This window comes from Schistocerca cancellata, chromosome 1 (assembly GCF_023864275.1).
Source record: "Schistocerca cancellata isolate TAMUIC-IGC-003103 chromosome 1, iqSchCanc2.1, whole genome shotgun sequence".
Classification (NCBI taxonomy): Eukaryota; Metazoa; Arthropoda; class Insecta; order Orthoptera; family Acrididae; genus Schistocerca; species Schistocerca cancellata.
Window position 1 is genome coordinate 780,413,135 of NC_064626.1, and position 144,179 is coordinate 780,557,313.

Here is a 144,179-nt window from a genome sequence, read left to right on the forward strand (position 1 = left end):
TCCCTCTATTTCCCACACCTATTATCTCATTCCTCTGTGCCAAATCGTGCAAAGTTCAGCACTATTGAGATGTTCAACTATGTTTGTGGAGCTCTGAAGAACCGCACGCGGTGTACTGGCTGACGTTTCTATTTGTGGCTAGGTGTGCTGTGCGTCCCAAAACGTCATCGACCTGTAATTCCATCACTTGCCGGATAAAAGCATTTGGCAACCCACAGGAAATTTACTTGAGGAAGGACTGTTGGGAATGCAGGAAGAATGAACCATTAACATAAGCGTGCCTGTGCAGGAAAATCAGCTGCTGATATTGCCTGCACATGGTGTACATGGTAGGGATGCAGCAGGTTTTCATGTAGCACTCTCCTGCTAGTCAACATTACATGTGGCAGCTAATTGTCTTACGCTGACCCCAGGGTCGTCACGAAGTGCAGGAAGAAGCTCCTGCTCCAGCTGAAATGTATTCGTCCTTCTACGCCCCCCCCCCCCCCCCTTCTCGTGTGTAATAGGCTTAAACATACCGTTCTACCTAAGACGACGATAAATTACTTCAAACGTCCTCTTCTTCATTAAAGAAAGTGTTTTATACTGTGCTGATAGGTTCTTTTTCTGCATGTTTCAAGTAATTATTGTGTTGATGAATTGCAGAGACTGAGCTCTAACACGGAAATAAAGCGTTTGTGGATCCATGTTTTCTCTTAGTGTGAAGGTTGTTTCGTGCAACTTTGACCACATTGTTTCACCCTGTATACTTCTGTACTCCTTCAGTTCATTTTAGGAACGTTCACCTTAATAAAGTTACTGAAAGGTGGTTCTAAATCCAGCTACATTTTGTGTTTTTGTATAATTTGTCATACACTATCCATGCTAAGCAATCATGCTAACAAAGCTTCAGTAATTCTTAGTAGACGTTCTGCAGGACAAAATCTCTAACATCTACAGAAGGCCAGCTCTGCCATAGTACATTTGTATGGTGTAAAACTAAAGCAATTACTAACAAGAAACTTCATTGTTGTGTTTACTCGAACAAATATAATTCTCTTAGTTAACTCTCATACAGCGACCAAAAGAAAAGAAAGCAAATGTGTCAAGAGAGTAGCGTATAGACTCCTCAGTCGAGATATTGCGGTGGTTGAGAGGAAGTAGGCAACTTGTCTGCGCTTAAATCCCCTTTCGTCCTTGTGCTGACGGTACTCTCGACTCCTGAGAGTACCGCATCACAATCGATAAGGACCGCTCGAGACACTCATGGAGCAACAGCTGTATGGGTTGGCAGTACGAACTATATCGAGGTCGGTCAGGGGCCGCAATTGCCAACCCATGGACATCACGTGTTTGGATGGCGATTGGTCGATGCGTTGTTAAACACCGGAACACTGAGCTACGGCGGATGTACCACCACCCTGACTGCCTCTGTAGTTGTATCACGTCTTACCGGAAAACTTTAACAAGCTTACGCCGTCCGCAAAGAGGTTCAAATGGTTCAAATGACTCTGAGCGCTATGGGACTTAACAGCTGTGGTCATCAGTCCCCTAGAACTTAGAACTACTTAAACCTAACTAACCTAAGGACATCACACACATCCATGCCCGAGGCAGGATTCGAACCTGCGACCGTAGCGGTCGCGCGGTTCCGGAAAAAGGAAGTTGAGGATTTCTTCGTACTTAATAAATATCATTTTATTAGTAGTTGTTAGGAATGGAGGAGGAGGAGGATATTAGTGTTTAACGTCCCGTCGACAACGAGGTCATTAGAGACGGAGCGCAAGCTCGGGTGAGGGAAGGATGGGGAAGGAAATCGGCCGTGCCCTTTCAAAGGAACCATCCCGGCATTTGTCTGAAGCGATTTAGGGAAATCACGGAAAACCAAAATCAGGATGGCCGGAGACGGGATTGAACCGTCGTCCTCCCGAATGCGAGTCCAGTGTGTTAGGAATGTTTCTGACTGAAGATAACCTACGCTTTCCTCCTCGATTCCCAACGAAACGGCTCAGTCGGTAATTTCTGTTTGATACACCGTGACAAGCAGACAGCGGGAAAAGGTGTAGTGCTTGTGCGTGGTAATTTACTGTGCATGTGAGTAATTTTCTGTTTCAGGAAGGCGGACAGCAGAACTTAGTTTAAGAATATTTCTTATTTATCATATAAATTTGTGTGGTTCATTATTTACCATGATGCCTAACGCGAACGTGAACTTACATAAATTATTTTGGTCTCAGTCACAGTAGATGTCGCAGCTCATGTTTTTCAAGCATTGATGCTTAGACAAGAGGGATAAAAGCAATAAAGTAGCTGTGCCACCTTTTCGTAGTTGTGACGAGGAGGTAGAAGACTGGAAAATCTACCTTCACTCTCCTTGTCAAGCTGTTTCTTGAGCCTGACCCGCACAAGTAGGAGAGTGTTACGACTCTGACGGATTGCAAACTTGACGTTGCTGTCGCTCGATTCAGATTCTTTCGATGTACCGAACGACAGCAGAAAACCTACAAGGAATGAATTACTGATCTACGGGGTCATCCTAGAAATACAAATTTACTGTTCCTCTGGAAAACCATCTGCTGATGAAATTCTGCGTGACGCAACTACTCAGAGCGTTCCTGACGAAGGAATCAAACCCAACAGATGTTGAGCAAATTCTCAAATCCTGGGAGACTGTGATTCAGCAAACACTGACATTCCATTTCCCGTAATCGCTGCTGTTGACAAAGTGCCGCGGCAAACAGCTGCCAACAGGTGCGGCCAGCCATGCTCCTGCGGGCCATCACGGGCACAGAGTTCTGGTAAACAAGGGCCGCGCATAAATTAAAATAATGCCCCCAGCTCTCTGTCCACCACGAACGTTAACTTTGTCCTCAGAGGGACGATGCATGTTCTTTTCTGTAACAGACCTGGTCACGTACAGCAAGTCTGCTCCCAGAAGCTACAGTAGCCGAATCCTTCAACACATCGACAGCATGTAGAACTCATGGATATAAATGTTATTAATGACACCAAAATTTCAAATCGACGCAAATGTTGGAAATCTGCACCCACATCTGCTACTGCTAATAAAGTAAAACCCTGTCAGGAGCCGATTTAAAGTTATTAGAAGTTCAAAGAAGTTGTTTATTTCTCTGAAATTGGTCAGCATGATGTGTAGTTTCAACTAGACACGGGTGCATCTCTTACATTACTGAATCAAAATACTTACAAACTGCTTGGCAGTTCGCCATTGTTCTCTTCAAATACCTGTGTGACGACTCACGATGGCGGTAAAATTGACATTTCAGGAACATGTGTCTTAAATGCTACTAACAAGAAGACCACAAAATCAGTGCCATTTACTGTCATTCGTGCAGCTTCGAGTCATAACAGTTTTGTTTTGGATGCTTTTGATGTCTTTGAACTGAAAATACAAGACAATGGGCTGCACATGGCTTCTCATACATCTTATACTGATGTGAATGCCTTATCTCATGAATTTCAAATTTTATTTGATGGATCTCTGGGGTGAGCAAAAGCCTTCGTCCAGACGCACGTCAACAGTTTTGTCTTTAAAGCAGTTCGTCACAAAGTTGCCACAGAGCTACGTCGTTTGCAATGCATTGGCGTTATTATATGGCCTATTACGGCAAGTCAGTGGGCGTACGCTCTCGTCGTCTCTTACTCTTCATTCTTATCGCTCTCTGCCTTGCAGTGGCAAGTCTCTACCAGAGCTTCTACAAGGACGTCCTCATGGTACAATTTTGATTTTATTGGTTCCCAGAAATGTGCCATCTCCTCAGCAATTTCGCACAACGTCCAGTGTCTAACAAAGTATAATTCCGCGTATACGATCTGCGACGTGCCTGGGAGCTGGTCATTGTCGTCGCCGTTCATGGTCAGACACATTAAGACGTCACACCGGCTCCTGGTCGCATCTGCCGTCGGCAGCAGAAACAATTGAGACCTCGCTAATATGATGATTACAGTGAACCTGCCGCGAGATTTCCTTCCTCAGAATCCGGCCGATCGCCACCCCGGGCTTCAGCAGGTCGCTGTCTGCCTCCGGGCCACAGGGCCTCCCTCCGACTTCGTGACGCCGCCTCCCCCTGCCCACCTCCCCTCTCCCAGGGTGCAGTCACCTCCAGACGCCTTCGAGCAGCCTTCGTCAGAGGCGCCATCTTCCCCGCTGCCGGCCCACATGGACGTAGAACCACCGTCGCCGGACGACGCAGCCCCCGTGGACCTTGACGCGCTAACGTCATCTTCGTCGCCTACTACGTTCAGAAACCACCAGGGACGCCTCGCCACCTGGTGTCCCTGAAGGCCTGCCCTATGGGTGCACCCTGATGACCGTTTCCCGGCGAACTATCAAAACAGGTGTCGGAATGTGGGCTGGCAGGATCCGTCCGCCACAGTTCCGCCACCAGTCTTCTCATATACGTCCGGCGGCAGTGCTCCTGCCCCCTTTCCCCCACACCTCCCACCACAATGTTCTCAACACAATTCTCCTACGGCCGTGCACCGATTCTGCGAGGAAGAGGTGTGGTGAGGTATTAACGACTCAGAGAGTAGTGCACCGCAATCGATAGGCGGCGCTGGAACTAGTCGTAGCGCAGCAGCCGTATGAGTTGGAAACACGGAGTATACCGAGGCCCGCCAGCCGCCGCAGCTGCCAATCCATAGGCATCACTGTGTGCATTTTACGAACATGTGTTTTAAATGCTACTTACAAGAAGACCACAAAATCAGTGCGATTTACTGTCATTGGTGAAGCTTCGAGTCATAACATTTTTTGTGTTGGATGCTTTTGATGTCAATGATTCGTTAATTGCCGGAGCACTGAGCTACGGTGAACATACCACCACTCTACCTACCTCTGTGGCTGTGTCACGTCTTACTGGTAAACTTAAACTTACTCCGTCGGAGGGTAGTGCGGGACTTTCAAGTCTTACCGCCAAATTTACAATTTGCTATAAAATATGTCATTGCGGTGCCGTAATTGAAAGTTAGACCGCTCTCTACCGAGAAAATATCTACAGCGGACAGTACTCTTCAGTGCGACGACTGGTGTGGAGCCTCCAGTTACCGCCGAGTTTGCTGACTGCAGTGTTCGTCCATCGTCTCAGAGACTTAGGCTCAATAGGCATCGCAGGCCAGCTCTGGACTCTACATATGTATCACCCATAGGTTCAGTGACAACATTTTAAAATTTTAGAGGACTTGTAGTAACTGTGCTGGACATTTCATAAGAAGTAGCAACATTTAAGTTACTGATTCTCCTCATTATTTTTTAAATAATCGATGGCGAACAATCTATTCCAAACCGATTACTTCAGTTGGAAACTGCTCTGTTCATCATAACCTAAATTCTACATAATGAATTATTGGTTATCATGTAATATAACATACACTTGCTGCCACTACACTACGTCTCTTGAAATTATCCGTCTCTTTTCATATTGATCCTTTAGCTTATATATATTTTGTCATCTTCATATAATTTTCTTAGTGGTTTTCTTCTGTAACCAGCAAAATATTTCAACACTTTTAACCTGGCTCAAACAGAACGTTATAAATACAAGATGCATGCAGCCAAAGAGGTAGTTTATGAGGGATTACCTATACCATTTGGATGCACTTAACTGTCTTATCATTAGCGATCACCACTAGTTAAAAATGCACAGTACCTAATTTCAGTCATTAGACACCCAGCAATGGTGACGCCAGGGGCTGACGTCATTAATGCCTAGAACAAAGACAGCAGCCTCACTAGGAACGGTGTCCTTTTGCCAGTAGCACTTGCGTGGGCAGATACTGTGGTGAGTCTTGGCAGACGCTCTAGCAGACGTCAGATGTACGAATGTTTACAAGATGGAGCTGCACTGCCTTTGCCTAGGGTGCAGTGCATTGATGTCATGTTATTTTTAAAGAGAAAATATGAAACTAAGATTATTCAAAATTTAAGATTATTCTCTTATATTGTTCCGTCTCGGATGTACATTTTTAGTTACATTAGGTGTTTCTATCATTCATGGTCATCTACAGGTATGAAACAATGAACAACTGAACATGTACCTCTAATATTTTGCAATATGTAGAAAAAAGGAATTGTACATAAATGTACAATTTACCTAAGTAGTGGTGTCAGCAATCCGTCTTGTCTACTCAGAACTATATGTCAGAGTACTGAATGTTCCAGCTGTGGTCAGTGTTTTAAATACGTATATGTTGATGGTTGGGGTGAAGGGAGGGAAGGAGCAAGGACAAAGGGAGTAAGGGTGATTGAAGGAGGTAAGCGAAAGGAGGCAGAGGTAGTGGGGACGTCTTGAGTTTAACAAGACGAGTCCCGCTTAAATTATAGTAAATATAATTATGTAAAAATTCTCGTTAAAGTACTAATAGTGTAGATCAATAAACGTATAAAATGGAAATGGTGTCAAATAGTAAAATTGTAAAATGGATTGAGGGGATTGAGAGTGGGTCAAAAAGGCAAAGGACGGTGGAAGGGGGAGGCTAGTGGCATGGATGGTATGGGTTTTACAAGACAGGGTATTATACTGAAATTGCAAACAGTCGATAATATAGAAATACTTCCATTTAAATACCAGAAGTGTAGACAATGGATGGGTTAAAAAGTTAAAGAGGCTAAAATAGCAAATTAACTAAAACCGGTTTAGTGTTCTAAGATATTAAAAGTGTGAAACTTCGAGAGAATAAAACCATAAGGTCTTAATATTGAGAGTACAAGAAACAAAACTGTATAACAGTTTTTGTTAAAATATCAGAAGTATAGGTCTAGAAAAATGCATACGTAAATAGTTAAAGAGACTAACATTTTAAAACTACAGATGTGGAGTTATGTGGAGGAGCTATAAATGCTTGAAGTATCACTACAATACGAAAAAATGAAAGTATAAAACCGTAAAATACATAATAAATTATAAAAGCGAAACTATGAGTACCAACTAAAGTCATAAGGAACAGGGTACTGTGACAGTTTCTCTAATGTATTTGATTCTACTTGGTGGCGTTGTACATCGCGCAGTTTTCCAGTAGGTGCGGAAGCTTGTCTGCAAGCCGACCTGGTGCTAGTTGATGCGCTGGCGCCGTTCTTCTCAGTGAGTGGGCCTGTTGATTACACGTCCGCTGAGGCAAAGTGGATGGTTGGAAGGGGCCTTCGAAGTTTCAAAAAAATACATTGCTACTAAAATCGTTCTCCTGATCTAATGTGTTACCAGGCTTCAAACGTTGTCCGGAGGTGATCCTTAGCTTCATTGTGCAGGGTTTCCATATGTGTATCAATAGTTCCAAAAGCATGCTTCGATAATAGAAGATGTTCAAATGTTCAAATGTGTGTGAAATCTTATGGGACTTAACTGCTAACGTCATCAGTCTCTAAGCTTACACACTACTTACCCTCAATCATCCTAAGGACAAACACACGCATCCATGCCCAAGGGAGGACTCGAACCTCCGCCGGACCCAGCCGCACAGTCCATGACTGCAGCGCCCAGACCGCTCGGCTAATCCCGCGCGGCAGAAGATGTTCACCAAACGATGTTCTATTGTTGTGACTTGAAGCTTGCTCCTTGAAGCGTGCTTCAAACGTCCTGCCTTTCTGAGCTACATAAACTTTTGGAAAACTTCCACATATTAATTTATATAGGCCTACACTTTCCGCCGCGAAGTGCGAGGCTTTTCTATTCACGCGGTGCCTCAGCCTGAAGCGTATGAGGTCGTCTTCAGCCTTATACGCATATTAGTATTGCGAAATTGTCTATCAACAATTTCTGAAATCCATGATTTATAACTCATGGACATTTACACGACTCTTTTGTTTTCCTGTTCACCTGTTAGCGTGCTGTCATTGATTTTACGCTGTTGTTGTCTTTTAATGTTCTGTAGTAACTTACGTACTGTTGGAACCAGATAACCGTTGCTCAGTGTAACTTGCGTGATAATAGCGATTTATTTATTCCTCTCTTGTTCGTTAGGTGGCAGTTTTAATAACCTCGTAATCATGGATCTAGACCGCTACCTTGGCTCTTTCAGGGTGTCGAGACTTAAAGTCAGTAATAATGTCTGTACAGGTCAGTTTTCTGTGTACGCTAAACCTCTCTTGTAACCTTAACGTCGAGGTAGTTGATGGCGCCTTTACTTTCGCGCTCAGCTATAATCGAATTTTTTCGGTGAATAGCAATAATTCTCTCAGCTATGTCATTAAACAATGACTTCAGCATAAGGTCAAAACGCTTTCCAAATTTCAAGTTTCTATACTTAGCGGTTTGGGCTGGACGATGGTCACTCAGTGAAACAGTCTGGCCCTATAACGCTGCCTTAGGAACTGAATTTCCAAAAACAGTGAAACATGAATTTTTTCGTTTCTAACTGAGAAGGCAAATACTAGTTTTCAAACTTTTAGCTTTAAAAATGCTTTCAGAATGAAATATTTTCATAAAACATTACAACTCTTATTTCACCCCATTAGGAGTTGAGTTTCACTAAACAGCGAAATGTGTCTTTTTGTTTCTAACAGAGAGGCCAAATTCAAATTTTCATATAATTTGCTTCAAAAATATTTTCATGATGAAAAATTCACATAAAGACTTTCAGTTTCTATTTCATCCTCATAGGGAATAAATTTCCAAAAATAGTCAAACACGTCTGTCTTACTTCTAATCGAGAAGCTAAATTCAAAATTTCACAGATTTAGCTTTAAAAATGCTTTCATAATGAAATAATTTCATAAAAAATTACAACCCATATTTCACCCCCTTAGCGGTTGAACTTCCCAGAAACAGTGAAATACAAATTTTTTGTTTATAACTGAGAAGACAAATACCAGTTTTCATAGATGTAATTTTAAAAATACTTCAGTAATTCTTTAACAACGATTTGTTTAAACAAAACTTTCACGCACTATTTCACCACTAGAATGTTAAAGCACATATTTATTTATTTCCGACCGTGAAACCACACACCAATTTTCGTAGGTTTAGCTTCAATTTTTGTGGAGTAGCTTTCGAGAAAAAAGCTTTTCATCCCCTATTTCACCTTGGTAAGGCCATAGTTGCGAAAAATCCATTCTTAAACCACAGTATATATCAACAACTTCTCTAAATTTTAATTTTCTGTCCTTAGCGGTTTGAGCTGGGCGATGATGAATTACTGAGTGAGTGAGTGAGTCAGTCAGTCAGTCGGGATATGGCCTTTTATGTTTTAGAGAAGATAGTAACAACTGTTTTGATTTTATCCATAGAAACTTCTCTTTTCATCTGAAGCATATGACTATTACGAAGCGTTTGAAAGCGGAGCTGACGGTATTCGGCTTAGATGGGAGCTGCTAACATACCCGTGTGCTACGTCGCAGTTATGCGTGCGGATGCCACGGCGGCTGCGGGTGTGGCCCACCTACCTGCTTGGAGCCGTAATTGCAGGCCGAGGCTGCGCCGTGGGAACGTGTGTGATTCACTGCCGCATTTAATCCAACCGCCTCTTAATTAATCCAGACGGAGCAGCGGCAACAGTAATCCCACCGTAATATCTGAGAATGAAAGCACAAATAGCGGAGCGTGCTGTTCGCTGAGTCGCCAGCGTTCGCCGCCTGATTATCTTATTACGATTACAGCTGGCTTTTGTGTTGTTTGGAATCCGTACTGAATGCCTCGCTGTTCAGCTTTGTGGTGCTCAGAGGTGCCGCTAACGGGCTGCTGTAGTCTTTCTCTCACAGACTGGGGTGAAGCCGTACCTTAAGGAAATCACACACTTTAACACTTCTCATCTACAACGTAATGTTCCTCGTAAGATCAACCTCAAAGTCAAAGGAATATTAATGGTGACATGTGAAACGACCTACCAATCACAGGGGCTTGAAACACTGTTACTTCACATCTCTCCAATTTTAGTATACAGCGTGACAATTACTGAGGTATATGGAAAAAAAACGTAAATTAGTCACAAACTACGGCGTACACACACTGTATTCAATATATAAACCTCACTACAGATGTTCGGATTTAGTGGCTATGATGTGGCGCAGACGATTAGCGAAATTCTGCATGACACGCTGAAGTGTCGCAACATCGATGCTTCGATGACCCCTGAATGGCTGTTTTCAGCTCAGCAATGATTATGGGGTTGTTAGTGTACAACGTGTCTTTAATTTAGCCTCACTGAAGGAGTCGGATTATATGGTGTCCAGTCGAGGCCCATGGCAGTGATCTCTGGGTGCGCCAGAGCCAGAATGCATTCCCCAAACTGCTCCTCCAGGACACCGAACCCTCTCTTACTTCAATGGAGTCGACCTCTGTCTTGCATCACTCGTTCTATCGGAATCAGCGTCACTTTGAACAATCGGGATGAAATCATCTTCCAAAATCAACACGTATCGTCCAGTTATCACTGCGCCATCAAGGAATATCGCACCAATTCTTCTGTGACTGGACATTGCACTCCACACAGTCACCCATTGAGGGTGAACAGACTTCCCGATCGCGAAATGTGGATTGTCAGTCCCTCAAATGCGCCAGTTTTGCTTATTGACGAACCCATCCGAATGAAAGAGGGCTTCGTCGCTAAACCAAACCATGCATGCGCATATTAATTCCCATCATGTCCCGCGGCCAACTTTGAAGTTTGGACATTCTAACGCAAACCGTTCAGAAGTTACGACTATTTTGTTTCATATAGTTCAATGACTGTCGCCCGGTATGAGTGACAGCGAACGAAGTGTTGTGGATTACTATACACATAAAGTGCTAGGCATCAGATGTGTGCCGTGCCACGACCATCGAAAGTCGTGTCACTCCTTAAATGACATCTTTGCTTAAGCGAGATGGAAGTGGTCTGAGGCAGCGAGCAGAGACGGCCGCTCTGAGTTGGTTCTTGACGGGCTTGAGGAACGAGGCCGAGGAGAGGCCTGGGTACGGCATATTTGCTGAGTTGGCTGTGTGGCATCGGCAGCGGCGCGTCCTGAGCCCGTTACTGAGTCGCGGAGTGCTGACCATGCTTTGGGTACGCGAGGAAGGGTACGTCGACCGGGCTTGGATTACTCGCACCTTTCCAGTGTTCCCAGCCGTCTTCTGCCGTAACGTCTTGGTGTCAGTTGTAAGGCACATCTTTGTCCATCCTGGCCACTACACGCTTCTGCCCTCACTTGGTTTCTGTGCATCGCCACGAGTTCTGTTTATTTGGTGAGTCGACTGTAATGTACTGCTTGGTGATTTGCAGGTCCTGAATCTTCTCAAAATTTCAGGGTACACGTAATGTTAGCCTGTCCATCGAGTCGTTGCCAGCTGGAGCAGTTTTACTGCTGGTTTATCTTGTGCACTTTTAGCAGATGTTATGTTGTGTTGAAACTGACTCTCGATGCGTGATATAGTGCTGAGCGTCTCGATTGATAAACGTACATAATTTGACCCTGAGCAGTCTTTAATTAATAAAGGGTGCTAATGTTTATTAGCTGTCCTCGCTGATTAAGTTGGATCTGGGAATTGCTGAATTGTATCCTCTCGCTGGGGCCCAATTGAAATTTTACTCCAATAAGTTATTTGCTTTAACGATTTTTGATGTGCTTCCTGTGTGTGTTGTGGATTGAAAGTCTGTTGTTATTTTGAGGGAAATGATTTGGTTCTTTGTCCCAATGTACAGCAAGTTTTAAAGTGGCTTGTGCCACTTGTCTTAAGCTGTAGTCGAGTGGTTTCGACTTAAGTGGGAACTTAGGAAATTCTTTAGGCTTCTAATTAATATATCCTTTTTATTTCTTACATATCCATTGGTCATCTATATTAAGGTCCATTTGTTTTAAAAGATATTTTACTGTGCGTTGTGGAAGCTGGAGCTTCCATTTCTTCCAGGATGCCCATGTTGTAATGCGTCCTGGAATTTTCCGATGAGGTTGGGTTTGTTGCTCTAGTCGCGTGTATTTCCTTATTTCTAATATATACTTCACATTTTTCTGTTGTGATTCAATTTCAAATTTTCATATTTTTGTAGATTCTATGATGAATTAATTTGATTAGGCCACTGATATTTCAAAGGATTGCAAAATTTCTGTTTAACTTGTGAACATTTTAAGACGTTGCAAAAATTCTGTTCAACTTCACAAAGAAAGCTAGTGATTTGCTTGGGATATAAAACTGCTTCCTTAACTTGTTAAAATTATTGTTCACGTTTTGCTGAACCATTTTCTTAATCAAGTCAGCTGTAAGGTAATAAGAAAACTGTGATGATATTAATAAATGCTTGTATATATAATCGTTACAACGATGTTCAGTCTCTTAACGGCCCAGTCCTTCCTTCCTTCCAACGAATGTGTGGGAATCAACGCTCCAAGGAAAGACGTTGTTTCATTGACGCCCTTTCTGCCACCCCCGGAGGCCATTTGCGTCTCTTCTGAGCGTCGGTGTGTCTGAAGTGTTTTCCTCGGCCACCCATAATAAAACCGCGTGATTTCAACTCTGGGTGTCGCGGTTCTGACCTCCATCGCAGAGACCTCAAGAGAAGGGGTGAAATTTGGGTAAGATGTGGTGTCACGACCTCCCCAATGCGTGACACATCCACAGTGGCATTGGGCAGAATTTCGGTGAAATTTGATGCCAATGCGACATTGTGAACACGTCCGTCACTTTACATGAACCTTTGAGCTGTGGCCATTTTTTCGCACGTCGACGCCATGCTGTTTGAGGCATCTCTGAGTCCGAGGTGACGTTCCAGGAGGCACGCTTTTGCGCCATTAAAGACGATGGTTGTAGGCACCTTTGAGCCAATTTCAAACTTCTTCGTCGCCACTATAGGGAGACAATTACGTGGTTTGAAGGACCAACTTTTTTTTGTTGTGTTTCGCAGTGTATGTTTCTCTGCGATAAGCAGAAATAGCAGTCGTGGAGTTAGTACTGTTCCTGAAGGTTATTTTCTGATGTGGAAATGAAAACATAGAGTCCGAATACGCCAAAATACCATTTAAACCTCTGAACGCATAGAACCCATTTAAAGTTCGACATCAAAAAATAAATTTTCCAGTGTCGTTCCAACCAAACCTCAAGGAAATTAATTCATCCTGGAAGGATCTTTGCTCTTGACCAGTCTGTTAAGATAGCCGCCTTAGGCATGCGTTGTTGGCCCACCCTTAGCCTTGATGACAGCTTCCACTCTCGCAGGCATACGTCCAATCAGGTGCTGGAAGGTTTCTTGGGGAATGGCAGCCCATTCTTCACGGAGAGGCCTGGCATGAAGTCAGCGTTCCAAACCACTCAAAGGTGTTCTGTAGGGTTCGGGTCAGGACTGTGTGCATGCAGGGGTGTTATTGTCGTGTAACCACTCCGACACAGGCCGTGCATTATGAACAGGTGCTCGATCGTGTTGAAAGATGCAAATTGCTCTTCAACAGCGGGAAGTAAGAAGGTGCTTAAAACATCAAAGTAGGCCTGTGCTGTGATTGCCACGCAAAACAACAAGGGGTGCAAGCCCCCTCCATGAAAGACACGTCTACCCCATAACACCACCGCCTCCGAATTTTACTGTTGGCATTACACACGCTGGCAGATGACGCTCACCGGGCATTCGCCATACCCACACCCTGCCATCGGATCGCCACATTGTGTACCGTGATTCAATACTCCACACAACGTTTTTCCACTGTTCAATCCTTACACCAAGTGAGATGTCGTTTGGCATTTACCGGCGTGATGTGTGGCTTGTGAGCACCCGCTCGACCATGAAATCCAAGTTGCCTCACCTCCCGCCTAACAGTCATTGTTATTGCAGTGGATCCTGGTGGTGTTTGGAATTTCTATGTGATGGTCTGAATAGATGTCTGCCTATTACACATTACGACCCTCTTCAACTGTCGGCGATCTCTGTCAGTCAACAGACGACGTCGGCCTGTAAGATTTTCTGCTGTACGTGTCCCTTCACGTTTCCACTTCACTATTACATAAGAAACAGTGGACCTAGGGATGTTTAAGAGTGTGGAAATCTCGCGTACAGACGTATCACACAAGTGAAACACAGTCACCGGAGCACCCCATTGTGCTCTCTCACGATGTCTAATGACTACCGAGGTCGCTGGTATGGAGTACGTGGCAGTGGGTGCCAGCACAATGCACCTATAATGAAAAGCTTAAGATTTGGTCGTATCCGGATACTTTTGATCACGTACTGTGAGTGAGTTCACTGAGATACCGTTTCGATATAAGAGAAACGGTCTCCCTCAAGAATAGCAAGCGTAAGAAGAAAACCTAAAATGTGAAACAAAGATCTGCGTTAAGGCATTAATGGGCGGGGGTCACTGCTGGGAGGAAGTTCGGAATTTGGGCCTAACGGGAAACGTGTCCACATGTCTCTTGCGGTTATGGCTACAGTTCTAGAGAAGCGAAAGCATCCGGGTTCGAGTCCAGTTCCGCCACAAATTTTCAGCTCTCGCCATTACTCTGCCGCATTGCTCTCTGTGGCTGGAAGTCATTATTTCTTCCCTATCCCTTTCCTATCCCGTGTCCTTTCCATTTCTTTCGCCCCAGTTATTCATGACCACGGATTCTCCCAGAGCTGGAACTAACGACAAACATGTTACTATCAATAGGGCCATGAAATCAATTGTGTTAGGTCGTGTAGTGTTTGATAAACATAAGTTTGTAGAACATGTGATACAGTACACCGTCAGCCCACTCTTATTCACCATAACACAGAGCTTTTAGTACTCACTGCCTGCAAATGCCTTCCTAATAGACTGGGAACAGAGTCTTACAACAATAATAATAGTAGCTATGAAGGACTTTAAGAAATTAGCTTCTGACCACCAAACTATTTATATCCGCCAGAGGCATGGCCACACCGTCATTGGGCCGCATATTGTCAATATTTACTCTCCGTCAGGCTCCACCCGCAGACGCGACAGGGCACACTTCTATTCAGAAGAAATATCCCCTTCGTTTCTTGGACGCTGTGATGATTACTTGCTTGGGGGTGATTTTAATTGTGTCCTGCACCCTAAGGGTCAAATGCCCCACTACAATACCTGTCAAGAACTGCGCCTTGTCGTCCGTGACCTGTTGCTCCGCGACACATTAAAAGTTCGGCAAGGCGACGCACCTGGACATACTTACCAGACGAGTCACTCCGCGAGCCGCCTTGATGGGATTTACGTCTCTCGGGAACTCACACCTGCAGTTTATGGTGCAGAACTTTGGCCCTTGACTTTTCGGACCACTGTGCCTACATCTGCAACGATCTCCTCCCGTAACAAGTAATCTAGCGCAGTCGTGCACCGCGGAAGCTAAACACCTTCCCATCTTTATGATCCCGAATGCCTTCAACGTCTTACCAAGTCAAGGTCTACCTGTGAACGTCCATTACGTAAGTACTGCACAACCTTGACTTGATGGCTGGAATGTGCCAAACCTGCCATTCTACGTACCTCGATTCTGTATGCCAAGGAAGTCGCTACGTGGCGCCGGCACACTACCGACTATTTCTACGACGTTCTCCGCGGACTGGACGCCCAGCCGCCCACCCCTGGAACCCAGAGTGAACGCAGCAGGATTAAGGCACAAATTGTAACGTTAACACGCCGTAGACTGCAGGGGGCGATCGTGCGGACCCGACGTCAAGATTCGGCGGAGGAAGAAAATCCCAGCATGCATCATATCACGTCCGACAAGAAACACCGACAACGACTCATCACCGAGATCTACACCTGTCGCGTCCAGCAAGTAACTTGCCAGGCCGAAATCATCAATGCCTTTGTAAAGCACTACCGCACAATGTACGAGGAGGAGACTACCAACAACCACGCTGAGGAGTTTGTTACCACACGTAACTCGTACCCTCGCCAGCGACGAAGCGGACGAGCTGATGGAGCCACGTACGCACGATGAAGTCCACGATGCAACCAACAAAGGTGCTCTGAATAAGTCACCATTTGTCGACGGATTGCCGATAGAATTTTATCGCTCTTTCCTAGCGCTAATGGCGTTAAGGTGGACGACGATGTTTCATGAACCGATGATTATGGGGATAATGTCACGGGAATTATTCTACTCATCCATAAAGCGACACCGGCACTGACGACAGCACATTACCGTCCCCTGACTCTGCTTGACGTAGACAATAAAATTGTTACACGACTCCTGGCGACGCGATGGCGCAAGATCCTGTCTAGCATTCTATCCCCGGAACAGGCAACTCCGGGTGGCGCAGGTAATAAACGGTCTGCTACGGTCGCAGGTTCGAATCCTGCCTCGGGCATGGGTGTGTGCGATGTCCTTAGGTTAGTTAGGTTTAAGTAGTTCTAAGTTCTAGGGGACTTATGACCTAAGATGTTGAGTCCCATAGTGCTCAGAGCCATTTTTTTAATAAACGGTCACGGGAGAACGTCGAGGTTTAATTGCACTGGCAGCGGCGTCCAGACCCCGCGCCGCGGCGGTTGCCGTTACTTTTGACAGCGCATTCGACAAGGTGCGTCATCGTTTTCTGTTCTCAGTAATGAGCCGAATGGGTTTTCCACCCTCATTTATGGCAGTTATCCGGCGCCTGTACGGCACCGCCGAATCGCTGATTCAGGTTAATGGCCGAATGGCGGGACCAGTGACGACCCGGTGATCTACTCGTAGAAGGCAAGGTTGCCCACTTTCGACCCTACTTATGCCATAAGCTTGTAGCCACTAATCGGGAGTCTGACGAGCAACTTTTCTGGTCTCACTTTGCGACAGCACAGTTTTCGAAGTCGTGCGTATGCGGACGACCTCCTCCTCTTGGTCTGCTCACGGAATGAAACACAAACGGTGCTTGATTTGATTTCAACGTACGGAACTGCAGCGAGCAGTACCATGAATGTGGCTAAATCTACGGCGATGTCCATTGGACGCGGCCTCTCACACGACGACTTATCACCTCTGCCGTGTGTACAGCATCTACGATACCTTGGTATCATTTTCACCTCCACCGTGCACCGCTCCGCTGCCATCAATTTTCGGCGTACACTCCAAATAATCCGCTCGGCGGTGCGACAAAATCTCCTTCGCCGACTCGATTCGTTACAACGGATCCAATGCCTCAATCAACATGTGGCGTCCAGAATGGTCCACATCGCGCAGGTACTCCTGCTGCCATCAACTATTGGACGCAGCCTCCAGGCTGCTTTCTGATATTTTCGTACGGCCGGTACGCCTTTTAGGTTCGTTACCAAACTCTCACCCTCCCCCCCCCCCCCCCCCAGCGAGCGGGAGGTCACTGCCTTATCAATGTGCGACTCCGAGCGGCGTCTTTGTACATGTCCACCACGCACAAGCAGTGGAACGGAGGCCCCTCCCTTACGCACAGCTTGCTGGAAATTCTTATACCCGCGACCATAAAGCCACCAGTACCAGTCGGACATGTCAACAAGTCAAGCACCATCTGACGCACATTTCTGATTTCATCGTCGACTTCAGTTATGCTCACACACACTTATCGGACACGCGTTCTCCTCGACCTAAAGATTTTTACACCCGAGTGCTTCGTCATACGTCCAGCAACAACATCGAACTCATACATCCATCGACTCGGTGGTCCACTGTTTGGCGTCATATCCACCAGCTTTTCCTTCCAACCAGGGTCCGGGTAACGTGGTACCACGTCGCATGTGGAAAATTTGCCACAAATCAATGTCTTCAAGACATCGGACTAACGGACTCTATGCTTTGTTCAATTTGCCACCTCATGGAAAAATTGGAAATTTGTGGTAAGGACTATGGGACCAAACTGCTGAGGTAATGGGTCCTTGCCTTATGCACTACTTAATCTAACTTTAACTTACACGAAGGACAACACACACAGCCATTCCCGAGGGAGGACTCGAACCTCCGACGGGATGAGCCGTGCGAACCGTGACAAGACGCCCTAGATAGCACGGCTACCCCGCGCGGCACCACCTCATAGATGACGATGTCCACCAACTGACTTGTGTTGTCACCAGTGACGTCTGGAACCTTGGTCCATAGTTCGTTACCTGTTACCACCGTTTTCCGCTGGATTCGATGGACCCAAGGATTTTTATCCATCCTGAGAATATTTGTTTCCCGCCACCAAAAATCAAGTGATTGTAAGGGGCAAGGTGTGGACGATCACCTACATGTATAATGAAGGCGGCAAATCACGCCTTGACTTCTGGCACTACTTACAAACCGCCCACAGTGAAGTCGAGCACCAACCGCGCTACCGCGCCTTCTTCGCTGATTACCTACACGCAATAATTACGTCTCTCCCGCTCAGAGGAATGGTGCCACAAGTAGACGACACTTCCCCCCTCCCCCCTGCTGGCATCTGAGATTCTCCGCGCTACGTTCTATATCGTACCCCACAGTGGTGTGGGCGCATGGACACGCGCCTCCTTTCTTTTATGCGCTATACCAGAGCACGCTGGTCATCCCCCTTTCTCTACTGTCCCCTCGTCCTTAACTTCTTCCCTCCTTTCGGGCGCTTCTTCCCGGTAATGGTGCCGGGAACACAGTGGCCAACCATCGCATGTTGACCCCTGCCCACTCTGCCTCCACGCTCCATCTGTCGGGCAGTTGCCTGCAAGTCTTATCATACCCATGCACCTTCTTGTCTATTGCCTTACTTCAGTATTATTGTTATAATTTTTTTCCGACGCCTTGTTAATAAAAGCTTTTGCTCACCTTGTTCGAGTGTTATGTCTGTTGTTGATTCCTCCGGAAGAATGGCAGTTATCTTGTATTTATGCTTGTACAAATAATAACTGCTGAGGTCATCAGTCCCCTAGAACTTAGAACTACTTAAACCTAACTAACCTAAGGACATCACACACATCCATGCCCGAGGCAGGATGCGAACCTGCGACAGTAGTGGTCGCGCGGTTCCGGACTGGAGCGCCTAGAACCACTCGGCCACACCGGCCGGCAAAAATCTGAAATAGGCAGCTTACACAAATAACTTAGCATGTGACTGCATAAGTACAAATCCAATATCAATTTCGAGATTGTTGAAGTTGAGAAAGTTGTTTTCACGGCCAAACAACTCAAAATCTTCTTGTCATTTATGCTACATCCAGTACGCCCGCTCTGAAGTAACACGTTAGAACTAGTGACGATAATAATTTCCGTATTAAGACATATGACGTTTACAAAAGAATACCTTGTCCTCAGAGAAGGTGTTCAAAGCGACCCCCCTGCATGACCAAAACATTGCGCGACCCGCTAGCGGCTAGGTCATACGGCTTTGAAATCTTCGCAGTATGGCTGCGTTGACAGATACAAGAGCACCATGAACAAGCGCTATCAGTTGCTCCACATGTGCGCCTTCATGTGTCCTCACAGGAAGAAATCCTGGAGATTTAGGTCAGGTGCATGCGGCGGCCACACAACTGGACGTCTTAGCCATTTCCCTGGAAATGTTCTGTCTCAGTACCGTCGCACATTAATTCCAAAGTGTGGAGGTGCTCCGGCATGTTGGAACCATAACATCTGCTGAACATAGAATAGAAGACCTTCCATTGCGTTAGGCAAACACAGTAGTGTGAGAGGAATGTATGATATCTTCGTGCAGTCAACCTGTCAAGCAACAAGTTGGCACCCAATCTCTTGTCTCCCAGTATTCCGGCCCAGACGTTGATGCGAAAAAGAATTTGATATCCACGGTCGCGGGTGACTTGCGGTTTAACATCATGCCTGGGCATTATGCATATTGAAGACACCTTCATCACTGAACGCTGCTTCATCCGACCATATCACAATGTTTATGAAGTCTTCGTTGGCTTCCTTTTCTTGTTGGAACCATTCACAAAATTGCATCCGCAGACGGCGATCTGCAGGATGCGGGTTCTGCGTCAGATAATAATGATATGGATGCAGCTTATTCTCATGCAGCACATTAACGACCGTGCTTTTGGAGACGCGCTGTTATCTTGCCACGCCATGTGTACTTCACTGGTTTCCTTGGTGTCATACACCTCCGTAATAGATTCCTCAGTAGCTGGAGTACGGCGAGTCCGTGGACGGCCTCTGTCACGCGATGGTGGAGGGAGATAACTTGTCTCACGAAGGCGAAGCTCCAGACGACGAAACATACTTTTATCTGGATGACGTCGACCAGGATATCTAGCAGCATATTCACGGGCGGAAAAGCCAGCAGGGATATCAGATGCTTCATGGTTCAAATGGCTCTGAGCACTATGGTACTTAACATTTATGGTCATCAGTACCCTAGAACTTAGAACACCCAGCCATCACGAGGCAGAGAAAATCCCTGACCCCGCCGGGAATCGAACCCGGGAACCCGTGCGTGGGAAGCGAGGACGCTACCGCACGACCACGAGATGCGGGCGATGCTTCATGGATTAGAAATATGTTCACATATTCACACGGTTTTAGAATAACATAAGAAGAAAATACGATATGTGACGAATGTACATTGAGTCGATCACGGGCGCGTTACTCCGCTAGCAACTAGTCCCTGTCTGGTGAACAGCGCATACAGCATAAACATGGCATTAGTCGCAGCAGGCTGTTTCCTGTAACGCACATCACCTCTCTTACAGCTTTTGTTCCGTATGATTCATCCCGACATTGCTAGTTGTGAAATGTTCGTTTCCGAATTACACTCTTTCTCTAACGGTAATGACCGTGATGTTTTCACATTTGTTCATGAGTTCAATATGTCTGAATTTCAGGCAAATTAGTGAATAATATAAACTCCTTTAAAACCGGCTGGAATGCCAAGAGACAAGGTAGAGGCATCAAGTTGGATACAATTACTGTTTTCTAAACTTGAGTCGCATCATAAATAAGAGAACGATAAGCTGGAATCAAGTAGTAAACAGTTAAGCAGTAACATTGGATCTAGCAATAAAGAATTAAAGGATGAAATGAATTCAAACTGAATAGCTTAAATTATAAAAATGATTGTAACCATCATGATCTGCAGGTCAAAGTAGGGCAACAGGCTACAAACTTCGCTCTAATCGATTTGAGGAAATAACTAATGAAGTGAATGCTTGTCAGGGGTATATTAAGAAAGTAAAATCTGACTGTGAGAAATTATGTAAGGATGTCGATAAAAAATTTTCTGGAACACTGGAGACAGTAGTACTGCAAGTAGAAGAACTAAATATTAATATTACTAACATAGGAAATAGAGAAACCTCTGGTAGCTCATGTAATACTACTGTTCAGCATATGGCTTTAGTTGACTCTGCTTTTATGGATGTCGTCAATTTTTTGATCGACACAAAAAAATTCACCTGCTAGAGTTCTGAAATGATTTTGAGCATGTTTTACCAAATGCATGGTCAGAATGTGAGAAAATTTCTTTCATAAGAAGCCAGTTGTCAGGAGGGGATTTCGATGGTCAGCTGGTGTAATCATAGATGAAAAATTCTTTCTGAATTTAAAACTGAATTTCTTAATGAGTACTGGTCACATAAAAAACAAAACGATGTTTCAGAGAGAATTTTGGAGGTTTCAAAAATTTGCTCCATGTTGAATCAGTCAAAGACTTCTCTAGAAATTCGGTTTCACGCCTGTCACATCTGACAGAAAAGGTGAATCCGGGAAAGACAATCATGGGACTAGACGGAAGGGTGCCTTTGCATTGGCAGAAAAGAATCATTTCCGCACCTGGAGATTACGTGAATAGGTTCACTGAATATCTGAATTAAGTGGAAAGAGTAGCTGCTATTGAGCAGCAGATATAGAATAATAATAGCTCTTCCATCATTCATACAAACAACTGAAATAACGATAGTGGGGACCTGAATGTTGGAAGTACGGTGGTTCAGAATACAGGATCGTAGGATCATAAGATCTACTGGAAACTTCCTAGACCAGTACAGCACGAAGCTTTGGTACCAACTGGTATAGGTAAGATAATAATGGATCATCCTTGTTTATTCGTGATCAGGTTAAGTGTCTAAATGTGATTCATAGAGATATTTTAACTAAACAAAAAGGAATGACTGACTTTGAACAAATCCACTTAGTGTTAACTTTACCAGATTCTGGAGTGATTACGGAGCCTTTTATTTGAAGTTATGTGGGCAATAATTACGAAGCACCGGAACTGTTTATTAGAGTATGAGGAATGAGGGATAGGTGCAGGAAGGTACTGAGTTCGGGAATAATGTGCAAGATGGTAATGCGGAAGAAAGTTATATCATGGATGAAAAGAAAGTACAGGCTGGATCATCCATACATAAAACTGTCTTGGCCAAAAAAGGCGACATGGAACAAAATCTGCCCCCAATAGTTTACATACTGGTGAACTACTGCTAGTCAAAACGAAAGAAAAATCTACATATACATATGTAAATTTAGTGTGTTTGGTATTAAGGAAAATTTAGCTAAAATCAGTTTCATTTAAAAGAAGTCAGCTATAGTAACATTACTTGTTTATAATAATTTTGTTGAAGAATAAATAGGGGATAAAGAGGCGAAACAAGAGCCGTGTTGCTGTAAGAGGTACAGAGGGGAGCGAGAGTGTCAGGGCTTACCTCAGTTCAGTACTACCAGCACCACGTCATCATAACCTGCCTGCGCTTAACATACAAAGGATTGCATCATAATCTAAGAGTGAAATTAAAAACTAATATAACTTTCGCTAGCTTCGTCAGTGTATGCTTAAGTACATTAATATTAACAATAAAACGTCTCAGAATGATTAAATGACTAAGTTAAGCAAAACATCTGATCTTAAAAAAATAAAAGGCTCTGAGTAGCACAATTAGAATTCTAAAAATTGACCAAATGTGTGTCATAATTAAAAGTTACAAGTGTCAACTTTATCAGAGCAAGATTTTGGAAAAAATCAGAGTTATTACGAAAAATTAAAGCCGTTAAATATTGGACTCAAAAAGCTGAAAATTCCTATGTAGCCTCAGTTTGATGAGAAAACATTAAGAATGTGACACAAATAAGCTACCTCTATTAGTTTTCAAGTTAGTTACTAAGAATTACATTAGAATGAAAACGTCTTTATTCATGACAGAATATCATTTGTATTTGTAATACAAATTTCTAATCACAGCAATCGGCTACATTCATGAAATAGTACAGTTGTCAAGTCTCAAGACTATATTGTAAATAACGTTGGTTACGAGAAATCTTAAAGAGGCAGTTCAGAGGTAATGTTCTAGTTGTCAGAGTTTAAATTCAGTCGTGCTAAGACTTTTTCAGTAACTAAAGCATGCATAACTCTATTTATATACAAATTAAGATTGTAAATTGCTAAATGATAGAGCTATTAATTAATATGTGTCCGAGAAAGGGGCTATTTAGATTCTGCTACCGGTGCGTAGGGCGGTTGATAGCAGATGTAACCCCATACAAGTACACTCAGAGAGGCAATGGTAGGACACATTTCGCACTGACGTTTCCACTTGTATGAGTCAAACACCCATGTGCATTGTGCCTCGCATGGCGTCAGAGCTGGGCAGACTTGAATGGGTTTTCGGTAAAAGTAGGAAGTGAACTCGACTGTACTCCATCCTGGATCGCTAAGTTTTCGAAGAAGTGATTGTCTACGTACCGCCCTCAATGTTCACAAAGCCAATGAACTGTTCTACATCTACATCCATACTCCGCAAGCCACCTGACGGTGTATGGCGGAGGGTACCTTGAGTACCTCTATCGGTTCTCCCTTCTATTCCAGTCTCGTATTGTTTGTGGAAAGAAGGATTGTCGGGATGCCTCTGTGTGGGCTCTAATCTCTCTGATTTTATTCTCAGGACCTCTTCGCGAGATATACGTAGCAGAGAGCAATATACTGCTTGATTCCTCGGTGAAGGTATTTTCTCGAAACCTCAACAAAAGCCCGTACTGAGCTACTGAGCGTCTCTCCTGCAGAGTCTTCCACTGGAGTTTATCTATCATCTCCGTAACGCTTTCGCGATTACTAAATGATCCTGTAACGAAGCGCGCCGCTCTCCGTTGGATCTTATCTATCTCTTCTATCAACCATATCTGGTGAGGATCCCACACTGCTGAGCGGTATTCAAGCAGTGGGCGAACAAGCGTACTGTAACCTACTTCCTTTGTTTTCGGATTGCATTTCCTTAGGATTCTTCCAATGAATCTCAGTCTGGCATCTGCTTTACCGACGATCAACTTTATATGATCATTCCATTTTAAATCACTCCTAATGCGTACTCCCAGATAATTTATGGAATTAACTGCTTCCAGTTTCTGACCTGCTATATTGTAGCTAAATGATAAGGGATCTTTCTTTCTATGTATTCGCAGCACATTACACTTGAGATTGAATTGCCATTCCCTGCACCAAGCGTCAATTCGCTGCAGATCCTCCTGCATTTCAGTACAATTTTCCATTGTTACAACCTCTCGATACACCACAGCATCATCCGCAAAAAGTCTCAGTGAACTTCCGATGTCATCCACAAGGTCATTTATGTATATTGTGAACTGTTAATAGTACTGTTTCCGATGGGGATATTAGTTACAGTACTAAGAGATATTTTTTCGGTGTGTACTTTTATAGAATATGTTAGTCAGCTAAACCTTAAAATTTTTATTTACAAGAAGTAAGAACATTTTTTTTCAGTAAGCGCAAAGAGTAATGGTGACTAACAGGCTGGAAATTATGGTGAGTATATTCTGTATGGCTGTCTGGCTGACCGTAAAAATAGTTTTCAAGCTCTTGTAGATGGCAGAGGTAGATGGAAAGCACGCACAGACAATTAAAGAGTCTTTCCATTATGACATAACGAAGTAAAGACCATTTCATTATTACCTGCCGCCTCAGGAGCCCTACTGGTGACGTAAGGCACTAACGAAGTGTAACGGACCTGCACGTGGCAAGAATAATAGTTGTTGGTACTAGTCGATCAGACCATCGGGAAATGATATACAGAAAACGGGTTTGGAATGTAGTAGGTACGGTTGTGCGAAACAATTCGCGTCCTCGATATACACAAGGCTTCTTTAAAAACTGACAAATGAATCGCTGTATGACGATTAAGACACCACACACGGTACCACGCACACTATATGTAGCAAATAAAAACAAATATGCCTCGACGCAGAATCGAACTCTTGACCTCCCGCATGCTAACTCAAAACGTTATCCACTCCACAAACTCCACAGTACTACTCCTATATGCTGACATAACTGATTACCGTACATGTGATGAATGTGTTGCGAGATTTCTAATCTTAATGTCCATTTCCTACCAGGTATATATATTGCATTACGAAATTTCGTATTAGACATTTTTGTAATGCTAGTATTTGAGGAATCGTGCTGCAAAGTCCGAGTGGGCGAGTTTATCTTCACCGTGTATAATATCACCCACATTTTAATATATCTCAGCTATACCTTTTTCGTATTTACACCGTACAATAAAGTGCTGGTCTGGTGACGTAGTATAGTACTATTAGTCCAATGTTTGTTATGTAACTAATTCATTAGTGATATGTAAAATTGAATCGAGGTCATGTTTACTGTATGCGATAACGTGTCCCTTGACCATAAAAACGCAGCAGAGTAAAGAGTTGTAATAACTATCCGAAAAACAAAACATCGTACTAACTATAATGTTAGTTCATAACTATCAACACACAACACGTTTCACAAGGGGAAAAAAAATGGATATTTGTGGTAAGGTCTTATGGGACCAAACTGCTTAGGTCATCGGTCCCTAAGCTTACACACTACTTAATCTAACTTATACCAACTTACGCTAAGGACGACACGCACACCCATGCCCGAGGGAGGACTCGAACCTCTGACGGGGGGAGGTGCGTGGACCGTCACAAGACGCCCTGGGCTGCGCGGATAACCCGCGCAGCAAAACTGTGTGTCGGACCGAGACTCGAACTCGGAACCTTTGTCTTTCGCGGGCAAGTGCTCTACCATCTGAGCTACTCAATCACTTCACAAGAAACAGTTGTCAATCACGGAAGAGGCACAAGCTTTCAAATACGTTCTAGGACATAACGACAGAAATTAGCCGTCACAAACAGTTTTGCAACGAGTATTGGAAACGTTTTGTTGAACGTGAAGTCCACCATGCAGTGACGGGGCCGAACAGAGTGGTGGTTCTGACAAGTCCGGAGGAAAGGCGCATATAAGATGCTGGATGGACAGGAAGGTGACAGAGGGTGAGATTGTGATAGCCTTATTTACTGAAGTATAGATTAGACCATGAAGTAAGTAGAAAGCTGCTTCCAACTTCAAAACTACCAATTAATTATTGTTCATAAACAGCAGTAACTAGAATGAGTGTTAGCCCATTAATGTAAATAAGCATTGATAAGTGGAGTAGTTATAGTTAAATAGAGAATAGGAGACTGATCAACGACTAATTGTGCTGTGGTTTCGTAGATAGCAGATTAGGCCCATCCCCTTGCGGTAGAGGCGAGAACTTGCCCTCTTAAGGTCGTGCAAAGTGCCGGATTAAAGTGCAAGCATATATATCCTCTCTAAAGTAGGACAGAAACCACAAGAGCGATTCTTGGTGTTACTAGTAGAGTCCCATGTTGTATCTAGAGTGGGACTGTTTGACGTAACAATCAAAACTGAAGGAAAAGACAGTCTTTTTTACCTAAATGTATACACGTTTCTCCAAGTAGCTATGATTCATATTTTGTTACCATGGATGCTTTTCCAGTTGCCTGAACACTTCTTCAGTGTAGAGTCGTAATTACTACAGAAATGTAATATCAGATTTGTAGACGAAGCATTTTAAATGATTCCGTACGGTACTAAAATTCGTGGAGCCTACGAAACGACAATAAAGGTAACTCTCTGCCTACTGCGAATGCCACCTGGATGAAAATGTGTAACAGTATCGCCATGAGGAATCCGAGAAAGTCCTAATTAAAGTAAGGAAAAAGTGTAGATGATCGTGTGCAGACAGTAGGACATTATGTAACTATCATCTCCGCAGAAACCACTCTTTCATCTCTTTCATATGTTAGGCTAACCATCTCACTCGTAAAGTCCCTTATTAAGTGTCCTCAGAAGTGTAAAAGTCATGTGCTGTTACTCAGCATATGTGTACTACACTATCTTCATTTAGAACTCTTGCCACTTTAGTTTCTTCTTGACAACTGAAAAGTATGAGGCTGTAGTTAACACCATTTACTATCTCATCTGTATAGATCATGAACAGCAGTGACGAAACGCTTACCGCAATTAACCAATAGGAATATATTCTAAACAGTGCACTTGCCGATCGAAGTCAAACTACTCTCGAAAACTGAATAGTGCGTTTGTGTGCCGGCCGGTGTGGCCGTGCGGTTAAAGGCGCTTCAGTCTGGAACCGCGTGACCGCTACGGTCGCAGGTTCGAATCCTGCCTCGGGCATGGATGTGTGTGATGTCCTTAGGTTAGTTAGGTTTAATTAGTTCTAAGTTCTAGGAGACTGATGACCTCAGAAGTTAAGTCGCATAGTGCTCAGAGCCATTTGAACCAACCATTTTGCGTTTGTGTGTAGTGATATGTGACATTCATTAAAACACATACGAATAATATAAATAAGATTATATTTACAAGACTACTGTTAAACCATGTATGGAGACCGAGAGCATAATTTTTACATGTTTATTGCCTTATGTATTACAAAAACTACACTCTTACCTTAAACATGATCCTTGATTCATGCAGGCAAAAGATAATTATGTGGGACAGTGATTTTATAGGTTCTTCCTGTTTAGCGTTGAGCCATTCTTCTTCTCATTCGTTTGTTTTTGAGGAGCATTGTTGCATATTTTGGTTTTAATTATGTAATGCTCGATTTCAGTATCCTAGTACAGGCAGTAACTGTATGCTATTCTCAGTACAGCTAAGGTCGTGTCTTTGAGCTGCAACAAATGCCGACGGATCTCACCCTCATAGTCACTGCAGGCTTCAAGCGTTGTACACATAATTGTACCAGAACGTAGCCCCCACTCTGCGGCGCAGCATACGCTATGACGTAACATCTTGAACTGGGACTGGGTTTCACAGTGGTGCTCTACCGATTGAACCATTCAAGCACTCCCAACAGTTTCAGTCTGCCAGAGTACACTCCACTACGCCTCAAAGCTTCAATCTACCAGTATACATTGCAGAGTGGAAGATTCAGTCAAGGAAGTACCCTTCTTTGTCGTTCACCACAACATATAGCTACCTGGAATATACTCTGTAGAGTTTCCTCAAAAGAGCAAGGGACCGTTTTGGACTGCCGGTTTTTATCTTTGTTTTCTTGGATTGTCTCATTTTGTTCGTAATTGTTCGTTGCATTTGTTCGGGGCGGACGTTCCGTGACACCCATTCAAGTTCATAGTTGATCCAGTCACTCAGTTTTTTTATTCTTATTATTATAGAGGGTAGATAATTCTTTGACCGAACACGCTGAGCTACCATGCCGGCGGTCGGTTACATAGTTTCAGTTTTATCGGAACTATAAAAGGAGAAGGAGTTACATGATAGTTTGGTTAGTAACATGAACGTGAAAAATGCTTTGGATAACGTGAAATGCAGATAAGTTGTTAATTATTGAGACAGCAAATAAGCAAGGGTATAAATAAAACGCCTTTTCACGTCGTCTATGTTTTTCCTTTATTTATTTTTGAAGGCGATCAACTACTGTGCGTTTTCTTTGATCCAGTCGACAAACACTGGGACCCTGGTGTAGACGCTCGGTGGTGTAAGGCCTGAACAGTACCGAGAAAAGGAAACCAGGCCCACAAGCTGCTCGTTCACATAAAGAGGTCCTCCAGAATCCCCCTGCAAACATATCAATGCGTTATAAAACAGAAATAAACAACAACAAACTTCAGTCTTATTCACATTATAAGAAAGCACTAATACACTGCGTATTTCGTGGTGATCTTTGATTCCGTTAATGTTATGAGACCTTAAATTCGAGTATCTATTGAATACCTGTTATATATACGTTGTTCGATATTCTCAAATTTGGAAATTTTTCGCTGTATTCCACCTGATAATACGAAAAGACCGAGGGTGCACTTGTGGAAATAATAAATAAATAATTTTTAACGGTGTCTTCTTAACGATGTCTTTTAAAACGCAATCTATATTTTTCTTTTACTTTACTTTGCAAGAACCCCTACTCCTACTAAACCTCAGTTTTGCAGGTGAGTCCGTAGATGGTGGTATAAGGGGCGTACAGTATAAGTGACCACGATTCCCCACTCGAGTTTTGCGATAATTAAGCCACTCCGTCCTTGAACTGACTTAGTGAGCCGCCGCGTAGGAATTCTCCCTATCCGTTATGTGGAGATGCTCTCGTAGTTTTGTGTCCCATTGCAGAGCCGTAGCAGCGCTGTCGGATTCCGGAAGTGCGATACTGCTGTCTATGTTTTACGTAATGAAGCGGGAAGGTTTTCTTTGTGCAAAAAATTTTTTACACAGGATGCCACTATAGTTTGTTTATTTAAGAAACACCATAAAATGAACTTTTTCGCACTGATCATAAACTATTAACGGTACAACAGCATGGTCTACCACAGACAAGGTCGAAAAACATCCTATCGACGACTGCCGAATATGACGCAATTCTGTAACACGAATATACAACCGATATAGTTCACATAAGATCGTACGTCTTTGGTTATGACAAAGTTATTCATTTATTTATTAATGGCAACATTTCCTGCCTATGTAAAATTACTGAAAGATAGTGTTTATCACCCCTAGACTCCTACGGTCTGCAAGCAAATTTTGTTAGCAAATATTTATTAATAACAATTACTTGATGTTGTGTACATAGTCCTGCGTAGTCAGTGCATACACAACTTTCCCACTAGAGCATGCCCTGCTAAGCACAACAGTGCAGGCGCAGCGCTCGTCCGTCTCCGCACTACGAGATGGCGCTGCCTTAGAGATGGACCAAATTCTGCTTCCGCCGATCCATGTATTAATATGTAACGCAGCCAATGAGATTGCTGCTAACGTAAAACCTTTTCTCCTCGTGGATCACCCTCGCGCAGTGATACCTGAACGCGCAAGGTATTATAACAGGTGTACAGACCTCCGATTAGTCAGTCTGCATTAGCCTGCATTTGTCTGTACCAGCTGATAGTCAAGTTTCAGTCTGTGCCCAGTAAGATTATCATATTCCTGTACATAGCCATGAATATAAATGTATAGGCACTTTTGTCAAGTATCAGAGATATGTGAGAATAAGATTAATGTACCAAGACCAAAGGAACTTCAGATTGTCAATTGTAAATCGCATACAGAATCAAATTACGTAATGTTTATGCTTGTTATTATTTTAATAAATGTGTGTGAAAATTAATCAAGTTCTGTTTAAAGTTGGTCACCGTCAATCTGCTACTCTAACCGTGCAAATGGCATTTCTATCGTCTGACCTAACGGCAGAAGATAAACACGCCACAAGAAGACCACGAGACATATTGCTGACACACGCCTAGTTCGTTAGAGCGACAGGTCAAATAATCTGATGGCATGTGTACCGAAGGTCTTACAGTACGCACACCACACTTGATTTTGCGTCAGAATAAATGTACATCCCCTGAGTACCTCTTTGCTGACATCACCGATTTCTGCATTGCCGCCTCATACCACAGGCTCTGAAAGCGCCAGATGCCCAACTGCCTCTCCTAGCTTTACAGAGAAGAGAACTAATCCAATAGAAACTGATTACGATGTTGGTGGGGGAACATCTGGAGCACATCACATCCTAAAACCATTTAGGAATCATTGTAAGAATCGCTGTTGTCGGTATAAACAAGTAAATTCTGTATTGAGGAAAGGAAAGAAAAGGCTTCGAATAGATGTAGTAGTGAAGTAAAATGGAAAGAAGACAAGGATTACTGGTCAAATTAAAATCAACAAAATCAGAAAATAGTATAATAGGAGCAGGATTCGTTATGAGTAGGAAAGTAGGGCAGAGAGTGTGTTACTGTGAACAGTTCAGTGATAGGATTGTTCTCATCAGAATCGGTAGCAAACCAACACCGATAACGATATTTAAGGTATACATGCCGACGTCGCAAGCTAAATCTGAAGAGATAGGGAGAGTATATGAGGATGTTGAAAAGGTAATACAGTACTCAATGGGGGACTGGAAAGCAGTTGTAGGGGAAGGAAAGTTTACAGGAGAATAATGGCTTGGGGTTCAGGAATGAGAGAGGACAAACACTAGTTGATTTCTGTAGTAAATTTCAACTAATAATAGCAAATACTCTGTTCAAGAATCAGAAGAGTAGAAGATATATTTGTAAAAGGCCAGGAGATACGGGAAGATTTCATATAGATTACATAATGGTCAGATAGAGAATTCGATATCAGATACTAGGTTATAAAGCGTACCAAGGAGCAGATATAGATTCAGGGGAAGATTAAGAGACTATTCAGGAAGAATCAGTAAGCAAAGAGGTACTACGGAATGACGGGATACGCTTCAAATTCTCTTAGGCTATGGATTCAGCAACAAGAATTTGTTCAGTAGGCAGTACAGTTGAAGAGGAATCGACATCTCTATAAAGGCCAATCGCAGAAGTTGGAAAGATAGACATAGGTGCAAAGAAGGTAATTGCGAGGAAGCCATGGGAAAGACGGTGAAAGACGGAAGTACAGAAGTGTTTAGGGAAATTAAGAAATTCAGAAATACAAGTCGCCGAGGGATGAAATAAATAGGAAAGGCAGAGAAGCTCAGACGAAATGTCTACATGAAAAGTGTGAAAAAATCGAAAAAGAAATGATTGTCGGATGGTCTGACTCAGCATACAGGAAAGTCAAAACAACCTTCGGTGAAATTGAAAGACAGAGTGTTAATATTAAGAGTGCAACGGGAATGCAACTGTGAAATGCAGAGGAAGAGCGGATAGGTGGAAAGAATACACTGAAGGCCCCTATGAGGGGGAAGATTTGTCTGATGTGATAGAAGAAGAAACAGGAGTCGATATAGAAGAGACAGTGGATCCAGTATTATTATAATCATAATTTAAAAGGGCTTTGGGGAACTTGAGTTCAAAAAAGGCTGAACGGATAGATAACACACCATCATTATTTCTAAAATCATTGGGGGAAGTGCAAAAAAAAAAAAAAGGCTATTCACGTTACTGTGTAGAATGTATGTATGAGCCTGGCGATATACCATCCTACTTTCGGAAAAATATTGTGCACACAATTCCGAAGACTGCAAGAGCTGGAAAGTGCGAGATTTATCACACAAATATCTTAACTGCACATGCATAGAAGTTGGAGACAAGAATAATGTACAGAAGAATATAAAACAAATCGGGGATGTGTTACATGATGATCAGTTTGTCTTTAGGAAAGGTAAAAGCACTAGATAGCCAATTCTGAAGTTGCGTTGGTGCGTTGGTAATGGAAGCAAGACTAAAGAAAAATCAAAACACTTTCATAGGATTTGTCGACCTGGAAAAAGCGTTCGACAATGTAAAATGATGCTTTATGTTCGAAATTCTGAGAAAAATAGTGGTAAGCTATAGGGAGAGACGGGTAATATATAATGTGTAGAAGAGCCAACAGGGAGTAACAAGAGTGGACGACCAAGAACGAGGTGTTCGGATTAAAAAGGGGGTAAGACAGGGATATGGTCTTCCGCCCCTTATGTTCAATCTGTACATCAAAGAGGCAATGATGGAAATAAAAGGAAGTTTTTGAAGTGGAAGTAAAATTCAAGGTGGAAGAATAATAGTGATACGGATCGCTGGTGACATTGCTATCCTGGGTGAAAGTGAAGAAGAATTACATGATCTGCTAAATAGAATGAAGTCTAATGAGTACAGAGTATGGGTTGAAAGCAAATCGAAGAAAAGCGAAGGTAATGAGGAGTAGTAGAAAAGAGTACAGCGAGAACACTAGCATCAGGAATGATGGTCCGAAGTAGCAGAAGTTAAGGAATTCTGTACCTAGACAGTAAAATAACCAATGACGAACGGAGCAAGGAGGACTTCAAAAGCAGACTAGCACTGGCAAAAAGGGAATCCCTGGCCAAGAGAAGTCTACTAGTGTCAAATATCAGCCATAATTTGAAGAAGAAATTTCTGAGAATGTACATCTGGAGTACAGCATTGTATTGTAGTGAAATATGGACTGTGGGAAAACCGGAACGGAAGAGAATCAAAGCATTTGAGATGTAGTGCTACAGACGAATGCTGAAAATTAGGTGGACTGATAGGTAAGAAATGAGGAGTGCCGCGCAGAATCGGAGAGGTAGGGAATATGTTCAAAATACTGACAAGGAGAAGGGACAGGATGATAGGACATCTGTTAAGACATCAGGGAATGACATCCATGGTACTAAAGGGAGCTGTAGAGGGCAGAAACTGTAGAGGAAGACAGAGACAGAAATACATCCAGCAAATAACTGACGACGCTGGTTGCAAGTGTTACTCTGAGATCAAGAGATTGGCTTAGAAGAGGAATTCTTGGCTGACCTCATCAAACCAGTCAGAATACTGATGACCAGAAAAAAAGTAAGACAGATGTGAAAGCTACAGATAGAAAAACTCATTTGGTAGGATGGTATTGAAAGGTTTGTGGATCTATATTAGATCTGTGATTGAATAGTGGACGTGAAGGATGAAATGGCAGGTAAGGAAGATAACGACTGAATAAACAGCTGGCCAGTTAATGCTATAAATGTTGGCAATATAAGTGCTTGTATGTCTCGTACATTTACACACACAAACGCGCGCGCTAATCAAGAAATATAAATACAATATACAGAAATAAGAGAAACATTGTGACATTGATTTGAAGTTGTACAGTAAATTATTTTTGTATCTTCCATTTGGTATCATTTGACAGGTATTTCCTTTGTCATGCCGTTGGACAGAAGCGGATGTAACGTAAAAATGAGACGTATCAGAAAATCTCAGGAATACGATTTCCAGGTATTTCTATTTAGTTTTAACAAAAGTTAGCAAATTATCTTTTAGAATAAACAGTAATTATTACTCCCGTAGTTGTCTAAAATATCCATATGCTTGATTATCAACGTAAAAAAATTGAAAATTACTTACACCACAAATCCCGGAATAACGGTCTCCCGCGCAAACGTGCTCTGGCAGGATGAGATTAAAACTGTAGTCTTTCTGACATTCCTGGTTGTTGACGATTGTTAAGTTGGTTTTCTGAAGCCATGGCGCCAGCGTGTCGTTCCCGTAATCACTCTGCAAAAAAATTTATTAGTGGAATTCTGGATATAATTATGAAATGTTTTCAAAGGCACTGTCATCATACGTCGGCCTAGAAGTAAAAGACTGCGCTTCTTATGTAGAAACTGTAATTATATGTGGACACAGTCCCATTTAGCTCAATTCTCATTGTTAGAAAGTTTCTGCAGTAAGTTGACTCCCTCACTGAAGTGTAGATCTGAAATATTGCAAAATTTATAGCCACAGTTGCCATAACCTAATGACTAGACCCAGAAACGGTGGCAACCACAAGCTGTTTAGATGTGGGCAGAGATGGTAGTCATAGGGGTCGACATCTAGGTTTCTATGTGGATATTACCCCAATTCGTATTTTAAATTCCTTAGAGTTCTGTGAAAGAAGGGGACTAGCTTTTGACTTATCTCGCAGCTTCAGAGACATTTAAATCAAAACATCTTGATATATTCGCGCTCTTCAATTGTTATTATTAGTACCCATGCCATATATGTAATACATTGCATCAAGTAAAGGAACATGATACGTGATATCATGATGTATAACATGACACATGTGTTCAAGTCATTCAGTATGGCATTGGTCATGTCGTGCAGTAGGACACAAATAGCCATTAAAATTTTGGATTTATGCATCCCCACTCTTGGATACTACCTATTGTAGATTCTCCTCACTCTCTAAAAGCACATAATTTTGTGTCTGTTCTCACACCACTAACAATACGTGTAACAGGGAGTGTATCTGAGGGACCAAATAGTCTCCTCGCGGAAAACTTAACCATTCCCACCCAAAAAAATATAAAAATTAGAGTTCCCCAGGAATATATCCACACCCAAATATTTCATCCTCGCAGAAAAACGTGTTTAGCTATTACATGTATGTATGCTCTTTATCCATATGATATTACACGAGGTTTGTCCGGAAAATACGTGTAAAAGTTGAATAATGTCTTTACTTTACAGGTTGCAGTCACCGCCAGATGGGACTACTGCTGTAATCAATCCTATCAACGCTCAGTTCGAGTCAGAGCACTCTGCGTGAAGGTGGGAGTGTGCGGCAGCTTGTTGACAGTTACCCTTCTTCACCTGCCGTCGGCATGGAGCTCTCTCTGATTGAGAAACAGCGCGTCAACATCAAGTTTCTTGCAAAGCTAGGAAAGAATGGTCGTGAGATTTTTGACTGTTTGAAACAGGTTTACGGAGACAATTCTCTGAAGGAACAAACCGTGAACAAGTGGTTATAAAGGTTCCGGGATTGCCGAGAAGAAGTGAACGATGACCCTCGCCCAGGACGCCCGTCGACATCGAGTTCCGATGCAAATGTTGAACAAATTCGGGCTTGTGTTCTAAAGACCGTAGATTGACAGTCAGAATGATTGCTGACGAGCTGTCAATCCCCAAACCAATCGTTCCCGAAATCCTGACACAAAAACTTGAAATGAAGAAATTGTGTGCGAAAATCGTACCGAAGCTCTTGACGACAGAACAGAAAGCAAAGAGGGTTGAGTGCTGTGAGGATTGGTTGGAAGCAGAGGAACGAGGGGACTTTCTCAACCGAGTCATCACTGGAGACAAGTCCTGGTTTTACGAATCCGATGTGGACTCAAAAAGCAACTGGAATCACTCAACAGAGGAAAGTCCACTGGACCTGACGGGATACCAATTCGATTCTACACAGAGTACGCGAAAGAACTTGCCCCCCTTCTAACAGCCGTGTACCGCAAGTCTCTAGAGGAACGGAAGGTTCCAAATGATTGGAAAAGAGCACAGGTAGTCCCAGTCTTCAAGAAGGGTCGTCGAGCAGATGCGCAGAACTATAGACCTATATCTCTGACTTCGATCTGTTGTAGAATTTTAGAACATGTTTTTTGCTCGAGTATCATGTCGTTTTTGGAAACCCAGAATCTACTATGTAGGAATCAACATGGATTCCGGAAACAGCGATCGTGTGAGACCCAACTCGCTTTATTTGTTCATGAGACCCAGAAAATATTAGATACAGGTTCCCAGGTAGATGCTATTTTTCTTGACTTCCGGAAGGCGTTCGATACAGTTCCGCACTGTCGCCTGATAAACAAAATAAGAGCCTACGGAATATCAGACCAGCTGTGTGGCTGGATTGAAGAGTTTTTAGCAAACAGAACACAGCATGTTGTTATCAATGGAGAAACGTTTACAGACGTTAAAGTAACCTCTGGCGTGCCACAGGGGAGTGTTATGGGACCATTGCTTTTCACAATATATATAAATGACCTAGTAGATAGTGTCGGAAGTTCCATGCGGCTTTTCGCGGATGATACAGAGAAGTTGCAGCATTAGAAAATTGTAGCGAAATACAGGAAGATCTGCAGCGGATAGGCACTTGCTGCAGGGAGTGGCAACTGACCCTTAACATAGACCAATGGAATGTATTGCGAATACATAGAAAGAAGGATCCTTTATTGTACGATTATATGATAGCGGAACAAACACTGGTAGCAGTTACTTCTGTAAAATATCTGGGAGTATGCGTGCGGAACGATTTGAAGTGGAATGATCATATAAAATTAACTGTTGGTAAGGCGGGTACCAGGTTAGATTCATTGGGAGAGTCCTTAAAAAATGTAGTCCATCAACAAAGGAAGTGGCTTACAAAACACTCGTTCGACCTATACTTGAGTACTGCTCATTAGTGTGGGATCCCTACCAGATCGGGTTGACGGAGGAGATAGAGAAGATCCAAAGAAGAGCGGCGCGTTTCGTCACAGGGTTATTTGGTAACCGTGATAGCGTTACGGAGATGTTCAACAAACTCAAGTGGCAGACTCTGCAAGAGAGGCGCTCTTCATCGCGGTGTAGCTTGCTCGTCAGGTTTCGAGAGGGTGCGTTTCTGGATGAGGTATCGAATATATTGCTTCCCCCTACTTATACCTCCCGAGGAGATCACGAATGTAAAATTAGAGAGATTCGAGCGCGCAAGGAGGCTTTCAGACAGTCGTTCTTCCCGCGAACCATACGCGACTGGAACAGGAAAGGGAGGTAAAGACAGTGGCACGTAAAGTGCCCTGGGCCACACACCGTTGGGTGGCTTCCGGAGTATAAATGTAGATGGAGATGTAGCTCAAATCTCAAAGCAAGCAGACAATGTTGATTGTTTTCTTTGATTCTAGAGGCATTGTTAACGAGGAATTTGTCCCTCCCGGCCAGAAAGTGAACGGAAATTTTTACATTGAAATTTTGACACGTCTCAGAGTTCGTATGGCGCGAGTTCGACCGGAGTAGGCAAAAGGGATCCTTCATCACGGCAATGCGCCCGCTCATACATCGCTCGTTGTGCACGAGTTTTTGGCCCGAAGCTCGATCACTGTGACAGACCACCCGCCTTATTCACCGATTTAGCCCCGTGTGACTTTTTCATGTTTCCGAAATGCAGAATGGTGCTTCGGGGGCGGCATTTGGGAGATGTGGAAACCATCAAGGCGGAAACGACACGACAACTGAACAACATCACAACTGAAGACTTTCAGCAATATTATCAACAGTGGAAACTGCGCTGGCAGAAGTGTATAGCGTCTCAGGACGAGTACTTTGAAGGAGACCATATTGTAATACCTGAATAATTGTAAAATAAAGTTTTTATTCAACTTTTATACGTATTTTCCGGACGAACCTCGTATATTAGTTACTATGATTGGCAAATATTTTGAGCATCCCCCCCCCCACCCCCCTAGAAACCATGGACGTCGAAATCGACGATGAGTAGATTACCATGCCTTAGCGATACGACGAAAGGGTACTTGTTGAGAGGCTAGATAAAAGTATGGATCCTGAAGAGGGGCAGCAGCCTTGACAGTAGTTACAGGGGCAACAGTCTGGATGATAGACTGATCTGATCTGACATCAACCGAAACGGCATTGCTGTGCTGGTACTGCGAAACGGTTGAAAGCAACTTCAAACTACAGCCGTAATTTTCCTGAGGGCATACAGCTCTACTATATGGTTAAATGATGATGGTATCCCTCGGGTAAAATATCCCGGAGGTAAAGTTGTCCCCCATTCGGATCTCCGCGCGAGGATTACTCAGGAGGGTGTCGCAATCAGGTGAAACAAAACTGATGTTCTACGGATCAGAGGCTGGAATGTTAGATTACTTATTCGGACAGGTAGGTTGGAAAATTTAAAAATGAAAATGGATAGGAGGAACTTCGAAATAGTGGGAGTTGGTGAAGATCGGTGGCAGGGGCAACAAGACCTCAGGTTAGGTGAGTACTGGGTCATAAATCCAAAATCAAATACGAGTAATGCGGGGGTAGGTTTAATAACGAATAAGCTACTACTAACAGCATACTGAACGCATTATCGTACTCAAGACAGACAGCACAGTACAAATTTATACGCGAAATAGCTCCGCAGATGCGAAGAGATTGAAAAAAAAGTGTGCTGAGATGAGAGAAATTATTCAGATAGTTAGGGGACACAAAAATTTAATAGTTATTCGGGACTGGAATTTGATAGTAGGAAAAGAAAGAGAAGTAAAAATATTAGGAGACTATGGACTTCGGGGAAAGGAATGAAAGAGGACGCCGCCTGGTAGAATTTCGAAGAGAACGTAATCCTCGCCAACACTTGGCTTAAGGATTACGAAAGCAGTATACATGGAAGAGACCTAGAGACCCCGGAAGGTTCCAGATGGATTATACACTGAAGGAAAGAAATTGCAACACCAAACCATAATTAATGTAAATAATATTTTGGGAACACATTTATCTAGGTAGACACTGCAAGATCGCATGTTAATGTAAGAGAGAAATAAGCCCTTGCAAATGTGAAATATTGGTACATTAATAACTAGTGTAATTGTCAGTACGTAATGAAAGTATGCTAACGTGAGCGCATTCTCTTGTATAGGCTCCAGATGTCACTTTGTGACATGCTGTTCCATACCTGTTACACTTGGTCAGTCAATACAGGGACAGTTAATGGTGTTTTATGGATGCTTCTGGAGTTGTCATCCGCTGATGTCGCATTTGTGCTCGATTTTGGCAGATGGAGTAATCAAGCAGGCCAAGGCAACATCTCGACAGTCAGTAGAGCATGTTGGGTTACAACGGCGGTATATTGGCGAGCGGTATTCTGTTAGCTAAACACTGCTGGAATGCTGTTCAGGAATGATAGCAGAACAGGTCAAATAAATAGATCACACTCCAAATCATAGCTCCAGGTACAGATGCAATGTGTAAGCCACGCACACAGTTTGGTTGCAGGCCCTCAAATAGCCTCTTTTCCAGCACATGACCAACACTGGCACCAAGGCAGAACGAGCTATCAACAGAAAACAAAACCGATCTCCAACCTTTCCTTGCACTCGCGCTTGAAGTCGCAAATGGTGGTGGTTTGGGGTCAGTGGAATGAGCGCTACAGGGTATCTGGCTCGGAGCTGTCCTTGAAGTAACCGATTCGTAACAGTTCGTTGCGTGACTGTGGGGCAAACTGCTGCCCAAATAGCTACTGCAAATGCAGTACGATCCGCCAGAGCCATACGCCGAACACGATGATCTTCCCTATCCGAAGTGCTACATGGCCGTCCAGAGTCCGTATCTCTTCCGACCACACATTCCCGTCACCACCGCTGCCAGTCATCATGTGCAGTGGCTACATTCTCTCCTAGTCTTTCCGCTATGTCACACAAAGAACAACCAGCATCTCGAAGACCTGTTTCACGACCTCATTCAAACTCAATAAGGTGTTGATAATGGTCTCCTCTTTGTCGTCTAAAAGTTATTCCTGATTAACATCAACTGAACACGTCAACTCTCAAACGTAACTAATGCTCACGACCGTTACAGCGCGTATTTAAAGAAAACCTGATTTGCATACTCATAGCGGCGCTACTACCGCCACTGTTATGCGACTGGCGCGAAATCTGAGTGGATATAATCGTTCAGATGTAGAAATACGCCTACCAAATTTTATTTATATCGCACAGCTCTTTATTGGTGTTGCAGTTTTTTTCCGTCAGTTTATAATGGTAAGACAAACTTTTCGGTACCAGATTTTAAATTCTAAGGCACCTCCAGGGGGTTGTTAATTGTAAATTAAAACTGAACGAATTGGAAAAGGTAGGGCAACGGAAGACCTGGATAAGTTGGATGAACCAAAGGTTACAATTCAAAAAGAAGTTTCAGAGGGGGCATTAGACAATAGTTGACTAGAACAGGGGAAGGAGACAAAGTAGAATACGAGTGGGTAGCTTTCAAAGGAAATAGTGAAGGCAGTAGGGGATCAAATAGGTAGAAAGACAACGCCTAAAACCAAGCGTTGGATAATACAGGAGGTATTTAATTTAACCGACGAAAGGAGAAAATATAAAAATGCGGCAAATGAAGCAAGTGAAAGGGAATACAAACGTCTAAAAATGCGACTGGCAAGATGTGCATAATTTGTAAGCAAAAATGGCTAGATGACAAATGTAATCATTTAAATGGATATATCACTAAGTGAAAGGTAGATACCGTCTACAGAAAATTAAAGGGGCCTTTGGAGAAAAGAGAAACAGCTGCATGAACATCAAGAACTCAGCTGGGAAACCAGTTCTAGACGAAAAGGAAAAGCTGCAGGTTCGAAGGCGTGTACGGGAGGTCTACACACGGGTGATGCAGTTTAAGGCAATATTATAGAAATGGAGAAGGATGTAAATGAAAATGAGAGGGGAGGTACGATACTACGAGAAGAATTTGACAGAGCACCGAAATCCGTAAGCCGAAACAAGGTCCCTGATGTAGAAGACACTCCACAAGAACTACTGATAGCATTGAGAGAGTCAGCCATGGCAAATCTTCACGATCTGGTGCAAGACGAATGAGAGAGGAAAAATACCCTTACACTTCAAAAAGAATATAATAATTTCGAATTCAAAAGTAAGCAGGTGCTGAGGGATGTGTATATTATCGAACTACCATTTTAATATGTCATGATTGCAAAATGCTAAGAAGAATGGTAAAACAGGTAGAAGAAGACCTCGGGGAAGATCAGTTTGTATTCCGGAAGAGTACAGGAACACTGACCCTACGACATCACAAGAAAAGCCAAACCTACGTTTATAGCATTTGTAGGCTTCAAGAAAGCTTTTGACAACGTTGACTGGAATACACTCTTTGAAATTCTGAGGCTATCAGGGGTAAAATACAGCGAACGAAGGATATTGACAGCTTGTACAGAAACCAGACGGCTGTTACAAGAGTCGAATGGCATGAAAGGGAAGCAGTGGTTAAGAAGGGAGAGAGACGCGGTTCAAATAACTGGTGGCTGAATTTATGTGTAGGTATACAGACAGTGTATAACTACACTCCTGGAAATGGAAAAAAGAACACATTGATACCGGTGTGTCAGACCCACCATACTTGCTCCGGACACTGCGAGAGGGCTGTACAAGCAATGATCACACGCACGGCACAGCGGACACACCAGGAACCGCGGTGTTGGCCGTCGAATGGCGCTAGCTGCGCGGCATTTGTGCACCGCCGCCGTCAGTGTCAGCCAGTTTGCCGTGGCATACGGAGCTCCATCGCAGTCTTTAACACTGGTAGCATGCCGCGACAGCGTGGACGTGAACCGTATGTGCAGTTGACGGACTTTGAGCGAGGGCGTATAGTGGGCATGCGGGGAGGCCGGGTGGACGTACCGCCGAATTGCTCAACACGTGGGGCGTGAGGTCTCCACAGTACATCGATGTTGTCGCCAGTGGTCGGCGGAAGGTGCACGTGCCCGTCGACCTGGGACCGGACCGCAGCGACGCACGGATGCACGCCAAGACCGTAGCATCCTACGCAGTGCCGTAGGGGACCGCATCGCCACTTCCCAGCAAATTAGGGACACTGTTGCTCCTGGGGTATCGGCGAGGACCATTCGCAACCGTCTCCATGAAGCTGGGCTACGGTCCCGCACACCGTTAGGCCGTCTTCCGCTCACGCCCCAACATCGTGCAGCCCGCCTCCAGTGGTGTCGCGACAGGCGTGAATGGAGGGACGAATGGAGACGTGTCGTCTTCAGCGATGAGAGTCGCTTCTGCCTTGGTGCCAATGATGGTCGTATGCGTGTTTGGCGCCGTGCAGGTGAGCGCCACAATCAGGACTGCATACGACCGAGGCACACAGGGCCAACACCCGGCATCATGGTGTGGGGAGCGATCTCCTACACTGGCCGTACACCACTGGTGATCGTCGAGGGGACACTGAATAGTGCACGGTACATCCAAACCGTCATCGAACCCATCGTTCTACCATTCCTAGACCGGCAAGGGAACTTGCTGTTCCAACAGGACAATGCACGTCCGCATGTATCCCGTGCCACCCAACGTGCTCTAGAAGGTGTAAGTCAACTACCCTGGCCAGCAAGATCTCCGGATCTGTCCCCCATTGAGCATGTTTGGGACTGGATGAAGCGTCGTCTCACGCGGTCTGCACGTCCAGCACGTACGCTGGTCCAACTCAGGCGCCAGGTGGAAATGGCATGGCAAGCCGTTCCACAGGACTACATCCAGCATCTCTACGATCGTCTCCATGGGAGAATAGCAGCCTGCATTGCTGCGAAAGGTGGATATACACTGTACTAGTGCCGACATTGTGCATGCTCTGTTGCCTGTGTCTATGTGCCTGTGGTTCTGTCAGTGTGATCATGTGATGTATCTGACCCCAGGAATGTGTCAATAAAGTTTCCCCTTCCTGGGACAATGAATTCACGGTGTTCTTATTTCAATTTCCAGGAGTGTATATTAAGAAAGCAACTGGTCTTTTTGCCTTAAAATCAGACCCTCTCAAGCCCAAGGCAGGTGAAATCATTATTGATGTAGGTCGTGTGACTAGGGCCTCCCGTCGGGTACACCGTTCGACGATGCGAGTCTTTCAATTTGACGCCATTTCGGCGACTTGCGCCTCGATGGGGATGAAATGATGATGATTAGGACAACACAACACCCAGTCCCTGGGCGGAGAAAATCTCCAACCCAGCCGGGAATCGAACCCGGGCACTTAGGATTGACATTCTGTCGCGTTGACTACTCAGCTACCGGGGGCGGACATTGCTCTAGGTAAGCAGATGGAACGCTGGGTTGACCACTACCTCGAGTTGAATGTAGCGAAAAATGAAGTTGTCAGGGATAAAACGCTTAAAATGGCTCTGAGCACTATGGGACTTAACATCTGAGGCCATCAGTCCCCTAGAAATTAGAACTACTTAAACCTAACTAACCTAAGGACATCACACACATCCATGCCCGAAGCAGGATTCGAACCTGCGACAGTAGCGGTCGCGTGGTTCCAGACCGAAGCGCCTAGAACCGCTCGGCCGCAAAGGCCGGCTGTCAGGGATACACCTGACGCCATCACACAAATGGTACTTATATAATAACTACATGCAATGCCTACTATGGAAAACTCAGTAATCCAATAGATTCTCCTGCTAGTGAAAAGACTCTACGTGAAGATGGGATCTGTGCAGATATTATTAAGTAAAACAAGCCAGTCTCTCTCAGACACCTACACTCACGTCTCACAACCAGCCAGGAAGAAGGTTACAACTCAGTGAGTATGAGGAATTAGAAGATTTGTGTTCTGAATAAAAAAAAGAGGGCAGAAGTGTTTGCAACAGTTACTGACGAATGACACTGCCAACTGTAGCTGGGAAAGTATAAGCAAGGTCCATCTTAATATGATTACAGATCCTAGCTTCCAGAATCTATCCAAAATCTCTGTGCTGATTCATACCTGGCCGATCAAACGTGGATATGATCTCTCTACGTCAGCTGCAAGCGAGGAGCCGGGAGAAGCAGTGACTACTTGAAGAATAGAGTACGCTACAATGGACTGCTCAAAATAAAAACTAAATTTCATGTAAACAACACTCGTTATCAGCACCCTTCTCAATAGCTGTGAAACATGGGCATCTCTTGCTAAGCAAGAATCTCGGCTGAACAACTTCCACCTCCACTGTCTCCGAAGGATTCTTCAGATCACATGGACTCTTCCATGTACACAACAGTACGCAACACCGAAATCGTACAGCTTGCAAGAACAACCAGCATTCATGCCCTCCTGAGCTATCGAAATCGAAGGTAACAGGGACATTTTACTATCAAAAACAGTCTCGATCACAATTTATTTTATTGCGGTGTTTGTAACACATTGATTACTGTTCACTTCCACAATGTATTCAAAAGTAATTAACTGGGACATATCTACAACATGTATTCTGAGCGAATACCGAAAAAACTACTGTGTGGAGTAGTCCAGGAGGGTGGGAAGCCAGTCGGTAGATCGCACCTTCGCTTCAAGGATGTCTGCATGAGAGACCTGACTAAAGCCTGTATTAATACAAATCACGGGGAAAGTGTCCGCCCATGGTAGCTAAGTGGTCAGCGCGACGTAATGTCATATCTAACAGCCCGGGTTCGATTCCCGGCTGGGTCGGAGATTCTCTTATCTCAGGGACTGGGTGTTCTGTTGTCCTTATCATCATTTCATTCATCCCCATCGACACGCAAGTCCCCGAAGAGGCGTTAACTCGAAAGACAGGCAGCACGTGAACGGTCTACCCGACGTTGGGCCCTAGCCACACGGCATTTCCATTTTACCGGGAAAGTACTGCTGATCTGCTGATGATCGTGCCATATGGCGACTAACTGCGTGAAATGGGGTCAAGCTTGCAGAGGTTGAACGCACACATGAACAAATTAAGAAGAGGACAACATGGAAAGGGAGAGCGGCTTCTGTTAGAAGTCCCTCACGTTTCACGTCCTCAAACTGCGATGGGCAGTGACACTCTCGAATGGGACTTTTAAACACAGCTGATGCTGCAGTCTCTGAACCACGTATGCTACACCATCACCTTTCGAGGGTTGACGGATGCCACCACACTGAACAGAGAGTAAAGAAACCAAAGAAAAATTTGGAATATGAATTAAAGTTCAGGGAGCAAAAATAAAAACTTTGAGCTTTACCGATGACATTGTAACTGTGTCAGAGACAGCAAAGTACTTGGAAGAGCCGTTGAAAGATATTGACGTTCTGAAAGGAGAATATAAGATGAACATCAACAAAAGCAGAACAAGGATAACGAATGCAGTCGAATGAAATCAGATGATGCTGAGAGAAATACATTAAGAAACGAGATATTTAAAGTAGTGTCTGAGTTTCGCTTTTTGGCCGAAGTAGAGAGGATGTAAAATGTAGAATGGCAATGGCAAGAAAAGCGTAACAGAAAAAAAGAAATTTACTAACACCAAATTTATAATTAAGTGTTAGGAAGCCATTTGTGAAAGTATTAGTATGGATTGTTGCCGTATACGGAAGTGAAACATGGACGAGAGACAGTTTAGACAAGAAGAAAATAGAGGCTTTTTGCCTATAAATTGCATGATGCAGGTGTACTAACACCTAGCAGCTTGGAGTCCTGACTGTGCTGGGAAAATAGGTTAACTCGTAAAAAGATCGAATACGTGAAGAAGTTTTGTTTAAATGATTTTGGTACAACCAGATAAGTCGAAAGGCTAGTTCCCTTCTCTAACATCCCAAACTATGGACAGGACGTAGTCGACATTTTGTGTGCTATAATGGGAGCATTTTTCATTCTCGGTTCCAACTTCCACTTTGCCGCGAATTGCTGCAACAAAAAAGTTCGAATTTCGTATGATTATGATTGTCTGAAACAAGAAGAACTATGAAACAAATTACGCGCGACAAAATATCGTCAGCTTTTCAGACCTGCACGAAAACTGACGAAGTAAGCTTACCTTGTCTGAAAATAACTTTTCTACGAGACAGCATAGTATTTTTTGAAGATATTATGTGTATTTCATGGTCACTTTAGACTGCTAATCGTGAGAACGGATGAAGATTTCACAAAACAACAGGATGACCATTAATTGCATGTATTTGTCTATTTTCTCGGAAAATTTGAACTGATTCGCGCAAGTTTGAAACACAGAAGCGATGTTTATTGCACGTAATATCCGAATGAAGCTGGATTTCTGAAAGAGAGTTTTAAATTTTATCGTAACAATGCATTTTTATTTATCTGATACACTTTAAATTGTTTCCGCGTATTCAGTTCACGTACGAACGACATTTATGTGCTTTGTTCATCTCGACTTTAAAAAAATAGTTCAAATGGCTCTGAGCACTATGGGACTTAACATCTAAGGTCATCAGTCCCCTAGAACTTAGAACTACTTAAACCTAACTAACCTAAGAACATCACGCACATCCATGCCCGAGGCAGGATTCGAACCTGCGACCGTAGACTGAAGCGCCTAGAACCGCTCGGCCAAACCGGCCGGCTTCGACTTTAAACCATTATATCTGGATAAGGGATGAAGATTACTGGATAGAAAATTTCGTTTTCACTTTATCTCTGAATCTACCTTCGTGCAAAGTCTGAACTGATTCCTATAAGTTTCAACTATGCAAGAGTATTTTTTTTCATTCTGTTGTGCGTAAAATGTGGGTGGTAGCCTAGTACAAACGGCGCCATTAGCTGAGCATTAATTTCAACACAATTAATATCTTCTGCAAAAGGAATTAATTGATTCACACTGTTTCCCTTGGCACCATCTCCGGTTTGTAGTTCAAACTTTGCTTAATATATCGTAACATAGCTACAGCTAGACACATATTCGAATGGCTACCAGATGGTGGCTGGTGAGAGCTAAACCAAATGTTCCTGGCTCAAATAAGAACCGAGCACCAAGACTCTTACCAAACCTCGATTTTACGCGCAGCCGGTTCAGTCCTATTTGTTACAGTACGGATTCTGTACTGTTCGGTTACATCTGTTTTTTCCGTTACTGTTAGTTGTACGTTAACAGTGATACAGAGCGAAATATGGATAGGTTTATTATTGAAGAGTTTGTCGGTATGCATCTCGGGAACTGTTCATTAAAGCTACGGAAGAGCTTCGCATAGACGCTTTGCTAAACTGATCCCACGGTGGTGGCAGTCATATCACAGTAGTTTTTTATCTGTCCATAGGCACCTACACGGAGCTGTATCCTTTTGTGTTATAATGATTCGCATATTTCACAGTTTTTCGTTGTGTGAAGAAATTTCCAAAGAAACGTAGGTAATCTGTGTAACAAACCGAGTAAATCGTAATCACACTGAAGACTATTTGTCACCTGTACGAAAATACCCAGAAAGTATCCCTCTGGCGCTCAAATATTTTATCGGTAGAATTCAGCTTCATCCTGTATGGAAATGTCACTTAAAGTACCGACACACCAGAAGGTGGCGTATAGGGGCCTGTGTCCAGCCAAACATTGTGACAAATATCACAAGCTTAACTGGAAGGTTAGTGTGCGAGTACCGGATGCTATATGAAGTACCTAAAAGAGTGTTTGTCGCATCTCACGATGAGGACGTTGCTTTTCTGCTTATGGGGGACGTTACTGTAATTAGTACGAAAGCCATACTCATAAAAAAAGTCATTTATTCTTCTTTATTACTTGTACGTAATATTTAGCAACTTATTTATGGTGGCATTCCAAGTCTACGTAATAAGTATTAATTTGGATTTCGTGTTGTGTTTCGTGTCGTTAAAATATTTTGATCTTATTCAAACTAAAACACATCAATGAAAGTAAATTTCTTTTTCCATAATTCGACAACATTCCATAAGTTTTGCTTTATGTTTCAGTTGTTATTAATGAGGTTATAAATTTCGTTACTCCTTTTATTGCATAAGAAGCTAAGCACTGTTGTCCAGACTTAAATCACTGACTACTGTGCACGGAGTTATTTGTCGCGGACGACATGACCGAATTTAAATATACTAAAGAAGAAGTGTCGTGTCTCTCGTGATGTTTAAATTGTGTGACCATCACGCTATGGATTTATTACTGTACAATAGCTCTTAAGACTACGTAAACACAGAGCAAACCTTAAACAGTATCCATTATCATCAAACCAGAGGGCTGTGTGCTAATATATTGTTTTCAGTTCACGTAATTCAAGACAGTAATTTACCTGCTTGATAAAGTAGATATCATGAAGTAAAGGTAATTAGAAATGATTAATCCTCAAAACACGGGTAAATCGCCATTTATGTGAATCAGCAACTGTTACAATTCGTTATATCATCTCCAATACCATCGTAAAAATTACGCCACAATTTTATTTGTGAAACATGTGATCTAATTCGCCTCTGTTTCAAAAAGTCTTACATCAATAATTATTTTTGTCTCCAATCACTTGTTTACTCGTCGCGACCAGAGGAATGCAGGCTGACTACGATGGGGAATGCTTCTGCGACAGCTTAATACAGCTGCAGCTCCACCAGTGTAGAAAACTGCTCAGGTCGTGTCATTGGAGAAATGAGATGCTTCCATAAGAAATCAATACCAGACAGGAATAAGCAAAGATAGAAGTGGCCCTGTCTTCCTAAAATGACGTTTGCCAATAGAGTATGAGTAGTATCGAAAGAGTACAATGTCACGAATTCTGTTCAGTAAACTTAATTAATAACCCCGTGGGGAAGATGTAAACAAATATGTAAATCAAGTTTCCTTATTCCGGCTGCTTCATGTTTCTTATCCCTTTAACTACCAACAAGCAGCAGAGGACAGTCTGCCATTTTTTTATTTTTTCTATTAGCCTCGATGACTTCGCCTAATTTGTAATGTCAGTCATAATTTCGGAAAATAATTACCAAAATTTAATTATGTTGACGTGTTGGTTCACGTTTCCTCGCCAGCCTGTGTGGTTAGAACCAATTTTTAAAAACCTATATGCTCGGAACAGTCTGCTATTATATGTGGACTCTGCTCAAGGTTGCTATGAGAATTATATTATAAAAACACTTAATGTTGAATAAGAATAAACTATATCTCCTTAAAAAGCCACCAGTAGAAACATGAAATGGTTTTTTAAAATTCAAACTTTAAACAATAAACGTAATTTTAAATTATTTGTACGTCGAAGGTGATCCTCATCATAATTAGTCAATATATTTTCAGTTTTGTCAATTTAAACAACACATGCCTGAGGAGCCCGACTGGTATGTAACATTATACGTATTTTCTGATGAGCAGAGTGATATATATGACGAAGAAAAATGTTAAATTAAATATTAAATATTAAAATATTGTTTAAAATTTTCAAACAAAGTGTTTAATCATTGAAACAACCTTAAATCTAACAATGGCATGCTGTAACATTATGAGATTGTCAAATCTATGTTAATAGCTGAGGAGCCCGACTGGTATGTAACGTTATACGTATTTTCTGGTGAGCAGAGTGATATATATGACGAAGAAAAACGTTAAATTAAATATTAAATATTAAAAAATTGTTTAAAATTTTCAAACAAAGTGTTTAATCATTGAAACAACCTTAAATCTAACAATGGCATGTTGTAACATTATGAGATTGTCAAATCTATGTTAATAGCTGTTATAACAGGGAACAGAATAGAAATAATAAATGAAACTGGGAAAGCGAATATTGTCTTGCGTGATTGTCTCTATTGGAACTCCAAAGGAATGAAGACATAAAACAGAAATGCAAGTGAAAGTTTATAAACGACAGGAAACAGCAATAAAAGCAGTAAAAACGAGTAGATGAGTACCCAGATCTGTAGTCAGCTACTGACAGAGCGTACTGACTCAAGAGAAGCAACAGAAATAAAGCTGGGGGATCGGCGAGTGTAACATGGCGGCAAGTCACTTTCCATCGCTCCCAGTGTAGCTGGAGTCACCCTCCTGATAAACTGTGGCTGTGCTTACCGACAGGTAGCCCCATCCAGCGGCGACTGCATTCGCCCCGTCTTCTACCTCCTGTCCCTGCGCCGGCAGCTTCACTGTGGAGACGGTCACTCCATCCAGAGCTAGCGGAGGAGACACCTGCACACGAGACCACAGCTGAACTCAACTGCGTGCGGGAAACAGTGTGTTCCAACAGCAAGAAACTTGACAACTGCACAGCGAATTACATATTAATTGGCAATTTCATGAATTTTATAATCTTAACTACAACGAAAACTACCACCTTCTCAAAGAAAGAAATCTGAAAATTTGCGTCATCTTCAGACGCTCTCAGTATGAAACCCTTGACCAGTACAACAGACGTTAAGGCCGTGTTTATTTTTAAACAGGTGCACTCAAGTGGGACAGGGACTTTGTACTTTTTAATTAATACATTACCATAGCCCTTTCTGTTCACCTTTTTTTCTGTCACGTGTTTCTACTTCAACGGTTTTTCTTTTTCTTATTTTCTATAATGACAGTTTATTAGTAGTATTAGTTCCTTCTTGTAATATAAACTGAGTAACGCCAGTAATTTTTACTAATTCAAGCTCTTCTGTGAGTTAGATTTAGCAGAATATAAATAGAGCCAAAGAAATTGGTACACCTGCCTAATATCGTGTAAGGCTCCAACGAGCACGCAGAAATGCCACAACACGACGTGGCAGGGAGTCGACTAATGTCTGAAGTAGTGCTGGAGGGAACTGACACCATGAATCCTGCAGGGCTGTCCATAAATCCAAGAGAACCAGGGGGTAGAGATATCTTCTGAACAGCACGTTGCAAGGCATCCCAGATATGCTCAATAACGTTCATGTCTGGGTAGTTTGGCTAGCGGAAGTGTTTAAACTCAGCCACTGGAGCCACTGGACATGTGGGGTGTCGCATTGCCCTGCTGGAATTGCCCAAGTCCGTCGGAATGCACAATGGATATGAACGGATGCAGATGATGAAACAGGATGCTTACGTAGGTGTCATCTCTCAGAGTCGTATCTAGACGTATCAGGGTCCCATATCGGTGTTGACGGGCCCAGGCGATACGTAAAGCTTTGTGTCGTACAGTCACCAAGGATACACATATCGCTGATGTTTCGTTGAATTCTTCACACCCTGATAGTTGTTGATGGCCCAGCTTTGAAATCTGTAGAAATTCGAGGAAGGGTTGCGCTTCTGTCACGTTGATTCTCTTCAGTCGTCGTTGGTCCCGTTCTTGCACGATCTTTTTCCGGCCTTAGAAATGACGGAAATTTGTTTACCGGATTCCTGATATTCACGGTACATTCGTGGAATGGTCGTACGGGAAAGTCCTCACTTCATCTCTAAGTCGGAGATGCTGTGTCCAAACGCTCGTGTGCCGACTGTAACACCATGTTCAAACTCACTCAAATCTTGATAACCTGCCATTGTAGGAGCAGTAACCGACCTAACAACTGCGCCAGACACTTGTTGTCTATAACAGTTTCTTTGACGCTTCAGTGTATCTCTTCAGGCACAATACAACATATTTGAATACGGATATAACAGATGCTGTTTTCTATATTTTCCACAACTTCCGGATAATAAACTGCTAATAAACTAATAGTATAAGCAGATAAAACATAGTTGTCAGGTTTGGTTCTATTTTTCTGTCTTTCTGGTAATTTGCTCTGTGTTCTAGTTAACTTATCTGTATTTCAGTCTCCCCAGTAAACATACTGTACCCATTCCTGAAATATTATACAATAGCTATTTCACAATTCTGTTTTTGCTAATTTTTTCCACATTTAATAGAATACTGCAGATTAAAATTCAATAAATAGAAATTCTATCGTTGGTATAAGCGAACTGGACGGTAAAATTGCAAAATTTGTTGTTTTTCACTATTTTTACTGAAAAACTTATTTTTCTTTCAGGTTTGCGTAAAACTTGAAAATTTAGTGATTCTTTGTTTGGAACTGTAGTACTTGAGATATTTATAGATTTCCCTTTTTTTTTTTTGCAAATATCTAAATGCTCTGGAACTCTGTTTAAACAATTTTGGGTTTCTTAAACTGAACCGACCCAGCTCTTATAGTTTTGCGGTCTTTTACCATTTTTGTCTAAAAAAAAGTCGTAACTGTTTTCCAAATTCCTTGGAATTCTGGTTAACAATGTTGAAAACTTGTGCGCCACAAATGTCTCCACTCGTATTCGTGAATTCAGACTACTAAGGCCAGAAGAATAATGGTTATGGAATTAGTTGTGACAGGGTAAATATGTCTCTTGGTACATAATACTTGACCAAACATGCGTCATCTAGAAAAGGCACTAATTGAAGTTACTTTTGGAAGAAGGAGGAAGACTGAATGCGTTTTAACGATGATCATTCCAAATGCCACATTATCTGATTGTGCGAGGAATGGAAAGAGATATCGCGCATACGTTTTTCAAAATGATCACCCAAATAATTAACATGAGCAGTTTATTGAAAGCATTGAATACTTAATGTGAATGACCTGATTGCGATCTGAATAATCATCCTCTCATGTTATTGAGCACTAAGAACTGTTATAAGAGATGTTAAAGGAGGATCCACACTCGATTATTTTAATAGTCACTGAGGACTGACCATAAAATGACGAAACTTGAATTTGGCTTTTGCATTATGGTATCGAAACAGTGAGTGATCTGCGACATTTCTCCTGCATTATATCCTATGTGAATTCTATAAAGGAATGTAAAGAATTATATGAAATCCATCGTACAGTATTTGTAAACTCACCCTCAGCAATGCTATATCTGCAGATGAGCCCACTTGACCAGTATAGTTCACGTGTACGATGTTCTGCTCCACTTGGTGGATGGAGCCTCCACTCGTCTGTGAGTTTGTGCCGGCCAATATGTACTGCTCAGACGGTACGCTGGAAACGATCATATTAATTGGCAGAACGAGATATCTGACAGCACACTGCGCTCACTTATGCACTAAGAAGACACACTGTCCATAACAAGTGGCTGCGACGATTCGCAATTACTGATTGTTAATATGTATTTCTTCCTCTTTTTAGGAAATACAGGGAGCAGATAGTTAACATATGACCAATCTGATACGTACGTTTAGATTTCTCCCACGGCTCAGCTTCACTGGAGCGAGGAGTTAGACGTTATAGAGAGATGGAGCGCCCCGCGATCTGGAATAGTTTTAAGCAGCGCACAAGCGTGGAAAAGGGGCCTTGTTTCGACTTTCGAGAAGGCAGCGTACGCTGGTCAATGAAGGTAGCCTGCGCTTGTCGGTGTCACGTGCTTGTTTCCACGCACGTGACCGCAGGCAGCGAGGGGCAGGCAGTCTTGTAACCGCCGCTGACCGGAATAACACGAGAATGCAACATACTGTTGCTCGCCCTAGGGGTGGTGGTGCAGGACGAGTGAAGCCGCACCGTGCTGATGGCTGTGGTCTTGGTCTCGTCTTCACAGTCTGATAAACGGTGTGAGATCACCAGAAACTCCATCTCGAGTCGTTTCTTTAGGTCGTCTGAACTGTTAAATTCACTTGTCTGGTGGAGTCTAGTGTCAGTGATGATCTACAGGACGTTATTCTTTTTTTTGGTTAAAGGGAGGAACTGCACGTTGTGCTTATCTAAAGTATGGCTAACAATGTGCGCTGTTTGGTCATAGATTTATAATACTCGGTCCTGCTCTGTATTAATGTGTAGATAGCCAATACGGTAGTGATTTGTTTAGGAGCTATTTTTTCTCACTCGCAGTTTCAGCCTCGAGCATTTCCACGCTGGACAATACTTTGAATTCGTGTACAATTGATTCGCCTTATTGTAATAAGTAATTAATTGTGCATGTCGCTCTGTTGTAGAAGCCTGTTGTAATTGTGTGCGTTAAGGTAATTTGGCACAAGGCGTGGGCACACCGGAGAATTGCACAAATGGCTGTCTTACTTCAGCCGCGTGTGACAGAGAAGGTACCATTTTTCTCTGTGTGTTCCACCGAGCCGATGTCTGCACACCTGGGTATAAAGACGCGTACAATTTAAATTTAATGAGCTATTATTTTTATTGATATTGATTTCGTCTATATTTGTATCTTACCCACTGTTCTTAATTAGTAAGATTCTGGGTTAATATTTTCTTAAAACTGATAAAACTTGGCCAGGTAGTGTAAAGGAACTGTGGCTGTCAGCTGTGCATTACAATTCTAACTTCCTTACGGAGTAGGGTACCAATTATGATTTTTGGGTTTCGAGATTTTGAGTAATTGGATTTCTTTCAATTTTCACCTTAGGTAACTGAATGTTGACTAAATACAGTAAAGAGTTTTCTTATTGTACGTCTGGAGCAGCTGTGTACAGTTCTTTTATAAAAACAAATTTTTAGTGACTGTTCAAATTCTTAACTGTTTTAGAGGCCAAGATCCATTGTTCCTTCTCAAGATTGGTTTGAACAGGTTTTGCAACTGTTTAAATTATTAATTGTTTGAGGGCCAAAGCCGGCTGGCCTGTCGCAGGAGATATTTCCAGAATGAATGAATGTTTGGAAGGTAGCAGACGAGATACTGGCAGAAGTAAAGCTGTGAGTACCGGGCGTGAGTCGTGCTTCGGTAGCTCAGATTGTAGAGCACTTGCCCGCGAAAGGCAAACGTCCCGAGTTCGAGTCTCGGTCGGGCACACAGTTTTAATCTGCCAGGAAGTTTCATGTCGCAGGAGATGTTTGAAAATACTAACGACCAAATGAACCAGCTCAATTAAATTCCGCCATTCAACAAACTTTCCAGTTACAAACATAAATAATCGTAATATTCTAAGAATATTATATACAAAAGACAGCAATTGAAGAGATTTTATACGCAAATGGAAACATATTATATCATAGTATGTCTATACGTCGCTCCTTGGGGCCCATTGTGTCGCTGTAAATATTTTGAAACCACATGGACGAGTTTGTTTCATGACTAGGAGATTCTCTGCCACTTCCATTGGGAAACACCGCTCCAAGCAAACACATAGTGATTCTTCCTTTCTTTTAAGAATGATACGCCTTGTAGGTTATACATCATACGTCACAACTGTGTGTGACAACATCAACACCTGGTTAACCGTCTTTAAAAAAAGGGAACTCTGCTATCTGTCCATATTCCTATGAGTGCCAGTGCCACAACCTCGTGGAGAAGTGCGTACGGACGTTTGGTGGAACTGAGATAAGCCCTCGCTAGTTTGCTGCTTTGAGATAGTCTCTTGAGACGTGTACGACATATAGAGCTGGTAACGCATTGTGCCAAAGGGCACCTACACAGGTTCGAGTCAGATTCTGGAAACGGCCCGCTGTCAAAAGTTACATATAAAAGTACTAAAGACCTAAGGGTCTGATAAATGTGTTACACCTGCCATGGTGCAGCACACTCCTTATTTTACAAAAATAGAGAAACACCGTAGTCACTTCATTTGTACATTGCCGGTCCGCGTCCGCTCGTTGTAAATTGCAGAACAAACCAAGAGAATAATGCAGATAGTCCAGTTTCAAGCAGGTCCTTCAATAATCCATAGAACAGCAGTCAAAAACATAGTCCAGTTAACGGGCAGATCACGAAAGTACGATGTAAGTGAGGTAGAGGCTATAGCATAACACGTTTCGTAGTGCCTCGCAGCCGCTCGGCGGCCGGGTTTTATCTCATGTCCGAAGTCCGTGGCCAGGTGAAGTTTACAGTGGCCAGGTGAAGTTTACAGTGGAGGTCGTTGGATATCGATATCACTGACGGAAGACAGAGATACAGCTTCCGTTCCTCTACCTTTAATCGGCGCTTAGGGCCAGAAGTAGCCCGGTCGATATCGTGATCAGCGTATGGGAAGGGTGGGCATGTCATCTAAATTTTCACAGGCAATCTCGGCATCTCGACATGTGGAATCTCTGAGACCTCGGTTGGGCCGGCCGTGGTGGCCGAGCGCTTCTAGGGCTTCCGTCCGGAACCGAGCGACTGCTACGGTCGCAGGTTCGAATCCTGCCTCGGACATGGATGTGTGTGATGTCCTTAGGTTAGTTACGTTTAAGTAGTTATAAGTTCTAGGGGACTAATGACCTCAGATGTTAAGTCCCATAGTGCTCAGAGCCATTTGAACTATTTGAACCTCGGTTGGCGGCAGGGAGAGCAGTGTTGATCTTGAAGTAAGAGGGAAAGGACTTTTGGGACGGTGGTGGTTGTGTCGAGATAGAAGCCGTTAAGTGTAGGCTCAGCTAGTTTTAACAAGAGACTGACAGCCCCTTCCGCATCTGCGCTTTAAAGATGAGAACTAACCACTCGGCTTTGCAATTTGAGGCTGGCTACAATGACGCCAGTGTCAAGAGCACTATGATGTTACTAGAGCGGAAAACCTGAAAGGTACTGGATAAAAATTGAGTAACGTTGTCCGAAACGATTGTTTCTAGGGTCTATTCAATGACAAATATATGTATTCTGCAGTGCGCTTTATAGTCTCCTTTTATGTGGTATTTGACATTCTAACGTGAGGAAATTTGAGTAACAAGTTTATGACGAGGAGCGGCAAGTCGACGAAGAGAGCGCCGGCTGGTTTCACATGGAGGGGATAGTAACAACTGGAACCATTGCAGGGGTGCTGATTGGGTTGACTTGCATGTCTTGCATGGGCAGACTGTCCTCTCGATAATTTTCCAGCCTTTAGTGGAGCGTATTTGTCACACAGTTGAGTTTAGTAAACCCGTGAGGTTTTTCATTTACTACTGAGAGAGGAAGCGAACGAGGCAGCGCAATGGTTAGCACACTGGACTTGCATTTGGGAGGACGACGATTCAAGCCCGTGTACGGCCACACCGATTTAGGTTTTTCCGCGATTTCCGTATATTAATTAAAGAAAATGCTGAGATGATTTCTCTGAGAGTTCAGGGCCACTTTCCTACAGCATCCTTTCGTAATCCGAACTTGTGCTTCGTCTTTAATGATTTCATTGACAACAAGACGTTAAGCGCTAATCTCCGCTTCACCTCCTGAGAGAGTAATAGCAAAAGCCCACAAACTGTTTTCGCCGCTAAGTTGCAAGTTCAGGTAAGTTAATGTGTCTGAAGTATCGGTATACAGTCAGTTGCAGTTTCTTTATGAGAGAGTGTGACTACTGTTCGTATGATGGGCAGGAGCAAGCTGAAGTAGCGACATGTTTTAAAAAGAAAGCACCCACTTAAATTTCATAGTGGATGGACTATAGTATAAATGATTTACGTTAGTGTCATCAGCTGTAATTATATGCTAATATGTCCATCTGAGACTTGAAAGAGCAGTTTCGAAGCAAGCAAACTCGATCAGTTTAGGAGGTTTGTAGATATTTAGAGATGTAAAAGAAGAGAACTAGGTACTCGGCTTCTCTGGCTGCTTCAACGACATTTAAACCAATATAGCTTGACATATTCGACCTTTTTTACAAGTTAAACCTACCTTCCCAAAGCACCGAGCTCTCTTAGCTCCAACGTGTTGGTACACCTGCATCATGCAGTTTGTAGGCTAAAGTCCCTGAAGTTGCCGTTGTTGGTTTGGTCTTCAGTCCGAAGAATTGTTTGATGCAGATCTCCATGCTACTCTATCCTGTGCAAGTCTGTTCATCACCGAATAACCATTGCACCGTATATCCTGAATCTGTTTTCTATATCCATCTCTTAGTTTCTCTGTGCGGTTTTTAACCCTCCATACTTGCCTCTAATACTAAATTGGTGATCCCTTGACGTTTCGGAATGAGTCCCATCAACCCATAGCTTCTTTCAGTCAGATTATGCCACGAACATCTCTATGCCCCGTTCTGTTCAGTATATTTTCATAAGTTACGTGCCCTACCCATATAACCCTCACCACTGTTCTATAACACCACATTTAAAAAGCTTCTATTCCCTTCTTGACTAAACTCTTTATCATCCATGTTCAAATTCATACGTGGCTACACTCCAGAAGAATATTTTTCAGAAAAGGTTTCCCTAGGCTTAAATTTGTATTCGATGCTAATAGATTTCTCTTCTTTATTCTCTTCTTTCATTGCCACTCTACATTTTATATCCTCTCCACTTCGGCCATCGTCAGTTACTTTGCTGCCCAAATAGCAGGAATCAGCTACTACCTTCAGCGTCTCGTGTCCTAATCTAATTCCCTTAGCATTACCTAATTTAATTAGACTACCTTCGATTATCCTTATTTTGCTGTTGCTTATGTTCATCTTATATCCTCTTTTAAAGACCCTATCCAGTGTGTTGAATTGCTCTTCCCAGTCCTTTGCTGTCTCTGACAGCATTACAATATCATAGGCAGATCTCACTTTTTCTTTTTCTCATTGAACTTTAGTTCCTACCCCAAATTATTCTTTTGTTTCTTTTACTGCTTCCTCATTGTGTAGACTGAAAAACATTTGGGTTCGGATGCAACCCTGTCTCACTCCCTTGGCAACCACTGATTCCTTATTAAGCCCCTCGACTCTCGTAACTGCCGTTTGGTTTCTGTACAAGTTATAAATGGCCTTTAAACAAAGCACTCCGTCTTCAGGCCACAAGTGGCCCATCGGGACCATCCGACCGCCGTGTCATCCTCAATGAGGATGTGGATAGGAGGGGCGTGTGGTCAGCACACCACTCCTCCGGTCGTTATGATGGTTTTCTGTGACTGGAGCCGCTGCTATTCGGTCGAGCAGCTCCTCAATTGGCATCACGAGGCTGTGTGCACCCCAAAAAACGGCAACAGCGCATGACGGCCCGGATGGTTACCCATCCAAGTTCTGGCCACACCCGACAGTTCTTAACTTTGGTGATCTGACTGCGGCAAGGCCTTTTCCCAAACAGCATTTCGATCCTTGTATTTTACGGATGGTACTCTCACATCTTCAAAGCGAGTATCTCAGTCAACATTGACAAAAGGTTACTCTAAGTCTGCAAATGTTATAAAGGTAGGTTTTCCTTTTCTTAACCTGTCTTCTAAGCGACCTCGTAGGGTCAGTATTGCCTCGCGTATTTCTACAGTTCTTCAGAATCCGAACTGATCTTTTCCAACGTTGGCTTCTACCACTTTCTCCATTTTTCGGTAAGGATTTCGTGTTCACATTTTGCAACCATGACTTATTAATCTGATAGTTCGGTAGTACTCACACCTGACACTACTCGCTTTCTTTGGAAATGCAGTTATTATATGCTTCTTGGAGGCGGAGGGTATTTCACCTGTCTTATACAATTTGCGCGCCAGGTGGAAGAGTCTTGTCATGGCTGGCTTGTTCTCCCGAGGCTAACAGTCGTTCTGACAGAATGTCGTCTACTCTCAGGGCGTTGTTTCTACTTCTCTTTTGTGCTCTGTCAAATCCTCCTCGCAGTCTTATATCTTCCATCTCATGTTTACCTACGTCCTCACACAACTTTTCCTCGGAAATGTCTTTAATTCTCCTATAGGCGGTATCTTTCTTTTCCCTGGTGATATGCGTCTAACTCCTTACACTTTTCCTGTAGCCTTTCATGCTTAGGCATTTTTCATTTTCTGTCAATCTTACTTTTAAAAGTTTGTATTCCCTATCGCCTGCTTCATTTGTTTCATTTTTATATTTTTTCATTCCATCAATTAAATTTAATATCTCCTGTGTTATCCAAGGATTTCTGCTAGGCCTTGTCTTTTAAGTATTTGATCCTTCACTATTTTATGTCGCAGAGCTACCCATTCTGCTGTATTTCCTTCCCCTTTTCTAGTCAATTGTTGCTTAGTGCTCCCTCTGAAACTATCAACAACCTCTGGTTCATTCAACTTATTCTGCTCCCAACTCCCTAGTTTCCTACCTTTTTCCAATTTTCAGTTTTAATTTGAAGTTCATAACCAATAAATTGTGATGAGAGTTGACACCTACCCATGGAAATTACTGTTTAAAATCTGGTTCCATAATCTCTGTCTTACTATTAAATAGTCAGTATGGATCCTCCATCTGTCTTAGGTCTTTTCCACGTATTAAACCAATTATCAGCTGAGATTAAACTATGCTCTGTGCAAATCTACCAGGTGGTTTCCTCTTTAATTTATTTGCTCCAATACATCTTTTATTTTTCCTTCTCTTCCTTTTCCTGCTATCGAATTTTAGTCAACCGTCACAATTAAATTTTCGTATTCCTTAACTATCTGAGTAATTTCGTTTACCTCATCATTCATTTCTTCAAGTTCTTCATGTTGAAAGTATCTAACCAAAATTGTTTCCTTTTCTATTAGTGAAAGTATCAATGATAAGATTAATCCAAATTAAGTACTCAGCAAACCTGCATCTGACTGCATCTGTGAACTTGTTTCTTGGACTTCTCAATTTTGCCAGAAATGCAACATGTATTTGACTCAGCAATCAAGTTGCCGTTTGTGCAATGGCATTAAGATGGTACTGAAAAATTAACTTTTGGCCCTGATGTTTACTTAGTGAATTTACATCTTGGCTGTCATTTGTTTGTCTCTGGATGTGACTTAGATAATTATCATTACGATTTGAAAAATTCTGTTGACAGTACTGATGAGTGAGTGGGCGACCAAAGGTTTGTCGTCGTTGGTAGTAATCATTGGTTCCGTATGGTTGATGTCGGTTATGGTGCCACATTTGGTTTCCTTGTATAACAGATGTGTTGGAATTATTCCACTGATTCTCCCAGTTTCTCTTGTTGTTACTGTACCGCCGATTATTTTGTGGGGTATTGCCATATTGACCATTGGGGTACGACATTGATGAAAAGGTGTGATAATTTTGATTCCTGAGTGGGAAGGCATTCACAACGTTCTGCTGACACTGGGGTTGTGGAAGAAAGCGCCTTGCATTTCCATACTGAGGCCTATTATTCGGAAACTGTCTGCCGTTATTACGGAAACGGTTGTCTATTCTTTTGCGTTTCCGGGAAAGAGTGTCGACTACATCGTGGATTGTGTGTTTCATCCAGTTAAAGAAGCTGTAAAACATCACGAAAAGTGTTGAAGTTTTCTGTGCGATTCCCTGTCAGCAACGGAACTCTCAATGATCTAAGTAATTTTGAAATACAAAGCTGAATGAGACCGGAAGGGCTGTAAGGTTCAGTTAAATGTTAATTCTGTTGAATCATGTGGTCAAAATATTGTGTCAAAGTGCCAAATTGTGAGTTACAAAAAGGTGGCATATTTAGCAACTGATCTTTCACAGCACGCTGTGAAGTGGGATTCCAGTAAGCATCAAGAAATTGTTGTTGGTATGACTGGAAAGACGAACATTACTGTGCAATGTATCACATTCGCGTTGCAGGTTCGCCTTCCAAGAAACTGCAGACAAGTTCTAATTGATGTGCCACTGGCCAATTTGGAGGAAAAGCGAATGTAAATTGTGGAATCCAATCAAGAGGATGTAAATCATTCGGGTTATTCCGGAACGTTTTAAATTTCTTGATTGACAGGAAGTGTTTGTAAACTACATTGTCTTGGGTGGAAAATGAGGAGCATCATGGGGCAAAGAAAAATTGCCTGGGAAGCAACTACTTTATACAGGGTAATATTGTGCAAATGGAGCCTGTGAAGATAAGAATGGGGGCTGTTGTTGCTGGTATGCAAATGGATTTTGCTGCTGTTCTGGGACAAAATTACGAGGCGCCCTGTCGTCCTGTAATTGTTGCACAATATCGGAATGTTTACTATGAACTGAGTTGAGTTCTCGTTTTTGTTGTTCATTATTAGTGATATGTTTACTCTTAAATTTAGCCAGCGCTTGGTATTCAGTTGTTTCTGAAAATGGAACTGGGGTTCTCTGATCTAATTGATTTTCTGCATGAGTTTCCAAAGTGGGTAATCTTTCCGTTATGTTCCCTAATTAATAGTGGAATTGCTCACCCTGTTTACTGACCTTTGTTTTAAGTTGAGTGACGTCAGGGTTTGGGTACATGATTCGAAGGCCTGTATGTGCTCAGAATGAGCAGAGGAAGTTTGTTGCAACTTTTCAATAGACTCAGGTGGAAGTGCTGCATTGATTCTGTACCTAAGGTCAGTAACGTCACGCTTATGCGTTTCAATGATATCCTCTAATTTATTGTCAGCTACTTCTTTAAATTTGTCGATGGTTTGGGTTAATTTCTGAATGTTACCGGTAAGGTATTCGTCACGTTTTGCGTTCTGTTCATCACGCTTAGCATTCTCTGCATGGTATTGACCAAATTGTTCATCACGTTTAGCATTGTCTGCACGGTATTGCGCAAACTATTCATCATGCTTTCCATCACGTTCGCTCAGTAGTCGAAGAAAACAATCTAATTTATCTTCAACTAGAGCTGGGGATGTCACCTCGGGATTTGGGTGTTGCAACTCATATTGCTGGGGAGGGCTGCTAAAAAGTGTTTGAGAATTGTCAGATGAAATGATTTCTCTGTCTGTGAAAGAATATTGCAAGAGAAATTGGCTGTCGGAATCAACCACATGGCTTTGTGAAGGTGGAATTAACATAAATGAGTCATGGGAAACTGTTTCTAATTGGCTTACTACATTCTGAGAATCCGAAGGCAGAAGAGGAACCGATGCAGAATTTTGTGACTCGGTGGCGTCATTACTTTCCGCAGCATTGTTGTCAAATTCCTGATCACTTTGTGAAGTAGGAGGGTTAGCTGACAAAACTAGGCCGTTGTCTGGTTGTTGTTGCTTACGCGATTTTGAGGAACTGCGTAATTGTACTTTATCACCCTGTCGATTTGTTTTGGACATCTTGAGAGACACAATATGGCGGAAAAAATCTCAAAATGGTCGTAATTCACAAGACGATATTTTGTACACAAAAAGTAAAAGAATTAGAATGGACACATAAAATAAGTACAAACAGAAGCTAGAGGTAAAATAAATATTCACAAGCGTAGCAGCAAACTCAATATTACGCAACTAGCGATGCAGCGCACAGCTGAAACAGTGGTGTAGCAAGAAACGCAATATTACGCAACTAACTGAAACAGTGGTGGGGAAAGGAATGCTCAAAAACAAAGTTCACAGTTACAGAAAATATATTCAAGTACATAACCACAGAGGATGTCGCCAAGTGAAAGTATATAACCCAAATTGTATCCTTTTTTATTAGTGAAAGTATCAATGATAAAATTGTTCCAAGTTAATTACTCAACAAATCTGCATCTGACTGCGTCTGTGAACTTGTTTCTTGCACTCCTCCATTTTGCTAGAAAGGCAACATGTATTTGACTCAGCAATCAAGTTTAAGATAATGATGCCGTTTGTGCAGTGGCTTTAAGATGGTACTGAAAAATTGACTTTCGGCCCTGATGTTTACTTAATGAAATTATATATTGACCTGAATAATGCCAGTTGTGGAATGGCATAAAATTAGTTATTTGAAATAACTTTGCTCTGATAATGTTAGTTATACCAAAATCGATTTCAAACCATCAACTGCACATATATATTGCATCGAGTCCTCATTTTCTTTACGTTCTTTCATTGGTGAGTAACTTTACTACTCATTTTCATATTCAGTACAACGAAAGGATGTGGATTATGATTCAGGCTGTTAGATTTAAGCACACTGTTGATCTTAATATATTTATATTGGTAAAATTTTAAGTCATGCACAAAACCTACCATTTCCAACATTTTTGTAGCATGAATCACTCTTGCAAAAAATTTTACAAAACGCTTACTGTGTCAAACCTTGGACATACAAATCTTCTCTCATTTACATGCTAAAGTTTTCTTAAGGTAACTGCTCAGCGAGCCCAACTCCTACCTTAAAGCTGTCCACACACGTCTGCTTCTTCCCGGCACCTAGCTGCGACTCCCGAGTTTTTTACTGCGCGCGCGCCCGGCTCTCTTAACCATCAAAGATCTTCCTACTCGAAGATATTATACTCATTCCACCTTGCGGTTGGCCACTACCGACTTTATTTTCTGGATCTACTCTGATCAGACCTTAGCACATACCTTTCAATGTCTGCAGAGCTAGTAGGCATATAAACTTGTGCTACTGTGGTGGGTGTGGGATTCGTGTCTATCTTACCTATGATAATGCATTCACTATGCTGTTCATAACAGCATACACACATTCATATTTTCTTATCCATTATTAACCCTGCTCCTGCATTATGCCTATTTGCTTTTGTGTTCATACCCCTGTTTTCTGCTGACCAGAAATTCTGTTCCTCCTGCCACTGAACCGGTAATTCTTACTGTATCGAACATCAAGCGATCCATTTTCATCTTTCAGTTTTGTAACCTACCTACCTAATTAAGGGATCTAACATTCCACACTCCAATCCGATGAACGCCAGTTTTATTTACCCTGATGACAACATCCTCCTGAGTTTTCCCTGCCTTGAAATCCAAATTGGGGCCTATTTGACCACAGGAATATTTTACACAAGAGGATGCCATCATCATTCAACCGAAAATGCTCTCGAGAAAAATTACAGCTATAGTTATCCTTGCTTTCAGCCATTCACAGTACCAGCACAGCAAAGCCGTTTTGGTTGATGTTACAAGGTCACATTACTCAATCATCCAGAGCTTTGCCCCTGAAACTACTGAAAAGGCTGCTGCCCATCTTCGGAAACCACACGTTTGTCTGGCCTCACATGTGCTGTATGGCTATCAGTGTCAAGGAGGCATGCAAACCACCCCACCAGACGGCAAGGCCAGTGGTTTATGGGGTGAAATGTTGTACTGTAAAGAATGTATGCCAGTCTTCACTTTTGTGAGAAAGTTTGGCGCCGATGCCATTGTGAGACACACCAGTAGTCAGGATAAAACTTTTTATGGGTCACAGGGGTTAACATATTCGACTCGCATTCGGGATGACGTTGGTTCAAACCCACGTCCGGACGTCCAGGTTGAGGTTTCCAGTGATTTTCTTAAATAGATTCGGGCAAATGCTAGGATGGTTCCTTTGAAAGGGCACGGCCGATTTCCTTCCCCATCCATGAAAAAATCTCAGTCTGTGCTCCATCTCTCGCGGCCTCTATGTCGACAGGACGTTAAACCCAGTGTTTCTTCCTTGATAGGTCATAGGTCGCCAACGAGCTTATTTCAGATAATGTTTTAACTTGTGAAAAGTCCTGTGACACCGCTTTGGACATTCATATTTTGCACGTTTCTTGCTTAGATTATCGAGGGGTCAGCTGATGTGAGAGACACTTGTAAATTTTACATAATAGTTTCTGGATTTTTTCTGCGGCATCCACATGTTGCTCAGTCGGCTGAAGTGTTTTTGCCATTTAATGTGGAGTCTAATTACACCATTTAGTTTTGAACGAACTCGAAACATTCGTAGGATGCTGTTCAGTTCATTTTATTGTGATGTTTGGAACAGTAGACGTCAGTTCACAAAGCATTGCCCTCTCATATCAACACTCAATAACGTATCATCCAGATGATTAACTGGGTTCAGAAAGTTTTCGATCATCTATTCCAAAAAAACTTTGGAATATCTTTGTTGCAACAACAATTCGGAAAGACAACCTATTGCGCCTGTAGAGTCCATCTGAAGTGTTGGTGTCCATGAATTGGCCTGCAGCAACAATTGTAAATAAGCTTCGTATCTACCAACATTAGAGACTTACTGTTCACCTGATAGTCCTGACATAAGCTCTTCTGGCCTTGGAATGGGGTAAACGTTAATTTCTGATTGTACACTCATTCACCACCGAGACATAGGGAGCCATTTGCTCTTCGTAACACTACCAGGCATGTTGTCCATTGATAGGATGTAAGGGGAACAGGATATCTTGAGGCACCAGACAATTTAACTATGACTTGACGTCATCTCACAACACTGCTGTCACTGGTCTAACTTTAAAGTAGCGAAGTGTTGCGGAAGCCGTAGCTATATGTGAACTACATAATTATATGCGCATCTTAAGCCTGGTGAAAATAAATATAAAATTTGTTACACATTGGCTGTAGGTCATCGAATGTACAACAGCTGACAGAGTGTTGATGACATCTACTATTTTTAAACAACAGATGTAAAATTGTCCAACCTAAAAACGTTTTGTGCCTGACATTGATGGTTCAACTAAGAAATTAATTGGGCCGATGACAGTTCACTAACACGCTGTTAGTTTGCATTTAACGCACAGAGTTATGCACTGCTTGCTGTAGGATTGTAATCTTTGTGATGTCGGCTGATTAGACAGAGAATTGATCAATGTACAGTTTTCTTCACTTTTAATAGACCTAGTGAATAGGCATGAACAAGGAATTTTATTAATTGGTTGTTGACCGGCAAGTCGGTTTGCGTGGCCATCATTTTATGTATTAGGATCGTTAGTGGCACGGAAAGCTTTTTCGGTTGCTCTATTATAGATTTTAGATTCAGTTTTCATTCCATAGACCCAAAAAAGAGAAGATTCCCGTGGGTGTGGAACATGTCAGAACGTATAACGTAAAACATTTGAATATAATACTTACTTCCCTGATAATATGTCAGGAGATTGTCGAAGCAGGTGAATACAATGCGATAAACTGGAAAACTTAATACTTACAGAATTAACATGCTGTTAGAACAAAACATTGTTATGCCTATTAATAAATTTATCATACAAAAAATAACTAATCTTGACTGTTGTGACTAATTGTAAGTCTGTCAAGACTGAAATGTAACAGACATTTTTACTTAATCTGGCTTAATAGTCCAAGTTAAAAAGTAGAGTAGAAGGAGTTGCCTATCAAAAAGGCTTTCAAACTCTGTTTATGCCGTACTTTATCTGAAAATAAGTTATTAATGGTATCTGGAAACTTATTGAAAATGTGTGTTACTGAATATTGGACCCCTTTTTTGGAACAAGATAAGTGATTTTAGGTCTTTATGTAGATTGTTCTTATTCATAGTATTAACACTATGAATTGAGCTATTGGTTGGAAACAAAGATACATTACTTGTAACAAAATTCATTAAGGAATAAATATACTGAGAAGCAGTGGTTAGAATACCAAGTTCCTTGAACAGGTTTCTACATGATGTTCTTGAATTTACAGCACAAATGATTCTTATCACACGTTTTTGCACCCTAAAACCTTTGGTTGGTTTGATGAGTTACCCCAGAATATGATCTTGTATTATATAACAGAATGAAACTAAGCAAACTATGCAAGTTTTTTATATTTATATCTCCTTATCTACATAATTCTCACTGCAAATGCAGACTTTTTTGGCGCTTAAGCAATTCTGTGGTGTGTTGTTCCCAACTGAATTTATTATAGAGTTGTAATCCCAGAGCCTTAACACTGTCAACCTCTCTTCGATGTGCATGACTTCATATGTTATACATATGATGGAAGGAATCTCTTACAGGTTCTGAACTGCATATAGTGGGTCTTCTCAAAGTTTAATGACAGTCAATTAGCTTTAAACCATTTATTAATGTCAGTGGAAATTTGATTAGAAGCTATTTCTAAATCTATACTTGACTTGCTACTTATTGCAATGTTTGTATCATCTGCAAACAAAACAAACTTAGCATCTGGAATTGTAACAGACGAGAGGTCATTAATGTACACAAGAAAAAGCAATGGACACAAGATGGAACATTGAGGAAAACCACATGTAGTTATTTCCCAATTAGATGAAGACTGACTGCTTACTGCAGACGTATTTTGCAACGACACCCTTTCTTTCCTGTTAGATAGACAAGACTCAAGCCATTCTGCAGCATTGCCGGCGACACGATGATATTCTAATTAAGAGAATTCAGTGGTTCACACAGTCATAAGCTTTTGACAGGTCACGGAATATGCCAGAAGCCTCTAATTTATTATTTAATGAATTAAGTACATTCTCACTGTAAGTATCAGAACCAGTAAGAAATCCAAACTCTTACTTGGACAATACATTATTTGCAATCAGATGCTTAAGGAGATGCATGAACAAACCTTTCCAAATATTTTTGAGAAAGACAGCAAAAGTAAAATTTGTCAATAGTTTGATGGTATCTCTTTATCCCACTTCTTGTAAAGAGGCTTAACTTCAGCATATTTTAACCAGTCTGGAAATGTTCGACAGATAAGAGGTTGATTACACAAATAAATTAAGATAGAACTCAACTCGCATGAACACTCTTTGATTCACTTCGTTGATATTTTATCATACCCAGTGAAATACTTAGCCGGCTGGAGTGGCCGAGCGGTTCTAGGCACTACAGTCTGGAGCTGCGCGATCGCTACAGTCGCAGGTTCGAATCCTGCCTCGGGCATGGATGTGTGTGATGTCCTTAGGTTAGTCAGGTTTAAGTAGTTCTAAGTTCTAGAGGACTGATGACCTCGGAAGTTAAGTCCCATAGTGCTCACAGCCATTTGAACCATTTTTTTTTTTGGAATACTTAGATTTTAATGATTTTATGATGGATGCCCTCCCCACATGAACCATGGACCTTGCCATTGGTGGGAAGGCTTGTGTGCCTCAACAATACAGATAGCTGTACCGTAGGTGCAACCACAATGGAGGGGTATCTGTTGAGAGGCCAGACAAACGTGTGGTTCCTGAAGAGGGGCAGCAGCCTTTTCAGTAGTTGCAGGGGCAACAGTGTGGATAATTGACTGATCTTGCCTTGTAACACTAACCAAAACGGCCTTGCTGTTGTGGTACTGCGAACAGCTGAAAGCAAGGGGAAACTATGGCCGTAATTTTTCCCGAGGGCATGCAGCTTTACTGTATGATTAGATGATGATGGCGTCCTCGTGGATAAAATATTCCGGAGGTAAAATAGTTCCCCATTCAGATCTCCGTGTGGTGACTACGCAAGAGGACGTCTTTATCAGGTGAAAGAACACTGGCGTTCTATGGATCGGAGCGTGGAATGTCAGATCCCTTAACCGGGCAGGTAGGTTAGAATATTTAAAAAGGGAAATGGATAGGTTAAAGGTAGATATAGTGGGAATTAGTGAAGTTCGGTGGCAGGAGGAACAAGACTTTTGGTCAGGTGGATACAGGGTCATAAATACAAAATCAAATATGGGTAATGCAGGACTAGGTTTAATAATGAATAAAAAAATAGGAGTGCGGGTAAGCTACTACAAACAGTATAGTGAATGCATTAATGTGGCCAAGATAGACACGGAGCCCACGCCTACTACAGTAGTACAAGATTATATGCAACTAGCTCTGCAGATGACGAAGAAATTGATGAAATGTATGATGAGATAAAAGAAATTATTCAGGTAGTGAAGGCAGACGAAAATTTAATAGTCATGGGTGACTGGAATGCGACAGTAGGAAAAGGAAGAGAAGGAAACATAGTGGGTGAATATTGATTGGGGCTAAGAAATGGAAGAGGAAGCTGGCTGGTAGAATTTTGCACAGATCATAACTTAATCATAGCTAACACTTGGTTCAAGAATCATGAAAGAAGGTTGTATACATAGAAGAACCCTGGAGATACTAGAAGGTTTCAGATAGATTATATAATAGTAAGACAGAGATTTAGGAACCAGATTTTAAATTGTAAGATATTTCCAGGGGCAGATGTGGACTCTGACCACAATCTATTTGTTATGAACTGTAGATTAAAACTGAAGAAACTGCAAAAAGGTGGGAATTTACGGAGATGGGACCTGCTGCCGGAGAATTCGTTGATAGAGGAATCGACCTCGCTGTCAAATGACAGAGATATAGCTGTGAGGATTGGAAAATCCAGTTTGTATGCTTCAAAACGGTGAAGCAACTATACTGAAAATGTGTATTTAGAGCTACGTGAGCTTGTTCTCCTGTATTCATTCCATCGAGCGGATGCTGATATCTGAAACACAGCCCAGTCTTTCACATACCAACTAAAAACCCCAGTCGTTGCGTAGGACAACATTCATTCATATGCGTCTATGGTTAACTGTCATCAAGTCCGCACAGTTCTTTAAACAGAACACTTTTTCGACGAACGTAATGTTTGTATACAGCAATTAATGTATAAGGCAGACCAAATTTTAGTTTTAATGGAGAACTATAAGTACATGGTAGGAAAACGAAGAGAAGGTGAAATACAAGGAGAACTGGTGAAATTATGTGAAGTGGGAAACTTTCTGTCTGAATTTTGCACAGAGCTCAGATTAATAATAGCAAACATTTTGTTTAGCAATCACAAAAGAAGGCTGTATATGTGGTTGAGATCGGGAGACTCTGGAACGTTTCAGAATGATGATATGATGGTAAGCCAGAGGTTTCAAAATCCCATTTTAAACTTGTGTTGTGGTATAACGGATATTCGCGGCAATTGGTATCAGGTTTCTGTCCATCCCGTTGTATGCAAATGACGAGATAATTGTAAGATAGCTATATAGTCATTGGATTCCAAAATAGTTCTATTATTTATGTATGATGTTTTGGTAATTTTTGTACATAAACGTTTTTTCTATTTGTTTCGTACCATTATCGTGTGGCTCGGCTTATTATCTCTGGCAGCATCTTCGTCGCTGACGCCAGAGACAGTAAGCCGACCACTGCCACGCAAAAACCGACGGCCAGCGCAGAGAAGAAGATCCTACTTACGACTGTTGCTCTCTGCCTTCAACTGAATTACTTACGAAAAATGTTGTAAGTGAAAAGTAAATGAATGTCGTTGTATTCATTGACTAACGTGTAACGTGATTATGTATCAGTATGCATGTTAATGTCTTGCTGTCAAGAGCTGTTACAAACTTGTGTGTATTTGCTACGATGTAATAAAGTCAGCTAGAAGTGAAGATTATTGTGTTCGATTTCTCATTCAAGAAGCAAACAGTAATAATTTATTTTGCAAGGGCCTGCTGTAAAATCACTTTCCTGTTTTAAGTGATGGTTTGGATGTTTCAAAATATTTTGATATAGATAATTTACGAAAATCTGTCAATTCAGCTATGGTTTGTTTACGGAGCTGCCCATTCCAGAGAAAGGCTTTATTATTGAGAATTTTTGATGAAGTTGATGTTTTTACTAGGTCAACAGAGAGTGTTTCTGCTCAAGCCAGAGCCTCTCAACGACAGAATCTGCACATATAGTAAAGGCCCACACACTGGGTAACCGAACACGGTCAAGAAAGATTAAATCAAATATTTACTTGAGTGCAAAGCTGATTAACTGAAAACACAACTTCTGCAATACTTATTCACCGGAACCGGAGGCTGTAACGCAGCAACGCAGACCCTCATAATAATTTATTGATTATTCATTGAAAATTAAAAGTACAGGAACAGTAAGAAGTAAAAAAATTTGGATGATGTATGGTTAATATAAGAGAACCAGACGTAGTTCAAAGTTTTATATGAAGCATTATGCAACGACTGACAGAAACAGGAAAAGAAACGCAACAAAACATGGATGGGAAGCGTTCAAGGGTGATGTGATGAAGACAGAAGTGTAACGAATGACAAAAAACAAGGCCCAGTGGAAGTTGTTCGATAACATACAAGATATGGAATGTAACTGACGAGAGGAGAAAATATAAAAATGAAGCAAATGAAACAGGCAAAAGGCAACACAGATCTCTAATAATTGAGACTGACAGCTTAAAGCTGGAAATAATATGTAGAAGAGCGTTAGAAAAAAAATGAACTTGCTGATCGAAATCGAAATAAGGCACCTGGAGTAGACCAAATTAATACCCCTGGGTGAACCAATCATGACAAAAAAATTCCCCCTTGGCATGCAAGATATAAGACATGGGCGTATAAGCCTCAAACTACTGCCAGATATGGCAGTTACTGATAGTTATGATCATCACCGAGCCTTCAGTTCAATAAATAGTAGTTGCAAAATGATGAAACGATGTACTTACAGGATACCAGAAGCACTAGTAGAAACTGCCGTCGTGGATGATCGGTTTACGTTCCTGAGAAAGGTTGGAACGTGCGAAGCAATGATGATCCCACTACTTACGTTAGACAGTTGATTGAAGACTGGTGGACTTAAGTTTGTAGTGCTTCTAGAGACAGAGAAAACGTTTGGCACTGTTGAATGTAATAGATTGTATGATATTCTGAAGGTAGCAGGGATTAATTACAGGGAGCGTAATTCTATCTGTAACTCGTATGTAACCCAGACTGTAGTCATAGTTGTTGAAGTGCATGAAAGGGAAGCAGGAGTTAAGAAGGCCGCGACACGGAGTTGCATACTACCCACGTCATTCAATCCATACATTGACCCACCATTAATATTTCCTGGAGGAGCTATTACTTATTGCAGGTCAAAATTGAAGTAAAGGCAGAAAAATAGGAAATTAAGAAGGGACCCGGATGAGCTGAAAGAACCAGATGTTGAGAGTTTCAAACCATGCTTTAGGCGACTGATATAGGGGAAAGAAATATAAGAGAATAAGAACAGGTAACTTTGCGTGATGACGTAGAGAAAGAGAAAATTAAGGAGATGGGACTTCGACATGTTGAGAGAACCAAAGTTCCTTGAGATGTTTACACAGAGATCAACCAACGATTGGCTGAAAAGTAACGAATACTAAAGATGGAAGGACAACGAGAGCAGCAGAGGATCGAATAGGACAAAAGACAAGGTCTAGTAGAAATCCTGATTTGTAAGATACATCAACCGTGTTAAAATTCAACAGTTTCTGTTAGAGCGTAATAACATGAGGAACTGAATTTAACTGTTGACAAGAGAAATAAAAATGCAGGTAATGAAACAGCAAGTGACAATACAGATATCTAAAAAACTAAAATTGATGGGAAGTGCAAAACGACAGAGCAGTAATGGATAGAGAAAAGTGCACAGCTGTTGAAGTACGTATCGCAGTGGGAAAGATAAATGCTGCTTACACGAAAATAAAATACATGTTTGGAGAAGAAAGAGAAAGGTGTGTGAATATCAAGGGATCAAATGGCAAGCGAATGCTACGTGAAGAATGGAAGTCTGAAATTTAGAAGGGCAATAGAAATGAAAGCACCTTAAAGCGAATATTATGGCACAGGAAGAAAAGTAGTGGAAGACAGGGGATGCGATACTACGAGAAAAATTTGACAGAGCGCTGAAAGATGTAAATAAAAACAAGGCATCTGTGGTAAACAACATCCCTCAGAATTAGTAATATCCTTGTTGGGAGAATGAACTACGGCAAAACTTGATGTGTAGTATACTGGGTTATCCAGTTGAGCTGCACATCTCTTACGTTTCCAGAGCAGTGCAATAATTCATAATTCTATTTCCACACAGACGAATTGTGAAAAAGTCCCCCCTAAATGACTTATAGTCTCTTTTCATAGCCATATTAATTACAGAACTGTGGTACCAACTTTACTTTTTGAAGCGGATCTGTAACAAATGCTGCTGTTGCTACCGTTGTTCTAAAGTAAACGAATTCAACGGCATATCACGGTCAAAATCCGATTGCTAATTTCGGAGTAATTACAATGTTTAGTACTTAGGAATTATCTGTTATGAACATGAAGCATGAAGATAGCATAATTTTGGTAATGGAGAGTAGTGTAGGGGATAAAAATTATGGACATAGACTGAGGTTACATCACCATTGCTGAGAGGAAGAGACTAGTACAAGGTTGCGTGGACTTCATCGTATCGTCATCTACCGTGACAACGATGCGTTTCCCAACACATGTTCAAAGGACCTTTTTTTCCTCCATTTCCAGTCAGTGATCCTTCCTTATTGTCGATTGTATTAATGTCCACCCTATAGATGCTGGTCAGGAGACGACAGTTGTGTTGACGGCAGTTCAGCAACTCACCAGGTACCATCAGCTTGGGCTTAAGATGGTCTGGTGGTGGGATGCACCCAGTCCTTCTCATCTAAGGTGAAAGCGAGGTGGCAGCAGCCCATAGGAGATACGTCCTTGAGGCCTGGCTGGCTGCTGCATCGTAAATCGCAATTATGTAGAGGCTTGCCGATAGACCGTCACAAATCCCACCTCAGGACTGATTAGCTGCAGACTGAGAACTAAGCTGTGGAAGTCAGTGTATTTGTGCCATTTACGTTATCATATGGCTAGAAAAGACAACGGTGTCACAGTTTTCATAACCTCTCACTGCTCTACACTGAGCCATGGTGTCCCAAATCCGCTAGTCAGGCTTTCTGTTCAGTTCTTTCTGCAGCGTCTGTGTACTCAAAGCTCTTACTAGGCACTGTAGCTTCACTGTGCGTGGACAACTGAGTGATGTTAAACGTCATTTTCTATGAAATTAGTTTGCTGCATCGGTACCTTGCTCTCCCAGCTTGGGTGATGTGTGGCAATTTAGTTCGGTGATGTGCATGTAATATCGGCTGTTCTTCCTGGTTGTCATTTCAGTCTACATATTTCGTTTTACACCGCTTTGACTTCCGCTTTGGTTCTGGCAGTGACCGAGGACTGAGGCAAACTTCAAAAATGTTCCGATTCACCTGGAATATCGTTCTGTGGCGTAACAATGCATTCAGGAGGATTAATATACTATAGCAAAACTCTTTTAAGTTAAAACTAATATCAATGAAACTAGCGCTATCCTACAGGCAGCTTTATTCTATTTTTCAGTACATGTTTATACCTCGTTTTGTGTCTCCACGTCCCTTAAACTCAGGGGGGAGAGGGATGTCTTCAACTACGTTTTTGCTTGATATCAAGCATCATTTAAGAATGAACTGATGTTATAATAGGTCATGTTGTTGTTGTTGTTGTTTTTGTGCGTCTTCAGTACTGAGACTGGTTTGATGCGTCCTCTTGGGGAAAATATTCCGGAGGTAAAATAGTCCCCCATTCGGATCTCCGGGCGGGGACTACTCAGGAGGACGTCGTCATCAGGAGAAAGAAAGCTGGCGTTGAACTGATCGGAGTGTGGAACGTCAGATCCCTTAATCGGGCAGGTAGGTTAGAAAATTTAAAAAGGGAAATGGATAGGTTAAAGTTGGATATAGTGGGAATAATGAAGTTCGGTGGCAGGAGGAACAAGACTTTTGGTCAGGTGAATGTTGTTGTTGTGGTCTTCAGTCCTGAGACTGGTTCGATGCAGCTCTCCATGCTACTCTATCCTGTGCAAGCTTCTTCATCTCCCAGTAACTGCTGCAGCCTACATCCTTCTGAATCTGCTTAGTGTATTCATCTCTTGGTCTCCCTCTACGATTTTTACCCTCCACGCTGCCCCCCAATACTAAATTGGTGATCCCTTGATGCCTCAGAACATGTCCTACCAACCGATCCCTTCTTCTAGTCAAGTTGTTCCACAAACTCCTCTTCTCCCCAATCCTATTCAATACCACCTCATTAGGTATGTGATCTACCCATCTAATCTTCAGCATTCTTCTGTAGCACCACATTTCGAAAGCTTCCATTCTCTTCTTGTCCAAACTATGTATCGTCCATGTTTCACTTCGATTCATGGCTACACTCCATACAAATACTTTCAGAAACGACTTCCTGGCACTTGAATCTATACTCGATGTTAACAAATTTCTCTTCTTCAGAAACGCTTTCCTTGCCATTGCTAGTCTACATTTTATATCCTCTCTACATCAACCATCATCAGTTATTTTGCTCCCCAAATAGCAAAACTCCTTTACTACTTTAAGTGTCTCTTTTCCTAGTCTAATTCCCTCAGCATCACCCGCCTTAATTCGACTACATTCCATTATCCTCGTTTTGCTTTTGTTGATGTTCATCTTACATCCTCCTTTCAAGACCCTGTCCATCCCGTTCAACTCTCTTCCAAGTCCTTTGCTGTGTCTGACATAATTACAATGTCATCCACGAACCTCAAAGTTTTTATTTCTTCTCCATGGACTTTAATACCTACTCCGAATTTTTCTTTTGTTTCCTTTACTGCTTGCTCAATATACAGATTGAATAACATCGGGGAGAGGCTAAAACCCTGTCTCACTCCCTTCCCAACCACTGCTTCCCTTTCATGCCCCTCGACTCTTATAACTGCCATCTGGTTTCTGTACAAATTCTAAATAGCCTTTCGCTCCCTGTATTTTACCCCTGCCAACTTCTCAATTTGAAAGAGAGTATTCTAGTCATGGTATGTCATGTAGACACGGAATTCAGAAACATTTTGTGAATGCCAATCAGTTGTAGGTTGGAAGTAGCGTAATAACAAACCAGACGTCAGATGTAACTTTGAGTGCATTTTGTGAGCTGTTTACGAAGTAAATATTGTGCCATGAGGACATGTTTTGATTTATAAATATTTGCGTGGCACACAGTTACAAGTGCACTTCGCAACTAGAGGCATGAATCGATTGCCACCACTAAATTCATCGAGTTACGTTGATTAAATCCAAAAGCTCCGTTTGTGGCATGATGAAGTGGGGTTTGAGACATTTTCAGTCGACGTCGTGTATACATAAGGACACACCTTTTATCTCTGTCTTATAATTTCGACGAGCATATCCATCTACAACCAAAAATAAGTTACAGATTATTATGGAAATGGAGTCCCTAGTTCGTTTGAGTCAAAATTACGCGGAAGATTCAAATATCTTAATATGCTTCGTCATTTTTGCAATCTTTTTCCGATTTTTACAAAAACAATGACACTACCTTATAGGATTGTTTGTGGTAGTCTATAAACACATTTGCCCTGCTCTTTTCATTAAGCTGTCGAGCTTGGTAGCAGCCTCTGTACCCCGGATCTATATTAATAAACGACGGGAAAAACCCTCCATCACCCGGTACCAATTTCAGGTTTCCGATGTAACGGCTCCCAAACCAACAAAAAAAAGTTCCTAATATTTCAAGCAATTATCGATTAAATAAAAAAATTAGAATTCTGTGTATATCTACTCATTAAAATGAATAATATTTCGTTGAAGTTTTGCCAGAGAAAGAGAATAGTGCAGAGTATATTCATCCATTGTCTGAGAACAAGAGGACTTCCAAGCAGCAACAGATTTTACATGTAATTTCCATCCTTTTCGAAATTTTCATGTCGGGAACAAGATAATATGCTGTTTGCGTACGGCCAAGTGGATGGAAACTTCCGATAGGAAGCATGGCTACATCAAAACAAGACACCAACCACAACATATCAAGCCCTTTTTGGACGTTTGTGTGATCATGGGTCCTTTCAGACAGACGAACGTGCAGGAGGCGTCTTACTGTGCGTACAACTGATTTGGAGCTCGTACTAGGGTTCACCTCAGCATCCTGTAGAACACCGTCCTCCGAATCTGGTTTTACGCATAGTTCACCGCCTCCTTGCACATTCTTGTGTCTGAAAGGACCTATGATCACACAGACGGCTGAAAAGGGCTTGAAATGGTGGATAATGCGGTTGGTGCCTATTAGGGTACTTGCTTTGGTGTAACCTCTTGACCGTTTGCATCTGCTTGGCCGTATACAAACATAATCTCGGCTTCTTCCTGACATGAATACAGGACCATTCTACAGCTTACAGTATGCTCGCAGCGTCGATCACACAGCCTACAACACGCAAGGAACACACAGCTCTTGATGAGAGGAACTTCCATTTGCCAGAGCCATCTACTGTGGCAACGATGCGTTTCCAGACACATGCTCGTATTTCCTTTTCCCATTTCGAGTCAGCAACCCGTTCCTGCAGTCTGTCGATTTTATTAATGTTCACGCTGCATAAGCAGACCTGCGCTACTGGTCGTCCTCTCGCCCAGCGGCCGTGACGTAACACTTCACGACTACGAGCACTTCATGCAGAGTTGTTGCCTGTCTCTCCGGTATGCAGTTTACCAAGTCAACGAGAGCGCCCTGACTGCCGGCCGTCGGAGGCAGCAGAGCTGCGGGTAGCTGACAGCGACATCGCTGTGTACGGAGTATGCGCCTCCCTTCCGCCGGCAGCTGACACCGAGAAAGGCGCCGGTGTCAGTGCATGCCATCATAACCAACGTACTTCTGTTCGCCCAGCTATTGGCAGCCGTCCAACAGGACAGCTAATGTATCCATGAATAATAAATCTTTTTTCTGACAACTGTGTCTCATTAGCGACTTCGGGCGTCCGACAGATCCTCACCACCACACTCTACGCTACACCATTTAGAGAACAGAGAAGCCAAAACTCCAGTCCTCTACATCACACTCATAAAAAAGAAGGCAAAAATGCACCATGAAGGAATTATCCGAAAGGGACGGAAATCGGTAAATGTGACGTACAAGTAGTATGAAAAGTTGGATGATTTGTTCAAGAGAAAGAGCTTCATAAATTGAGCAATTCAATAACGCATTGGTCCACCTTTGCCCCTTATGCAAGCAGTTATTCCACTTAGTATTGATTTATAATGTTGTTAAGTGTCGCTCCTGGGCGATATCGTGCCCAATTCTCCCCAATACACACTTTAGATCGTCAGAATCCACGGATGGGTGAGGGCCATACCCATAATGCTCCAAATGTTGTCATTCGGGAAGAGATACGGTGACCTTACTGACCAAGGCAAGCACGAAGACAAGCAGTAGAAACTCTCGCCGTGTACGGGCGGGAATTATCTTGCTGAAATGTGAGACAAGGATGGTTTGCAATGAAGGGCAACAAAGCATGACATAGAATATCGTCGACGTCCCAGTTGTCGGGCTGGATGGTGGGCGACAGCCGGATTGGTATCCAACCACTTTTCGGGTGGTTTCCAGACACGTCTTCCTTGGTGATCAGTGCGGAGTTCGGAGCGGGATTCGTCGCAGACGATGAGATTCGAGGCAGAATGTGCCCGACACCACTGCAAACGTGGTTATTGCTGTACAGAGGTCAATAGTAGTCGTCGCAAGGGGCCCCTATTAATGGTCCTTGTGGTTGCTGAAGCTGCATTTGCAGGTAGGACTGGTGATAATAAATCATCTGGGACTCTAAGTGCCTCTCTGATGATTTCTAGGTGCTCTCGTTCAGTCGCCTCTACAGGTCAACCGCTTCATTCTTGACGCTATATGCGACCGTGGTTCACGTATTCCTGCCAGCATCGTCGAATAGTGACATGGCTCCTATTAACATGTCACAAAGATGCTGGTATCATATGTCACAAAAACCCTGGTATGGACATGTCCCCTGATTACTACCATTGCCATCTGCTCGATGGAATAGCGCTGCAACGTCACACATTCATCCATCGTCCACCAGAGTATACAATTCTGCGTCTTTCGTCGATAACAGTATGAATATTGATTTGTAACCAATCTGCGCCTATTTTCCAATTAGAATGTTTATTAATAAAGTTAGAAGTCAGACTTGTGTACAGTATTATTTCCACAAACCTGTCTGCCACTTTAGGAAAATGTAATAGATGAATTGTTTACGAAATTTAAAAAGGCTTATAATGGATGTGTAGGTCGTGTCGTCGTAAAGGAATTTTGTTTGTAATTCAAAAACTGGTCTCAAATTTTGCTTGTCTATAGTATTTCCAAGCTTACGGAGAGTTAAATTAGAATTTATATTTCAATTATACTAAGTTAGCTGATATGTTTTGGCCTCTGTTGTATGTGTATAACGTGATATTTTGTCTTACAGCATATCCTGAATAAATGTTACTTTTGAAAACAGTTCCTTAATTCGCTTTTAATACTGCAGAACAGTATCTTTTGTTAATTCTTGACAACGCTTTCAAATTAGCCAAACGAGAGGGTCCCCGAATCAGTCCTATGACTCTGGTATGGTCTAAAGTAGTTATCGATCCTCAGTTCACGGTACTTAACATTGGGGTCATGTATTAAACTGATTTCAACACTCGAAATATGGATTACTTATAGGAACGCAATGTAGCGCGACTCCGATGCGGGTATGTAAGCTCCGACGTAAAGGCAAGGGATTAGTGTGGCATTCGTGTCTTTCCGACTCGCGTACGGTAAAAGCGGAAACGTAAACTATGGCGACGTTATTACCAAATGCATCTGTACAGGAGCATCGTCTTATTCTCTTTTGGGGTGCCGAAGGGCAAATATCCTTAGACATCGACCGGATAATCAAGAACGTGTATGGGGCAGCATGTCTGTTGATAACCATCGTAGTCAAATGGTGCACCAAGCTCTGCTGGCCGCGATTCGACACAAGACGCTGGTCGATCTGGGAGGCCAGCCTCAAGCTAGTCGTCGTACAGGAGTAACGCAAACTCACGTGCGAGACAGAGCACCTGCCCTGTAGTGTTGGTATCTCTGTGTGAGATTATCACACCTTCGGACACTTAAAAACGGCCTTGAGGATTAGATAATACTCGTCGGAAGAGGATGGGCAGCAGGCAGTTACTGAATTCGTTGTGAAGCAGGACACGCTGTTATACCAAACGAGTATAGTCAACCTGGTGCTTCGGTGGGATGATTGCCTCAATTCTCACAGCGTTTTTGCCTGACTGGCTTACCGATTGCTGTCTGCACGGTCTTCGTTTGTAAACTTTTTCATAGTCTTTACACATTTTCCGGTGTACTGCATAGGACGAATGGAATCAGCAAGCAATCAGGAACGTTATGTTGCTGCCATAAAAGTGTCTTACGTATAAAAATAAACTGAAAGAATTTCGTAAATATTTTGCACAGTGTCAAAGACTTTGTTGTTAAGTGTTGCGAATGGCTTTGTTTTTATAATGGGGAATCGGTAATGAAATTACATTAGGTAAAGTATGAAGTAAAAGAAAGTGTATTTTTCCAAATGGAAAGTATTACAAGAACGGCTGGGTACACAATTCGCAGATGCGGTGGCTGCTTTACCTGGTCTTGACGCAGTGCGCGGCGGTGACCAGCCAGTTCTCGGAGAGCACGTTGGCGCCGCAGTAGTGGCTGCCGTTCACGTGCAGAGACGCCAGCGCCGGGAACTCGTGGTCCGCCGCCGGTTTGCCGTTCACGATGCGGCCCCCGTGACCAGACACTGCATCACGACAGACAACTTTTGAATGTCTATCACTACACACGTGGTGAACAGTACCTACTACTCATGTGTAAGATGGCCTTCAGACTTAATATCCACTAAATGTACATGCTATTAAGCGACATCCCACCAGCACTGAAGTCAAGTGGGATGTTACGAGATTGGGAGCCACACCATTTAGTAAACTTCGGTGACGATTTCGTGGCTAAATATCGTTCCTGTTTCCGTCCTCTTCTCAAGTTAAGCTCTCACGCTCAAATTATTCTTGGGACTAGCTGAAACCCGGGAAGCTCTGAAACATTTAGCCGGTCATGGAACGTGTATCGGAAAGACAAATTAGATGCAATAGCAGAGGGAGTGTTCATTGCAGGGGAAAAGAATCGTTTTTTATTGAGGCAGACTTTGAGTGTGACAGTGAAGTTATCTGGTCGCGTATAAAAGTCTAGGTAAAACCAAGTACATCGTTGGATATTTTTACCGACCACCCGTTTCAACTATGAAAGTTTTAGTGTCACTTACAGAAAGTCAACGATTATTAGCGCGGAAATGCCAATATTATATAATATTACTTGGAAGCGACTTAAGACTACGTCAATGGATTCATTGCGGGGGACAGAGACAGAGTCTTGCGAAGTAGTTTGAACTTTTTTTTTTTCGAAAAATGTCTCGAGCAGCTAGTTCGATTGCCCACATGCAGAGGAAATATCAGAGACCTTGTAGCTACAAACAGCCTGACCTTATCGACGATGTCAGAATAGAGCCGGGGACTTTTTGTCATGCCATCATGATAGCCACTATGGTCGATAAAGCTAATAAATAGATCAAGAAGGCTAGGGGAGTATATCTGCTAGAAAGAACAAGTAAGGAGTTGTCAGTATCTCAATTAGGCAATGAATTGGCATCAATTAGTTCAAGTATGATGGAGGTAGAGAAATTATTGACAAAGTATGAACGGATTGTAAATCGTGCTCTGGATTAAGGACAGAAAAGAACAACCGTGGTTGAACAAGGAAATTCGGAAAACACAAAGAAGCAAAGGCCTTTGCAATCTCGTTTCATAATACAACGTACAAATGACGACAGCTAAAGGTTAGTAGAGATTAGTATTTCTGTAAAAAAAATCTATGTGCGAAGCGTACAAATACTACCATCGTACCTTATCAAAATATCTGGCAGAGAATCCGAGAATGTTTTGGTCCTATGTCAAATCATTAAGCGGCTCTAAGGCTTTTATCAGTTACTCGTTGACCAGTCTTGTGCGACAGTAGAAGATATCAAAAGGAAAGCCGAAGTTTTAAATTTTGCTTTTGATAAGTCGTTCACGCAGGAGAATCGTACAAGCATACAGTCGTTTGACTTTCGCGCAGACTCCCGGGGAATGGATGACACAGAAGAGAAACAGCTGAAAAGGTTGAAAACAAATAACTCACCAGGGCCAGGTGAAATCCCAGTTCGGTTTTACAGAGAGTGCTCTATTTCAATGGCCTCTTACTTATCTTGCATTTATGGCGAATCTCCCGCCCAGCGCAGAGTCCCAAGCGACTGACAAAAAGCGCAGGTGAGTCCTGTTCATAAGAAGAATAAAAGAATGTACCATAAAAATTATAGGCAGCAGTTTACTGCAGAATTCTTGAACATGTTCTCAGTCGAATATAACAAATTTCCGTGAGACGGAGAAGCCTCTGTCCATAATTTAGCGCGGTTTTAGAAAATATCGCTGGTGCGAAACTCAGATTGCCCTTTTCTCTGACGATATATTGAGAATCGTAGAAGCAGGGCAACAGGCAGGTTCCATACTTCTAGATTTCCGAAAAGCATTTAACACTGTACCGCACTGCAGGCTCTTAAAAAAGGATACGAGTACGTGGTTTCCCAGACATGGGGTGCCCCGGGGAAGGGTGAAAGAACCATTATTGTTTTCTGTACACATAAAAAATCTGTCGGACAGGGTAGCAGCAATCCGCGGCTATTTGTCGATGATGCTGTGGTGTACTGGAAAGTATCACCATTTGGCGAATGTAGGAGGGGACTTAGACAAAATTTCTTGTTGATGTGATGAATGGATGTTAGCTATAAATGTATAAAAATGTAATTCAGTGCGGATGAATAGGAACAACGAACCCGTAATGTCCGAATATAGCATTGGGAATTTGTTGCTTGATACAGCCACCACGTTTAGAAACCTAGGCGTAACATTGTAAAGCGATAAGAAATGGAATGAGCATATAAGGTTTTTAATAGGGAGAACTTTGGAATAGTGTGGTTCATCCGTAAAGGAGACCGCATATAGGACACCAGTGCGACCTGCTACTGAGTACTGCTCGAGTGTTTGGGATCAGCGCTCGTTCGGACTGAAGGAATACAATGAAGCAGTTCAGAGGCGTACTGCTGTATTCGTTATCGGTAGGTTCGAACAACATGCAGGTATTACGGAGATGCTTCTGGACTCAAACTGGAGACCCTGGCGTGCAGTCGACGTTGTTTTCGATGGACACTGTTGAGAACATTTGGACAAACGGTATTTGAAGTCGACTGTAGAACTATACTGCTGCAGCAAACGTACACTTTGCGTAAAGAACATGAAGATAAAGAAAGAGAAATTAGGGTTCATTTAGAGGGATACAAACAGTCTTTTTCCGCTTGCTCTGCTTGCATGTGAAACAAAAAATGGTATGACTAGTAAGTGGTACAGGGTAGCCTCCGGCATGCACTGTACGGTCGGTGACTTGCTGAGAATGTATGTAGATATAGATATAAAAGATTCCATCGTCATTGGAGAAAGAAAGTTTTAACGTTATCCGATGCTCTCACGACGCAGTTAAATAACAACACGGAGAAACAGCAATGGCACCATATGTTATATCTGTCTACTGTGAAAATGCTTACCGTCAGAACTGAGAAGTGGTAACACACTGCGCAACGAAATCGTAGCATTCATATCGTGCAAGTACGAATTACACGAAGAGCTCTGAAATAGATTATCCATCACGTCATCTGGTATGTAATATGTCCTCGGTTGTTTAACTGGTATTATTCTTGGAGCAGCTAAGTAGTTGCACTAATGAATCTTCATATTACATCATACACGATGCACGCGTTTTCCGAAGTAGTCTATTCTTGTGGCTACTTCACGCATGCTCATCAAAGATAAGATTCAACAGTGTTCTAATGGCAATGGTCACGATAGAACTGTATGTTCGTGTATCGCTCACCATCATACTGTAAACTGTATCACGAGCTCCACTTCAGTTCACAGCAATATCTCCCACATAGAAGTAGGTGTCCCATCAGCCGGAATGTTATCTGTCGGCCAACGCGATTGTTTGCTCTGTTTTTGACGTACTTCGTCGTTTAGAAATGTGTACTGCAAAACACCAGCCGTATAAGCCACCTGTTTTGATGTTTCAAGCGCCCACTGGTGCGTTCCAGCGTTACTACTAATGCCTGTATACAGTAAGGTATGTCTCGCACGAGCGTTTCTGTATACCATAGGGAGCTGTCAGCTTAAAATTGCCAGGTCTTCACTCTTCAGTCTTTCCTAATAGTGACTAATGAATTGACAAGTGATCTGCTGAATCGATTAAACGCCGAAGGCCCTGTGCCTGTGTAACTTCTAACATGGTGTTCCATGCATCTGCAAAGCACATACCGAAATACATTTATACTGGACATGATATCCATCACGTCACGCTGACGAGCAGTAGAACCTCTCACGAAATCTCTGTCACGCTGCTTATAGAACTATACTGACAGAAATGGGAAATGAAGAACACTTTGACAGTGTGAGAGCTAATACTTCAGTATTTCCAGCGATCTGACATACGTTCATTAAAAGCTCATCCTCACCAGAGCTTTTTTTCATCCAGAAAATACTCATTCCTGCCGATGAAAAATGGTATCATTACGTGACTTTCGGGCGTATTTAACGTTACTGATACTTTCTAGGAGAAGGATGTCCTTGTGCAGGTTACAATAATCTTTCGGATTTTGTAAAAGGTAGAATCATTGGAATTAATGTCATAGGAGTATCAGACCGACAAATCACAATGATTGCGAAATAACGAACGATGAACTTACGACAACAGTGCGGTAGGAAGAGAAGATAAAAAAGTCTTTGCAGAAGGACTACAACACGAGATGATCGTAGGAGTCTTCGAGTGGCTCTTAGGGGTAGACGGACGACAACAGCTGAAATCGGGAAAGATGTCACAAAAAGAAGGTCATCAGGAACTGTTGGAAACATTAATGAAAGCAGAGTCGAGTTCCCTAGTTCCTGTATGTCGTTTATCGCGGACACTATACCATGGAGCACAGAGACTTGCATGACATGGTGAAGAGTTACATGAACAGCGATTCTCCAGACTCATACCTCTCCAACTCCTCCTGTAGACGGGTGCCATGGGAAATTCCAAGAGGATTGACAGTTGTTGTCGTACCCTCCGGGAACCGGGTAATAAACGGCGTATTGTAGCAGGCGACAGCAGTACCATACACTGCAGTTCACACCACAAATACAGTGAGGAATGCAAGGATCACTGACCGATGTGTTGTCACCCTTGATGTGTCATCCGTAGAGAATGTCTGAGGTGCTGCGGCAAGACAACTTTCATAACAGCCTCCTAACAACTTTCATGAACTGAGAAATTGTTCCAAGTAGACAAGAGATTCTTTCAAGATGACCTTCAAAGGGTTTTTTGTTCCATGTCTAAATGAATGCAAGACTGTTTTCGTGACCATGTGGTCTACGCCTCATACCGATGTTAATAATCGACATCGCTTCCAAACAAAATAAAAGTTTGTAAACTGAACGTCTCCACAAAGTTTGAAAAATAATAGACTGGTGCTTTTTTTCCATCAATTTCATTCGTTCTGTAGACAGTGGAGCTCTCACTCTGACACACTATTCAGTGTTTGGATGCATTTTAGTTTGCTGTTAGTAAATAAACTAAAATATATATTACAACATAACATCGTTACATGTCATGATATGTGTAGAAAGTTTTGTGGCGTAGCCTGGTTAGTCACCCCTCTGCTGCGAATGGCGTATAGTGTAGAAAAATAAAGCGACGATAAATCGATAGCAGAAAATGCTGTATGGGGTGAACGTTACGACTGTACCTAAACTCGGGTCACGTCAGCACCGATGAGAAAAGCTAGAGTAGTCTCGTACAGCAAACACGCTATCAAACTAGAGTTCCAAATCGAAGTACAGAAAAGCGAGATAACGTCTTACAGATTAGGCGAATGCAGGCTTCAATATCGATATTCGAGTTGCCAATCTGCCCTATAGCTGAGCTATTTACTTTCATTTGACGTCTTTACCGCGAACAGTAGAGACATAATTGAATGCCTAGAGCAGATTTTTCCTTTTTCTACCGTGGCGTGTTGGGTATCTGAGCGGTCAGCATGGCATTCAGTGACGTAGAGGACGCGACTAGAATTTCTGGTACTCCACGAGATTGATTTCTTAATGGGACACCTGGAAAGGGTTCACCTCAGCCTCGTTATACTGTTTGAAGAGCTACTTGAATGAGAAGTGGCGGTTCCAAGACTTCAAAGCCGACAACGTACGGGAGAGCTAAGTGCTGACCCCACGTTAATCCACAGCGCATCAAAATGACGCCATTGACTGAGGATAATATGGCAGTCGTTCGCTCCCGTCCGACTAGTCTGAGGCCAGAGCGGTGAAACTTTGCTTTCCTCCATCAATCTTCTGCCCAACACTCTTTCCCCTCCTGTGCCAACCTCTTCATTTCAGAGTAGTACATCTACCCATTGTCCTCACTATTTCTCGGATGTATTCCAATGTCTGTCTTCCCCTTCAGTTGTTACCCAGTGCCGGTCTGCCTAGAGCACCTAGGAAATTATTACATTTATTACCTTATCGGCCCACTTAATTTTCAACATTTCCCTGTAGTACCATATCTCATCGTTTCAGTTCTCTTCTTTTCCAGTCCTTCCACAATCAATAATTCACTTCCAAACAACTCCGAGTTCATTCAGGACTTTATTCTTTAAATTAGACCCCTTATTTGATACTACTAGACTTCTTTGATGAGCGTTATATGGTGTGCAAATAATATCGTCACCTTTCTCCGAGTCTGTCTCTATACAGGTAGAGTGGCGATATATAAGAGCAACAAGCAACGTATTGATAGTCACCCCTGAGATGTCTGTAGTATACTGGTAGTTTATAGTGTCAAGACATTTCATTTCTAACACAACTAACACTTCCATATCCTTAGTGTTGTTTAACGATGATCATTTAAAAAGAGCCTGAGTCTCAAAGCATTATTTTGAATTTATCTGGAACGCCCTATTTGCTCAGTAAATGTGTCAATGTTATCGTGTGTACGACGAGTATAGGATAACACGAAAAGCAGCAAGAAATGGTATAAAAAGAGCAGGATTCTTTATGAATAGAACAGTAAACGGAGAGTGAGTTACCACAAACAGCTCAATGATAGTGTTATTTTCATCAGAATCTGCAAACCAATGCCAAAGGCAAGAGTTCTGATGTACTTACCGACGTGCAGCAGAAGATAGACGAAATATGTAAGGATATTGAACTAGTAAGTCAGTGTGTAAAAGTAGATAGTCTAATAACGAAGGGGGGTCTGAAATGTGGTAGTAGGCGAAGGAATAGCATAAGGAGTAATGATAGTGGAAGGGTATGGGTTGTCCAATAAATTTCAGCTAATAATAGTGTATACTCACAAGAAGAGGTGATATTCCAGAAATAGGCCGTGAAACACAGATTCCGACAACAGATACTGACTGTGAAGCTTACACAGGGATTCTGATCAGAATAGAAAAGACGGACAATAGACTGAAGTTTAAGAGAATGTTAGGGAACCGTCAATGTGCAAAGAAATAAGATACAGACGTACTGTGGAATGATGAGGCAAATTAGAAGTTCTTTATGTATGTAAATACTGAGACAGTAAACACGGTAGTAGGAAGTTAAGTTGGAGAGAACTGGCTTTACTAAAAGAGGCAGTCACATAAGTTGAAAAACATAGGTACAAGGAAGTTAAAATGCAGCTTGAATACACCCTTTATTATAAAATTTGCTGATAACATTGCTGGTGAGTGAAGAATATGGACTGAGAGTAAACAGAAGAAATAAGATAGTAATGAGAAACTCTAAAAATGAGATTAGCGATAAACTGAACATTAAAAAAATTGGTTCAAATGGCTCTGAGCACTATGGGACTTAACATCTGAGATCATCAGTCCCCTGGAACTTAGAACTACTTAAACCTAACTAACCTAAGGACATCACACACATCCATGCCCAAGGCAGGATTCGAACCTGCGACCGTAGCGGTCGTACGGTTTCAGACTGAAGCGCCTAGAACCGCTCGGGCACACCGGCCGGCAAACTGAACATCAAATCTGGTGACCAGGAAGTAAACGAAGTGCCACGTTGGTAGCAAAATAACACATAACAAACGTAGCAAGGACATAAGAAGCACAATAAGAAGCGCTATCTTAGGTAAAGAGGGAATTTCTGGCTAACAGAAGTCTACTAGTATCGAACACAGGCACAATTTGAGGAAGAAATTTCTGAGATTGTGTGTTTGGAGCACTGCATCGTATGGCAATGAATCAAGGACTACGTTAAAACTGGAGAAGAACTGAAGCGTTTTAGTTGTGGTACTATAAAATGATGTTAAAAATCAAGTGTACTGATGAGATACTGAATGTGGAGATTCTCCGAAGAATCGGTGAAGAAAGGAAGACACGAAAAACAACGACAAGGGAAAGGGACACGACAATAGGACATATGTTAAGACATCAGGAAATATTTTCCGCGGTGCTAGAGGGATCTGTCACCGAAGTTATGCGCTGTCGGGCTGGGCTAGCACTTGAATGGGTTACCATCCAGTCTGTAGAGCGCTGTTGGCAAAGGGGCAGCAATCAGCCCTGTGAGGCAAACTGACAAGCTACTTGATTGACAAGTAGCGTCCCTGGTCCCATACAGTGACATACGGCCGGGACAGCGGATAGCGGTGTACTGGCCACATGTCCCTCCATATCAAAAACTTCCCAAGTCTTGTAAATGTGTATGATAACTTCACCGTCAGAGTACAAGCATCCACGCTTCATCTTCATATTAATATAGTATGTTTCGATCCATAGATTTAAGTTTCCTCCATTTGTCAATATTTTTTTGAATTATTTTGATTTTTTTCGTTCCAGATAGATGTTCAGCTGCATCAGCTCGATCACCATCTTCACATCCTCCTACGTGCTTCTAAAGCATTTCGTATCATCTAATCTCCATCGTCATTTATCTTGACACCTCCATCTCCATTCCCTTTCAAAGCAACCGTTCCGGCATTTGTCTGGAGCGATTTGGGGAAATCATTGGAAGCCTAAATCTGGAATTGCCGGACGAGGCTTTGAACCGTCATCCCCTCCTGCCCCCCCCCCTCCCCCACCGAATTAGAGTCCAGTGTGCCAACCATTGAGCTACGTCACTTAGATCCTTACTTTAAGAAAACTTTCTATTCCCTCCACCACGTCCGTTACTTTACCATTGTGTAGTTCATGCAACGCTTCACTAATACTAAGCTCTTTGTGCTTGGAGTCTTTTAAATGTGCAACCAAGTGGAGGAGTTACTGTCACTTATCACCGTGTGTTCTTTGCACCTTCTTTTCTCTTTGACCAATATAAAACTGAAATCATTTCCGCAACTAATTTTATGTTTTATGGGAAAAACTCCGGTTTACGTGGAGTTTGTCTCAACAGGCGCTGCAAACTATTATCGTTCCTCCGACTTGTGCTCACTTTCGAATTCTTAAAGCAACGAGCTATTTTATCGGAAAAAGTAACGGGATTGAGCCACATTTTATTGGTTTTGTAAATGACGTGTGAGCTACCTACTTAGGTAAACCGTTATTTGCAGCTATGTTCCGCAGAATTTGTAGTCAATTTTGTTTTCCAGTGCCAACCTTTGAATCCTAGAGTAAGCTGATGCAAGGTTATGTGCCTTCTGGTGACGGTTCTATATGTGAATAATAATGTACGTTGTGGAGGAGTTATGAAATATATCGAATGTATCTTCAAATTTCACATTCGAAATTTTGAGATAAGAAAAGCTGACTTTTTCTCATTTTCTTTGGTTCCACTGCGAATTTAATCTGATGACACAACCTGCTGAAATGTGAATGTTTAATATTATACTCATTTGTTGTATAATGAAATAAGATTAATATGTCGTCGACACACCTATCAGAATGAACTATTTTCTCGTTTTTCCAGTGAACCCGCAAATATCTTTTCTAGTAAATTATTAAAAGTATCACCTAATGTGCCTGTGAGGCAAAACCCAACACCACTCCATTCTCTTGGATACAAATTTCGTTCTAGAGCGAGAAATAGTCGTATGCAGTTATCAGCTCTAGGAGATATACTATTCATAAACTTATCTAGACGTTTCTTTTATACTTAAGGAGGTAAATTTTAATGCTTTAAATAGTTTCTGCTGGTATAATTTTTTATGAGGGTTTGATATGTCGAATGACAGAACTTTCCCGCTATAGTGAATCTATTTTAATTTGGTAACTACATGTATACATGTATGTACTTCTGTATACACACTGACTGTCAAGGAATGGGAAGGATCTAGAATAGGAGGAAACGAAACTTCAAGATTTGAGACGGCATGTGACGTAATTTTAGTGATGATGAAATCGAATGAAATGTGTGATGAACTTGTCAGTATGAGATCACGTTTCTCCTGTGGTGTGGATGCATGCACAGAATCGGTTGAGAAGGATGTCATGCACAGGCGACAGGCAAAATAATGTGAACAGCAGTAGCAACAGGGTGGTCTTGTTTGATGCTCAACAATGCAGCTAAGGCTCGTGTCTTGCTGGACTGTTCATGTTCAGTACGGACTAGGCATCAGTGGAGGTTGTTTACCAGTGGTGGACACTTTGTATTTGCATTCAGAGGACGAGCTCGACCTGCAATGAAAGACCTAAAGGAGTTCCAAAGAGGGTACATTTTGGGAGCCCGATTAGCTGACGTATCAGTAACAAAAACAGCCAACTTACTGAATATTTCAAGAGCAACTGTTTCAACAGGCCTGACAGCCTACACAAAACATGGGGAAACATCATCGTGTAATGGTAATAGTTGACCGAGCAGGTCCTACCTATGTTCGATCGTGAACAGATCTTGCAAATACCTCTGCATCACGCAGACACTTCATAGAGACTCGTGCGATGTGTGGAGGAGCATTGTCCTGTTCAATACGTGTACCGCGGCACAGTCGCATGCGAGGTACCACATGATATTGCACGATGTTCTCGGCCAATTTTTGTGCTGTCAGAGTTCCCGCAGTCACTAGCAGCCGTGACCTGAAGTCATACCCGATGGTCATACCCGATGGCCCTTCACACCATGCCGTGAGTAGTGTCCCTGCGCACATCCGAAACATTAAAAGAAAAGGACGTCAACCTGCTAGTGCAGAACTGCGATTCATCGTGGAAGCCAATGTGATGACATTCAACAGCAGTCTATGCTTTCCGTTATCGCACCTCTCGAATCGCACCCTTTTGTGCTGCGGTGTTAACAGCATCTTACTATGCTTAGAACAGTAATTCCCTGGCCTGGCTGCTGTTAGTCTCCGGCTAATGGTGACACAAAATTGTTGAAAATCATTTAAAAGCCAATATTGCACAATATACGGATTCAACAGTCTTAGCTGTCATCTTCAGTCTTAAACAAATTTTGGAATAACACATGTTCATTTTACTCTTAACCTCATGCAAAAGATGTCAAATAAATAAAATTCAGCACTGTTGAAACCGGGTGTCTTGAATAAAAAAATATTTTGTGCGATATTTGCTTTTGAATGGGCTTTAACAATTAAAACAGATCCCCTTCAATGAGAAAATTCAGTGACTCAAAATGTTGCAAGGGGACTCGGATGGCATGGACAGCTTTGTAGGGTTTATTATGTGCCTGGTGCACAACACGGTGGTGCTCCTTTGTGGTGGTCAGACGTGGTGGAGTCAGACGTGGTGGACCGGAAACTTGATAACGAGTTTGCTCGCCCTTACGTTGCCATTCCGTCCAGATCAGGCCACTGTCATTTACGAATGAGCCATGTATCTGGATAATGCACGATTATACCAGACGGCCGTACAGAGACCCACTGCGAGGTCCTTCCCCGGGCGGACAACACTGTATCGCAAGAGTGTGCAGCCCGTCCGCCTCCTTCGCAGTGGTCGCTCCCCCTCTGACGCTGTTCATGCCGTATATACCCCACTAGGTCTGGTAACAACGCTAAACACGAACAACATTAATGCATCCTAGTTGTCGTTCAGCCTGTCTTACGGAATTTCAACTTGAATCATTTACATACCCGTCATTGTTGTGTGCATGTACGAAGTTACATTAACATCCGACCATGCTTTTTGTGTACCCCTCTTTTGTTGTCAAGCAACCTTACTAAACCTATCTTATCACTCTTCAGTACACATGAATCAGAACACCCGAGTGCTTCGTATTTGTACGTCTTCTTGATATGTGTGTGTACTTTAACACGAGATCGTGATAACACTTTATCAGTAGCCCCCTGCCAACATTAAATGTAGTGCGTCCGTACGTGTGTGCTGAGTGCTATGATACGTGTAATATACAAGAGCATGCTGAAAAGTAATGCCTCCGACATTTTTATGTCAAAGATCTTACAGAGTTTTACACAGAACAAACGTTATTAACTCTCTATGGCTTTGTTCTTCATGCCCACGTATCTGCAGCCCTCTGCTGCTAGAGGTCTGAGAATTGTAGTGTGTAACATGGACGTGTGTAACTTAACTATGTCGCTGTGTGAGAAATGGCGTGCTGTAATTGTGTTTCGAATTCTAAGAGTTCGACCACACATGCGTACCCTCTCCATCAGCACGACGAGTCCACAACACACACTGGCGCTGAAACATATGCTAAAATACGACGCTTGCGTTCCCTTACATGGATCATCCTGCACGTAGTCTCCACATGGCCCAATCCGATTTTCATCTCTTTATAAAACTCGGAGAACACCTTCGAGCCGGACGGACTGACCGTGCGGTTCTAGGCGCTACAGTCTGGAGCTGAGCGACCTCTACGGTCGCAGGTTCGAATCCTGCCTCGGGCATGGATGTGTGTGATGTCCTTAGGTTAGTTAGATTTAATTAGTTCTAAGTTCTAGGCGACTGATGACCTCAGAAGTTGAGTCGCATAGTGCTCAGAGCCATTTGCACCAACACCTTCGAGAACTTCAGTTTGGTAGTGCTGAAGAGGTGCAAGCAGAGGTGAGGTTGTGGCTCCGTCAACAATGTCAGACATTCTACAGTGACGGCATCAGCAAACTGGTCACTCGTTAGGGGAAATGTGTTCGTCACCTAGGTGACTATGCTGAGAATAAAACTGCATAGACATGTAGAATAAAGATGTGCAATGTTAATAACATTTGTTTACAAATCTTTAACAGTATTCACTTAAAAAATTTGGAGGCGTTACTTTTCAGCAAGCCCTAATATATAATTTTGAGAACTGTGACGTGCAACCAAACAAACGGTGCTACTCATTTCAATTTTATGGTGACTGTGCCACCTGCATTCGTAAGCGCAGTGGCGGTGGACGATATTTAAATATGCACAGACACAGAGACTTGTATGCCATACAAGTGACAAAGAGTCACGGGATAGCGATATTCACAGTGCAGATGGTGGTAGTACCGCATACATAAGGAATAAAAGGGCAGTACATTGGTGGAGCTGTCATTTGTACTCAGGTGATTCATGTGGAAACACTTCCGACGTGAGAATGACCACACGGCCGGAATTAACAGATTTGGAACGCGGATTGGTAGTAGGAGCTACCCGCATCGGACATTCCATTTCGAAAATCCACAGTCTCAAGAGCGCGCCGAAAATACCAAATTTCAGGCGTTACCACTCACCACGGACGACGCAGTGCCCGACAGGCTACGCTTAACGACGGAGAGCAGTGGCGTTTACGTAGAGTTGTTAGTATTAACAGACAAGCAGCATTGCGTGAAATAACCGCAGAAATCAACGTATCCGTTATGACAGCGCGGTGAAAGTTGGCATTACTGGGCTGTGGTAGCAGATGACCGACACGAGTGCAGCGCCTCCCTTGGGCTTGTGACCACATCGGATTGGCCCTAGACGGGAAAACTTTGGCCTGGTCATATGAGTCCACATTTTAGTCGCTAGGGTTCGAGTGTGGCCCAGATCCCACGAAGTTGTCAAGAAGGCACTGTGGAATCTGGTGGTTCATAATGGCGTGGCCAGCGTTTTTATGGAGAGGACTGATTCTATGGTCCAGTTGAACCGATCTTTGACTGGATATGGTTATTTTTGGCTGGTTGGAGACCATTTGCAGCCATTCGTAGACTTCATGTTCACAAACAAAGATTGAATTTTCATGGTTGGCAGTGCGCCATGTCACCGATATGAAGAACGTTCTGGACAATTAGAGCGAACGGTTTGGCCACCCAAATCGCCCGGCAAAAATGAATCTCAGTGAAAATTTATCGGACCTAATAGAGAATTCAGTTCGAGCAAAAAGTCCTACACCGGCAATAGTTTCGCAATTAGGAACGGCTGTAAAGGCAGCGTGGTTTAGTATTTATGCAGGTGACTTCCAACGACTTTTTGAACCCATCCCACATCAAATTAGTGAGGTATGTGGTGAGAAAGCGGATCAGGAGGTATCCCATGACCTCTGTCACCTCAGTGTAATGTGCTATCGGTAACTGTGTGTGAAGTAAGGTCGAACTTCTTACTATGTTTAACACTTAATTGATTGCGGATACAGGAAATTTATATTGCCTATACTTAACAGGACACTTGATAATGGTTTAAGACAGAACGTGCGCAATCGTACAAAGGCGGCACTGAATCACTTTCAGGTACTGACAACGCTGTATCACAAGAGTAAGCGTCATCTCATCCTTCTTCGAAGTGATCCTGCAACATTGTAGGCTGTCCACGCCTCTTATACCCCGCCAGGCCTGGTAACTTGTACCCGGGAAGCGCGGAACAGCAAAGACTGGAAGCGTTAATGGAGAAACAAGTTTAATCTCTCAACTGAAGTTCACGCAAGATCTGAAAAGAAACACTGTCAGCCGGAATTGTACACTGAGTCCCTATCACTATAAATACATCATTGTCACTTCGACTCTGGATATGATGGCAGTTACAAGCGCTGCGTCTAAGTGCGCAGTGCTGTTCGTGGCGGAGCGTGCGCTTTTAGCTAGTCGGGGCATGCAGGGGTGAACAGACCCCCGGTGAGCCCGCTGTAGAGTAGTATGGCGTGATTCGCCTGTTGTCGGTAGAGAACTATTTTCCCAGTGTACGGTGGCCGGCGTTGCCGGTGTTACCATTGAAGCGGCTCAGGGGTGGTTAAGTTGGCGCTGTATTGCGGTGGTGGTGACACCGCCTGTCGGCCGCAAGCTGAACGCCGTCTGATTCCTGGCCCCGAAACGCTGTGCGCCACGGTGCGGTCAAAGATGTCACTGCAGTAGCCGGCCGCCATGGCCGAGTGGTGTTAGGCGCTTCAGTCAGGACGCTAAGGACGCAGGTTCCAATCCTGCCTTGGGCATGGATGTGTGTGATGTCCTTAGGTTAGTTAGGTTTAAGTAGTTCTAAGTTCTAGGGGACAGAGGACCTCAGATGTTAAGTCCTATAGTGCTCAGAGCCATCTTAACCATTTGAACACTGGAGTAACAACACCAAACACATTAGATGCGTACTCAGCGTCAGTGACCAACATAATGAAGAACTGCGTTATTACTGTCTCCATCACATCCAGTACCATCATAAACACCATCGCGTTTCAAGACGTTTCAAATGTTGTGACATACCATTTCTCGTCTCTGTCGCCATCTGCTCCTCTGTGGTCTTGATACATGCCTTTTCAGGTATCATAAATTGTAATATTACTTCACAGCTTGAGTCACCAAGTTCCAAATGTTGAAGTTTTCTCCAGTTCTACTTCAACTACTTAAAGTACATCTGAGGTTACACCGGGAATACCAAAAATTCAAGTTTTAGCTCCTTCGTTGAGGTGATAACGAATATAAAGGAATTTGAAGAATGGGAATACTAAATTGGGTCATTTGAGCACCATAAAACCTATTAATAAAGAAAATAAATAAATGTGCTTTTCGCACAATGCTGTATAATTATTGATTTTTTTGTGTTGTAATGTTTCGTGTAACATGTTTAGCTGTTTCGAAGTCAAGCTAAGAACTTCAACAACAAAAATTCAACCTTTGTGTAACGTAAACCTTATTTTAAAGCAGGAAATTGACCATAAAACCCTCTTACCTGTGGCCGTCGCTCCCAAGAAAATACAAATCAGGAAAGTCTTCATTTTCGTCAACACTTCTCTCTGACAAGCCTTCACCTGTATTGCCCTTTTATATACCAAGTTTTCCTGCAGTTTCGGAATTAACCTCGGCAAACTTATCTTCTGCGTAACTTCATATCTTCCTGATGACGTACTATTTGTACACTCTGTGATTCATTTCATGATTTATATTATATCTTGTTAGCTGGTACAACTTATCTTGACAGTATCTGCTAATTACTCTGTCTTCCATTTCTCATTGAAAAATTAATCTGCACACAGGACTTAAGTGTTCCAATTCTCCCTGTATATTCACTTCCTTTCAGCAGCAGCTATTCGTGTTGTACTCACATCTGAAATTCTGCTTGAGGAGTAGCGTCATATGCTTATGTGGGTTAATGCGTCCCAGTCTGTAGCAATACAACAAAAAAGGTATTTTCTTCAACAATCTAAATAGCTGTGTTAAAGTGGCTAGAAGGTCTAAATTATTTGAAACTTTTCGTATCTCATCTTCCTTTCTAGCATGGAGCTCTATAAACGTGTCAGACAATAAGCAGATGTGTAACTGGCACTATGTCATAAATGTTCTTGGTTTGGGAACTGTTTGGCAGATTAAAATATGCGCCGGATTTGGACTCACGTCTGAAACTTTTGCCCTTCGCAGGGAAGTACTTATTGCAAACTTAACATTGTCTCAGTCTCAGCTTACTGGTGAAACAAGTTATTCACTCAGCTTTCAAGGATTATCAAAATGGGGCCAGCCTAGGACGAAATGTGTACGCGTGTGGCTAACGTACATCAGAATTTTCTGGCCATTGACGCAACGCCATAGTCAATAGCAAAGTAGCAACGCGAGCTAACCTACTTCGAATAGGAATGGCACAGAACGCATCTCATAACGTGTACTCTGCAAGACACCATAGCACGTCCTTTATGGTGCGCCTGTCTGAAGAAACGTGGTCATGGCTCATTATAACTTTTACAGCCCTTTCAGCAATACCGCCAGAAGATATATTACGACCGCAATGCCGTGCCTGTTTCAGTGCGAAGCAGGACACCTGTTCCATTAAGTTTCGGGTGTGCAGCAGCAAGAAATCTCCGTCAAATATTTCGGCTGTAAAACGTTCAGCCATCTTCAGAGTGAGCCGCAAGACTGCCGCTCCAGTGCTTGCTTCGTCCCTTTATACTGTTGTACAGCGCGACTGCGCATGCGGCCACAGATGCAAATGCGCCAGAGATGTTGGTCGGCGTCAGAGACGTGCATAATGCGCGAGTTGTATCTATGACTCCGCAGCTGATCTTTGTTGGCATATCGATATATCATTGTGAGCTGCACTGTGACGACGTCTTTGCGAGTTTATTACAGCAAGTGCCGGATTCCAGGATTTATCAAGATTGAAACCACTGTCTCTATTAATTAAGTTCGTCGTCAAGCGAATTTCAATTGCCTCCTTTACTATCGAGTCCCAAAATGACGATGTAATTGCCATAATTTCGACGTTGTCATACAACATACTGTGACCATTATCAATACAGTGCTCTGCCACGGCCAACTTGTTAGGTTGTAAAAGTCGTATGTACCTCTGGTGTTCTGTACATCTTTCTTGGACAGTACGAGTTGTTTGTCCGATGTAAGAGAGGCCACATTCACATGGAATTTTGTAAACTCCAGATTTTCGGAGCAGCAAATCATCTTTGACGGAGCCCACGAGTGCAGCTGTCTTAGGTGGAGGACGAAAAATCACTTTTATTTTGTGTCTGCCGAGAATGCGTCCTATTTTGATGAGAGGCTACCCACATATGGCAGGAAGGCCATCGATTTAAAGGTTTCTTCATCTTCTTCTGCTTTCTTTGTGGCCTCTTTCGGTTTCATTTTCAGTGCCCTCTGTATTTGTAGTGGAGAGTACCCATTGTCTTGAAACACTCTTTGTAAGTGGGAAAGTTCATCTTGCAGACTGCTTTCGTCAGAAATAATATGCGCTCTGTGAGTCAAAGTTCGGAGAACACTCATTGTCTGGGCAGGATGGTGGCAGCTATTTGCACGTAAATACAGATCGGTGTGTGTCGGCTTCCTATACACTTCATGTCCCAAAGTGCCATCCTCTCTGCGCCGAACCAGAACATCCAAGAAAGGAAGGCATCCCTCCTTTTCAATTTCCATTGTGAACTTTATTTGATCGTGGAGGGAGTTCAGTTGTCTTAAAAAGTCTTGCAAGTTGTCACCATGGGGCCAAACTACAAAGGTATCATCAACATGCCTCCAGAATACCGTGGGTTTCAAGTCAGCAGATTCAAGCGCCTTCTCCTCGAAGTCCTCCATAAATAAATTGGCCACCAGAGAGGATATGGGACTACCCATGGCGACTCCGTCCGTCTGTTCAAAAAATTCGTTGTTAAATAAGAAATATGTGGAGGTCAGAACATGTTTAAATAAAGCTGAAATCTCTTTGTCAAAATTTCTTTCAATAAGTTGTAGAGATTCTGGAAGGGGAACCTTTGTAAATAAAGCCACCACATCAAAACTAACTAATATATCAGACGGGTTCATTTTCAATGATATCAGTTTACTAATGAAGTCAGCCGACTTTCTTATGTGGTGAGTACATTTTCCCACAAGAGGCCTCAACAATGATGCCAGATGTTTGGCAACGTCATAGGTCGGAGAGCCTATGTTACTCACTATGGGGCGTAGAGGAACATCTTTCTTGTGGACCTTTGGTAGACCATAAAGTCTAGGAGGCACCGGACCACTTGGTTTCAATCTCCGAACAACTTCTGGTGGAAAGGGAGAATCATTCAGAAGCGAAACAGTTTTCTTCGCCACTCGATTAGTGGGATCCCTGCTGATCTTCCGGTACATGCTATCACTCAATAAATTGTACATTTTATCATGGTATTCGTCCCGAGACAATATAACAGTAGCATTACCTTTATCTGCTGGGAGTACCAGAGCACTGTATTGATAATGGTCAAAGTATGTTGTATGACAACTTCGAAATTTTGGCAACTACATCGTCATTTTGGGACTCGATAGTAAAGGAGGCAATTGAAATTCGCTTGACGACGAACTTAATTAATAGAGACAGTGGTTTCAATCTTGATAAATCCTGGAATCCGGCACTTGCTGTAATAAACTCGCAAAGATGTCGTCACAGTGCAGCTCACAATGATATATCGATATGCCAATAAAGATCAACTGCGGAGTCATAGATACAACTCGCGCATTATGCGCGTCTCTGACGCCGACCAACGTCTCTGGCGCATTTGCATCTGTGGCCGCATGCGCAGTCGCGCGGTACAACAGTATAAAGGGACGAAGCAAGCACTGGAGCGGCAGTCTTGCGGCTCACTCTGAAGATGGCTGAACTTTTTACAGCCGAAATATTAGAAGAAGAAGAAGAAGAAGAAGAAGAAGAAGAAGAAGATTTCTTACGGCTGCACACCCGAAACTTAATGGAACAGTCTTTGCGCCGCCAAAACCTGAAGATTCACAGGACATCTGTGTTTGGTAGTTGGCCCACTACCTCTGCTACGTGCGTGCTTAAGACTTTAAAACCAAACAAATCAGATTTTAGAGACTGCTTAAGTCAGCTGTATCACACACTGCAAATTTTAGAGACTGCTTAAGTCAGCAGTGTCCATATGCGTAATAAACGGGAATTTGCGTTTGTGAGTACATATGTATCTATGTTTTCACATCTCCTGAAAGAAGTGGACCGACTTTCGCCAAACATATCATTTACAATCTGGAAAGAATCACTGTGGGGGCAAGAAACATATACCTATCAAAGAGCTTTTGGGAGGGAGTGTAAAATCAGTGTATCCCACGACGCGAGAATACCCATAATTCAGTCATCCAGTGTTTGTGCGTGAGAGAACTTAGAGACTTGCAAAAAAATTTACACACAATTTCGAATCAAATGGTTCAAATGGCTCTGAGCACTATGGTACTTAACTTGTGTGGTCATCAGTCCCCTAGAACTTAGAGCTACTTAAACCTAACTAACCTAAGCACATCACACACATCCATGCCCGATGCAGGATTCGAACCTGCGACCGTAGCGGCCGCACGGTTCGAGACTGTAACGCCTAGAACCGCTCGGCCACCATTTCGAATCTTTACGAAATTTTTCACTCTGACAACCCCCACAAATGAAACGTGAGAAGATTATCGCTTACTGCGTTTTCGCTGTTCATGCTTTAAAACTACTACATGAAGCATGACGTTTGAATTTACTACTTCTTTACTGCTAACTGTACTCGTGACAAATTTTGCAGACAGTATTCATATATACCACTGACTGCATTAGAAACGTCACATCATTGTATGACGCTTAGTTCAGGAGATATGACGTCATAAATACTGAGATGCGTGATAAGCTACCGCATCATGCAAGACATATTAATTTATTACCTATTTACTACAACATATTGTACACAACACATCTAGCAGACCGTAGACACATATACTGCTGGATGTACCTGCAAAATTATGTTATTGTACTGCTCTTAGTTCAGCAGACAAGACGTAACAAACATTGAGGTGAATGAAGATAAAACTGCTAGGCAACACTTGCTGGACATAGAGGTGAAATACGTGCACAAATACACGTGAAATTTACTAAACATTTGTAAAATACAGGGAGATTTTTTTCCATCTTGTACTAATTCGAGGGATGATCAACGAGAAGATGCGGAACAGAAAAGATCTAATAAACTTATGTCCGAAAATGGGTGATTTACATGTTAAAGACCATTTATTGAATCATATATCGTCAAGGATACTGCGCTCTAATAGGTGCTGTACCATGCAGCCACAAAATGGCTCTAGGTACTATGGGACTTAACATCTGAGGTCATCGGTCCCCTACTACTTAAACCTAACTAACCTAAGTACATCTCACACATCCATGCCCGAGACGGGATTCGAACCTGCGACCGTAGCAGCAGCGCAGTTCCGAACTGAAGCGCCTAGAACCGCTCGGTCACAGCGGCCAGCCATGCAGCTACAGTTACGGTATGTGTTGAAAATGGTATCCATGTGTCTCAGTGCATGCGTGTACGCGCCATAGCACATTCTGTCCCAGACGTTCACATCGGCAAGGTTGCATCCGAACAGTGTCAAAGGCAGCATGAATACGCTGCTCCAGTGTCTCCATACCTGGAATGGCCTCTGCATACGCGATACTTTTCAGATGGCCCCGTAACCAGAAATCGCACGGGTTAAAGATGCGGTGAACGAGCAGGCCATGCAACTGGCAACTGGACTCCTTCGTCCTATCCATCGACCAGGGAAGATACGATTTAGATGTGGCCGGCAAAATCGGCTGGAGCACCATTATGTAGCGGTCACATAACCCTTCAAATCATCAACGCCACTTCTTCCAGGGGAGACAAAGTCATCCACAAGAAAAGCCGATAGTTCAGGCCTGTTAGGCGACGTGGAAGGAAGACTGGTCACAAAATACGTTCGCCAATTATCCCGGCCGATACATTGTGGCTGCATCGATGCTAATGATTCGCTATCACCTTATCACCTTATGACTGTTATGAAAGTCGAAGATACGACGTCGCGTAGTGGTGACCCCATCTGTGAATAGTGTGGATGACACAAATCCCGGAATCGCGGTTGCCTGATCATGAAACCACTGACAAAACTGCTCCTGATGGGGAAAGTCTGTCACTAGTAAGCCCCGCACACGCTTTAATTGATAAGGCAGTAACAATTGGCATGGAGAATGTTCCATATGGTCGTCTGGCTTACCCGTTACTGGCGGGCGGAATACCTGGTACTGACGTGTCGTTTGCTTTCCACAGTGTTAATTACATATTCCTCCAAGCCTGGTGTCCGAACATTTTGGATACGTCCTTTATGATTTCCTGCTTCCTGAAACGACCCTGTCTCAGACAATCACTTAAAAATTGTTGCGAACATTGAATGTCGTGGTTGTTGTAGGTGGGGATTGGTCTCCTGATACAACCTTGCTGCCCGTCGCCTGTTGCCATTTGCCTTCCCGTACGAAAACACCAGGTCGGCAAGCTGTCAGTTCGAATACGGAACCGTTGTGTACAACTCTGTCTCACATCCACTACAAGGTGAATCAGCAAAAGAAGTGAATCGGACACAACATTACCAGTTACTATGGCAGGAGAGGGCGCTAGGGCACGACGTATCAGAAACAGTTACCACCCCCTAGTAGGAAACCGCGCATCCTGTAATTGTGGCCAGATGGTACAGAGCGTATTAGACCGCAGTCTCTGTGACAAAGTATGATTGAATAAACGGTCTCTAGCATGGAAACCATTCATTTACGGACAACATTAGACACTTTTTATTCCGTATCCTCTCATCGATCAATCCCTATAATTTCTACACGGTGGAAAAAATCACCCTGTATGTTTTACATGTGTACATAGGGGCAGTCAAGGGTAAGAAGCTCATCCTAACACACCTGGAACAATTTCAGTCAAATTTGGTACACATATCTCGAATGAAGTACTGAAGTGGTAAGAAACGCTACATTCCGAGGAAAGAGGTGGAGGTGGAGGAGGACAGAGAGAGGGTGTGAGAAGGCGATGGGTGGAGAGACAGGTAGGAGGAAATTAACAAATAGAGGGGGAGGAGGAGATGGAGTGTGGAAGAGGAGATGTACAGAGTGAGAAGGAGCAGATTGACAGAGAGAGATGGGGAGAAGGAGAGTGAGGGGGCAGGAGGAGATCGACAGTGGGGGAGGGGGGTTGAGGAGATGTACAGAGAGAAGGGATGATGGACATGGACAGAGAGTAAGGGAAGGACGAGGTGGACTTCTCGTCCTAAAGATAAATTTAACGCCTTTTACTTATAAGTTAAATTCAAAATTTTACTAAGACACAGTTGATTTTCCGTTGGAATGAATGAAAACCAGGGCAACGAGGGTACTCAGCTAGTAGGTTGATAAAAACCAGTTTTCAACAGCACGGTCGGGACTGGTGATCTAATGATAAAGCGTGGGATGGAATCATGATCAGACCACGGATTTTTCAGTTTGAGTTGTAACTTCTCAAAGATGTAAAGAAGCGCCAGAAATGTGTTCTAATTCAATGTTAAATTGCAGGTCTCTTTTCTCTAGCTGGTTAGCTATGGCCAGTCAGGGACACATAAGTTGCCGAGCTAAACTTGCTTGTTCACGGTGTGACCGTCCTCTGTTATAAAAGAACTCATTGAAGTTCTCATCGATGAAATTTAAAGGATGTAATGCGGCATTCGCACACAACTGATGTAAGCAAAACGTCGGAGAAACAGATGGATAAAAAAAGTGGCGTTCCATTGAAAGGCGTGCACCGTACCATTGTGCCACAAGAGATTAGGAAACAAATTTTTTTCCGAGAATGCATTTCCATTAAGGGCTTTTTTTCTTCTTAGAAGAGAGAAGAATTAATTTAAGCAGCTAGGAAGATGCTTATGGACAAATTGAGCTGATGAGGGCTTTTATTTTTCGCGAACTTAGGGCGAGACTGAAGACTGTAAGTGCGCCCACAAAATATATTACGTGGCCAATGACGCACGCCGTACGGAGGTTCTCGCCTCAGAGATGGCCGTTTAAAATCGTGGTAGGAAAAAATCTCAACCAACCAGTATTGAGCCGGCAAGAAGAGAAGCAATGTTGGTGTAAAATTACTGAACATCAGACTCTGTGCTAGTGTTCTGAATTAAATTCCATTTCATATGTCACAGACTTGATGGTGATCTGTCGATCGCATTGAGACGTTAAATTCGGCGATGAGAAACAGGACGAGGATCCTGAAAATGTTTGACGCCGCCGAAACTCCTCTGACGATCCAGTCCTACTCTAAGGATGTCGTATAGTTGCATTGGAGCTGCAACGTGAAGTGTTCTGACCTCTTTGGACTACAATGACCTCAGTCCTTACTCTGGTACACAGACTGGAACAACTAGACATCGTTCAAAACTGTTCGACGAAATTTCTCAGCGATATGAAGCAGCAAGAGGTGTTAAGCAGTTTCTTGTGGCGTGGGTGTCGACGACTTTTTTTTTTGGGGAGGGGGGGAGAGGAGAGGATAGCGAAAGGGGGCAGCATTTACACATGCATGAATAAAACAGCGAGAGTCCCCCTAAGACGTCGTCATTCGGCAACACCCTCTGTACGATCCTCATAACTTTGTTGAGGACTCAAAAATGCACCTGTATTGAGACAACCCGGGACCGAGATCTAGGCTGCTGCGAATAAGCGATGCCTTCGACATCTCTTAGATTCTGTAAGATTCTGTAGGGAGGCGGAGGGTTTGTCTCCCATTGGTGCCTAAGAATCGGTCAAGCATTGTCTCTTTGCAGGTACATATTTAAAGTGCGCAACAAAGATGCGTAGGAAAAATATTCCAATACACATACTCGCATCAAATTAGTCTTTATTGGCAACAACAGGTTTAGACGATTGTACGTGTCATCTCCTGATCTGTAGCGTAATGCATATACAGGGAAGATTTCTCGTACCTTAATCTATGAAAAAATATACGAGAATAAGTTTCTTGTGTGACATTACAAACATGGCACGCGAAACTGCGCATTTAATACCTTCAAAAAATTTTGGTTATAGAACGTGTTCCATAGCGAGTTATCGCCTCATGCCATGTTGTCATTATCTTGGTGCCACTCCATGGCATGCGGTGCAGCACATCTTATGACAATTACTTTTTGAGGACGTGCAAATGTACAGTTACCGTTTTCGTATTTGTAATGTGAAACAAAATTTTTTTCTCAACTATATTTTCCTAAATAGTGATATGAGGTATTTTCCATGTATATGCACTATCAGCTGTCGAGAATTCTTCCGGGGTGTATGGCCGTGGTTCATGAAACTCTTCTATTCCTGACGTTTCGTCCAAAGCTACGTTGGACATCTTCGCAGGTGCTCCTGACTGTGCTGAGTCTTGCCGACCGACGACTCAGCACAATCAGGAGCACCTCTGAAGATGACCAACGTAGCTTTGGACGAAACGTCAGGGATACAAGAGTTCAATGGACCACGGCCATACAACCCGGAGGAATTCTCGGCAGCTGAAACGTCCCGTAGTGAAAGCCTTCATTGTATATGTACTCTGTTGCATAGCAGAAAATAACATATACAACAGTCTGAACCTGTTGTCATCAATAAAGACTAATTTATGCCATCGTTGACACAAAGATTTTCGTAAGTAACACACAGATATCGCCTTCAAAGATCACAGTATGTCAATGTCGTCTTCTTCTTCCCCCCCCCCCCTTCCGTGATCTAGTGATCACACGAAAGAGGGCTTGAGACATGAGGGATGAAAAGCATAAAGAGATTCCACCTTGTATACTAGAGCAAAACTGCAGTCACGCTACACAAAAAAGAGGCGAGATCGCGTTCACTAGGACTGCAGCCCTAGGAAGTGCTTAGAGAAGGGTCGAATCATCCGTCAGTCTGTTGCACGTCATTTCCGACCATGAAATGGGTCTAAATGAAAGCCCCAAGGGAAGGGGTAGGTTTATTGACACAGCTTATGCCAACTCCTGACGCCTTTTCGCTTCGATTCTGAGCGGTGGTGTGTTAAGATGTTCTCTTTGGCCACTCACAAGAAAACCTTCTCATCCTGTGACATGTCCACGGTGGCATTGGGCAGAATTCACCTCTCATAAACTTCTGAGCTCTTGCCTTTTATCTTACGTGTCGACACATTGGTGTCTGAAGTATCGCGGGCCCTAGGGTGACGGTGCAGGACGCCACACTTTTGTACTGTTACAGAGGACGGTTGTACACGTCTTTGAGCGAAGTGCCACAGCCCTGCGTCATAGTGGGGTAAAAAGAGGGGGTTTCAAAAAAGTGACCCTTTCGCTGTGTATTTAGTCGATCATATAAGTACTTCCACAACTGACTATTACTAACATAAATATCCATTGGTAATCAGTTATTATAGCAATCTTATCTTGCATCTAAAATCACCTATCTAGTGCTTTAAGCTTTTAATATATTAATGCCTTGCCATTACCAAAACACTTCACACATGAGAAAAATGTTGAGTGTGATAATGGATCACTGACGCAAATTATTCTACTTAATTAATTATATCTACAGGGAGTTAACACATATTACGTGTTACAATAACGTCAGCAGCATATATTTGTCGGCTATGAATGAACTTTGCCGTTAATTTGTGTGTGACGATATCTCACACAATCAGACTGCGTCTAATACTAATGGAATTTTTATCTCTTCATGCGTCATTCTTGCTTTTATCGACAGCGCTACCGCAGCCGCTTGTTGAGAAACGGTGCAGTAGTACTGTCTTATGTGTGAAAATAATTCACGTAATCCAACTGCCTCTAATATTAATGGGATTTTTCGCAGCTCGCGGTCTAATGGCTCGCGTTGCTGCCTCTGGATCACGGGGTCCCGGGTTCGATTCCCGGCCGGCTTCAGGATATTCTCTGCCCGAGGACTGGGCGTTTGTATTGCCCTCATCATTTCATCATCATCATCATCACCATCACCATTCGTGATAGTGGCTAGAATGGACTGTGTAGAAGTTGGACTGTGTCAAAATTGGGACTTTGTACGGGCACTGATGACTGCGCAGTTGAGCGCCCTACTAACCAAACATCATCATCAACTAATTGGATTTTTATCTCTTAATGCGTTGTTCTTGCCCTTAACGACACCGCTACCACAGCCGCTTGTTAAGAAACGGTGCGGTAATACTGTTATCTTATGCTGACCCTCAACCTCGAGAATATATCCGTCGCAGACCATTGCGTCCAACTGAGCAGGCAATGGGTGATATACCGTTCATGTCCTACTGTCTCGCATTAATTTTTTGACATCGTCACCTCTTTATACACTAAAGGAAAAAAAATGTGGAGTAACGAAATTTGTTTAGGTAACGTTTACAAGTGATTAAAAATTGCGAGATCAAAGGTTAAAGTAAGTGCGAGGTAAGTCATTGCAAATGTCGAATACTGCAACGTTAAGAACCAGTATAACAGCTGGAGTGTTGAATGCCACAATGCAAACGTGCGTGCGTTGTGTTGTACAGGTGCCGGATTTCAGTTTGTGGATTGGAGTTCCATGCGTGCTGCATTTGGTGGGACAACACAGGGACGGCTAACGCTAGGTGTGGATTACACTGGAGTTGTCTTCCCATGATATTCTGTATGTGCTCGATTGCAGATAGATCTTACGATCGAGCAGGCCAAGACAACATGTCGACACTGATACGTGGAAGTGAGTTATCCTGTTAGTTAACGCCGGCCGGGGTGGCCGAGCGGTTCTAGGCGCTACAGTCTGGAACCGCGCGACCGCTACGGTCCCAGGTTCGAATCCTGCCTCGGGCATGGATGTGTGTGCTGTATTAAGGTTAGTTAGATATAAGTATTGTAAGTTCTAGGGGACTGATGACCTCAGATGTTAAGTCGCATAGCACTCAGAGCCATTTTTTTGTTGGTTAACGCCACCTGGAATGCTTAGCTAGGTAGTAACGTGCTCTCCTCCCATGCAAGTGGGTCCGGGTTCGATCAGACTGCGTGTTTGTATTTCTCCGCTCGGGGACTGGGTGTTGTGTTGTCCTCATTATCATTTCATCCTCATCACCGGTGCGCAAGTCGCACAATGTGGCGCCGAATGAAATAAGATTTGCACTAGCCGGCCGAATTTCTAATAGCTCCCGGCCAACGATGCCATACGCTCATTCCATTTTTTACGTGGAATGGCAGCACAACAGGTCGAATCACTAGACTGACCTACAGATTGCAATCAGGGTGTGTGGGAGAAAAACGAGTGTGCATCTGCTGTCATACGAAATCGCACTCCACCATAACGCCATGTGTGGGTCCAGTGTGTCTAGCACGCACACAGAATGGTCGCAGGCCCCCAGCTGGCTTCCTTCTAACCAATACTCAGCCCTCACTGGCACCGAGGCAGAACCGGCTTTCAGCAGAAAACACAACAGACCTCCACCCCGCCCTCCAATAAGCTCTCGGTTGACACCACTGATGTCGAAAATTGTGGTGGTCTCTGATCAGTGGAATCCGCGTGACTCGAAGCTGTCCTTGAAGTAACCGATTTATAAGAGTTCATTGTGTCGCTGTGGTGTCAACTGCTGCTCCAGATGCACTGCGATGCGCCAGAGCTATACACCGACATAATGGTCTTCCCTCTCTAAAGTGCCACACGGTCGTCCAGACTCTGTTCTTCTTGTGTCCGTGCGAGTACATTTCCGTGACCATCGCTGCCAGCTATCACGTACAGTGGGTACATTCCTGCCAAATATTTCTGCGGTATCGCGGAAGGAACATCCAATTTCTCGTAGCCCTATTACACGACCTCATTCAAACTCAGTGATGTGCTGAAATGGCATCTTTGTCTCCTAAAAGGCATTCTCGACTAAAATCAACTCACCACGTCCAGTGTTAAAGGTAACTAAACCTTACAACGAGTACACAGTGTGTTTGACGCAATCCTAATTTGCATCTTAATGGTGGCGCTACTAGCGCCAGTCTAACGTAACTGGTGCGAAATTTGAATAGACATCGTCTTTCAGCTGTAGAAACACGCCTACCAACTTTTGCTTACGTCGCACAACTCCTTTTTGGTAGTGAGACATTTTTCCGTTCCTGTAGTTAGGATATGATAGCTGAGTCAGACTTGATCAAAAACTTTCGTGCATATTGTCACACATCGAATCACAAACAAAATACTATATTTGTGATGTTCTTGTGTCAAGAAACGGTAGCGCACTTTAATTTCATTTTACTGAATAATGTGGAACGTGCATTTAAGTGTCCCTGTGCGAATGCATGAGCCAGGAGGAAAGAGCGGCAAGATCACACTACTTGCGTGGGCTACAATAACTACTCAACGATGGCCACTTTTTACTTATCACTGTCGCAACGTGTGGTTCAAAAGTTCTTAGGCGATTTCTGGTAATGTACGACGAGATAATGTTTTCCTATATCTTGTCAGTGCAACGAATCAGCACTTTGCTGCGACATGGAATGCATGTGTGGAAGAATAATATATACGCATTACTGTATGACGTTCCTGAGAGTCTCACTGAATGGTTAACTTTTTCTTTATTTTGTCAACTATAATTAAAAGAGAAAAATATCGGTTGCTGATTTTTTGTACATAGAACATGCAATCTTCGGAATATCTTTCCTTAACGTATAGGGTTTTCCAAATAAACTGATCTGAATGACGCTCAGAAATTATCCTAGATCTTTGAGGCTTCCTACTCCTACTGATTCTCTTATGCAAGAACGTGACAAAATATAAGGGGACGAGGTGAAATATCATCGGTCCCTGTGGAACGATGGATCTCTTAGGAGAAAGACGGCGTATTTCACGGAGTAATTGGCAGTCAGATAAACGCAATTTGTGCAACGTTTTTCCGAAAAGTAGATTTTATCCCTGATATGTTATTCGGGAAATGTCTACAAATTCCTATATACTTGTACCACTACCTCGCTTTTGGACATAAAACGTTTGCTAGAAGGATTCCAAACTAGGTGAGAATTGAGGATCTTTCAAATATTCGTACTTCAAGTCCCACGGATATCACAGAACGAAAGTACGTTTGCTGGCTGGTTCACTAACCGGAGCAGTAATGTCAACCATTATTGCAGTGCAGGTTGTCAATAAGAAATCAAAACATCTCAATCTCACAAACACTTCCTATAAGCTTTCCCTTAAATGAACGCAACTTTTTCCTTTTTTCCGTGTTGGGTCACCGGATTTCATTTTGGTAGCTGTTTCGTTTCTAATGTGAAGTGGTATAACCGTGACTGACCTATTGTAACATAGCAGCTCCCAAAATTAGCTTTCCGTTCAAATACTCCGAGTGTTTCTTAGAAATACAGTTTCATATTTGTTTCCAGTTAGTATTAAAAAGAACTGAAATTTATTTTGCGCATAACTTGTTTGCAGTTAATTCTTTATTTCAAATATTTTGTACTTCTTCTTCTGAAAAGTCAAGGACATTAGCTGTTTTGTACGTGTTCAGTCATTGACATACGAAGAACATTCCAGGCGCTTTTATTAGTGGCTGCAATTTGTGAACGCAGCCACCTTTAAATTCCTTAAATTCCTTTAAATTTTATAACTATTGAAGACTAAGATATTTCGCTTAACCCAACTGAACAAAATGCGATAGTTTCAATTTACTATTAAAACAGAATGAATTAGGGCAAATATCAATTAATAACATTCTGTTGTATTCTTGTTGTCTTCTACCAAGCCTCTCTACCCAGAGCAACCTCCTCGCGTACACTGCAAGGCCCCACTGGTTCGCTGGTATCATTTGTTCAAGAACATGGTCGTCTGCCACGTTTCCATTTGCCATCTTCTTATTTTTGCTGGAAATGTTCTTGTCCCACCAAAAAACGTTCTTACATCCTATAGAGGCCAGCAGTGGTTGGACTCTGCGGTGGGCATTGGAGCTGAGCTGTCAGATGTCAGGAAGTCAGTACATCTCCTTGAGTGTGATGACTGTGAAGCGGCGAGTAAAGGCTTTTGCGTCATCCGACGTTTCGTCATGAAAACACTTTTGATAAAAATATTTATTTTTCTTCTCAGCATACCACAACAGTGGTGATGATGCTCGGACAAGAAACGTCCCCAAAGTGTAAACTGTATACAGACGGCGAGAAAGTGCTGCCGTGCGAGTGGCTTGTTCTCACTGGCTACCTGTGACACCGCTCTGCCAGTGAAATAATGAGGGCAGCGACTCTGGAAAGGACGCTGACTCCAGCAGTGGGCGGTAGCTAGAGTTGTAAAACCACCGTAGGCTACCGTAGAGTATCGGAAGTAATCGTAGAATAAAGTCCTTTTCCTAGCAGCCTTTGTCAATTAAGTTCGTAGACACGTTACTTGTACTTTATGTGTGTTGCACATTTGTCGGGAGTTACCTCATTTCGATCCCATTTCTTTGCGTATGCGATAAGTGTCTTACTAGATTCCCCTACAAACCGGAAGCGATGAACTGTCTAGAAAGTAAGTGAGGATATACACACATCAGAAAAAGTTTTGCATCACCCCACTTCCCAGAACTCTTAAAGATAGACGTTGACTAAGGATATTGTATCACACATAGTCCCTTAGACTGTTCAGAGATATTACTAGACCCGTCCAAAGATGTAAAAAACCATTCATGAACAGTTCCTATTAGACGGAGGGGGTACGACAGCCGATCAGTTCCAGTCATTCCATCAGGAAGAGGTACATGGCTCATGTTGTCTGTAGTTCAACCATGCCTAGACGGTCAATACCGCGGTTCGATCGCGTCCAGATTGTTACTTCGTGCCAGGAAAGGGCTCTCAACAAGGGGAGTGTCCAGGCATCTCGGAGTGAACCAAACCGATGTTGTTCGGACATGGAGGTGATACAGAGAGACAGGAATTGTCGATGACATGCCTCGCTCAGGCGGCCCAAGGGCTACTACTGCAATGGAAGACCGCTACCTACGGATTATGGCTCGGAGGAATCCTGACAGCAACGCGAGCATGTTGAATAATGCTTTTCGCGCAGTCACAAGACGTCGTGTTACGACTCAAACTGTGAGTAATAGGCTGCGTGATGCGCAAATTCACTCCCAACGTCCATGGCGATGTCCTTCTTTGTAACCACGACACCATGCAGCGCGGTACAGATGGGCCGAACAACACGCGGAATAGACCGCTTAGGATTGGCATCACGTTCTCTTCATCGATGAATGTCGCATATGCCTTCAACCAGACAATTGTCGAAGACGTGTTTGGAGGCAATCCGGTCAGGCTAAACGCCTTAGACACACTGTCCAGTGAGTGCAGCAAGGTGGAGATTCCCTGTTGTTTTGGGGTGCCATTATGTGGGGCCGTCATACGCCGCTAGTGATCATGGAAGGCGCGTAACGGCTGTGCGACACGTGAATGCCATCCTCCGACCGATAGTGCAACCATATTGGCATGATATTGGTGAGGCATTCGGTGTTATGGACGACAATTCGCGCCACCATCATGACCAGCTTGTGAATGACTTCCTTCAGGATAACGACATCGCTCGAATAGCGTGTCCAGCATGTACTCCAGACATGAAGCCTATTGAAAATGCCTGGGATGGATTGGAAAAGGCTGTTTATGGAAGACATGACCCACCAACCACTCTGAGAGATCTACGCCGAATCGCCATTGACTAGTGGGACAATCTGGGCCCACAGAGCCTTGGTGAACTTGTGGGTAGTACGCCACGACAAATACAGGCATTCGTCAATGCAAGAGGACATGCTACTGATTATTAGAGGTACCGGAGTGTACAGAAATCGGGACCACCACTTCTGAAGGTCTTGCTGTATAGTGGTATGACATGCAATGTGTGGTTTTCATTGGCATTAAAAAGGGCATAAATGATGTTTTGTTGATCTCTATTCCAATTTTCGTTACAGGTCCCGGAACTCTCGGAACCGAGGTGATGCAAAACATTCATTTTGATGTGTCTATGATGAGCCACGTAACCTAGAAACATTTTTATTCTACACAGTTTTTCTCGTGTCCGTTACTTAAAAATAAGCAGCATTTACAGCAAAATTGAAATTGTCAACGTTCAATTCATAATTTAATCTAGAAATATTGACTTACAACGGGAAACGGAGGGATGTTTTATTAAAAATAAAGAAGTACAGATTTGCCATACAATATTAGAAAACGCAATTGCGTCAAGTAGAGATAAAATTAAGAAAGATTGCGAAACAAAAAGAGATCAAACTCCACTTCAGTATTTCGTGCAGCTTATATAACACATGTTTCTGCCACTCATAAGCAACTTCGAAGTTATCGGTGGTAACTAGAAACTCTTGCCTTTCATCACCATGTGCAACATTTTATTTAGTTAAAAATAACAATATTTTTTATGTTTGTGCATGTAAACTGTGTTGTATCAAAAGTAATTGCATGGATATATAATATCGCAGAAGTTACGCAATCAAGTAATTTTTAATACTTATAAATTGCTTTTCATATATTGTAAAAACATAAAATACGCAATGGACTAACGTTGATCTTATGCGGTTCTGATTATGATCAAAACAACAAAGAGAAGTCGTCTGCTCTCATTTTGTCCCTCAGACATTCATTTATATTTCTTTTCCTGACAAAGCTAAGAATACTGCCACTAACCATACTATTTAATACACAATGCGATCAAAAGTATCCGGACATCCCAAGAAACATTCATTTTTCATATTGGATGCATTTTTCTGCCACCTACTGCCAGGCACTCCACATCAGCTACCTCAGTAGTCATTAGACATCGTGAAAGAGCAGTATGGGTCGCTCCGTGAAACTCAAGACTTCGAACGTGATCAGGTGACTGGGCGTCACTTGTGTCACACCACTGTACGCGAGATTTCCACACTCCTAAACATTCCTAGGTCCACTGAGTCCGATGCAAACGTGAAGAGACACGTACAGCACAAGAAAAGTGTACAGGCCACCCTCGTTTGTAGACTGACAGAGACTGCCGACAGTTGAAGAGGGTGTAAGTAGGCTGTTTAAGTTTTTTTTTGTTAGCGACACGTGGCGCTCTGTATGAAAGTCGCTGGCTGTGCTGTGTGCAGTCTGTGGCTGGTTTGCATTGTTGTTTGCTATTGTAGTGTTGGGCAGCTGGATGTGAGCAGCGCATGGCGTTGCGCAGTTGGAGGTGAGCCGCCAGCAGTGGTGGATGTGGGGAGTGAGTTGGCGGAGTTTTGAGAGCGGATGATCTGGACGTGTGTCCATCAGAGAGAGTAAATTTGTAAGACTGGATGTCATGAACTGAACACTATTAAGTTAAATACATTGCTTGTTCTCTATCAAAATCTTTCATTTGCTTGTTCTCTATCAAAATCTTTCATTTGCCTATCAGTAGTTACTGACTTCAGTAGTTAGTGACTTCAGTGGTTAGAATCTTTTATTAAGCTGGCAGTATTGGCGCTCGCTGTATTGCAGTAGTTCGAGTAATGAAGATTTTTGTGAGGTAAATGATTCATGAAAGGTATAGGTTATTGTTAGTCAGGGCCATTCTTTTGTAGGGATTATTAAAAGTCAGATTGCATTGCGCCAAAAATATTGTGTGTCAGATTAGTGATGCTTAGAATAAGTAAAGAGAGAAATGTCTGAGTACTTTCAGTTTTGCTCAGCTGTTTGAAAATCAAATAACGTAAGGGGTTTACCAGCACAATCATTCAATAATTTTTCTAAGGGGACGTTTAAAGGGTCGTAATGTGTAATAGGCAGACATCTATCCAGACCGTTACACAGGAATTCCAAACTGCATCGGGATCCACTGCAAGTACGCAGGTGAGAAATCTTGGATTTCATGGTTGAGCAGCTTCTCATAAGCCACACATCACGCCAGTAAATGCCAACTGACGCCTCTATTGGCGTAAATAGCGTACACATTGGTCGATTGAACATTGGGAAAACGTTGTGTGGAGTGATGAATCACTGTACACAATGTGGCGATCCGATGGCAGGGTCTGTGTATGACGAATGCCGGTGAACGTCATCTGCCAGCGTGCGTAGTGCCAACAGAAAATTGGGAGGCGGTGGTGTTATGGTGTGGTCGTGTTTTTCATGGAGGGTGCTTGCATCCCTTGTTGTTTTGCGTGGTAACATCACAGCACAGGGCTACATTGATATTTTAAGCACCTTCTTGCTTCCCACTGTTGAAGAGCAATTCAGGGTAGGCGACTGCATCTTTCAACACGATCGAGCACCTGTTCATAATGTACGGCCTGTTGTGGAGTGGTTACACGACAATAACATCCCTTTAATGGACTGGCCTGCACACAGTCCTGACCTGAATCCTGTAAAATACCTTTGGGATGTTTTGGAACGCTGACTTCGTACCAGGCCTCACCGACCGACATTGATACCTCTCCTCAGTGCAGCACTCCGTGAAGAATGGACTGCTATTCCCCAAGAAACCTTCCAGCACCTGACTGAACGTATGCCACCAAGAGCGGAAGCTGTAATCAAGACTAAGGGTGGGTCAACACCATACTGAATTCTAGCATTACCGATGGAGGGCGCCACGAATTTGTAAGTAACTTTCAGCCAGGTGTCCGGATACTTTTGATCACATAGTGTACGTCATTTGTGCACTGTACCAAAACTACCGAACGGTAGTTTTGGTAGAGCACAACGGCTACCACTCAGAATGAACGCAGCTCATGACGGCAGCCACACAGATAAAAAGCAGCTGAGCAGGTTGGGGCAAGACGCGCCATTGCATGCAGATTCACGCTCTCTGCAACAGTGCCTGGCCACACAAGAGGAGGCAGACAGACAGGCGTTAGCCTGCACAGGCGTTAGTCTGCACAGGCGATAGCCTGCACAGGCGATAGCCTGCACAGGCGATGTCGAGTGAACAGTTCCATTGGCCCAGGCTCAAACTGTGGACCACCAACGTAGGCCACAGCTGTAGGAGGCCTGCAGTGGCTGAAGTAGGCCAGCAGGTGGTCCACTGGTTCGAGGGCGCTAAGATTGTGTTAGCGTGAAGAGCAGGGCTGCAGCTAGTAGCGGCAGAGTAAGGTCGTGGCAGCTTGTAGGTTTCTGTCGACTCCTCCTCGCCTCGAAGATGGCAGCTTGCAGTCTGCATACTATAAACGAGATTTATACTGAAACTTCCTGGCAGATTAAAACTGTGTGCCGGACCGAGACTCGAACTCGGGACCTTTGCCTTTCGCGGGCAAGTTTGGAAGGTAGGAGGCGAGGTACTGGCGGAAGTAAAGCTGTGGGGATGGGGCGTGAGTCATGCTTGGGTAGCTCAGTTGGTAGAGCACTTGCTCGCGAAAGGCAAAGGTCCCGAGTTCGAGTCTGGGTCCGGCACACAGTTTTAAGCTGCCAGGAAGTTTCACATCAGCGCACACTCCGCTGCAGAGTGAAAATCTCATTCTGGAGATTTATACTGTCTTTTCCCATCCTTGACAAGGCATCGATTTCCATCAAATCAGCTAAAACCGAATCATAGCCTTTCTGCTGCGTCGACGCTATCACGACACTTGTACCTCTGCTGGGACAGGCTATGTGGTAACTACTCGAGGCGTGGATACCGTAGATGTTGTATCACCAGGTCACTCCTGATGCAAGCGCCTGGCCAACCCTTGGTCTTTCCCGCTTCCATGGGGCTCTTACATTAACCATAACGGTATCTTTATTTTATTTATTTGTGCCCAGAAGACTAGCCTTGTAGCACGCCTTTCTTCTTAAGAAAATAAGGGCCACTGAGTCAAGCTTACAGAAAGCTTATAGTCATGATCCATTAGTATCTATTTTTTTATTTCTCCTTTGACAGGAATGCAGCATGTAAGATGATGTTATTTGTAAAGTTACGTCGTATTTACTGTCTGAGTTAATTCTGTGCCACACTATATCTGCAGGTTCATGCAACTATATAATTCTGTGAGGTAATAGAATTGTGCTTTTGATATTGATGCATATATGCCATGTGGCTAAATGGGAAGACTATTTTACAATTTTGAAATGTGACAATACCATTAAATATGTAGAGATAAATTTCTTGTTTTAAAATGCTAGTAGTGTTGATTATTATTATTATTCTTGTGTACTCTGCAGAGAGTGGCTAAATTTAACTGTCTTGAACTCTTTTGCGTAAAGTCATGGGTGTTGTGGTAATCGGAGTGAAAACTTGTTTCATTCAGGTGCACCATTAGGAATAGTATCTTGAAATTTCATAGTGCAAACCAAACACATGTGTATGTTAACATAGAATTCTTATGTCAGTACATTGTGGACTATGGCCCATACCTCATTTTCTAGGCATTTGTCAGGTGCTGTGTCAGAACAGTCCAACTTGTCTTGCTTTTGTTCATACGTTCATAACAATGGATCAGGATTCGATGTGAAAGCTAGACAGGAAGTGATCATAGATGCTGGGTAAGATACTCAAGTATCTGTCAAATTTCAAGGAATAATTTTTTTAGAACAGAAGTCACTGCTATGGACAGTGTTATTCCACATAAAGGTATTTTTTTTTTCAAGTAGGGGGATTAACTTCCCAATAAATTATGTAACTTTAAATTGTGTTTGACGTGGGTTGATGTTCTAATGTTCTACGACTGATGATTTGTTATGTTCAACACAGAAATTTGAAAAATTAAAAATATCAGGAGTATGTTCAATGAAATGCGTTGTAAATAATTATCAGAATCTGATAAAATTAGGCATTGTTAGGTTAGTAGTCGTAGGTTTCAATGAATTTTATTGTTTCAATAAACAGTATGAATTTTTTATGAATTGTATATCAGACTTCTAGGCTTCTATGTGCATAGGTTGGTTTGTGTGAAGAATTAGCAAATAGTATGGAAGGCATTTACATTTGTGATCATGAATTGTGTATTGACCAAATAACAAGATATATATATTTCTGATTTCCACTCTTATTTTGGTCCTCATGCTACTCGATTGTGTCATCATTCAGAGCTATTTGTAACTCTGATTACCTGCATTTATCCACAGTACTGCATTATTATATCTCATTGGAATTTGAGTTGTGTAAAAACTCATGCTTAACTCTGTTTTGGGTACCCCTGGTCATAGAAACTGTGTGTGTGTGTGTATGTGTGTGTGTGTGTGTGTGTGTGTGTGTGTTTGTATGTACTCAAGAAGAATGTGCAACTATTGACTGAGGCTAGATGATTCCTCTAAATTTTCTTTACATACGATTGAACTTATTGATAAATGATTACGAACATTATTCATTTTGTTGTGTTGAATCATTTCTGATGCTGTGAACCCACTGTGGTTTTATTCATGGGTCGGTCCTAATATTTTTCATTACTTTCTCTTTTCGTGAGTCAACGTATCCTTACATACTCGGGTTTATGTGGCTGATTGTTTTTATGCTATACTCCTACTTCAGATTTCGTATATTTTATTCTGGTCAGTACCCATTGTTGTGAGTTCTTCGAGTCTGCTCACTTGTGGTGCACTTAGGCTCTGAATTTCTTTTCTTATCTTTTGACGATTTTAAAGGTGTAATTTAATAGATATAAACTTTCAATTTGTAATTCTAGTACTTTACATTGCCTCTGCATTTATTCCTATAATTCAGTGTTGTAATGTTGTAGTTTTAACTTTGTATCATTTGTTTTGAGACAGAATGTTCCACAGATCTGAAAATGTGAATGCCATATTCTCATATATGTATAGTTCTCACTTGCATAGTTGATATTTTTCTTACGTTTTCTGTAATATATATATATATATATATATATATATATATATATATATATATATATCAGATACTACTATACATTTGAATGCATATTTACGCTGCTTAATGTGCACACACCTGTGTTATTTACTGTGTTTGTCGGAACAATGTTTCACTTCTGCACTATGTTCATTTACCTTATGTTATTACAGTAACATTTTTCTATAATATTTTATTGTTCATTATTAGGTAAAACTAACAGACACTTAAACTTCTTTCATTACAGTGCTGAAAGAGACTCAAAAATTACACTAGACTGGACCATTCTGTATGAAGATAGATATGTTAGAGCAATTTCATGCGAATTTTGTCCATAATTTTGGAAATTTGCAGCTTACGTTAATTTTATCATTTCATTACTCATGTTCCACACTTATTTGGACTATAGACAAATTGTAAGCAAGAATCTGTTGTAATCAGAAATTTGTCAGAGGATATGTATTTCCCTCTATACCACTTGCAGTTTTTTGTAAGCTAACCTATACTCATGTTCATAGGGAAGTGATGATCATACAACCTAAAATTATCTTATAATTGTGCAATTTAATTTCGACAATCTATATTTTAACTTTTGGCATCATTTTGAACAGCTTTTGGCAAACCTTATGGCAGGTCACAAAATTATTAATTACGCAATCCTGTACTGTTTGCTATGTTGATTTCTGGATTCACTTATGGAATAATAATCGAACGTAACAGATACTAGTGCGCAGTGGTTAGCACACTGGACTCGCATTCGGGAGGACGACGGTTCAATCCCGCGTCCGGCCATTCTGATTTAGGTTTTCCGTGATTTCCCTAAATCGCTCCAGGCAAATGCCGGGATGGTTCCTTTGAAAGGGCACGGCCGACTTCTTCCCCCAGCCTTCCCTAATCCGATGAGACCGACGACCTCGCTGTCTGGTCTCTTCCCCCAAACAACCCAACAGATACTAGTTAAGAAAAATTGTAAGCCTTTTGGAATATTATTATTTCCGCAGAGTGTGAGGGAGTCGCAGGCTTGGCGGACGTGTTTTTGTATTCTGTGCGAAAAATGTAATTTCGGCTTTGTTAATGTGAAAAATCAAAATACTGTATACATACCAAAATGTGAGAAAATATATTTACGTAAAAACAAAAGTTCTGCAACAGTAATCCTTAAAATTATTTAATGCAATGTATCCGTAAAGACCTAAAATGCGACATTTTAAGCTTCAACAACCAGACCCATAGACAAGAAGAACTGGAACCAACTCCAGATAAGTAAACTAGAAAATCTTCATAAAAATCTGGAAAGTGGGAATTACGCAGGAGAGCGGAGATTACAAAGTGAAAAGACAGTTGTTTCAAACTGTTATGTTATATTACATTCAGTGTTGCAGGCTTCATTATTCAACAAGTCACAAAGACAAGTAAACCTTTTTCAATTCATTTGTGTGACTTTCTTACTAATTTGTTGGAGTGTTGTAGAACCTTCGTTTCTGCCGCGCGGACTGGCGACGCCGTTAGAGTCATGGATTGGGCGGCCCCTCCCGTGCATGGGTGTGTGTGTTGTTCTTAGCATAAGCTAGTTTAAGTTAGTTTAAGTAGTGTGTAAGTCTAGGGACCGATGACCTCTGCCGTTTGGTCCCTTAAAAAAATAATAAAAATAAAATAAGAGACTGGTAGGGAGAAATTGTTTCACGAACTCGCAAATTCAGCCTACTGTAACATCAGTTGAAACTCGGCCTCCACAGCAGTAGAGACGAGGCCTCTACAAAACTGGTGACGTGGATTTACAATATTACTGCATTCCAACTTTCTTCATAATTTTTCGGCTCTCTTAACTATGTGAATAATTCCATTTATCTCATGAAATATTCTTATAATCTTTTCATAGTATCAGTAGGTAGTAGGCATATAAAATTGTACTACTGCCTTGTTTCTTCTGTTCAGGCTGCCACAATGTGTTCACTACGCTGTTCACGATAGCTTGCACGCATTGCCGGTTTCTTATTCAATAACAGAGCTGCATCTACATTACATTTGATATCGTATTTATAGCTCTGTATCCACCTCACCAGAAGTCTCTTTCTTACTGCCACCGCACTTCATAAATTTACATTACATGTATCTTCCACCTATACATTTCACTTTTTAAATTCTATGCACTACATACCCGATTAAGGAATTACACAAAAATGGTTAAAATGGCTCTGAGCACTATGGGACTTCACGTCTGAGGTCAGCAGTCCCCTAGAACTTAGAACTACTTACACCTAACTAACCTAAGGACATCACACACACCCATGCCTGAGGCAGGATTCGAACCTACGACCGCAGCGGACGCGCGGTTCCAGACTGTAGCGTCTAGAACCGCTCGGCCACCCCGGCCGGCGGAATTACGCAATCCGATCCACAGAGCACCAGTTTTTTCTGGTAACATCTTTTTGATTAGTCCTCGCCCAAAGATACTAATGGGGAACTATTTTATTTCCATCATATTTTACCCAAGAGGATTTCATCATCTTTAAGCCATAAAGTAGAGCTGCATGCCTGCAAGAAAATAACGGCTACAAGGAAGTTTGCATATAGGAAGAAGGGAGATATTGAAGTCCTGTGTGCATATTAATTTTTAACGAGTAGTATAAAAGTGGAAGGCAGAGTAATCAGTAGATATTTTCAAGATAAACTATGGAAAATAAATGCTGAAATGATTTACGAAGTGTACAAGTGATACCTTTTAGGGAAGATGTGAAGTTAAGCAGAAGATAAGGTTGCCGTGGGAGACACCGAAATTCTTTATATATATAAAAGGGGAAGACAGCTGATGTATTGTCAGAGAGAGGTTTTGATCAAAATGAAGAGTCTTGATAATTTGTATCTTCTTGAGAGGGACGGCCATAGGTAAGTGAATTTAATGGATCACTTCCTGCTTCAGAATAAGGTTTATCTGAAATTGACGCTGACATTTTTTGTTCAAGTTTTAAGTTGGGGCCGGCCGTTGGTGGCCGAGCGGTTCTAGGCGCTTCAGTCTGGAACCGCTCGATCGCTACGGTCGCAGGTTCGAATCCTGCCTCGGGCATGGATGTGTGTGATGTCCTTAGGTTAGTTAGGTTTAAGTAGTTCCAAGTTCTAGGGGACTGATGACCTGAGATGTTAAGTCCCATAGTGCTCAGAGCCATTTGAAACATTTTTAAGTTGGGCTCCGATGATGGCAACAGGTGAAACATGTTGTTGTAATATTGTAATACAAAAAATCTGTAAGCTGTCTAGGTAGGATTATTCGTAAGGTAGATTTTTGTATTTCCTTTATTAATAACTTGTATGGTGCCCAGTGGCCCTATTTAGTATTTCCATTGTTCAAGTTAATTGACATTTCATTAGTGTCTGAACGTTGGAGATAGAAGTTGAATGATTGATATTTCCGGGGTAACATCCCATGAATTTTTGAGTGATTGGAAGTCACTGTCAAAGGTGCTACTGAGCCTGTGACGTTTCCACAATTTTTTGAGCTACTATTGAATGTATGTTTACATTTCGGGGGTGCGAACGAGGCCATATGTTTCTGAATATGTTAGTAAATGACTGCGTTGAGTGTCAGGCTGTTGTAGTATGACTGTACATCAGCTGTAAAAATGGTTGGCTATGGAAACTCAGCTGCCTTTGCTGGTGTGGGCGAAATCATGCTGCCCCGTTTCATAAGGCTTCACGACTTTCTGTGCAAAGTGATAACAGCAACACGCCGGTCGCGTGACTGGCACGAATTATTAAAATACCGCTCCCCAGCAACTGACATCTGAGCGTGAGAAACGTTTGGTATTGTCAGGATTATGCACTTACAGAATGCATAAAAAGAGGGTTCAGACACTAAGAGGGTGATTGTAGCGAGGAACGTAAATAGTATAAGGAGCAGTAAAATTAAAAGGAGACAGATGAGGAAAAGTAGGTAAACTGTTAATTGTTTCAAAAGTAATCTTCCGCCCACCTATTGCTAAAGGTGCTTAGAGTACCCTGCAGAAGTTTCGCTGGGAAGCCCTTACACATCCTCCATATGGAAACTTGGGACGACGAGGTGCACGCCCGGATCAATTATGGTTCCATAGGCAACTGTAAACTTTTTCCATGCAGGCAATGACCGGTTTAACTCACAGTGGGAGAAATAAATTAACAGTTACGGCGATTATAATTTTGAAATAATAAACTGTTTACTTACTTTTTTCGGTCTGTCTCGTTTTCATTTGACTACCCCTTATACAAGTCAACAGAAAAATTTATTTGACAGGCAGCAACAGGTGATTAGCTAGCATAATCACAATTAAAAACGTCGGTAAGCGCCGCAAAAGCACATACGAGAAATGTTTAATGTACTGTTGCTGATATTAAATAATTTCTCATTTTCATTGACGTGCTAGTAGAAATGAATTTGGAGAGAATAGAGAAAATTTGGAACTCGATAACTGAAATGTGAAGTAATGCTACACTTGTCTGATATCTGTAAAGGTATGTATGGAAGACCACAGAGCAGCAGGTAGCGACAGAGACAAGAAATTCTATCTTAGATCATTTGAGATGGGTTGAAACGCGATGGAGATGACGATGTGACGGAGGTGGTAATAATAATAGTTTAATATTTTGATGTTCATTGAGGCTGAGTCCGCTGCTACGGTGTTTAGTGTTATCTGATGTTCCGGCGTAACGACAAGCGCTGGCACGAAGATCGAGAACAATACAGCAGAGAGGGCTGTGAGAAGACGTCAGCCACTTGTACGGTGATTAGGACGTCACCTATAGAGGAGTGGTATCTACACGAAGGGAACAAAAGCGACACGCCGCGTAGCCGCTGCTGCACTAGCAGACCCGTACTAGAAGAGAGGCACTAGAAACCGCCACTAGAAGAAAAGAACTGGAAGAGCCGTGAATTGTGATAAAAAAATGGCTCAAATGGCTCTGAGCACTATGGGACTTAATATCTGAGGTCATCAGTCCGCTAGAACTTAGAACTACTTAAACCGAGCTAACCTAAGAACATCACACACATCCATGCCCGAGGCAGGATTCGAACCTGCGACCGTAGCGGTCGCGTGGTTCCAGACTGAAGCGCCTAGAACCGCTTGGTCACACCGGCAGACAATTTTGATCCAATTGAACTTGAGATATAAATTTGCATGGACGTTGTATATAGCGAAGGACATTGATTATTTGCATGTCGCCAACTGCTTGCAACCCAAAGTTAAGTATTATCAATCTACTTTACTGTAATGAAAAACATTAAGTGAATTGCTTGAATTGTTGTTTAGCTATCCAAGAAAGCAGCATCCTAGGCACCCTATATTACACGAGTGGGCAGGGCACCATATTAGCAGTCCTGCTGGGGCGTGAAGGATATTGAGGGATCGCTGTAAAGGAGACGGAAATGCCGCATACTCGCGTGATACAGCGTTGTAAGCTTCTGGAAATGACTCAATGCGGACTGCACCTGTCCTCATTTCTTTTATTCTTTCTGCGATTGACAATTTCGCTCATAACAATCATCACTTGTCCTATTAAATGGAAGCAATATGCATCCCTTGCATTAGCAATCAGTTAAATCTTAAACATTGTAAGAAGTCCGGCCTTACTTCACACAAATTTATCGATATCATATTACGCCGAGGTGGTAAAGATCAAGGAATACCTCATAATACGTCTGACCGCTTTTTTCTGTCGTAGCGCAGCAACTCTACGTTGCATGGACTCAACCAGACGCTGGAAGTCCCCAGCAGAAATACCGGGCCACGCTACCTCTATAACCGTCCCCATTTGCGAAAGTATTGGCAGTGCAGTAGTTGTTTACCAAATAACCTCTAGATTACCTTCCATGAATGTTCGTTGGTATACATGTCGGGTGATCTGGATGCCCATCTCATTCTCTCGAATTGTTCAGAATGTTAATCTAACCGATGACATAGCGCACTGCAACCCATAAAAATTCCATCGTTATTTGGAAACTTTATATCCTGGAATGGCTGCAGTTGGTCTCCAACTAGCTTTTCATTAACATTTCCAGTCACTGATCGGTTCAGTTGGACGAGAGTTCCCAGTCCATTCCATTTAAGCAGAGTCCATGCCATTATGGAGCCTGCAGCAGCTTGAAAAGTGCCTTGTTGACAACTTAGGTCCATGCATTCGTGTGGTTTGAATCACACTCAATCTACCATCAGATATTACCATCTGAAAGAGGGATTCACCTACAATGAAACGTTTTTCCAGTCGCCTAGGATCCAACCGATATGATCACGTGTCCAGTAGAGGCGCTGCAGGCGATGTCGTGCTATTAGCAGGGGTACTCGAGTCGGTCGTCTGCTCCCATAGCCCATTAACGCCAAATGCAGCCGTACTGTCCTGACGAATACATTCGTTGTACATCGCACTTTGATATATACAATTGTTTCATGCTGTGCCACTTGTTTGATAGCTCTGGCGGTTCTACACAAACACCGAGCCTCTCGGTCGTTAAGCGCAGAGCGTTGGTCACTGCGTTGTTCCTGGTGCCTGAAATTTGGTATTCACGAAACACTCTTGACACTGTTGATCTCGGAATATTAGGTTCCGTAACCATTTCTGAAATTTAATGTCTCATGCGTCTAGCTCAAACTACAATTCTGTGATCAATGTCTCTTAATTCCCGTCGTGCGGCCAAAATGACGTCGGGAACCTTTTCACATGTATCGCGTGAATACAGATGACAGCTCTGCCAATGCACTGATTTTATATTTTATATATCTCGTGTACGCGAAACTACCTGCTTCTGTACATGTTCATATCTCTATATCACGACTTTTGACGTAGAGTATACCACACAACTCTCTGTACCCGTGCATATTTACATATCGTCCAGCGTCAACGTGAATATGAATGCTGGCGACATAGTCGTCATAAAATTGAAATCACTAACACGGTTGGCTCGGTCGAACGCCACCATTTTCAAAATCATACAAAAGCGTGCAGAAAATTAATGCCTCCGAAATTTTTAAGTGAATTCTCTTAAAGATTTTTTATTAAAACTAATTTTATTTACATTCTGCATCATTATTCTTTATGTCCATATATTTTTTCTCAACATAGTCACCCTGGAAACGAATACACTATCGCAATGATATACCAGTTTGTAGAAACCATAACCGCAGAGTGTTTGACTTTGTTGGTGGAACCACAGTCTGACCTCTGCTTGTACGCTTCATAACTTCGTGGAGTCCTCGAAGATATTCTTTAAGGTTTGGAAACAGCTGAAAATCGGATTGGGCCATATCGGGACTTGATGGAGGACGATCGACGACAGTGAACCCAAAGCGTCAGAGTGTTGCAGACGTCGCAGAACTCGTGTGTGGTCTGGACTCGTCATGCTGATAGAGAGGGTGCTCCATGTGTGGTCGAACCCGTCGAGTTCGAAACTCCATTACATCTATGTCTGATACAACGACATGATACACGCTACAATTAGAAGACCTCAAGCTGCAGAGGGCTGCAAATACTGTACGTACACATGAAGAATAAAGATGTAGAATATTAGTAACGTTTGTTTTATTGTAAAAACCGCAAGAGCATTCACATCAAAATTTCGGAGGCTTAATTTTCAGCACGCTCTTGTATACTACAACTGCCATTGCGCACAGCACACATGTATGGCCGCAGAATGTTTAACGTTGGCTTGCGCCTACGGAGTTAGCGTCATCAGGATCTTATATTAAATTACACAGACATGCCCAAATGACGTACAAATATGAAGCTTACGGGTGTTTTTCTACATGTGTGCTGTAGAGTGATAAGACTAGTTTAGTTTCGCTTCCTGACAACAAAAGTGAAAGACACAAAAAGCAAGCTCCGATGCAAATGTAACTCCGTACGGGAATACACCATTGACGGCTATGTAAATGATTTTTAGTTGTAATTCTCTGTGACAGGTAGAACGCCCACGATAGTGCATTAGTGTGGTTCGTGTTTAGTATTGTTATTGGGCATGGTGGGGTGTATGAGGAGTGAACACCAACTGATGTTAAGAGATCAGAGCGAAGGAGGCACAGATGCCGCATACTCTTGTGATACCGTGTTGTCAGTCCCTGAAAAGGGCCTCATTGTGGGCCTCCGTATGGCTGACTGGTCGAATCATACAATATCCAGATATGTGGTTCATTCGCTTGTGACCGTGGCCCGATGTTGGATAGCATGGGAACGTAACGGCGAACACACTCTTTGTCAAGGTGGTTGTCGAACACCATTAGCCGGAGATTAGCTGAAGCCAGGTTAGGGACTTACTGCCCCACTCATAGTAGGCCGCCGTTAACAACGCAGCACAAACGGTTTCGATTCGTGTTGTACCATAACCGGGAAGCGCGCACTGCCGATGAAGGTCGTCGCATTGGGTTCAGTGATGAACCGTAATTCTGAATTAGCAGGATGACCTTCGTTAGCGAATATGAAGTATGTTTTGGAAATGCAAAGCAGTGCTACCCAAGGCATTTGGGGAGCCATCGGGTGTGACTTCAGGTCACAGCTGGTACTGACTGCGGTAACTCTGACGGCACAACAGCATTCACATGTACGGATCACGATAGTATCGCGCACACTAGGTATAAAAAGGCAGTGTACTGGCAGAGCTGTCATTTTTACTCAGGTCATTCGTGTGGAAGGTTTTCCAACGTGATTGTATATAAACGACCGGAATTAACAGTCTTGGAACTTGAATTCGTAGTAGGAGTTAGATGAATGGGACACTCCCTTTCGGAAATTGTTAGGGACTATTTTGAGATCCACAGTGTCAAAAATGTGCCGAAAATACCAAATATCAGACATTACCTCTCAACACGGACAACGCAGTTACAGACCGAAAGCACCGGCGTTTGTGTAGAGAGGTCAGTGCTAACTGACAAGCAACACTGCGTGGAATAAGCGCAGAAATCTATTTGCGACATACGACGAACGTAATCATTAGGCCAGTACGGCTACATTTGGAATTAATTGGCTACAGCAGCAGACGACCGACGCGAGCGTCTTTGCTAACAGCATAACATGGTCTACAGTGCCTCTCCCGGTCTTGTGACCATATCCCTTGGACCCTAGACGACTGGAAAACCGTGTCATGGTCAGATGAGTCCCGATTTCAGTTGTTAGCAGCGGGTGGTAGGGTTCGAGTGTGCCGCAGACCCCACGATGCAATGAAACCAAGTTGTCAACAAGACATTGTGCTAGTTGGTGGCAGCTCCATAATAATGTGGGCTATGTTTGGATGGAATGGACTGATTTACTTGGTCGAACTGAACCGATCATTGATTGGAAATGATTATGTTCGGCTATCTAAAGACGATCTGGAGCCATTCATTGGCTTCATGTTCCCGAATGCCGATAGAATTTTTATGGATGTCAGTGTGCTATGTCTTTCAGCCACAATTGTTTGTGATTGGTTTTGAAGAACATTCTGGACAGTTCGAATATTTTGGCCACCGAGATCACCCGGAATGAATCCCATCGAACGTTTATGGGACACAGTCGAGAGTCAGTTCGTGCACTGAATACTGCAATAGGAACGCTTTCGTAATTATGAACGGCTATAATGGAGTAAGGCTCAATATTTTTGCATGGGACTCCCAATAACGTTGAGTCCATGCCACGTTCAGTTGCTGCCTAGCACCGGGCAAAAAGAGGTCCGACGAGGTATTAAGAGCTATCTCATGACATTTGTCAACTCAGTATACACTGAATAATAGGAGCGAAAGGCTGCATCCCTCCCTTACACTGTTTGTAATCATTCTTGCTCTCCCATTCTTAGTTCCACCTCTTGCTCCTTGTACATGGCAATGTATTTATCTGTCTTTTCCTGTAGCTATTGTTCTCACAATTTAGAACACCTTATAACTATTTGCATTGTCGGAACAGCCTCTTCGTTATCTTTACTTTTTCCAAAGCCAAACTCACCGTCATTAACAAGATGTTCAGTTTTATTTTAAATTCTTCTGTATTTATTGTCTGAGACTGAATGAGATGTCAGGCTGATCGTGCTATAATTCTCACACTTACCTGCCCTTGCTGTCTTCGGGATTGTATGGATGTATTTTTTCGAAAGTCCACTAGTATATCTTCAAACCAACTAGGTATTCAGTTAACACTTCTCCAAGTGATTTTAATAATTCCGAAAAAATGTTATCTCTATCTTCCCACTTATTTTATCGCTAGTCGTCCGAAGCTCTGTTAAACTTCCACTCTAATAATGTGTCCACTTCGGTGTTCCACATTTGCCCCCATATTTACTTGTATCACGTTATCAGGGAGTTTCTTCCTCGGGTAGAGATCTGCAGTGTACTCATTTCACCTGTTCGTTCTCACATTTCTTTTCTAGAGTGGATTTTCCATTGAACTCTTAATGTAGAGTCCGTTGCTTTTAATTTCACCGGTGGCTATTTTGACTTTTCTCTACGTTGAGTAGCTTCTTTCGACGGTCATTCCTGTTCCGTTTCTATTTATTTTCCTTGCAGCCACTCTTCCCTGGTTTCTCCGCAGATCTTATATCTTTCTATCTTTTATTCCTAAATGAAGTATATTGCTGTACTCCTGTCCTGACAGAGTCTTTCTTCTTTCGACGATCAATTGAAGTTCTTGTTCGCTGTTATATTTCTTGTATGTATATTTATCCAACTTCTGTGAGTGCCCTTTTTCGTAACGTCCATTCTCTTCGACTGAACTACCTACTACGGTGTTCATTATCGCAGTATTTACAGACGCAGAAACCTTCATACCTGTCACGTCGTTCACAGTATTTCAGCATCTCATTCCCCCCCCCCCCCCCCCCCCGTTTCACGGTTCTGTACAATTCTCTTAAAATTCAGTCTACTCTTCGTCATTACTAAATTATGAACGGAGTGTATATCTTCTCCTGCGTGTACCTCACAATCCTATATATTGTTTCGGGATCTCTATGTGATCACCGAGTAATCTGGCTGCAGTCATCTCATGTCTCACGGTCGTTCCCTCGTGTACCTCCTCGTCTTGCGCTTTCTGAACTGTGTATTTGATATTACTAGCTGAAATTTATTTCAGAACTTATATTTTTTCTCTCCATCGTTCCTAATACCATGTCCGCATTCCCCGGTTACTCTTTCGCCTATTCTGTGGTTTAGGGAAAGCGTCTTTGATGGGTATCAAAGCGTCCCCGGTCCTGCGCACAAAAATAGTCTTTTATTCGTTTAGAAGAGGAAGAAGAAACCCTCTGAAGGTCATCTTGAGCAATTTATTATCAGCCGGAAACACAAGGTCTCGGTTCATGAAAGTTGCTGGTAGGTGGTATAAGAGTTACGTCTCCCCCAGCACCTCAGTCAGTCTCTGTGTTCGACAAATCAGGGGAGATGACGAGCCAGTCTATGATATATTTCTCAGTGGGTTCATGATGCGAAAAAAAGTGTAGAGTACTGCATTATCCTGCTGGACTATGCCATTTAATACCTGGTTATTAGGGATAAGCTAACAACTACCACTCCTGTTGTCATTTTCGAGAGCATAGTGGCAACATGATTCCAGGAGTTGGAGAGGCACGGGTCTCGAGAATCGCTCCTTCATATGACGTTTCACCACGTCATCTACGCTGTCGATGCGGTACTACATTGTACAAATGCCTGTTGTCTGTGATATAGTGTCCGCGGTAAGCGATACACAGCAACTCGGGAACTCAGCTTACACTAATCTGCTTACAATGGTTCGTCGTCACATTCTCTTCGTAACATCTTCCCAAATTACTGCTATTTTTGTCTGCCTACTTGTCAGAGCCGGTGGAACAATCTTACAACCTTCTCGGGATGTAGTCCTTCCATAAAAACACGTACCTATTCTTCTTATCGCACTGTTGTCCTGAGTTCATTTTCCGTTGTTGCACTACTAGCCAACTATCGGTGTGATTTGTTGGCCTGACACTACTATGTGCTTAATGCCAGTGATTCTAGCCTCTACAAAGTCCGAAAGATGACTGTAAGTCGCACGTGTACAGCCTCCATCTGTAAAACACCAGAAAGTTTAAAAATGTCCAGTAATTGGGTGCGAACACCAATTTTCATCCGTGTTATTGTTGTTGTTGTTGTTGTTGTGGTCTTCAGTCCAGACACTGATTTTATGCAGCTCTCCATGCTACTCTATCCTGTGCAAGCTTCTTCATCTCCGAGTAACTGCTGCAACCTAAATCCTTCTGAATCTGTTTAGTGTATTCATGCTTTCGTCTCCGTCAACGATTTTTACCCTCCGCGCTTCCCTTGATGCCTCAGAAGGTGTCCTACCATCCAATCTTTTCTTCTAGTCAGGTTTTGCCACAAATTTCTCTTCTCCGCAATTCTATTCAGTACCTCCTCATTAGTTACGTGATCTACCCGTCTAATCTTCAGCATTCTTCTGTAGCACCACATTTCGAAAGCTTCTATTCTCTTCTTGTCAAAACTATTTATCGTCCTTGTTTCACTTCCATACATGGCTACACTCCATACAAATACTTTCAGAAAAGACTTACTGACATTTCAATCTATATTCGATGATAACAAATTTCTCTTTTTCGGAAACACTTTCATTGCCATTGCCAGTCTACACTTTATATCCTCTCTACTTCGACCATCATCAATTATTTTGCTCCCCAAATAGCAAAACACCTCTACTACTTTAAGTGTCTCATTTCCTAATCTAATTCCCTCAGGATCACCTGACTTAAATCGACTACATTCCATTACCCTTCTTTTGCTTTTGTTGATGTTCGTCTTATATCCTCCTTTCAAGACACTGTCCCTTCCGTTCAATTGCTCTTCCAAGTTTTATGCTGTGTCTGACAGAATTACAGTGTCGTCGGCAAACCTCGAAGTTTTTATTTCTTCTCCATGGATTTTAATCCCCACTCCAAATTTTTCTTTTTTTTTTGCTTTTATTGCTTGCTCAATATACAGATTGAATGACATCGGAGATAGGCTACGACCCTGTCTTACTCCCTTCTCAATGACTGCTTGCGTTTCGTACCTCTCGACTCTTATAACTGCCATCTGGTTTCTGTACAAATTGTAAATAGCCTTTCACGACCTGCATTTGACCCCTGCTACCTTAAAAATTTGAAAGACATATTCCAGTCAACATTGTCAAAAGCTTTCTCTAAGTCTACAAATGCTAGAAGCGTAGGTTTACCTTCCCTTAATCTAGCTTCTAAGATAAGTCTAGAGTCAGTATTGCCTCACATTTTCCAACATTTCAACGAAACTTCATCCTGACCTTTCCAGAGGTCGGCTTCTATCAGTTTTTCCATTCGCCTGTAAAGAATTCGTATTTTGCAGCCGTGAATTATTAAACTGATAGTTCGATAATTTTCACACCTATCTACGCCTACTTTCTTTGGGATTGGAATTACTATATTCATCTTGAGGTTAGATGGTATTTCGCCTGTCTCATACATTTTGCTCACCAGATGGTAGAGTTTTGTCAGGGATGTCTCTCCAAAGGCTATCAGTAGCTCTGATGGAATGTCGTCTACTCATGGGATCTTGTTTCGACTCAGGTCTTTCAGTGCTCTGTTAAACTCTTGGCGCACTATCATATCTCTCATCTTCATCTACTTCCCCTTCCATTTTCATAATATTGCCCAAAAGTACGTCGCCCTTGTATAGACCCTCTATATACTACATTCACCTTTCTGGCTTCCCTTCTTTGCTTAGAAATGGTTTTCCATCTGATCTCTTGATATTCATACAAGTGGTTCTTTTTTCTCCAAATGTCTTTCTAATTTTCCTATCGGCACTATCTATCATATCCTTAGCGATATATGCCTCTACATCCTTTTATTTCTCCTGTAGTCATCCTTGCTCAGCGATTTTGCAGTTGCTGTCGATCTCAATTTTCAGAAGTTTGTGTTCATTGTTGCTTTCTTCATTTACTGCATTTTTATATTTTCTCTTTTCATTAATTAAATTTAATACTTCTTCTTTTAGCCAAGGATTTCTTCTAGTCCTCGTCTTTTTACCTACTTGATCCTCTGCTGCCTTTACTATTTCATTTCCAAAGCTATCCATTCTTCTTCCTCTGTTTTTCTTTCCACCGTTCTTGTCAACCGTTCCCTAACGCTCTCTCTGCAACACTCTACTACGTCCGGTTGTGTCAATTTATCCAGATCTCATGTCCGCAAATTCTCCCTTGTTTTCTGTTTCTTCAGTTTTAATGTACCGTTCACAACTGACAAATTGTGGTCAGAGTATTAAAAATTAAAACCAGGTTCCTACATCTCTGTCTTACCATTATATAATCTATCTGAAACTTTCCAGCGGCGGCCGCTGTGGCCAAGCGGTTCTAGGCGCTTCAGTCCGGAACCGCGCTGCTGCTACGGTCGCAGGTTCGAATGCTGACTCGGGCATGGGTGTGTGTGATATCCTTAAGTTAGTTAGGTTTAAGTAGTTCTAAGTATAGGGGACTCATGACGTCCCATAGTGCTTAGAGCCATTTGAACCATTTTGAACCTTCCAGTGTCTCCAGGTCTCTTCCACATACACAAACTTATTTCATGATTCTTAAACCAAGTGTTAGCTATGATTAAGTTATGCTCCGTGTTAGCTATGATTAAGCTATGCTCTGTGTGAAAGTCTACCATGCGGCTTCCTCTTCTTCCCTTTTCATCCGTAGGAACGGCTTTTCTGGCTGAGAATAAGCTCTAATAAGATTGAAATTTTAATGAACATACGTTACATCGTTGGAAATGCCGGTGTATTAGCTTGATCTCTTTGTGTCAAAGTGTTCTTCACTTTCAATTCCCGTCAATGTGGTTTTGTGAGTAGCGTGACGTGGATTGCGTGAAGCCTTTTACTGGTTGTCGGCGTGATAGGATATGCTTTATGTTCGGTACCAAAGCATTTCCATCAGACTTTGCTTGTCAAATGCATGGGATATCATGTGCGAGGTTACATAGGTGCAGGGCTTTCGACGTTACAAAGTCTCAGAAATCATTTGTCAATTCTCCTTGAGCTAACTGCTCCCTCCGACGTACAGAAGGCCCCGTCGGGGACATACTTTGCAGCACGCAAGAACAACATCAGTGGGCGTTTGAAGCATTAAACCAGGTGGCCTGAACTGCTGACTTGCGGTACTCGTGCACACTCGTAGCACACCCACGCATTATTCGTTGTGTGCGTGGTGCTAGAAGCAGTACCTTTGATGTTTCAGAAGGTGACTGGCACAAGCTCTAAGTGGCACACTAGCAAAGGACACAAGTCTCACGGTTTAGGTAGAGACCTGCAGTTCTTTACCAGCGAAGCGCCAGTCCAGTACAAGAGTATTATCTTCGCTCCCTGCCCGCTTTCCTGCTCAGCTCGGTAGCAAAGCACATTTTACCTCTTAGAGTTCCCGCACTTTAGCACAAGCCATTCACGAGCTGGAGCGCGTTGTTCGAAGCTCGGAGAGCACCCCTTGCTCTGCATGCACCGATTTGTCCAATCAGAGACTTTGAAGTTAATTGGGAGAAAAGGAAAAAGGATTCAACTTCGCGACCTCTTTCCCTCGCGGTTACACCGTGTCTTTTGCTAACAACATGACCAGGATGGAACTACAGCCCTCCATAAAAGCTTGTTATCTTCCATGTTGCGTCTGTTTCAGAGTTTCCAAAGAACGGCCATAAACTCGCTAAATGTTTTGTAACAGAGTCTGGACGTCTAGGCGCCAATGGCACTGTCCCACGTAAATTCGCAGAACGCTCAAAGTTGTTTTGTCGGCTTCCTGCCTAACAAGGGCCCATCCTCTGCTTTATTGCCGGTCTACAACGCGCTGGCCATTGCAGCGGCGACTTCTCGGGGATGGTCAGTTTGGAAACCGGAGAAATGTAGCAACGAGTGAAGCAATGCTGATCCTGCGACTTATCTTGGAAGAAAGGTTAAGGAAAGGCAAACCTACGTTTATAACTTGTATGGACTGATAGAAAACTTTTGACAAGTTTGGCTGGAATACTCTATTTGGGATTATGAATGTAACAGGGTTAAAATGCAGATAGTTAAAGGATATTTACAACTTGTGCATTTGTAACTTGTACTGTTATAAGAGTCGAGCGGCTTGAAAGGGAAGCAGTGGTTGAGTAGGGAGTGAGACACGGTTGTAGCCTATCCCCGACGTTATTCAATGTTACTGCAGCTCTGCCAAGGACAGCAAATGACTTCCAAGAGCAGTTCAACGGAATCAACGATGTCCTGAATGGAGGTTGTAAGATGAAGATCAACAAAAGTAAAACAAGGATGATGGACTGTAATAGAGTTAAATTAGGTGATGCTGAGGGGATTAGGTTAGGAAACGAGACTCTGAAATTAGTAGATGAGTTTTGCCGTTTGAGCAGCAAAATGACAGACGTTGGCCGTAGTAGAGAGGATATAGAACGTGGACTGGCAATGGCAAGTGTTTCTGAAGGAAAGAAATTCTTTAGCATCGAATATTGATTTAAAATTTAGGATTTCCTTTCTAAAAGTATTTTTATGGAGTGTTGCCATATGTGGATTTGGAACACGGACAATAAAGTAGCTTTTGGAATGTGGTACTATAGAAAAATGCAGAAGATTAGATGGGTAGATCACGTAAGTATGTAACGCCGGAAATGCATATCCTTCTATTTCCATCTATTGCACTATAAATTTTTTTCCTTATTTTGTTACCTGAAGATATGACATTTCTGTGTCTTTATATATTGTAATTGTCTTACTGTTTGTATATATATATTTATGCATTTATGTTGGTTTGTTTTGTGAATATTATTTGTATTTATACGCTGGGCCTGGCCTAGGGAAAACTATGCTATCGAACGAATACATCGATAGGTCGTGTGGAGAACAAAAGTGTTTAGGATCTTTGGTAGTGTTAACTCTGTCGCGTGGAGCGCGGGAAGAGGGAATCGATAGGTCGTGTGGAGAACAAAAGTGTTTAGGATCTTTGGTAGTGTTAACTCTGTCGCGTGGAGCGCGGGACGAGGGAGAGTCTGGCTGGGGTACTGCAGTGGAGCAGGTGTGTTGTGTGACGCTCCCGCGAGTTGCCGCGCTTTCGGGGTTGGGCAGCATGTAATTGCGCTCGACTTGCTATGATAGTTTCTGACACGGTGTCGCGGACGGGAAGCATTATCTAGCGCACATCAAGAGCCCGTTTCGCCTGGTGATCGTGTCGAGAAGAAGGCGCGCCAAAATCCAGCTTCTGGAACAGCGACGGCCGACAATGAGTGACTGTCGCCACCTCCTCGATCGACAGCTTCAAACCTTCAATCAACCAACAAGGAATACTGGAAGCACGTAAAGTTTTAGAACTGTATGGCAGACCTCAGCTTTTCAAACTGTTCAAATCACAAAATTACAGCAATGTAGCATGAACCTTTGTTGCTCATTGTCCCAATTGCATTACCAAGCAGGGTCCCTTCCTTTTCCGGAATGAACCCGAGTGTCGTTGAAATTCAAACGCCAGCATTAAATCAATATTATTCTATTTCACTGCTTTAATTTCAAAGTTCAGTTAAAGTATTCATAGCTGGCTACAATATTTAGATTACACAAGCACAAATTATGAGTGCGAGTTTTGTTACCATATTTTAGCTTACCTGTGACTGCAGCTCAGCTTGGTACGTACTAAATTTTACTGTTGTTAATTGTTCAGAATCATTTAATTCAAGATCAAAGTTAAATCTCTTATTTCTAAATTTCCTAGATTCAAGTAGCTTTTGAAATGATTGTTGAGGTAGTCCAAGACTAACCGTATTTCACTGAATTTCGATGTGCTTAAGAAAGAAAGCTCACTATTAACTTCAGTCCCTAAATTAACTTTCAATTTTCCGGTTTTATTAATTCTTTTGCTAAATTAAGTCAGAGTGTTGCGAAATTTATTACTTCTGACAAACTTTCAGTTTTCACACTACACGTGTCAACCTTCAGTTGCCATGCTTCTAGTACTAATTATATATGTAATTACCTTTCTTCTTCAGTTACTATAGTAATTGTCCATTGGACTGGCGACCGTAATTTCTCCCAAATCTCAAATATCTAATTACCGCTAGTTAATTGTTAACGTAACGGCCGCACATTTACTTTCTTTATTAACTTTACCCCTTTTCTAAATTAATTTCGACCAGTTTCATTTGCATTTTTCCTTTCATTTAGATGTAACCCTTTCCTCCCTCTTTACCGACAAATTAACTTCGGTGACGATTGCTTTTTCCCAAATCTCCATTAGGTACACGCGGTTTAATTTTTCACTGTCATTAAGGTCGATAAGTGAGGGGGAGGTTACAAATAATGAGGCAGTAGTGAAAAGAATTGGGGAGAAAAGAAGTGTGTGGCACAACCAGACGAGAAGAAGGGCTGGGTTGATCGTACACATTCTAAGACATCAAGGGATTAGCGATCTAGTACTGAGGGGAAGCGTGGGGCGTAAAAATCATAGGGGAGACGAATATATGGTTGCAATAGTTATTCGAAGACGAAAAGGCTTACACAGGATACGGTAGCATGGAGAGATTGATTGGACTGAAGGCCAAAACAACAACAACAACAACAACATAACACAACGCACGTCCGAGAATCCTGTGGAGAGGGCCCAGTGATATATTAGCGTTTGATTCAGAATATCTCTGAGCTGGAATTGCATTTAATATGGATAACTGTCGAGCAACGAGCAGCGTCGCTAACGCCCAGATTGATACACTGAGAGCTGCTGTCGCGTCACCCTGACTCCACACCATCACTTCGTCGCGTTTGTGAACACGTAGGTGAGTTGGGTCTTCTAGTCGCAAGACGCGCTCTGGATCGTCCACAGGCCAACACTTACGCTGTCGCAGTGACGGCCAAAATACAGTAAGGTATGTAGACGAATGCGAGCGAGGCTGAGGGTAGGCCATGAGTGCTCGAATACAAACTGATCGAGAAATCTAACGAACGTGAACAATATTTTATCGACAAATAAGCGACCAGTCGTATTTGAGAGGAGCTAGGCCCGCAAGTGACACTGAATGACATAGATAGAAGTTACAGTGCTGGGCATAAGAAACCAGGATCTTCCAATCCTCGACCCGTAATAGTGAAGTTTGTGTAATTCAGTAATAGAGGCGAAATCTTCAGAGCGAAGAATGTGCTGTCATCGAGTGCCGAGAGCGGTGCAAGAAGTGTCAACCGCAGAGATACTGCACAGCAAAGCGGTATCACGAGGCGCCAGTGAGATGCTAGGAAGAACCTGCGCCTCCCGTAGTTCCGAGGCGCCCCTCTGCCATGAAATAGCGTCCCCACAGGCCAGGAGGCGAGTTCGGTTCGAGGCCGGATGCTGCCCACTTCGAGGAACTTCCTGCCGGAGTAACATCGTTGTGCTACTTACGCGCCGTGGCACAACTCGTGTCAACCATCGTCTGCTGTGAACTGTGCCTAAGCGCCAATTCTATCAGAAGTGTGTCAACAGATGTCTACGAACTTGTTTTTTTTAGTGACTGTAGTGAAATCATAATACAGCCATTCCGAACTTGTATCAATTCGTCATTCAGTAATCATGGCTCATTTAGTGTGTTGTTTGCCCACGGTGCTGAGTGGTCAGCGCGACAGAATGTGAATCCTAAGGGACCCGGGTTCCGATTCCCGGTTGCATCGGAGATATTCTCCATTCAGGGACTGGGTGTTATGTTGACCTAATCATCATCATTTCAGCTCTATCGACGCCCAAGTCGCCGAAGTGGCGTCAAATCGAAAGACTTGCACCCGGCGAACGGTCTACCCGACGGGAGGCCCTAGTCACACAACATTTACATTTATTTAGTGTGTTCTGAACCGCAAGTCCACGTGTGCAGTTTGATACTTACTGCCGAGCCTGGCTACAAAGATAAGTTTTGTAGTAATTAATAAAGCATTAATTATTCAGTGTGTTGTATTTAACAAAATTATTATTAGCCACCTCAGTGTCCAAGAAGTCGGACACAACAGAGAAGAAACTCGCAAAGTCAGGTCTGACAAGACGCGAGGATCTCGCTTCTGAAAGACTGAAGATTTCGATCAGTGCGATCTCGAGATTTGGGTTACACAACTTGTGACCAAACGGCGGCAGCCTAATAGTGAAGACAGGAAATGCAGTGCATATGAATTCGAATGCCTGTGCTTTAGAAACTAAAAACATATTAATCCTTGCCGCCTCCAGTTTGTGTGTTTATTTTTGTCTCTTTGTTTTGTAAAGAAACAATTTATTTATGTAATACTCTCCTTATAGCAGTTTCATGTTATTATTATTCGTTTCTTTAGATGTACGTTTAGCGCTAATTTTAAATTTTCTGTTCAGTTCTCATACTTGCAATACCAATATAGTGCGTTATTTCGATATTATTTCACTGTTCTCACACGTCTCTTAAGCAGAAGATTAATTTACCGTCTTCCAAAAATGGTTCAAATGGCTCTGAGCACTATGGGACTTAACAACTGAGGTCATCAGTCCCCTAGAACTTAGAACTACTTAAACCTAACTAACCTAAGGACAACACACACATCCATGCCCGAGGCAGGATTCGAACCTGCGGCCGTAGCGGTCGCGCGGTTCCAACTTAAGCGCCTACAACCGCTCGGCCACTGCAGCCGGATTGCCCCTTCCTTCAGTTTTCTTTTAGCAATTTATTATCATATTAATGTTGTTACTCATCATCAGAACCATTAGCAATACACTGTTTTTACTCCGCTCGTCTTGCTTTCAGTGCTGTTACTCACGGATTATTGTAGATCCTTCTCCTGTCTCCAATCGACTGTTAAACGACCAGATGACCTTGGCCACAACTCCTCCTCCTCTCTCTCTCTGAAGACACGTGTCGCTTTTCAGTTCCTGGAACCCCGCTCCCCTCCCACCCATATTTCCCAGAGCGGTCCCGTGTGTTGTTTCCTCGCCCTCACTGGTTCAGAGTCGCTAACATCCATTAACAGCATCCTTACGAGCTTTGCTCCCGAAAGCACTAAGCCACACATTTCACACACAGCTTTCCAGTCTCTGCCAGCTCATTTTGACGAGTTCGATCATGTCGGCAGACGTAGACGGCTACATGTATCTGAGACACGATAGATATAACCGACGATGAGACGGAGTAGGGTCATATATACGCTCTGATTTATCAGCTACTCTGTCATAAACAGCCAACAATAATTAAGATAATAAACAAGTGGAACGTATGTTCGTAGATATTTAATCGCATTACAGAAAGTGCCTAATAGACGTCAACTACAAACCTCCTAAAGTAGATGGATTTGTCTGCTTCGAAACTACTCTTTCAAGTCTTAAAAAAACCTACGATCACATAATTACAGCTGGAACATAAATTATCTACACAGTAGTCCATCCAGCGTGAAATTTAATCGAATCCGTTCTTCTTCTAATGTGTCGATACTCCAGCTTGCTCCTACCCATCATAACAACAGTAGCTACACTCTGCCGCGCGGGATTAGCCGAGCGGTCTAGGGCAGTTAAGTCCCTTAAGATTTCACACACATTTGAACATTTTTTTTTAGCCACAATCTCACGAATATATCTGCAACGAAATCTCCAAACAGAGTAATTGGTACTTCTCAAACGTCTGCACCTGATATGTCTACCCATGACGTAATTTTCATGGCGTACTCTCTAGAATATCGCAGAAAGAAACTGCAATTGATGATGTAACGACACTTTAAATGTTTCAATGTACTGGAACTTGCAACCGAGTCACAATAATGGTTTGTGGGATATCTTCTATTCCTCTCTCGGGCATAAATCACAGGCTTCATAGGTTTACTAAGAAACTTACTCAGCTACTTGACAAATATGCCCCATTAAAGACTGGAAAAGTAAAATAGAGGCTTGCATTTTGGCTAACTGGAGAACTAAAACAGCTCACAGTCTCACGTCTGAAAATAGTCGAGAGAACAGACTGCTGCCGCAAGACCTGCTCCTCAACCCAGTCAGCAATCCTGCAACGGTTCGACGTCTGATCAGCCCCGTAGCGCACATGGGAGAGCGTTCATGTGGACTCGACCTCTCCTAACATAGATGTCTGTCCTCGTGACAGACCCATTATCCTCATTTCCTCACGTTGCTAGAAAGTCAAATACCATAGTAAATTACACATTAAATCGCCTTACAGAAACAATCCGTCTTTGAAAAGAACCTAGAAACATTTGTTTCGGACAGTGTGCTCCAGTTGTTATCCAGTATGTTTCAGGATTTCTGCTGTCGCAACGTCACATTGCACTTGACAACGTGGCTCTAGTGGCGAAGCCAAGTGGTTCGTCCGCACCTTTAAAGTGCAGATGGGGAAAGCGCTTCAGTCTCATGCCAGCCAACTGAGCCTACATTTACCAGCTTCTACCTCGACACAGACACCACCACCCCAAAAGCTGTCTTTGATATAACTTCAGACACCAGAAATCTCCGCACCCGCAAATTCAGCGCCATTGTAGCTGAAAACACAGTGGAATCGGATTCTTTTCGCCCTCCAGTACCTCTGACTTCCAGCACAAACCTGGAGACCAGAACACCAGTTCCCGCCTTCCCCACGATCAGCACTGCTCCCCATGTCCCAGCAGAGGATATAACTACACCTTGAGATTCCCTGGGAACATTTGGACGGCTTGCCCAGCCACACCTGCCCCTTCCAGTACAGCGATCGCGGTATCGACCGGGGTATTTCTGGCCCTAAGCTCTGTCATCTGAAAGTGAGGTCGATTCGCAACGATACCTGCTGAAAACACCGGCGGCCGCTAAGAGACTCCAGCAGGTAGTCGTATAGGTCTGGCCACTGAGGTCAGACCTGGAAAAAAGAGGCCGTCTGGCGGCTGCAAGGTACTGCGAGGCGTGCTCTGCTCAAGTCTCCATCCCGTTTAGACAATACTTTCGTGACCTTACTGGACTATGTTCTAGATTACTGTTCTATGGATTATTGACAGATTTGCTTGAACCTCGACCACCTGCATTATTCTCTTGGTTTCTTGTGCAGTTTACGACGATCTGGTGGTGAATGGAACTGTAAAAATCAAGTAATTACGGGGTTTCTGTATTTTCTGTAAAACAAAGAGTGTGTTGCACCATAGGAAGTGTGATACTCATATTTATCAGGATGTCAGATGAAGGTAGTATTGCTGCTTTCCTTCTACGACCTTAAGATGAGTCATTCTTCAGTGCTAAATCCTTTCATTTGTAATTTTTGGTAGCGGTCGGTTTGGCAGAATCTCAATCGAACAAGGACAACTGTCCTTTGGGGACAATGTAAGCAGGTGATTTTTTATTGAACATTTTATTCCGCCAAAAAGGCAAGGCTAAAATACTGCATACATTTGTACTTGAAGAAACAATTCCATTGGATCGTTAATATTCTCAAAAAAATGTAGTGACAGGGCAATGGGCTCTGGCCCTCAAAAAGTTAATAATTTAAAGAATTATAAAAATGTTCGAACAAGTCTTAAGAAGGGATAACGGCGTTTGGGCCTTAAAACTGTTAAGAACTTAAACATTCACTAAACAATTTTTTCATAAATGAACTCGACACATCTATTCCAGGCTTGCAATAACAAAACTATTTGACGCATTATGTCGAAATTCAATTATAAAGCTCTAATTAGCATACTACTCCGTAACTCTGTAATTCACAAATATAATACACGGCTTGTAGCCACCATTTGATTTACACTCCCTGACTAAGTTTCACCAGTTTTAAGAAAACTTTAAACCAAAATCTTAGTAGCTAACAACAATGGGTAAAATAAAAATACACAGATTCGGAGGAATAGCAATTTCAATTAACACAATGGTTCATGAAAGTTAAATCTGACGCTGCTTTTTACCCAGTTGCACAGACAATGATGCCGTGGCCCCATTCAAGAAAATACCGTCTGCCCTGACACAACTGGCTACTTCAGATAGACACTTGTGCAATCTGCCACTGTGCCCACATCTCGGCAATGTTACCTTAACGCATGCAGTTACAACAGAAATCTATAGCGGAGAGAGAATCGCAATTAATTTACACATTACTATAACGTAAATCAATCATATGTGAATTCACAGTATTGTCCAGCGCTGCCATCGCTGAAACTGGAAGTGAGAAAAATTAACTCTTAAGGAGGGTAGGACGTCAAACGGGCCGACTTGGAAAAAACCGAATGAACTGTTATATTTTAAACTTCATGTTTAGAAAAAACACAAATTTTGTAGTTAATTACCTCAATTTTTACCACAGTTTTTAATATATTTGGAAAATCCTATAGTTTCATACACCTGTGAGTATGGTTTGTATGCTGTGCAAAATTCATCGAAGAATCTCTCTTATTTATGAAGAAAAGTGTACCTGTAGCAACAAATACTGCCATTAGTAAGTGAAAAAAAAATGATGAAATTTCACATGTAAAAAAAAAATCATTTCGTTATGTTTTCGAACTTCCACTCCTATGAGTGTGAATTCTGAATCCTTCCTGGTCATGCTGACAAAGTTTTATGAACTTATTTGTAAAAGAATAGACAGTGGAAATTAAGATGTCCTGTGGTGCCTCTCCTGCTCCAAGTCGGCCCGTTTGACGTCCTACCCCTCTTAAGCAAATCACGACCGTAATGGTTAACACCTCATTAATACAGAGTGGGAACGAGTATTTATAACTCAGTGCGCTGATATCCAGGCATTTCATAAGTGCAACATGCAATTTCACGATTTAACCCAAAATCACAAAATAACGACCATAGATCATCACTGGCACTTGACACACTAGCCGCCTACTGAATTTAAGGGTTCAGTCAAGCCGAAAAACCTCACTCAAAATGGAGTATCCGACGAGTTATCACCGTCAATCAGACGGCTTAATAGTATTACAGACCGCGGGGAGCACCCTCTCGGTAGAAGGACGTGTAACTCCTTGCGCCAGCGTAGCTGACTCGTGGGAGGAACCGAAGCTCGTGGATCATCACAACCGTTTGCTATGCACAGTTGGTCTTCTTAGCGCATATGGGAGCGTAGCGAGCTGTAAGACATATCACTCTGACAATTAATGATTCTTTCCAGCTTACCGTCTCAGTAGTACATACTGGCCGGCACGAACTCACAGACCAGTGGAGGGTCCGTCCACCAAGTGGAGCAGAACATCGTACACGAGAACTATACTGGACTAGTGGACTCAGCTGCAGACATAGCATTGCTCAGGGTGAGTTTAGAAATACGCGTCAAACATGGTGGATTTCGTGTATTTCTTCACATTCATTTATTGTGTTCGTGTATGATGTAATGACGAACAAACATTGCAGATCACTCAGTGTTTCGAGATCATAGTGCAAACGCTAAATTTAAGTCTCTTCATTCTACTGTCAGCTAATTGTGACCATTCAAATAGTGGAGTGTGGATCCTACTTTCACCTCTCCTGTAACAGTGTTGAGTGCACATACGTTCGAGATGATGGTTATTCAAATCGCCACTAGGTCACTGGCGTTTAGCATTCCATGGCTTCCATAATCACTCAAGTTAATTATTTTTTAGGTCCCTTTGAAAAGGATACGGCTGACACTATATCTCACACAGTCTGAGAATGTGGCCTTCTCCTCTAATGACCTTCGTCAATACTTATCAATCTTTCTCCTTCTTCCAAAAGAAATTACATTTAGTGCCTTTTCTACACGACACATCTTTTGCTCATTATTCTAAATCAAAAGAGCAATTACAGAAAACGTGTAGTTAGATGTGACTTTGCTGTTACAACTCACAGTGCAGAAGAAAGTAACACAAATTTACCTTCAATATTCCCGCACCAGTAAACGAACGTCCAGGTGTATCTAAAGCGATGTCTGACAGATCAATGGAGAGGTCACTTAACAGGTTCGTACAACACATGCTGTGTGTGTTCATCTTATTTTCATCATTCGACTTCTCTAAGAAGTTTCAATTGAGAGATGGAAGTGGAGAAATTTGTGGCCCAAAAATTTTAACATTATTAACCGAAATTTCACGAAATTTTCGAAACAAATTAAGCTATGTTTAGACAAAAATTGTAAAATACCGCAGAACTGTCAGAGTTGGAACATTTCAGATAGAGAAATCTAAATTTTTAAAC

At 42.5% G+C, this 144,179-nt stretch overlaps 1 protein-coding gene across 1 annotated transcript; it reads right to left on the reverse strand.

Annotated features, from left to right (window-relative positions):
* Positions 1–28,499: 28,499 nt before the first annotated feature.
* LOC126162301 (trypsin-1-like) lies at positions 28,500–95,926 on the reverse strand. The gene is made up of 6 exons (XM_049918723.1): positions 95,877–95,926; positions 80,360–80,516; positions 52,593–52,731; positions 49,835–49,951; positions 33,936–34,085; positions 28,500–28,677 (listed from the first exon to the last, which is right to left on the reverse strand). Exons 1-6 carry the CDS (start codon positions 95,920–95,922, stop codon positions 28,534–28,536), a joined length of 753 nt encoding a protein of 250 aa, XP_049774680.1. The 5' UTR covers positions 95,923–95,926; the 3' UTR covers positions 28,500–28,533.
* Positions 95,927–144,179: the final 48,253 nt, after the last annotated feature.

Excerpts from the sequence above, each read along its gene's own strand:
- LOC126162301 (XM_049918723.1), bottom strand. The coding sequence starts at position 95,922 with ATGAAGACTTTCCTGATTTGTATTTTCTTGGGAGCGACGGCCACAG. Across the intron at positions 49,952-52,592 it reads CAGATATAGCATTGCTGAGG|GTGTCTCCTCCGCTAGCTCT; the intron begins GTGAGTTTACAA and ends TCTCGTGTGCAG. Across the intron at positions 34,086-49,834 it reads CTGGATGGGGCTACCTGTCG|AGTGATTACGGGAACGACAC; the intron begins GTAAGCACAGCC and ends ATTTTTTTGCAG.